The sequence below is a fragment of the Stegodyphus dumicola genome, chromosome 8 (genome assembly GCF_044657685.1).
Source record: "Stegodyphus dumicola isolate Sdum_Otavi_A_Nest chromosome 8, ASM4465768v1".
Taxonomy (NCBI): domain Eukaryota; kingdom Metazoa; phylum Arthropoda; class Arachnida; order Araneae; family Eresidae; genus Stegodyphus; species Stegodyphus dumicola.
The window spans coordinates 158547893-158692071 of record NC_140775.1 but is presented as its reverse complement, the minus strand read 5'-3'; positions in this window follow the sequence as shown (position 1 = coordinate 158692071).

Below are 144179 nucleotides of genomic sequence, written 5' to 3'. Positions count from 1 at the left end.
AGTAAGCAAAATATTAATTTCCATAATATGCTTATTTCATATACCTGGGCAACACCCCCGGGGGTCGAAGCAGGAAAACCTGTGAAGTTATAGGCTCGGACCTGTACCTTGGCAGTATCGACCACTGGGAGATAAAATCACAAGCCTGGCGGTTTCACTTGCCCAGGTGGGAGATACCTTGAGACGAAACTTTATTGACCTCGTCTGGGTGGGTTGCGGTAAGACCTGTATAAGACAAGTGGTGGCTTCCTGCGTAGTCTGGAAAAGTACTTAAATTAATGTATGCTTTTGTTTTGATTTCTTCAAGGCATTTTACGATATTATTATCGAAAACTTAAATGCAAAAGTGTTAACAAATGCTGAATAAGCATGGAAAGAAAACGTGACGACTCGCATCTGTAACCATCTAGAGATCCTAAAAATTAGTTATTTATTTTTTAATTTATACCCGAACATTTTATTTATTTCGTGTACCATTTGTAACAAGGTGTTTTTAAAAGTAACGCACAATCCACGGTAACTCGTTAATGGCAAGCAAAGCAGAAAGGAAACTTTTAGGTTATACGCATTGTGTCTTTGATGCTTTGGATGTGCCATGCAATATGTGATCCACTTTTCTCTAATGAACTTCAGGCAACTTTATTTCCATCACATCACATTAAACGCCTATTCCATCAATTGCCTTTTGTTCTCAGGATCCTAATGAAATTTTACACATGATAACTCCATAAATGCATTCTGAAAAGTCCCAAGAGAAACTTTGCAAAAGATCATCATTTCCTTTGTCGAATGCTGTAGAATCCAGCTAATGCAAATTTTTATGTAAACCAGTCATTGGATCAGCGCTAACATATTCTTTTGTTATACTTTTGTTCTCACTATTATCTGACTCATGGTGATCTATCATTCTGGATGAGTTACTAAGTGATTCATGCATTTTCATCGTGGCTGGTCCTGGGAGATACAATTACCACTCTGAAACTTTTGAAGCTATCCGTACCAATTACACTGAAACGTCACTTTACTAATTTAGTTGATCCTGCCGTTCATCAACATAAATGTTCGTAAGCCGAAGCGACTTTCTCCACAGAAGTTAATTTAAAACGGATTAGTTTGTTCCTGAAGCCCAGATGGCTACTTCGTGCAAATTTCTTAACCTTAGAAAAATGCAAATATTAAATATAAAACAAAACATAATGTTGAACACAATAGATAAAATCTTGGTTTAATTTTACTGCATCTCTACAAACGTTTACGTTGTTTTCATTTTTTTCAATGACATTTTCAATTACAGGACACCTAATATTGTACTAAAAATGTGCATGCAATATTGCGAGCTGACACAAATTTAATGTTATGTTATAAATGTAAGATTATTGCTAAATTATCTAGGTTATCTTGTACAAAGCTAAAAATAGTTAGCACAGATTTATTTATGATCTGAGATTAAGCTATTTATTCGAACTTTTATTTCTTTTACTTTAGTTTTTAAGGAATTCTTGAGTGGAGAAGCTATAACTGAAAACATGGGAATATACCTGCTGTAATAACCTGCCAAACCTAAAAACGCCCTTATTTCAGTTTTTTGATTTCGGAGGGATAATCAGATACTGTTTTAACCTTTGCCTCTGATTCCCTGTCCTACGATGTGCCCCAGATACGTTACATGGTTTTGAGCAAAACGACATTTTGGTAGATTAATGGTCAAATTTGCCGCAGTTGTTTTCCCAAAATGCAATTTAAATGTTTCATATGATCTTCCGAAGTATTGTAAAAATAGCAACATCGTCCAAATACGGGACAGAAAAGTCTTCACACCCTTTTAATAACTCAGCCATCAACTTACTGAAAAAGTAGTGAGCGTTTTTCAGCCCAAATGACATACGCAGTGGTCTATATGTCCCAAATGTCGTGACAAAAGCGGCCAATCTTTGGCCTCTTGGACTTAGAGGAATTTACTAGTATGCCTTTGACAAATCGAGAATTGTTATATACCTGGCAGACGAAACAAGCTCCACTCTTTCCTCTACATTTGGCAGGGGGAAGAACTGAGTGCTTATTACTTCATTTACGCGTCGGTGATCTATACACGGTTTCGGGTCTTTCCCGGGCGCTCCACTTGAATCATAGGCGAAGTGTAGTCGGATTCCCCCACCTCGATTATGTGTAAATGTAGCATCCTCTGAACCTCCGTTTTCAAAATTTCCGTTTGCCTTAAGGATGCTTTATAGGGTCTAGATCTAACTGGTTTGTCGCTTATTAATTCAATGTCATGCACTACTAATTCCGTTATCCTTGGCTCTTTGGAGAAATTCTTAGAAAAATCTCTTCAATAAATCTCGTAACATGGCGAGGTTCCAACCGGTCTTCTAAGCTGCTAGATTAAATGATGTCTTCGAAATCGTAAATGTAAGGATTTGGATCAAGATACGGAAAATCTACCTCTTGATCCACACCTTCTTCATTCTTACTTTCAGATGATAAAGCATTGATTTCCTCAGGTCTTTTATAATAATAGGGTTTTAACATATTTACATGATAAACATATTCAGTTACTGGATTTCCTTCATTCTGCTTCTCTGTCCAATGCTCAAATAATAAGGTTTCGGGTGTCCTTAAATTCCTACCATGCACTAATTCGGCAGGTGAAAAGCCGGTGCTTTCATGGGTTACAACGTAAGGCAAATAATGCCCAGGGAGGGTGCTTTTCCCAACCCGTTCCAGCCTCCAGACATAGAGCTCGTAAGAGCCGTTTGATTGTTCTATGGAAACGTTCGATTGGGAGTAGTTAACCGAACTATGACTAACCTTGATCCCAAACCTATCGAAAAATTCCGTAGTAAGTGCACTTACGAAAGATGTTCTGAGATCACATTGGATTTCTTTCGGAAAACCCATACGACTAAAAATATTAATCAGGGCATCCGTCACAGAAACTGAATTCACATCACTCACTGGAATAGCAGCAGCGTATTTAGACGACAAGCATATGGCTGTTATTAGGTAACGTTTTCTCGTTGAACTGACCGGCAGGCCTACTGCGTCAATGTTTAATTTAGAAAACAAATTCTTGAATGACGGGTACTAGTTTCAGAGGGGCTTTTTTTAATTTTATTTGGCGTTATGGCTCGTTGACATTTGTCACAGGAACGAACGTAATCTTCAATTTCCTTATAACAACTAGACCAAAAAAATATCGTAAAAGCCTATCCTTCGATTTTGTAACCCTCAAATGAGCCGAAGTTCCTTCGTGGTATAATGCTTGGTTTTTCTTCCGAAATTCTATTGGCACTACCAGCATTTTTTTCTCATTTCCATAACGATCTCTTTGAACTCGATTAATTCAATGTCATGCACTACTAATTCCGTTATCCTTGGCTCTTTGGAGAAATTCTTAGAAAAATCTCTTCAATAAATCTCGTAACATGGCGAGGTTCCAACCGGTCTTCTAAGCTGCTAGGGCTTCTAAGCTAATCTTCTAAGCAAAAGATCGTTCTTAATACGGTAGGTTTGTTTCAATGATTGATCTCCATTTTCTTGAGCTAATAGAGTAGTAAATTACTTTTAACGCTTCACACGTTTTCTGGGGGTGACTAAATGTTCTTCAGTCAGTCTGTATTAGAGAAATTTCTCCCCCGTTGGTCTCTGCTTGCGGTAGCAAATTCTATGTTCTCATGGTAGTGTCAAGGATTGGAATATGGGACTCACTTACCCAGTCTTCCCGAAAAGTAGCTTTCCTCATTGAGGTAGGAAGTTAGATCCGTTAGAGCGGTTGACTAAGTGTTCTTCAGAGAAAGGGAACGTTACACCGTGAATGAAGCCAATCTAATTATCCTGAGATCAACTAACAACCGTCAAGGCACTTATCTATTCGACCAAGGCGTACTACCAACGACCACATGGTAAAATCACTAGACATTGGCAGTTCGGAATGAAATCCTGGCAAATAGCTTAACGGCATAGGAATTTTAAATGTTTTCTTTACGTATAGTGTGGATATAAGTCATTTCCCATTAGGAACTTTTTCACGAATGCAGGACAATTAAGTGCTTTGCCATAATCTAAATAACCCATTCTATTCGAATACAGATGAGCAACCCCAAGAAGGGGATTTTTAAAGAAATGCTTTAGCTTAACTTGAATATGGCAAAGCTCACGAGAGCTATCGGTCTAAAGCAAAGAATGCTTCCATGGAGGGTTTTCTGAAGAAAAACGGACGTAATTATATTACACTTAAGCAAAACTACTAAACCCAAACGCACAATTACCTTATTTACTTAATATCGAAACCCGGTCGAACTTCCAGAGCATAGCAATTTTAACCACTCGATTACTATTGCATGACATATGGTTTAAAAATTTGTAAATACTACATACTGTTGCGTGCGTACGGGTTCGTTACGAAATGAATGCACAAGTCCGAGAAAAAATGAACAAAAATTTAGTATTATCACAAAAAATGCTTAAAATTTCTCAAATTATTATGCAGTATTACAATATCTCACAGTAGTTATCTTCTAACTACTCAAATGTCCAATAGAACGTAATTCAAAACAGCTAAAGAACGCTAATCCGCGAATTCGCTACAATCAACAAGAGCAGTTTTCTAAACAACAACAAATTAAGCAACTACTACGAACTGAGACGTTTTCCTCCTTTTATAAGATTTTAAAATCACGCGCTAGAATTTTCCAGTACTTTCTCGAAATCAAAAAGAGATATTTATTTATTTAATGCACGCGCTCTTGTATTTTTAATTTTCCGGCTTAGCTTTCTTCTTTTAATATTCGTCACGCGCTGCACTGCGCGGGAAATAAAACCAATTAATTTATAATTGAACTAACATTAGCTTTTTAAATACCAAATTCGTAACAATACGATATAAGTGTTTAAATACCCCATCTAACACGAGACACAAAAGCCTGAAAAATATTATATTAACAATATTGCTATCATCAAAAAGTATATACATGTCATTGAAAAAAACACATGAAATTGAAATATATAATTTTTAAATGTTTTTACTTATTTGCAATTAGAAACAAGGTCATAAATGGAAAAGCAGATTACATGCACAAAGAATATACAAATGTTCTATGCAATATTGTTATACCGCAGGAAACCTGAGACAGTTTCGAAACACATACCGAAAGGGTGCACTTGAAATCATGCGATTGAAAATCATTGGAAATGCACCGAAAGCGGTTTTATCTCATCAATAAATCTATAATCAATTTATAATCTGCATAATGTGTCTGTAATCGATTTTTAAATGCGAATGTTTCTCACAGATGCAAGTTTACTTAAAAGTACAGCTGGGCAGGGTATTGTCGTAGTTGCTTAAGTTGTTATATTACAGTTAAATAAGCATTCACTATGTTATAGTATCCTTTCAAAAATTAGTTATTAACCCAAAGTAGCATTTTGCCCAGAAGGGCTATTAATTTCATTCTGGCATTTTGCGTTGATTCAACTATAAATGGCGAATCACTTTTTAAATTGCTGCCATTAAATATTAGAGCCCTGTATTATACTTAAAGAAATTAAATATTAAACAATTTGCATAAATGCATGTATGTTTCTAGCATTGTGTCAAAACAACGGTATCTAGAGCCATCCAATTTTGAATAACGAACGTCTCCACCCAAATATGGGCATCTGGAAGCTCAAATTTGGAATTTGAAATTTGCTTTATTATCTATTTCATATTTTGTAAAGCATTTATGAGTTTTTGATTAAGAAACTCACCGATTTCAAAGCGAGCAGTGGCAACGGGAAAAAAAAACATTTTTATCTCCAGCGCATGATATTGTGTATCGGAAATTCTAAAGATATGCTCTTTTACATGTTTTGTGATATTGCTGTTGAATTGAATTTTATGTTTTAAATGCGAAGACGTGATATTTAGTAAATAAAGGTAACACACAAAACGTTAAAAAAGCGCCCTTTGGTCGTAATATAAAATCTGAATATTTTTTCATTCATTATTTAGTTACTTGAATTCTCTTAAAATAGCGCTCGTAGCCTTGGAATAACATTGTTTAGGATTATCTTAACTGTTCTGTCTTAACAGCGCAAATCATCGTTTAAAATATTTTGAATCCTTCTGAGTAATATTTACATTTATACGAGGTAACTTATCGATTTTCTCTGTGTTAGTATAATGCCTTCGTAATTTTCAGCCTTTATGGGTCATGTGATAGTAAATCTTATTATTATTTTTTTTTTTGCTAATCTGAAAAAAAAAAAAAAAAAAAATTATTCATTTCACTAAAGATGCTCTTGGCATTAACCCCCTTTGTTTACTTGTCTTGAAATTGTACGAAAACTTTAAGTGTAGAAATACACAGCCGGAGAAGATAAATGTTACTTCGCTTTGAAGTTGAATCAAGCGTTTTTGAAACTCTCGACTGTAAATTTCAATATTCTTGCCACGTTCAGTCATCATTTGGAATTCCAAAGAGTCAAATTCAGTCTGAATTTCATGGAGATGATTGAACGTTGTGTTTCGATGCCAGGCGTACCGTTACAGACTTGATGGAAGATCCAGTTCGCCTAGTAATTTGTCAGCTACCTGTTTTGCTGGAAAATGCTATAAGATAAATGTTATAAATGTTTCGTTTATAGGGAAAATGCCATTTTTACCGAATGCATGAGGTTTGTAGATTGTTTTAAATTCCTTTCACGGTGAGTATTGAGAAAACATATTGACGACATAAAGGTAATGAAAATATTTGAATAAGAGTAGCTTAGCAATGGTGATTGGTTAAACAAATAATTACTTCTGTTTATCATAAGAAGTAGAACATCATATTTTGTTTTAAATCATAATCAAAAACTCGTTACCTTGCTGCATAATGAATTGCTTTCAACCGAGAGAGCTATTTAAATTTTAATAACTAATCCATTTAGAAAAACTGAATTTTCAGTATTTTAAATTATTAAATTTATAGTTATTTTGAAACAAATTGCTTGACCTTTCGAAACTCTGCCGAACATCATCCATCTCGAAAACGTGGGCAATGATATAAGGGCACGCCTAATTCGGAAAGTAGGTTCTAAAGAAGAAATGCGCAAACGATATAATGTACCAAAAGGAATTTTTTTAGAAAAAGAATATGTCGAAGTAATTCAGCTTATTTACGGGCAATAACCACCTTGTCAAAATGCATAAAGAATGCGTAGTATCAGGTTAAAATACATAAGAAAATTTTAAGTGATTTTGCTTAAAGGCTAATTTATTTTTGAAAGAATTTATGCATTGACGAATTAGAAATTTGAAAGAATTTATGCATATTTATGAAATTGACGTGGAAATTCAATACGGTTGAGAGCCTTGCGCATGGCCTAATGACTGAGTTAAGTTATTTACCTAAAGGATTGTTCTTCAGTTTTATCACACATACAAAGACCTTCTTAAAATATGACAGTTTTAGAGTTATATGCATAGGTAACTGCTTCAGAATTTTCAATATTCTCTCTTCTCTGTATGAAATTTCTGTGCAGTTTTACTTTTCAAAATATTTAGCAGTAAACTTGATACGATATTCCTCATGAATATTAGCTGCTAGCAAACCAGGAGATGCATGTAATTATCTTAATGCAACATTTTTTAGAATTTATATCTTGCAAATCGTAAAATTACATTTTCATAGACAGAAACGACAGGCATTCAAATATGTAGTCTGAAGAGGATTTAAAGTATTGACAACCGAAATGAGTTAGGATGATCATATTAATCGCAATTGCATTACCATCTTCAAGGTATCTTGGTCAGAAGAAATACCTTTAAAAATACCCCTGGATAGCATAAAATATTGGGGCGAAAATAGAGTTATTTTCTGGTGATACTGCATGCTTTGAAAAATTGCTTATTGAAGTTTTGAAATGTTGCTTTAAAAGTACTGTAGAGTCATTAGGTTTTGTTGAAGCTAGAAACTTGAAAAATATGAAATGCCCTCGCCTGGACACGAACCCTGGACCTCTCGAATGCACGCCGGCTTTGCTACCGTTACCCCAAGAACGTATGTTGGAAGCAGGGAGAAAATACATTATATTTTCCTCCTTTTAAAAGGCAACTGGAGATTAGGGTACCCAGTCACCAAATCCTGTTCATAATGAATTATTGTCCGTCACCTTTTAGTTAGGGTGAGTCATTAGGTTACTATGAAGCCGGAGACCTGAAAAATATGCAATGCCCTAGCCGGGACTCGAACTAGACCTCTCGAATACGCGTCGAGTGTGCTACTGTTACACTACGAAGAAATACTGGAAGGAGCGAGAAAATACTTTATAGTACAAAGAGCAAGATTTTATAATACAGCCTTGAGAAAACAATTCACAATGAAGTTTCCACAGCGCTAGATGTAAAATTAGGTTCTCAATATTTTGTTATTAAAAGTTAATAATACGTATTTTTGCGATATAGTAGATAAACATCTAATTCATTTAGGGTAAACAAGAAAAGATTTAAAACGACGAGACCAAATCGAATGGCTCTAATAGCAGGAAATAGCTCATTACTTGGTGCGTGTTTTTAAAGTCTACGTAGTTACATCCAACTAGCAACTGCAAGATTTGAGCCCCGGGCACAACTCGGTTACTTTTACATATATTCTGCTTCGAAAGGTCTCTACAATGATGCTTGAACAAAAGTGAGATCAACGTAACTCATTTGCTTGAATTTCGTTGATCGAATGAAGTCGTCTTTTACATACCCTCGATCGAGTGGGCAGAAATATTAAAGACACTCCTTTCAACGTGGACCAGTCTGCAAGTGATTTAAATTAAGGTAACAATCAAGAATATTTTGCACAAAACAAACTCATCTTGAGTGAACAGTTATCACAGTAAATAGTATGAAAATGAGTAAGATGAAAGATTTGAGTGAATAAAAAGGAGAAGATTATGGATTCAAAAAAATGGATGCTAGCATATCTAAAACGACTAATGTTCTAGGCTTTTCTCTCCCAACAGTATCTCGGGGATTTAGAAACTGGCAATTGAGCTAAAAAGTTTCAAATAATAGTACAGTCAAAAGTCGTTAATTCGGACACCCATAATCCAGAATGATCTATAATCCGGACCTCAAAGCTAAAAACTTTCTGCGCATGCGCCGCGTTGACACATGCGCATAGGCGTTTACGCGTAAGCATAAGATCTTTACGACTGCGCATATGCATGTGCGCAAGTGCAGAATACGTTTTCGCGTGCGCGTTTAATGTATAACGGACGGTATAAACTAAAATTATCTAATTATCTATTTCAGTTAATGTTGATGATTGTATTGTTCCTTAATATTCGAACTGGATTCGGCTTATTACTTTTTTCAGACTGTAAGATCAATTTTATAAAAGTAAACTTGAACTTTCGATTATGTCAAATAGAATTTCCGATGCTGGAGCTCCCAAAGAATCTACAGAACGAAAGTATGTTTCGATGTCCATCAAACAAAAATTGGAATTGCTGCAAAAAATGGATAAAGACATGAAGAAGGTGACATAGAGGTTAGTGAAAACGAAAAAACTTTGATTGACAAGTTAGTCGGTATTCTCGGCGCAGCAATTACGGGACTTGAACAGCGGAACTTTGTAACTGAACAAGAAATTATGTCTGTTTATAGAATTAAAGAGAAAGTATTATCACATAAAACGAAGCAACTTAAACAACTTACATTGAAAGAAGTGTTTAATAAAGTAAACAAATAAATATTAAGCTTTTTTTTTTTTGTAAATTTTGATACCCTTTAGATCATAATTATTCTTTATTTCATAAATTATGCTTTCATATTTTTAATTTTAGAATTTCTGTATGCCATTTTACGAGATTTAAACTGATGATCTATAATCCGGAAAAATCGATAATGCGGAATCGCCGAAGTCCCGACGAGTCTGAATTAACGACTTTTGACTGTATGTATGAAGTGACATTGTGTCGAACAGTGTAAAACTATAACTGCGAAAACAGAGTTAAAGCGTTTTTCGACTATCCAGCATAGTGTTGCGTTTTGAAATGGAGTTTCAAGATTCAAGCTTGAATTTCTTTGATGAGATATCGAAAATTCTCGTCATGACACACCCGCCTTATTCTTCGTATTTCTTACTTTCTGGTTCAGCTCTTCTATATTATCGAAATTTTTAATTATGCATCGTTTTCTGATGGTTTTAAATTATCCAAAACGTTATGGTGGAAGTCTGAGACAGACACCAAAGGAAGCATTCTGCTGACATATTTGCAGGGGGGAAACAAGAATGCTAGAAAAAGTAATATGCGCTCCAATAACCGCTAATTTCAAGGCAAGTAGGAAATATTTTTTTTCTCTTTCAAGCAAAACTTATAATATTTTACGTAAATGTTTTGGACACGAAGGAGCCGAATATGGACGCATAGGAGACGCGAAATTTTTGGATATTCTTTTAATTTTATTTTCGTAATAGCCGAAATTATGAATAAAAATGTTATATAGTTCAGTGAGCTTATTGGTTATATAATTATTTTTAAATTCCGTAGCAATGTGTTAGCTTAACGTTTCCTCCTGTCTCACTGGAAAGATGTAATAATTCATTGTTATTCTTTAATACATTTGTAAAATTTATTATAAATTATCAATAATAAATTTTAAATGTGTAGTCCAGTTTTGCTAATGCTGTTACCCACGGCCAATTGCTTTCTTAAAATCCAAGTTTGTACTTTAATTTAATAAGGCTTTTTAAGAAAATAATCATTTCAGGAAAAGTGAAATGATATATACATTATCTAAATTAACATTCTCACATAGAAGAAGTAATGGACATGAACTCGTGCTAATCTTACAGACCACTTCCAAGAGCTGAAAAATATGTTGTCACGCAAAAAGACGCTTAGAAGAAGAATGGATAATGACAGTATTGCTGAAATGTAAATGATAATGCAGATTTTAACGTGACGCCATTGGTTGTAGAAATTGACTAAAAAATTGCATTTCTTTCTTGTCTGGAATGAAAGGGAAAAGTAAATTATGTCGTCCTTCCTCAAAAGAAACAAAACAAAGCTACACAATTTAATATGACTATTTAGTTTATGACCTAATAAACTATATAGTTTATGACCTAATAAGTATCCTAAACTGGCGTTTATTGTACTGCAAAAAATGAAAGTTATGAAAGTTAATTAAAAAAATCGAAATCCATTTTTATTTCACTTATGTACGAGATGCAAAATAATCATTGTAAATGTTCCGAATTCTAGAAAATAGATTTTTACTGAAATAGTGCAAATAATTTCACTTAAGGTATAAAGGGTTATTGCATTTTTCTCGTTCGTGCACTTGAGGTGTAAATGGTAGCTTATCCATTTAGCAGTCTGAAGACTCGTGATTCGAATCTCAAGAGGCGAATTACTGAATTATTACTTTCTCTGACTAGTATATCTACAACGGTTTTAAGAAAAAATAATACTCACTTTAAGGAAAAATTGAACTGACTGCTGAAAGATGCTAGTAAATTTCTGAAACAGAGTCGCTATCTTGTAGTTGTAATTCTTATGAAGCTACATTATCCATTACAAAGGAGAAAGGCAACGCTGTATCTTTTGTAACTCTGGGAAGCCACGGATAAGAATTGCCTATTGATGAATACATTGCACTGTTATCTTTTAAATCTATTGTTCCCCCAGGGGTCGACTGGGAACAATCCCGATGCTCTGGCTAGGTCAATATCTAGACGGACTCGTCTTCTGGGGAAAAATTAACAGTCTTCACAGTGACTAGAACTATTGTTTATTCCGTGATAATTTCAGACTCGGCAGGGAACACACTTTTGTCTGCCCCTTGGCTGTGGGCATGGAGGTAAGAAAGGACTTACTTCCTACCTCCATGGCTGTGGGGACGCTCCATGTTCAGATATCGAAGGCTGGCCCTTGGGGGTTTGGCTTTCCTTGGTCAACATTGGGAGAAGGTCGATGTCTAACTATATTCTCTTTGTGGTGGATGCGTTGCCGTCCACCTTTAATGTGTGTGCTTATAACACAGACTGTGTGAAATCTTTGAGTCCCCCTGTGTTGACAGGGGATTATGCCTCCTTGGATCGTCTCTTGGGGTTGGGGAGATTAACCGTGTAAGGCTGCCTTAAACAATGCCAGGTCTTGGTGCCCCTGTTCTGAGAACAAAGGTTAAGACTAATGGCTTAATGGGCAAATGTTTGTCATTTGCATTAATAAACATTATCCATTACTGAATATTTGACTCTCTGTCACATTTTCTTTTCCCTTATTTGAAAGATCTGAAAGACTGCCTTTTTGATGATATGGACAGTATCTAGAAAACTGTAACTAACCAACTGAAAGTGATTCTTCTGCAAGCATTCCGGCAGTGCTACGAAATCTGGAAGCAATCTCCGGCAGCATATAACTTCCCAGTGGAATAACATTGAAAAGATGCCATTTATCTGTAAGGTATGATTAATGTATTTCACAAAAAAAGTATCCTCCCATTTTTGCATCACGTTATTCCTTTCGAAATTCACCATGCTGGACCTCAAGTAAAATACATGTCAAAATTTTACAATTTTTGATTCCAGATTGATTACGTGTCTAATCAACTTAACAGTTATGATTCTTATTCTCCGTAGACAAGCAAAATATTTCTTTTCTCTCTATTTCGATTTTGATTTCAATTGTTTAACGTAACTCAGAAGTGAGAAAGCAAAGCCAACAGATTTTCTTAATTTCACTTCACTTAAATTCACTAAAAGGTAATTTGAGACTTGTATATATATGTAACAAATATAACACTTTCAGTATTTCAAATTTAAGTCTCAAAACTCATCTTTAATATTTTTTTAATCTTTTTTCGAAATGATACCTTAAGTTCTCTAAACGATGATGCAAAATTTTTGTTGATAATAATATTGTATTATCTTGTATAAATTTTGCTGAATGCTTCTGTAAAATGTTAGAAGTGGTAAGTAGTTCCTTAAAAACTTTAAAGTTATTTTATGATATTTATCAGGTACTCCTTCTTATTTACAATTTTGCTTTAAAATTCAATATTATCCAAAATTTCTACAACTCACAAGTAAATATTTTTAACCAATTAAAAATTCTTGCAAACTTTATTCGTAAACAATGCTTTCCTCTGTTCATGAATATTGTTTCCTGGATAAAATCTTAATCTAACTCATCTCATCAGCTTAATTCCTTTACTCTGCAAACGCCCACCAGCGACCGAGTAGTAAAGTCGCTGAACACTGGTAGTTCGTTCCGAGGTTCGAATTCCACGAACGGTCTGTCTGCATGGGCGTTTTCGTGGTTTTAGGACCTCCGCTTTCTTAGGGGCATCCAAAAAACTTTATAGGTATCCGAAAATCATATTTGACACTGACGTATAATATCTGAACTTATAAAGAGCCCCATATCTTAAATAACTTAGGGCCTTATCCAGTCTAAATCCGACCCTGCTAATAACTGAATGGCTGAAACACGAAAAGTCCAATTTTTTGCGGAAAGGAGAACAAAAGGTGTCGCGTCTTTCTTTCTTGGATAAATCCTGTAGAAAATTGTGCGAAACAGCTGACTATCCCAAAATAGGACGATGTGTGATAAATTTTTAAGAAATTAGAAACATCGAGCAAAATATTTGTAATCAATTAATTATTAGAATCTGTGTTAGTGATTTTCGAAAACTGCTGAGATCTACACTAAGATAAGAATAGTGTTCATTAGCCGGATAATGTACAATCTAAGGACCAAAAATAAACTGTGGAACCATTAAGAGATGTGAGAAGCATACTATAACACTACAGCAGAAATGAAGTTTCTAGTAATGTTTCTATCTGACAGTACAAAAGTTGTAATTTCACAAGCAATGTCAGAGAATATCAGCGAATTTAGCTTAAACTTAATTTTAGAGGGATCATATATCAATGATTCTGCAGTTACTGGGATATGACTTATTCAGTATGCTATGAGTATCAGACAGATCAAGTACATATATAACCCTCTGAAACTGTCAATTAAAGATGCATCTAAACTGTTTGTTGTTATAGATCGACTGCCTCATCCGCGATCATGAGCGCAAACACGCATGCGCCAATCGGACCGAATTATTCTCAAAATAGGGTGAAAGGATGGGGCCTTTCTTTCCCTTCAGCATAGCTCTTTCCGGAGATGTTGCAGCAAGTAATATCGCCCCTTTTGGACGAGTCTATGTGTTTTGGCAGAATGCCAACCAGGGTTGAGCTTGAGACGGTCGAACTATAGCAACAAATTTGGCGTGATTCATAAAGATAACTATCAGCACTCTCTTTCGAGAGCCCACAGGTTAACTCTTTATCATTCATGTAAATAATAGTTGATACTTAATTTGTGCTGCTGATATAATTTGGAATATTTTTAATAAAAATCAAGCTTCTTGTAGATTGTTAAAAAATATGTTAGAATTCAATATTTCAGCTGTTCATCTTCATGTTATTCAACAAAGCAACGTGCAGTGAAACTATTAGTCGTCCAGAGTTGCAACATTTAACGAATTTTCATTTATTTAATTCTGCTCCGAAGCATTTTATCACGATAAACAGTTTATTTATATTAACCAGTGATTTCAATAAAAGCTTAAGCCGTTTTAGATAAGTTTTCTTATAATACGTCTTATTATAAAATTTCATAAATTTTCCATTTAGAATATAACTTTTTTTGTAGCAATAATTTTATTTCCATGATATAATAACTGATATATTCTGCTATGCCACGAGGTCGAATTAATACAATGAAATCCCAAGAGTTTATCTAATTATGTTAGCTAATGCACTATAAAATATTTTCGAATCATCAAAGTACATTATATCTAATGCTTTTGCCATTTGTTAAATATGCCACACATAATTATTCTCCATTATTCATTGCGTACTCAGCGAATAGCTGATAAACTAACATTTAGTTTATCGAATTATCTGTGAGACCGTCCATCTTTCATGCTTAACTTCTCCTGTCATTTGGATCAGCTTCCTCTAATAAAATATTTAAGTTGATTCGCGAAAGATTGTATTATGCAGGATTTAATCGCGTATGTTATAATAACTGAGAATCTCATTAGACATAATGTTTTTATTTCTCAATTGATTGTAAAATTAATAAATGCGAAGTTTCAGTACTTTTAATCGATATTAAGTTATCGCACACTTAAAGTGTTGATAGGCGCTGTATACTTTAATCTGTGTACGCACCAATGAGAAAATAAATTCTGAACTTTCCAGCACCTAAGTTACAATAAATATTTTTAAGCTACATCATTTCTAAATTGTTGCTTCTCACACTACAGTTATGTGGCATCAATGACGCAGGTACTTACAATAAAATTTAAGCCAATCATAATTTTAAAAATTCTCCAACTAAACCCTTTCCTAGCTAATGAGAATCAAGCCCAACGAAAATTGATTCGTTAATAAACAAACTTTCATTTTCATATTGGAAACTTCGCAGTTCTGTTTAGTTTCTCTGGTTTTCAAGCTAGCTGTCCGCTCTTTCTTTCTTCATATTACAAAAGTATAAGAAGTTGAAGCATCTGCGTAACTATTCAAGAAAGAACACTCATTTCGCAATGATTTATCTGTATCTGCAATAAAAGAAGTTTTTCTGAAAAAAAAATGAAAATGATTCTTGTGTTCTTTTTTAAATTTTCTTTTATATAATGTATATTTAATATTAAGCTTAATCTGTTGGCTGGTGATCTGGCACAGCTTGATCTGTTGGGCGTGGAACCCAACAGCAATACAACAATGCCGACAATACAACAATAATAACAATGCCGACAATACAACAATAATAACAATGCCGACAATACAACAATAGGGCCGACAATACAACAATGCCATGAATAAGAAACGAAAGAAGAATCACTCTGATCAACCTCGGAAGAGATCACGTTGAGCCGACTACTGTTACAATGCCATTCAGAGCCTTGGGAAGTCATATGATTGTCGAGTGCGAGGACAAGTTCAGGAAGTTTGTTTTGTGCATGTTCATAAAGATAAGATAGAAGTGGAGAAAATATAAAAAATATTTTTAGAACGTCCTTATTCAATGCAAAATTTAAAAGAGTTATACCTCAGGTGAACCCTTTTTGAAAATCATCTATGTCACCTCAATAAGCTTTAATTTGTATCTAAAATTCATGTCAGATCAACAATCATTCCCCAATTTTAGATATGGCTGATAATAAGTAATATCTTGAGTTATATCCTAAATTTACCTTGCCTTTAAAAAGTAAATCTCGGGCCAGAAAGTATTCATAATTTAACCTATATTAATGGAATGCTGATCAGAATATCAAATCTTTTAACTGAGAAGAGGGGAAGCATTTTTACATGTAGATTATGTAATAAAACAGCTGTTGAATTAGGCCATAGACGAATTGTTAACCCAAAAATGCCTTCAAATCGCATTATAGTGTAATCCATCAGTCTGAGTCATAATAGTTTTCATTTTACAGATACTTGTAGGATTCAATTGCAAAAATGACCAGATGATATACCATCTGGTCTGATACTTTATCTTGTTACATGCTAATCATGATTCTGCAGATTCTGTGCAACCCGGTGATAGTATAAAATTACAGCCCGTCCCTAAAGTACACCAACAAATGATGGACCTTTTGCTAGAAGCCTGACAGGAAAGTTGGATTCGGATTTTAGGACGGACAGGAATGTTTCAAAGATTTTTCCTTTTCATGTAAACACTTACATTCTTTTTTCATTATATACTGGAAAGGTTATGACATCTTTTAGGGGGCTCCTTTTGTTCCTTGTATGCCTTTTAGTATTTAAAAAATGAGATGCCGAACGAATGTCTGTGACAGAATATTACCAAAGCCTGGAATAAATCAACATCTCTGCAAATCAGACTACCTTCTTTTAGCAAGTGGATGAAGTTTTTTCTCCCATGCGCAGTATCATAGAAATCGCTTAACATGGGAAAACAATAACTGTTGCCTACAGATTTGTAGCTGCACGTGTAAATCCAAGGGAAAAAAACTTGAAAGCACCAGTATATAGAACACTTGTTAATATGTTTCTCATTTTCGTAAAGTTGATACCGAAAGTCTGTACGAAGAAGGAATAAATATTCGCTTTATACCTTGAAATAATAAAGAAACGTAAGATATGTCAAAGTTGCCAGACATCCATGACGACTTTCAAGAGCTTCATCTCTAAGCATATATGTAAATGAAGATATTAAAAAAGGAATATTGTTTCAAGTCTTTGAAGGTATTAAAAGAAAAGACTGAACAAATAGAGTATAAAGGCCAAAGAACCAGTTTGAAAAGGAAACTTAAGAGGATATTGGGAATTAAAATTAGGATATTACGAGAATCCTGTCTATTTTTTTATCCTAAATATTTCTGTGTGCAAATCAGGGTTAATTTAACGTTCTTTTTAATTGAAACAGTGGAGAAATAATATACTGAATTGTGAGTACAATTTTTATTTCCAAAGCGTTAACAAAATTTCTAACTTGATTAAATAAGATGGAAAGTTTTATAACAACAAGTTGAACACTATAAGAATAATCTATATATTACATTGGACCCCTCATAATGTATATTTAAATTGGTAAAATATTCCTGTTTGCTCAAGGAAACATTCTTCATAACTTTAAGTGCAAAAATTGCGAAATTAGGAATATATTTATTGACTTTATCATCGATTGGCTACGGAAATTCACACCTTTCAACTAGATTTACGAAGTTACTTTAAAATAAAACTTGTTTCGTTTGGTATTTAATGCTTCCAATTTAGCTAAGAAGCTGGAGTCAGGAAACTCAGTTACAAAACAGAACTTATTATCAAATTTGTAGCAGGTGGCATAAAACTGAATTTCTCATATGTGCGTGAATTTTGCTTGTATGGAACATGGAGTATTTAATTTGCTAGAGCATATGTAAAAATATTACAGCAATAGGAATTAGCGCAAGATTTGCTATAGTATCTTTACATTTGTTTCTTGGCGTGCTATAATGTTTTTGTTATAGAGCACAATCAAGTATTCTGTCGATTTGCCAATTATCTTTTTTTACTCTTTTTTGAATGTGTATGTGTGTATTAATGGGAGTACGGAGACAACATAAAAATTCCCTTTCTTTTTGGGAGGATGTAACTTGGGTAACTCTAGGATTAATGTTGAAAATAAGGAATCCTCTTTTACGAATACGTCGTACATGTATATATCTTCATTAACAATGTTACAAGTTTGCTGTTATCTAAGAACAATTTTCTTGGCTAAAATATTTAACTGTAGTTCTTATTCCTTTGGTGAGAATAATATATTTCTTGCGTGACATCGTTAAAAGATCTAGTTGCATTTTGATTTCTTCCATTGCCAATTCTTAGATGCATATATTTTCTTACCCAATCACAAATGTGCAAAGATGTGAAAAGCTATTCCTGAGAAATTTTAGTGTCTGTTTTTAGATAAGACGATTTTTGTTGAAGTAAAGAAACTTTTTTGAGATAAATCACTCATTAATTGATTTTCCTTAATCTTCCCCTTAGTCTCAGGAATATATTGCTACTCACTGGGTTGCATCATTTATTTATATATTATTGTTCTCATTTGTTCTAATGAAGCCATTATCCTCTTAATGGCTGGTTATTAATCTTACTTACGTTAATATTTGTACTCTTCGTTGCAGAACTTGATCTTCAGAGTGAATGATCTTCAGAGTTGAAGAGAGTGTTACTAAACATCGAAAGTTAATCCTCCTTAGAGAAACTTGTTAACTGCAAAAGAGTTTTCAAAAGTTTTCCTCATTTGTAAGATAAGTAGCAACTAAATTTTTTTAATGTCGTCTAAGATATAATTCCATATAAGCCGAAAAGACGTTGCTTTGTTTGAACAATCGTGATCAAAATAAATTTTGCGCCTGAAGAAAATCTGATCACATTATCTTTTGATACAAATATTTTTATTCTAATTTTTTACCATGGAAATTAATCAAACATAAGAGTCAACCACAAAATATTAAATATTGCTAACGGATGGCATTTTGATCCATTCTTGTATATTTGAAATGTATAACGAATATGTTCCTGTACTTCGTTAATTAAAGTATGTACTAGTTTACCTTTTAAATGCTATGTAACATCCTTCGATACACGAATTTTTACTTCCTTGTACGAAGTAAAGAAAGTATTGCAATCGCGAAAATGTTGACATAATTTTTCATATTTCAAATAAAATATCAGTTTTGACCTCTATCGAATGTAGCTTAACGATTTTTTTGCGTGACATCTGTACTCAAGTTTGTGCGCGTAGTCATTAGGATATTTTAAAGCAAGAGACATGAAAAAAAAAAACATTCAGTGCCTTCGCCGGGACTCGAACCTGGACCTCCCGAATACGCTCCCAGTGTGCTTCCGTTACACCACGAAGGCATGCTGGAAGTAGGAAAAAATACCTTATAAAGTATTAATCCATTAATTAAATACTTATTCTGCTGTAGAAGTAATTTTTAAATTTTTAAGTCTTTCATATGTCAGTCAGAGCTGATAGGATTTTTTTCTTTATGAACTATCTTAGCTTCGTGTGAATTTAAAGACAACTAGAAACTGTATTTAAATTATTAAAAGACATCAATAATGGAGTTAGATATTCTTGCTTGTTTTAAACTTCAATATCCATCTTATATGTGCAGTTTAAACAGCAATACATCAGCTTTTTCTTAGAGGACATTAAATGTTATTAGATCAATGTACTATGATGTCAACATATATTTATAGGTGACACTGAAAATCAGCTTGGGCATTTGCAGTCAGCAAACACATATAGATAAAACACAAATCACAAATCTGTGATATAATCTTTGTTGGTTAGCATTATTTTTAACCAGTTGTAGTTAACATTTTTCTTCATAGTACAACATTATGATTTTGGTTATTCAAGCTTTATTTAAAAATTATTTTGAACTTTGTTATTTTTTACCACTTTTTCTTCGTACCAATACCGTAATCATCAAATCGTTACTTTCGCACTTGCTCAATGATTATAATGAATTATATTTTGTGGAAAAATAAAAATAATTTGGGCCTTTACTTTAGGAATTTCCGCTTTATTAAATGCCGTTCTATTGGAATATGTATCTTTGGGACTCATATTTTTCCTTTTCGAATATTTTAGTTTTGTGGACCGATAGTGTTTAGATATATTTCTCCTTTTCTTTTGGAACAGTTGCGAATCTGTGTTCTTTAACTGAAAGGGAACAAATCTTGACCTATTTACGTCTAAGAATCGATATTAAAGAGTGCAGTCTACATCGATAATCCCAGGGTCTGTCATCACCGTATCTGAAACCATGCTGAATCGGAAAAGTAATCAATATCGCAAACTCTAAATGCGTCTGCTTCTGAATTCATGACCGACATACCAAAACAAAATGGAATGTTTCGATTTGTTGAGTACTGTTCAGATTCGAAATTAAACGTGAACATTTTTCATATATATGTTACTAGGTGTACCCGCCCGGCGTTGCCCGTGCATTTAGAAAATGCAGATAAGTGAATAGCGCAGGAATAGTAGAGTAGGACATGTAGACTGTCTCTCTCTCTTCCCCCCCCCCCACAAGCTACAAAAAAGAAATGAATTGTAATTAATCGATTTAATGTATCGTCAAAACAGCAAACTAACGCTAGAATAAAGAAATCAATTGTTACAATCGAACGTTATTTGAAAACAAATAATAATATCAGTGAGTCAAAAAAACCGTGATTAATTAATTATAAATAATTTTTTTAAAATTTTTCTAATTCAAAAATCGAAAATCGGGCTTCGAGGTCTGGTGGCCAGCCCCTTTGTGCTTCCGTATAAAAAATTCCAGGTCCCTGCGTGCGATAGATTTGGCTGGAGAGCTCGGTCAGACAGACAGACAGACACATTACACTTGCTTTTATTATTATAGATTATATCTCCTCTAACATATTATTTAACATTTTCGCAAGTACATTCCTGATTGGATTAGAATTTAAAATATGGCATGAAAACAAATTAGCATTATTCAAGAACTAGAAACCACCCTCTCACACACGCACATAAAGTCTGTAAGCTTTCAAATATTATATTACGTCCAAAGGGGCGTTTGTTTAACGCTTTGTGTGCTACATTTGTTTATTAAATATCATGTTCTTCGCACTTATACCATAAATTTCAATTCAACAGCAATATCACAAAACATTTAAAAGAGCATATCTTTAGAATTTCTGATACACAGTCTCCCGTGCTGGAAGTAAAAAGTCTCCCGTTCTGGGCAAATTGTCCCTTTGGGCTAAAAAATAAAATCTGACGCAACCCTACAGACACAATACCGTAGATACCGAAAAACGTTTTAGTCTTAAAAACCTTCAAATGCCTAATCTGTAGTAGAATCTGTATATAATTTTTATCCAGACCAAATGCATAGTCCAGTAAACCACTTGTTGCCAGGCTTTGTTAATGAGAGCTGGGCAACAGGAAATATTAAAATGATGTTTCGGAAAGTCTTTGACTGTTAATTCTATGACAGACATTACCTCAAAACAAATTTAAAAATCACTTGTTTCCGATATGAATGTTCGTAACTCAAAACACAATTCTTCATCCGAAGTGTTTGTGACTTAAATAATTTGTTCGTGATCCGAAGTTGTTCAACTGTAATACATCTTGCACAGTTTCTGAGATGATTTATACCTTTACGACTAATGGTAAAATTCTGTGTCTGGCCAACTTTTTTCTGTGCCTGTATATGTAACTGAAAAACAGGAGTCAAAATTAAGAACAGTTCAGCTAAAGCATAAAATAATTTCCAGACTTAAACCCCAATTGCAGATAAATTTCCCTAAAATGTTTTCGGACGTGTTTAAAAATTGTTACTGTGTTTAATTTACATTAGTTCATTAGATTACTCTCTCCTTAAAAGTTTTAATTAAACAAACTCACAGGATAACAGAAGAATATAAAGCCATTTATTTCATAAGCTCCCAAGTTTTGCGTGGTATTTAAACTAATTTTTTTCCTCTTTTATCTTCTCCATATTTCAAAACAAATTCTTTCTTTCTTTTTTTTTTTTTTCATTTGAAAAGCTAACTTTGGGGCTTTTCTAAAAATATTGCAGGAGGAAAAAAAAATAAATATATTCCGAGTGTTTCCAAAGAAGTCACGTTTTAGTGTTTTCGGAGTTTGAACAGAAGAGGAAAAAATATTTTAACAAATTTTCCATATTTTTTCTCATCCTTGAATACACTCATTATTTCGATTCTTTTTTCTTCCCAAAGTTTATTGTTTTCTTTTCTTTTCCTTTCTTTTTTATACTTTCTCTTTATACCTCGTGGATACATGTTGTTAAAATGATAAAAGAAATAAAGTCTTTACATTATTTTCAACACTTTTCCTCTTTCGAAAGAATTTTGGATGTTCGAAACTGGAATTTGTAAAATAAAATTGTTCAGACCTCAAGAGACTTCTTTTTAGATACTCATAAAAAGTTGGTTCAGTATAAGATAGAACAGAATTTATGTTTGCTGAACATACTCCTGGAATTCTTTTATATGAAAAAAAGATTAAGTAAAAAAAAAAAAAAAAAATTGCGACTATTAAAGAAATAATTTTCAAAGGAGCAAACTATTACAATCTACAAAATGCTAAAAGAATTTGAATGAAATTTATAAGTATGAGAATGCTTTTTCTAATATTTATTTACGTTGCAAAATATGCTTTTGCTAAAATTATTATTTGATAATGATTTAAAAAATCTTTTAGAAATATAAATTTTTGATCCCCCCCAAAACTTTTTTCTTTCAAACAACGTCTGTTGCTTCATTCGGAAGCCAAATATAATACCTCTGAAAATAATAGTGCTTTATGTCCAGCAAATAACTTAAATCAAAAAAACTCTTTTAAAAAAGAAGTACATAATGCATATTTTCAGGCTTTAAGTCCAAGAAATTCTTGTATGCTATATAATAACTGAAATTATTGCATAAATATAAATTTTAAAAACCAACTAAAATTGTTTTCGCTAATACTTTATTGAAGTAAATTTAACTGCATTTGTAATGAGGGCAATTACCTGAATGTGTCTGAAAGTTATTTTTAAGCGCTTTGAAAAAAAACCTCTCCCGAAGTCTTTATTATCATCAGTAATCAGAACTGACATTCTTACTAAGTAAAGTAATTTACACTTGAGAGATGTATAATGCTGCCGTTGAAGCTGCTGCCCCTTAAAGGAAGCACAGTAAGAGGTAGAACATTGTGGGATATGCAAATGGTTAGCGTAGAACATTGTGTGATATGCAAATGTTTTGCGTTTCACGGCATACGTATGTTATAGGCAGGATTAATAATATTTCGAAGCAATACAAACGACAGGTTGAAATGCCGTTTCTTTTATTCGAAAATTGGATTTACTCATTGTTTATGGTACCAAAAGTACTGCGCCTCTTGTAAGAAACATTTTATGCCAGCATACCTCAAATTTCAATCGTAGGGGAAACATAGAGTTCCAGGACTGTAGATTATGATGCTGCCTTAAGCACTGCTGATTGATATTTTTGTATCATACTGGTCCACAGCAGGATATTTCTTTTGCTGCTCTAACGAGTTCCTAAATAAGTCCCAAAATGGCTGGCGGAGGTGAAAAACATCAGCCATGTTTTCTCCAGGGAAGGCAGAAATGAATGGAGCAAAGCGTATGAAGCACCTTGCTTCTTTTAGAAAAGATGCCTGACTGGTATGCCAGGGAACGAGAGGTTTAGAAAGCAGTCTGCTAGTCACGTGAGAAGGAGTGACGAATCTGGAACATTTGTTTACAAAATTACAGTCTGTGTGTTGAAGTATTGAATGAATTCCTAGAATGAGTAGAAAATGACAAAATGAAATATAGGATTGAGGTAATTTAGTTCGTGAGGTTCCGCTTTCTGATTGGTTGGCCTGGTCAGAGGTCATAATGCAAATGACCCTCGTGATCGAAACCAAATGCGAGGATAACTGTTATGAGAATCTGCAACCAGCGGGTCCAGAAGGGCCACACAGAATGATATGCGAGAGAGATATCAGCGAATCCCACCCACTTTGTGAGACGACAGAAGTCATCTTTATTCACATCGTTATTGGATATCATACAAAAACATGTAGCTGGCCTTGGGTAAGGAACTTGAGTATGCTCCACAGCACTGAATATCCGCACGTACGGTACAATGATGTCTTCAACGCTACAGATTGTCAGCATAGCAATTATTACATTATTTACGCTCGATACACATACTTACCTATTGTAAATGTGCGAATGTCTCAGACAACTAAACGCTGTGTGTTCGTTCTAAAAATTCATTTTCCTTCACGTCCTGTGTTCACTTTGAAATATAGGTTCCTTTAAAAAGATATTCTTGAAATGGCAGATATAACTACAGGAAAATTAATTTGAGTTTTAGATTTTGTTATGGTGAAATAAATCAGATCCCGATGTAAGCGAACATTTGTGGGATGTTAGGCAGTTCAGTATGAGCATAAAAATCCTATACAATAACACAGAATAAAATTTTGGACCACACGGCACGAAACATGCTCTCCTTGTCAACGAAATACTTCCACATATTAGCTGCTCTTTCAGGCACTTCAGTATATATTATTTATATTTTATTTACTTTTATTTGTTATATTAGTTTGCCTCTGATAGCTTACTTAGAGAGAAGCATTCAGTCTGGGAATGCTCAAGAAATCTTTACCGATACAAATTAGTGTTAATTAAGAATCCGGCTTAAGAAAGGTTTCACCAGAATATCGAACTTTCATAAGACTAGACGTACAGCATATCTATGAAATCTTACATTTCTAAGAAATTTAGGATCGCAGTATGTTTTCGCAAACTTGAGCCCTGTGATGAGGTTTTACATCTTTAAGAATATACGTATACATTTTTCAGAAGCATTTTCGTTTTGCAATGCAAGGGCACAAGAAGGTATAATTTATCCATTTGAAATTAATTCAGAGCAATAGCATACTAAGGCAAGTGTTTAAACAATTTAGAAATTTGCTAAATACTTACGTTAACATGGTACTATAGCTTTTTAGGACCCAATAAAAACAACGGGCATTTATTTTGCGTACCCCGTAGAGAGTTCAGAAGATCTGGTATGAAATCTATCAAGAAATCTATCAAGAAATCCATCAAAATAACCAATGCTTAATTTATAAGAAATCTCTTAACTTCAGAATTTATGAAAGACATCCTGAAATAAATGTGTTTCGTGTTATCAAATTTCTACCATTAAGACTGTCTTTGATTTTATAGTTTGCTTGAAAGTAATTCCCTTGGTGAGTGTTTTTATGCTGTCATAATTATACCTCATCTCTTTCGTTTAAACTTTGAAACAGTTTATAATTAGGCACTTGGTTTTTTTCAATGACGCTTCCTTAATGTATTATAAATGCTTCTCGCTTTCTGGTTTTTTACTGTGAATAAATAATGAAGATGATCTTGAATATTTGATGAAGATGCCTATTTTAAAAACAGCAGGATTATTGCAAATAACAAATGGTTTTTTTTCCCTGGGAGATGATGACGCAAAAGAGAATTTTGAGCTTTTAAGGATATTTTTAAGAACAAGCCGTTTTATTGATTTTTTCGTGTGAGAGATAAATATTTGTTCGTTGCGCTATACACATTATATAAATTAGAGATGAAAAACATTCATTTCAATGGAAAGGTATATATTAAAAAATTTATAAGGGGGGTTCACGCTTAAACGCTTTGCTTAAAGGAATGTTTTTGCTGAAAGCATGCGAAAAACTATTTATCTGCCTGCGCAAACCTGTTGCATTGGCAAATAAAACAAAAAACAACAAAAACATGTAGAAAAGAAGCGTTAAAAAAATCTGAAAGCTTTCAAATTTTACATTGCTCCAAAAGGAGCTTTTTTTTTTTTAACGTTTCGCGTGTAACCTTTATTTATGAAATACCTTGTTCTTCGCACTTAAACTAATATTTGGTGGCAACAGTTTGGAAAGTGAAACGGACATTTAAAATTTCCGACGCAAAATGCCAAAACGAAATTAATAGCCCTTCTGAGATAACGCCCTTTGGGCTGAAAACTTGATCAGACAACTGAAAATGGGTAAAATTCTCAATGAACTAGATAGATAACAAATTACTTATTTCCTTGATTTCTGTAATACCGTATAATCTTGCATCTAGCATCAAGGTATGGCAGGTTATCCAAAAGAGAAATTCCAAACTGCGAAAAAATAGGCAACCATTTGAATATTATTTTTACTCTTGTTTATAAAGCTTATAAAGCTGCATAGCTTCTTTTTGAAACCTGGTTGCTTCTATTTTGGACAAAAACGTTCATGTGTATTATTTTCTTTTTGCAATCTGTCTGGTTTTGCTCATAGAAATCTAATCTGTAATGAAAATAAGTAATATGAAATGGCGAGGGATGTGAATAAAAGTTTTTGATAAGCTTGAAAGAATCGCGGCTAAAGGCATATGCTTAAACAGTTTTTTCGAGAAAATAAATTTATACAGATAAGAATTTAAAAACCGTTCTATCTATACAGAATTGGTACAAAGAGAATAGAATTCTACAATATGATCATGTTGCAGCACATACATTGTTTTTTACGTAGTTATCTTGGGCATCCGAAAAACCAACGCAATTCTCCCTCGTCTCCTTTATAAGGTTTTTTCCCCTGCTTTCCCATGCCTTCGTGGTGTAATTAGATGCGTACTTGAGGCTAATTAGAGCAATCCAGAGTTCGAGCTCCGGTGAGACCACTGCACATTTTTCACGTCTCCATCATCAAAAAACCTAATGATTCTACAATTGCGCTCGAAGTAACAGGTGGTGGAGGATAATCACCACCAGGATTTGGCGATTGGCTCCCCTAATCACAGTTCACGGTTTAAAAGGTACTTTCTCTCTCCTTTCTACATGCCTTCGTGGTGTAATTGAAGCATGTTCGACGCATATTCGACAGGTTTACGCTTCGAGTCATAGCGAGGGCACATTATTTTCCATCTCAAGCTTTAAAACCCTAATGACTCTACACCAGGGATGTCAAACTCATAGGTACACTTGGGCCAAACAAACAAGATTTAACTTTAGGCGGGCCGAAAAAAAAAAAAAATTAATATTCATAGAAACGTAGATTTATTTCGAATAATACAATAATAAACATATATGTATATATTTATATAGAAAAGAACAAGAAAAATTTAATGTTTACGTCCTGATACTTGACATCTCTTCTCTGCTATTATCTTTCCTATTTCGGGAGAAATTTTGTTTGCAGTGATAACTTTCAACGCTGACCCTAGGTGAGCATCATTAATACGGTTTCTAATAGGAGACTTATTACCTTTCATGACTGAAAATAACTGCTCGCACCGATAAGTGCTACCAAACATGGAAATAATTTCATATGTGAATTTTCGAGTATTTTCAAACCTGGCTGGTAAATATTTGTAAAATTCAGGCACGCCCACTTAAATGAATTTTGCTTTCAAATTTGAGTTGCATTGAATCTCGATCAACTCCATTTGCATATGGCTGGGTACTGAGTCAATACGTATTGAGAAAATCGAAGAAAACAAAAAAAATTTGTCTTCGAGGGAACTAAAATCATTAAACCTCGTTTCAAATTCAGTTGTTCAGTAATAATTAATAATAAAGCAAAGTGCATGCACATGCATGCACTAATATATCGTACAAAACTATGATTGGAAAACTGAGACTATGAGTTCGGCCACATTCGGCTATCGGGGGATGCGTACAAGTTCTGAGTGCACGTGTCCCCCAAAAGCCAAAGGTAGCTGAACGCAAGCTACTCACACGCATTTGTAATTTAAGTAGTGTCTGTGTCAGTTCGCTGTGAGTAATCTAACAACACTGAATAAATTATCGTTAATTACTTAGCAGTAAATATTTCATTTTTTTATTCGTCGATATGTTATTTTATTATTATATATTATTATTTGCCGATATATTGGCCGGGCCGCAAAAATATTTGTTGTGGGCCGCATGCGGCCCGCGGGCCGCGAGTTTGACATCCTTGCTCTACACCCTTACTCGACAGATTCATCTTTCTATAACATGTATTTTTATTCCTTATAATAAAAATTAAATTAAAAGGGAAATCATTTTGCGTCGTAAATTAAGTCCAGGAAAAATATCACAAGAAATACTGAATGCTCTTAAACGATGGTTTTGTCAAATATTCTAAATCTTGCGAAATGCACTAGCACTGAAATTTTATTTTCGATCGAATAGAACTGATAATTGATTTTAGTAGACAGCCTTTTGATGTTTTAGTAAAGGATAAAAAGACGTAGGTGTGTTTATAAATTTTGCTGAAGAAAAATTGCCAACTTTTGTGTAGCCTTTCTCACGTCAAAAATCTTCTTTTTGATTCTTTATCGCTCCATGCTAAGTCATGTCACCAGGTTATCGTGCTTCATTTCATCGTCTATAAGTTACACAATGGCATGAATTTTCCAGAAATTCAATTTCCAAACCTTTTTCTCGCCTCTCAATCAAATCCATGGTTCGATTCTTAAAGCTTCCATTTCCGGCTTTAATTCTTGGGGAACTCATAGCATAACGTGTCAGTGTGGTTTATCGGCCAAACGACAAGATCATTAAAGTTTCGTATCAAGGAAGACGAATCTTAGATCCGAAAAGGCGAAATTAACAAATCTTCGATAGCTAATCATAGTTGAAAATATAATCCTAATTTTAACTTTGGGTTTGAAAAAATTATTCAAAAAGATTCTTCGATTGTTGCATTGTATTCTTCTGAAGCGTTCCACATTCACAAAGATTTATCTTGTTTAGTTAATGTCTTAAAAGTCCAATGCAGTACTTTTTAAAATTCGATTATTTTAATTTATCAATTTCGTTGCTATTTTTGCCGACAGATGGCATTACCTTCTTCGCTTTAATGCCGCAGGCTATAAATGCGGCAGTTGCATCCGCTTCTTTCCATTTTTCATATTTTATATGCGCTTAACGCTATACTTTTGTTTTCAGATGCAAGTGTTATGCGTTTTGCAATCTGCAAATATTTTGTAAATCGTTTATCATTCCTTTAAAACTTCAAATATTGTGCATAGAATTCCATCCAAACCTGAGCCAGTCACGGACTTCTACTACTGGCCACTCTTCCATTACGGGGATGTAAATTTGTTCTGACTTTAAAACGTTCTCACTGATCGTAATCTATTCTCAGGACCTGGTACATACTTTTCCGAGCATTTTGATGGGTCATACGCGCCTATTTTCTAAAATGTTTCATTAATTATATACTAGTTGCTAATTTTGTTTCTTAAAGGCCTCCATGTGAAGACATTGGCAAAATACTGATCATACCAAAATATGGTTTAGCGTAGTTGAGATGGCACTGTTTTTCTGAACCTGTACTAGATCTTGCTGTACTACAATTTTATCACCTTTGTGAAAATTTTTATTCTGTAATTTATATTTTTCTACTGTGCTTTCTCATCAAAAGACATACCTGGACTTTTATGCTTATCAGATGGCCTGCTGATGTGCATGTGACAAGTGGGCCATGGCACCTTCACTCCTTGTCCGTTCTGGGCCCACATGAGAGATCTACATGGTAATGTGTGCGCAGTGACCTAAACGCAGAGAGCCGGAATACATTGTACGTCGTGCATGTTCCACGATATTCGCAGCATAACAGCGAAACTTGGAACTTGCTGCTTCTGCTATCTTCTGGACTTCCTTTTCCCTGTTGAAGAGAGATCTGTAACTGTTTGCCCCGAAATCGATTGAATTATTATTGACTAAATTTACGCTGTTGCTTTGCTAATTTTATGTTTCACTTTGGCGTGTTTCTCTTCTGTTTTCTTCCTTAGAATTAGCTTTTCTGAAAAACGAGTGAATTACTATGAAACGAGAGATAATAATGCACCATTGTGTAGAGGCATTAGTTTATACCTGTGCAAGAATATGAAGCATGTGCAATGTTCTCTGCGGGATTCGAATTCCAGATCTCCCGAATATGCATCGAGTGGGCTTCCAGTTATAGCACGAAAGCATACAGAAATGGAGGAGAAAATATCTTATATACTCCTTTTTAAATTGTAGCTGGGAGTTAGAAGACTCGTCTTCCAAATCCTGGTTGTAACGAATTATCGTCCAACAATTTTTAGTTCGGGCGCCACTTTTAGAAATATTTAGAACCCTTCCGAAACCAGGAAATTGAAAAAATCCACAATGCCTTCACCGACATTTGAACTCCGGACCTCCTGAATACGCATCGAAGGTGCTTGCAAGTACACAACAAAGTTATGCGGAAAGGAAGAAGAAAATATTTTTTAAATGTATTAAATAATATAGTGGGAATTCATAAAGCACAAAATACATAACTAAAATAACTTCAGCCATTTGTCGTTAGTCACGGAATTCATCATAGTTGCATTTTAGGTGTTACGCGACGTGAAAAACTATTTAAAGAGTCTTTAACGAGACTTTCGCATGGCACTGAGCATGATTTGTATATGAATAAGTCTATGCACGATTTCAGAGATTTATTTTCTGGAAGATTTATCTAAGTTTGGAATTCGGTATCATTTCTTTCATAGTTTTCTGTTTTGCAATTTTGCCTTGAGTATTTCTTTCATTCTCATTCCCATTTTAACTTTAATTTTAATTGCTAAATGTGTGTACGTTCCACTTATATTTTCTAGGTTCATATATATATAAGACTTCGACGCATAACGCTAGAAATTTAGGGAGAAGATTTTCCTAAATATTCGAACGAATTTCCTTACATCAAAGTATGTTTCGTTTAGAGATTTTATTCACCTTCTTCATTTACCATTTGAAATACACAAAGTGTTATGTAACAGGCGTAGCAATCACTCCTATTTATTGGCACACGCAATTTTCTTTGATTTGATTCGAATTATAAAAATATGTGGTAGTTTTTTCCCAAACTCGTGTTATCAATTTTATGATATTTACGTTTTTTCTAAATATTTTAGAAACTCATAAAATTATTATTTTAAATTATTTATAATACATATCGTAATACCTGGATATATGCCATCAAAACATACTTATTTCATATCAGCTACTTTCAGATTATTGAATGAAACATTAAATTTAATGCACAAAGGAATATATTCTCAATTTCCGAAGACACTTCATTATTATTTCTGGAATACATCTTTCTAAATGCGTCTAAGCATGCAAAGATAAACATGCTTATAAATTCCAAAACACTCTTCCAGAAATATTCGCGGAATAAGAAAGATTCTGTGTAAAGTAGATTTACATAAATCTTGAATAAATGTTTGACAGTTCGAGTTTACTTTTCGAGCTTTATTTCCACCTTTTAGCATTTCGCTTTTCGGTATGTATGCGTTAGATAAATCGCCTATCAGATATTAGTAATTTCTTTTATTTTGTTTGACATGTTTGTTCGTGTTATTCATTCGGGTGCCTTCGATTTATTGCCTTGTACTGTTTAAATATTTGCTTCCCTTTTTTGTGTTGCCAGCTTCGTTATCTTTTTGACAACAGCAGCAACAAAAAAATATTTATTGACATACAAAAATGTACAATGTTTAACTGCGTAAACGTATTGTGAAGCTAAGATAACGCGAAAAAATTGTGTTTTCTTCCCAGTGTATTAAATCCAGGTATTTGTATATTAAAATCATAGGTAAACTAAATGTAAGATTGTTTATATCAGTGGTCGTCAACCGTTAGAACTTCACGGATAATATAATAATGTATAATTTTATATATTATTATATAATATATTATAATTTTACATATAAAATTGTATACTTGGCAGACCACTAATGTTAATTATTAAAAAAATCCTTAAATGGACCTTAAAACAGCACATTAATACGCAAAAACTATATTCAACTTTCTAATACATAGAATTCTAATTTTCATTTGTTAATATAATTTTCGAAACATTTGGTGTTGAGCAGCATGCCCTCATGGAAATTCAAACAACGTCCCTGATTATGAGTAACAATTAAAACACGATTAACACCTGGCTGACACACATATTTCGTTCACATTGAAAAATTATATGAAAAGTATAAAAATCTTACCTTCTTGTACAGAAAGGTTCACATTTCCACATCACTTAAAAGAAACTTCACGAAAAGCAAGAACAAACCGCCAAACGCAAAGCAATATCAATAAGTATTATGCGGCCAATTTTTAATTATTGTAAACAATAATAATCGATTATTCCGCAAAGGTGCCATCGATTAACAGTTAGACAAAAGAAAACCGGAAACTTCCAGTGATGCAATTATAAACAAGAATGCAGATGGTTCTCTTAAAAATCCACCAAGTTGTCTATTAACACCGAGAAAAACTGTTATTATCGACTACACTAGCATATGTTTGTAATTCAAAAAGAAAGAGAATTCCAGTTAGCCCTATTATTGGTAACAGCAGCATATCCATGGATGCCAACTCTCACTTTCAAATGTTGCTAGATACACCTGCAAAAATAGCTAAAAAGGTCCCTAAATTCAGAAGGAATTTCGCTAAAAGTAGTAGCTAAAATTTAAAAAAAAAGTGTAATCCATATTTCATAATAGGTTTTGTTACTCGTCATTTTTTAAACTGAATCTTTATAAAGATATAAATAATGTCCAAATTTTTCTGAGGACCATTAAAAAGTTTTCACGGGCCACCAGTGGTTCATGGTCCACCGGTTTGCGACCGCTGGTTTATATTACTTTGTGTTGAAAATAAAAATCTATGTATAGAACTGTAATATTTATATTTATTGTCTGATAGAGAAGGCCCATTGAATTCAATGCGTTTTTTGTTTTGTCTATGAACAACCTATCAAAAAATGAATCGTAGGAAATTTTGCAAGTTAAAAGGCTCGTATTCACAGTACATGAGGAAAAGCGTAAAATATTGTATATATATATATGTGTGTGTGTGTGTGCGTGTGTGTGTAAAATATGAAATATCTAATATGTAAAAGATAAAATCTAGCTTTCAAATAATAAATTAATATCTCTTTAACTTTCGTTTTATTCTAAAAATAACAGCAATACATTTTATTCCCTGCAATTCTGATGCGCACTTCCCACTGAAATCTGAACTCAAAATCCTTTACATTAAAGTGTCAGGTGATCTGAAACGGAATTCGGTATATAAATAGCTTAAAAAACTGCGTCGTAACTTCCTGTTCTTCTCTTCGCTCGTCTCTTGCTCTGCTTTCGGCTGTCCCTCTAGCTACGCAAATATTTTAAATTCTAAATCTAATTCTTTCTAAATAATAATCTTTTCTAAATTCGTTCATTTTTTTAAATGTGGGCTGTAGAAAATTGTGGGGTGCATAGCGCACGCATAGCGATAATGTACATTATCGAAAAATAAAATGATTTGTGGAATTTACCGTTATGTGGGGCTCTTCAAATGTCATCTTGCTAACTACGCAGCAAAGTCGCTGTCCTCTCCAAGCCAGTCCGTTGCAACTGTCACCAAGTCATCTTATTTTATCTAATAATGCAGTCTTATCACTACAATAATATTATTTTACATCTAATGGAATACTTTTATTACATATATATTAATATATACAGACTTAGCAGTATTGATGACGTAGAATGTTGACCCATAGCGAAAAGCAAACTTGGCAGCTGAGGCAGATTAAATATTCGTTTTTTTACTCTTGCATTAGGAAGAGAGCAGCGACGTAGCGTCTTAGCTGTAACAGGAATAGAAGCAGAAGTGCGCAGTTATTTCAGTATGTTAGCTTATTAAGAGAAAGGTTTCGGTTTAAGATCTGTATTAGATACTTCATCAGCGTTATGCAAGTCTAGAACTGATGTAGTCCAGTATAGGCATTACTATTTTTATAGCAGAGAGTGGGAATTAAAGGAATATTGCTTTGATTTGCCTATTTTTTAACTTACACACACACACATATATATATATATATATATATATATTAAGTTATAATAGAGAATGGATTTTAAATGTATTAATTTAATTTGTTTTCTATATATATATATATATATATATACTAATAATTCATAACATGCATAATACATTATTATGAATTATTAGTTTATTACTTTGTAGCTTTAGCGCGAGTCATATGCTTTTTAATTTACATTTAATTACTTTATTATATATATATATATATATATATGTGTGTGTGTGTGTGTGTGTGTGTGTTGTGCGTGAGTGATGAAAAAGAGTTAGAAAGACTCGATGCTGTAGAAAATTAGTTGTACAGATACGTAGAATGTTGACTCCGAAATGACAGCAAAATGGCAGGTGACAGGTGACGGAGGACGAGGGCGCCTGATGTTTAACATAGGTAAACAGGCATATGTCCCGCGTCCTCCACTATCTAGTGGCAACAACTCCCTGGAGCCTCATCAGGCTGCCTCGGGAGTATATTTGAATCTTAATGAGAAAGTTACATGGCCATACAAGGGCGGTTGACATAGTCTACATTACAAGTGATGTGTATGACATTTGAAAGTTTTAGGATTACAGTGGTTACAGGAAATCTAAAAAAAAAAAAAAAAAAAAAAAAAAAAAAAAAAAAAAAAAAACGGGGGGAGGTGGCATAATAATGTAAGACATAATACACATAACAGCATTGAATAACATTTAGACCATACAGTACACATAAAAACACTTGAAATACACAGAACATACTCACAGACTACTAAGTAGAGTACTAATAATGCATTCATGTGATGCTGTTAGAACATATATGTGTGTGTATTTAATTATGGCAAAGCACACTAGGGCTATCTGCCTAAGAGGAGGGATGCCTTTCGTGGAGGACTTTCTAAGGGAAACTGGCTCGTATACACGTTACACATGGGGAAAACCACGAAAACACCCATGCAGCCAGCCCGTTCGCGGGATTCGAACCTCGGACCGAACTACCAGTGTTCAGCGACTTTACCGCTCGGCCGCTGGTGGGCGTTAGAACATATAATGCTGGGCAGATGTAATACTATGTGACATATCAAAACGTGTAATAAAACTGGTAAGATCACAGGTAATCTTACCAGTTACAAACTGGTAAGATCACAGGATGCAGAGCAGAGATAAAGCTGCGATACTAGTGAAAACACATGGTGCATGCCAGATATAAAGCACGCATGTAACATTGCCAGATATAAAGCACGCGCGTATACTAATTAAAACACATGATGCAGGGCAGTTTTAAGACAGATAATAACATAAGTTGCAAATAATTATTAGCAATGAACTTTTGGTTTACATATGAAACAGATGGTAGTATATGAGTAATAATACTTATGGGGAGACAATTCATAGTGCATGAACCTAGGCTAACACATGATAGGAGTACATGATGCAGAGCACATATGTTAATAGTATATACACATTATACAGAGCAAATATAGAGCTACAGCAAAATGGCAAGACGCAGATTAAATATTTTTTTTATCAGTAACAGTAACATGTTATCAGTTATCAGTAACATGTTATGTCCACAAAACACTTGGCACACTACTTGTGTCTCTTTCAAAATGTTTACATTTTTTGATAATTTGCAGTAAGAACAGAGGTGCAGGCAGCAGTCGATTTAGGCTGAAGGGCAGAAAGGAAGTGCGTTGTGTTCAGGATGAAATCTTAAAACAGAATGCGTACGTTTTAGTTCTCAGTGCATTTTGATTGAATAATACTAATGAAAAATAATAATTAATACTGCTGTAAAATCATTCATGGCTATTTTAATTCAATTTACATTATCAGTGTTATGTAAATGTCATATGACATGTTGACTTGGAATGACGCAGTGCAGAAAGGGATAACTATTTTTAGAACAGAGAAGGAAAATAAATTTAATTTAAGCATTAAAAGGCTATTGCTAATTTAAATTACAATTTAGATAGATAAAGATAGAGATACACAAGTGAATTACAAAATACAAATAATATTTTGTAGAGTTCCTCACTTTATAAATGCTCTGTTGAACGTGAAGAATCTTAAGAACTGATAAGCGAATAATTGCTTGAGTTCGTGTGACAGGAAACAACAAGATAGAAGGGTAAACTAGCCCTTTAATATTCCAACTAAAGTTTAAAACAAACTCCGTCTTGGAGTGTACAATAAAGCCGACAATTGGGCTTTGAACTTAAGAGATTAAGAATACTACTAAACTAATCTAAACTAAAGAGATATAGCCGAAGCTATCAAGAATCTACCAGAGTTGGACCCTTAAAATTAATAGACTGTGAAGCTATCAAGGGCCTAAAGTACCGCCGAGCGTGATAATAGCTTACGAGAGAGTTGCATAAAGAGGCGGACGCGTGCAGCCAGGATACCTGGTAACTCTCTCCGTAAGACCGAAGAACTTTTCGCGGTTAAATACCGCTTTTCCTCATTATGTATTCAGACGTGATTTTAAAACTACGTTCTGGCTTGAAGTAGTAAGTTGAAGTTAAGAATCGACAGGAAAGAAACTGTTAATAAAATTAACAAAATTCTTACAGTTTTAGGAAAAATTGAAAAAAATCTAGTAAGAAATTTTTTTTTATCCATTCTGAGATTAAATGGTTTAATCATATGATTCTGGAGCAATAAGTGCGGATTTACCAGTCAACGTACATTGTCAAAAAATGCTATCTGTACAATAATTTTTACAAATTTTTTCCATTAGTGAATGAAATGCGATTAATTTATTTTTTGTCGGGAGACACGTATCAAATTAAGAAACACATTAAAGGAATAATAATTACTGAGTTATTAATGTTATAAGCTTAACACCAAAAGGCGTCAGTTTTCACAATAATGAAAATATTTGAAAAAAGCAGTGATAACAAGTTTAATTCCTTAAACAGAGTAATGAACAGAACAAGTTGAAAGAATTATAATTTGTACTAGTTATGCCATTCACTTCTAATTAAACTTCAAGTTTAATAAAATTGTGAATGTTTAGAATGAAAAGCAAGTTATCTTTATGAGCAGTTACATGAAACAACTGTCAATTCAAGAATAAATGGATGCATAGTATGTCAAATACCAATCAGATTAAAATTGAATTCATTAGTTTTCTTCTTAAAAAATTCGATTTATATGTTTAAATAAAATGCAGTAAGAGAAATCATTAGTGAGTCCTTCAATAAAAGAGAACAAAACAATTTTCGAAGCTCATTTATAAGAGGCATGTATTTAGACCTCTAAAGACTAATTCATCATTTCTGAAAACTCAGGAAAAAGGTGTACTTCTTTTATTATAATTCGAAAAGTTCGTTATATAGCTTGTACTTGGAATTACTTCAGTACATATACTACATTAACGGTTAGTACGATTTTCCTCAGCTCCGCCCCAATTTTGAAAGGGAGCTCATAGTGGTATCCCATCCTTCTTCTCACCACCAAACCACTCGAGAGTAATTTCGTTCTCCGTGTATTTTTAGTGCTCCCATAACGCACAGACACTATACATCTACAACATCCATGCCTTTTCCGGGATTCAAATATTCTCTGGGTGGCACAAAAATTCTTGTTGATTAAATTTATAGCAAACACATTTCTTTGAATATGTTTTTGTTGAATGTTCTATTAGAAATAAATATTGTACTGATTGAATGTATGGGAATAAAATTTTTGAAAGCATTTTTGAATGGGCTGTTGAACAAATGTTATTGTATACGACTTAAATGATAGATCAGATTTTAATGTATTTGACAAAGCAAGTATTATATTCAGGTAATTTAGTTACACCTATATTTGTGAAAACGTAGCTCAATCGTCAAACATGAAGGATTGTATATTTATGAATATTCTGCATGAAAAAAAATGAAACTGGGCACTTGTATACATACTACATATACTTGTATATAATCATATTGCACAAAATTAAATTAGAAATGTTTAAATTTATGCAATAATTACACTAATACCTTATTTTAACATTCCAAAAAGCAAAATGTGAACTGGAAAACCAATTCGGGCAGTTAAGAAAAAGCTGAGAAAATGTTTCTAATTGCTTAGTCAATTTTTATAATGATGTTAAGTCTGTCCCGATCTCTTAATAGGCAGTGCTGCTAGTGACATCATTCGCGATTTTCCTACGAGCGGAGTTTGATTGAAATTTGGAATCTGGCAACAATGTAAACTGTAAGAATGATATGTTTGTTTTTGGAACAGTTGTATGTTGAATAAAGAAATAAAATGTGCATATAAGCACAATGATTTGATGTCGAAACTTGATAGATGCAGGGTAAATATCGTTTAAAATTTGTTTTCTCACTTGTGCATTTGAAAATTTCGTTCCACGGTTGAGACTTTGGATGATATTATGAAACCGAAAAACTTTTAGAGTTAATATTATTCGCTTTATTACGAAGTCGACAGATGCTAATAAATATAATTCCAAAGATGTGAATAATGATGATTTAGAACGTTATTTGCTCCCAAGTATTACTTCGCCCATTTAGCTGATAATTTAAATCTTCTACCGACAATAATCTAAATCTTTCAACCACTGATAAACTTTTTAGCCCATTGCTAAATATTGAGGCTTCTGATTATAGTTGATGGAATAAGTATTATCGCAGACTTTTATCAAATTACAAAACAAAAAAAATTCTTGTTAACAATAATGGTGATAAAAATATAATAATTCAAGCTCGAATTTTTGGAAAATAATATGCCGATACGACATCCATCACCTTCAGCCTTGAGCGAAGGTTTCATTGAGAACAACTGAAGGATGCAGGCTTTAACTGCTTTAAGAGAAAATATCAGAATCCATACCTTTTCCGAAGCATACTGCCGTGTTAAAAATGTTATGTGCGTTTCCTGATGACATGTGTAGAAGATGGATTATTCACGCCAAAAGAGGGAAAATTTCGGAAGGGGATATTACTGCATTTCAGCAGTTTCTTACAGAAGAAGTGGAAGAAGCACTTACTACTCAAAACGTAAGAAGTGAAAATCCAGTTGATTATATACATTTAATTCTTCTACAGCAGCTCTAAATATTAACTCAGAACCGTTCAAAGAAACCTTCACCATTTTGCCTATTCTGTAATACTAACAGACACTGGCCTCCAGAACTTTGAAACTCTAATTAATATTGATACGCATATTCAAATTTAAAGAGTGCTGGTAGATGTTTCTTGTGTATGAATTGAGGACGTTATTTGAAAAATTAGCCTCGTAAAGAAAGGGCTTTCTGCATTAAAACGTGGTGGAGACTAAAAATTCAAATGCTGTTCCAATTTCTTACGTTACTTCCACTAATCAAATAGGTATATTTCTTCTTTACGAATGCTCGAATCAATATCATTGACCGAACGAATAGGCATTACTAAATTAATTCGATGTATTTTAGGTGGTGGAAGCTAGTCCAGTTTTGTCTATCCACGGCTAGTAGACATATTAAAAGTACAAGTTATTAGTTCGGATACACTGCAAGTTAGAACATCTGAGTCTTCCTCAAAATGTTGCACACCCTAGATGTTACTGTTCAGTGCACTTTTCTTAAACCTCAGCCATGTTCAGGGGTTGCTCATACCTTTTCTTGGAATGGAATTAGTTAAATTCACTAAAAGTTCTCATGCTGAACTTCTCACTAACATTTTCGGATCTTGAATGTTAGCCTACTTCAGGTATTGAGATGATATCAACAAGAAAGTAACATTTTCAAGGTATGAGTTTTTCCTTCTTTACATTTCTGCATGTGAACATAAACTGCAAAGAAAGTTATAAGTTTTTCCCTAGTTTTGTGCTACACGAAAATGTGATTTGTGCAATATCGCTTGTTAACCGAAGACCATAATGACGTGAGTGGAAAGTTCTTCCTTCACGAGACAATCAATGCGATGAATTCAGTAATTAATATTATAGTTATTTGCAGTAACCCTTGTCAGGACTAAGTGTTCTATGCATACTCTTAGCAAACATAATGGTGACAGTTTCAAGGTCCTGTTCTCGAACAGTGAGCTGAATGCAGCTATGTTCTTGTAAGTGCTAAAAGAACTACAACGTAAGAAGGGTGTAGAAGACCCCTTTATTTAAATCACTATTTACAGGAACTCCCAGCTCGGGAGTGATAACAGAAAAATAATGAGCCCGTTTGGGTCTAAACTGAACAATCAAACAATTTAAGGTAAAGCTTAAGTAGAAATTTAGATAGTCGCAGTTCTCAGCGCTTAAACGCGAGTATGGCCTATCTAAGGTGCGTAGCAAGCCTTAACTAAGTACTAATGCACTAAGTATTTAGAGTAATAGCGCTAAGGCGTAAGAATATACTAACTAATCTTGCGAACGTCCACCGAGCCGAAGTGGTCTGAGACTAAAAGCTCTCTCACACTTGAAAAGTTTCTCACTAACCTTTAAATACAAAAACTTGGCCTTAATACAAATTAGCATAAAGCTGAACCGCGCGTTCATTCTGAAGGGAAGTTGAAATAAGAGTTTACAGGAAAGGGTAACTTAAAATAAAAAGAAATTTGGTTAGTTTAAATTAAAACCTTACACCCTAAATAAATAAATAAATAAATTGAAATGCATAGTTTCATTATGAAATAGGTAATTTGTCATAAGGCCTTTTAATGTGTAACGTTGCGCGCCTCCAATTTGCACGCAACCAAAGGGTGACTGTGAAAACTGTATAAAAGATAGAGCCTTGTGAAGGGTTTAAGTCCCTTTTTATTCAACGTAAAAATTACAATTGCGTGCTCTTGACGCTCACAGACTGCGCCAACTCGGCGGTCAAATAAAAATAATAACCTGAAAAGAAACTAAAGACAAGACTCTAACTACGAGGCTCTCTAGAAATAACTAACTCACCGCGTTTTACAACACCGCTGCTAATTCAGCAGACTTGAAGCTCACTTGAACGATTAACACTACTTCCCGCCAAGCATATAGGCCGAAACGCGGGGTTCTTCAATTTCTCGCTAACTACCTCCGCGCTCGTGAAGTAAGAATATCACACACCGAACTCGTTTCTTCCTATTTAAATCAGAATACTTCCGCTGATAATTTGAATCCTTGCGCGTTCTACTCAAAATTTACATATTCTGGCATTGGCAGTTCCAGGGGAAAGTAAGGCTTGACAGGAAAGATAGTTTAAACTTAAAATAAATGTTAGTTAAAATAAATATAAACCCTACAAATGAACTGTAAGCAAACATCGCCGACAAAACTTTGAGTCCACTAAAAGAAATATCACATTAAAAATGTCCTATATTTAAAACAGTATATAAATTCGGTGCAGAATAAAAATATTCCGTTATAATTTTTGGAAATTACTAATGAAAACTGTAATTAAAAGATTAACTAAGCATTATCCATAACTTGAAAGAAAGAGCTGTTAATGACATTTCATTCATAAAAAGAAAAAGAGCAGCACAGTTAAATATATACTATACTTGAGTATTAAAAATAGCTTTTCTTGTGTTACTTACAATGAAATAAATACTCTTACATCCAAAATAAACAGTTTTTCCTCAAAAAAAAAAAAAAAAAAAAAAAAAAATTCCAGTTTTGTAGGCACATAATCCGATAAGTCGCATTTGAACAACTTGATGTCAAATCGGAGAGAAAAGAATTTGGAGAAGTTACACAATTTTGAAAGGCTATATGGAGAAACAAAGCTCAAAGCTTTTATCTGTTATAACATAATTATCTGAACAAAAATTTCACTTAAGACTGAACTTCACAATAATTTGCTACCTCCCACTTGGAGTTCGAAAATTGTTATTCGTCGATTCTAACAACAATGAAAAATATAATTTCATCTGAGAAAAACGTATCTTTTTTTTTAATCCATGAGGAAGCTTTTTATTGTGTATGAAAAATTCTTAGTATGTAAGTACGAGACAAAAACATAATTGCTTATTATGTATTCCTTTCGCAATCAGTTCTTTTTAAATCACTAAATGTAATCAAATCCTGATTATTCGGGAGCGGATTCACAAGGTTGCCAATTAACCGGGGTGTATAACAAAAACCAAATTTGATTTTTGCGGAGCCATAAGAAAATTATTAACATACATCATCAGCGTAAAACACAACTGTCTACACAAGGAGGGGGAGGAATAGATGTGTGTCGTCGTGTAGCATAGTACTGGAAACTTTGGTAAGCGTATAAAGTTAACTGTGAGTGTTTTAACTTTGCGAGGGTATGATTAACATTGTAAGCCGATTATAGTTTAAGTTATACGGTATTTGCTCCCTTCTTCCTGCATGCTTTCGTGGTGTAACTTGAAGCACACTCGATGAATATTCTGAAGGTCCGAAGTTCGAGTCCCGGCAAGGGCATTGCACATTTTTCATGTATCCAGATCAAAACCCTTACGAACGCTACAGTGGCGTCCGAACTAAAAGGTGGAGGATGATAATTCGTTATCTCTAGGATTTCGCAATTGGGTACCCTCATCCCGAGGTGCCCTTTAAAGGGGGGAGCATATAAGGAATCTTCTCCCTTCTTGCCGCATGCCTTCGTGATGTAAATGAACGCTTACTAGACACGTATTCGGGAGATCTGGATTTCGAATCCCGGCAAGGGCGTTGCACATTTTTCACGTCTCCTGCATCGAAATTCCTAATGACTCTGCAAGGTTAGCAGCCAGTTGACGTTGACATAAAATTGGCAATATTATTTTGTATGTACTTTTAGTTGTAACTTCGGGAGGAATGAAAAATAAATTTGGCATTAGTTTATGCCAATTGAGTTTTACCTTGATCCATAATAAGCATTCAATAGAGGCGATAATTGGGTAACCAGAACAGTTAACGTTTAAATGATAACCTTTAAATATGCAGCAAAAAGTTTACTTACGCAGATACCTTTAGATGTCTACATCCTTACACGTTAGTCAAAAACTTTCTGCTTCACATTGATTGCTAATGAAATGCAATAGTTATGTAAACAAAAACAAACAGCATGTTCTGTATAAGGAGACAAAATGTGGACTGCATAGGATTATATTATTTGAACTGGGACAATGCACACAAAGGCTATCTATATAAAAGAAGGAAGATCGTATTATTATTATTATTTACGGGTTCCGAACTAAGGCACTACACCGAAGAGAAGGAAGCATTTTCGTGGAGGATTTTGTAAGTGAAACTGGCTCGTATTAGTGCGTTACACATGGGAAAACCACGAAAATGCTCATGCAGCCAGCCAGGTAGTGGGATACGAACCTCGGACCGAACTACCAGTGTTTAGGTACTTTATCTCTAAGCCGCTGGTGGGCCTAAGGAAAATCTTAGAGGAGAACATTTCAATTGAAATCGGCTGTGGAAAACAACATCAGCTTCCATACAAGCAATCAATATTCAGAAAATTTACCACTCGGACTGAGAACATAGACAAGGATGATAGAAGAGCGAGCTCAGATAGCAATTAAGAATATTCCATAATGATCCGATTTACATAATCAATTACATCTTCCAGATTAAATCGCCTAAAACGCCAGTAAATGATAGTAAATGATTAGTAATATTTTTTGTGCATTGTAGTGTAGGTTGTTTCGTTTTCTTTTTCATTTAACCGTCCTCGGATTCGCAGTGATTTGGAGTTAACTTTAGATGTCCACATTATTGTTACTCGCAACTAACTGACTTTATAAGAGTACTCGGATAATGAATGAGAGTTTCTAAAACGGTACTTTTTTCAATTTTTTTCAATTACTTAATCTACGTTAGAAAGGTTTCGATTTGCCATATTTTAATAAATTTAGCTAAATGTTAATTGTTGCGAAATTTTTATACAAATATTATTGCTTTCCTGAACTGAAATTCTTGCAGTTCACAGGCAAATTCTTAGAGTGCAAATGGACTGCCATTATAGTACATTAAGAAAACTCTGGTTTGCAGCCATTTTAATTTGGATTAATTCATTAAATATGTAGAGTTTACATTATTTTCCCATCATTTATTTTTAATTTGGAACAAAAGTTTACTTTACTTCTCATTTCCCACCTACGACTGCTGCCAGAAAGAGTTTTTAGGATTATGATTTATTAAATGAGGTAGAAAGAAGTATTTAACCTCAAATCTGAGTAGAAAAGGCGTGTTTTGCCATTTTGGCCACGTTGTTCCTGCCAGTCTAAGCTTAGTGTTATACAGCACTGCTTTGTGCCTGCTAATATACGCGGGTGATCTTAAATAGTGGCCAACTCTGTTAGTTAAGGCTTATTGTAAGTCCTAGAAAGGGCCATTTTTCAGTTTATTTTGACCTGGAATTATGGTTAAATTTAACCCTTCTTTGAACTTGTTACTTATAATATTTCAGCAAAAAGTCGGTACACAGTTCTTCAATATTTTAGCTCTTAAGGACCTTTAATTCAGGTAAGATATTACAAATTAAACAACAAAGATTTACCTTATAAAGCAAATTTCAGAAGTAATATGTACATGGTGTATAAATACGTAGAAATGTTGAAATGTCGTAGAAATGTCTTTTGGACAGGACAAAAGAGGACAAAAATGTGTTTCGTCACTCAATATACAAAATAAGAGAAGGAATGAGCAAGACGAGTATGACGACTCATGCTTCAGTAACGAGTAAAAGAACTCGTTACTGAATGCATCAAACTGGCATCACCAGTGATTCAGCGGCTACAACAGTAGACCTCTAAAAGTTCGTCCTATTTCCGAACCACTGCAGCTAAACCTGCTAGCTTAGGATAACATCCTGATTTTTGTGGATAGTTCTATTATTAAATATCTGTTATCGATTTAACATAAAATAAGCTCAAACAAGCGTTTTAAATATCTGCAAGTTATGGGAAACACGCTACGTCTAATTACGTTTTTACCCATAATTTTGTTACACGATACTAATACAATGCAATTTCGAGAAAGCAGACATGAACTAAATACTAATTTAATTCATGTTATGTTTGATTTATTCTGGTCTACAACATTTCTAACAGCTTCTTTTAAAATCTTTATGAAATTCATTAAAAAATTCCTGTTGAAAAATAGTCTTCAATTTATAATAAATTTTACACATGCTCTGTAATTTTTTAGGTAGTTGTTATTTAGAAAATAAACATTTTATGTATTAAAATATCTTAAATATTAAATGTTCCAGGATGATTACGTTAGAAATTTCCTGAGCGTTTTGTGCGATAAAGTTGGTTTTATTAAAACTTTATTTTAATCTGATGACTTTATTAAGTAAGAAATTAATAATTATAATCATGACAAAATTACAGAAAACGTCTTGAGCTACTTTCTACCACGTATGAAATGACGCGGTAGGAGGAAAAAAATACGGGGCAAAAGCACTCGTTGATAAATAAGCATTTCTACAACTTTTATATTATTAAATTAGCGATATATCATTTGCTTTATGGAAAATGATGAATACTATACTTTTCGTACGTGCATATAAATAACTTCATTAAAATGTTATGCTTGGAAGCAAGAACGAGGGAAAAAAAACTAACCTGAAAAATCTATTATTTAGAATGTATAAACAGGGCTTATTTTCATGCTAACCATTGAAATATTTAAACGAATCAAACAAAAATATGAATAATAGTTTTCATGAATCATTAATAATATATTAAAAATTATAAAGGAACAAAAGCAGTTAATAGATAATAGAATACAGAGAAAAATATTTTGAAAACTAATGTTTAATTTCCGGAATAAATCTTGATTGTTTTACATGCAATCTGATAGAAACATTCGTGATTTCTTAATATTGTTTTCTCAATTGATTTTAAAACTCATCTAACAGAAAGCCCTTTCGAAAGATGGATAATGGATACGAAGAGAAACTCATCCTTGGATTCCATAACTGCCCTCCCTTGATTGAGTTATTCAGCTGTCATACTATTGGGAGTAATCCTCTTCATCTGAGCAAAATCTAGATCAGGTCAATGAATTTATCTAGTTCAAGAGAAAGCGGGAATTGCCTGTCGATGGCCAAGACTTTGGGCCCTTTGTTAACAGTACAAGTTTGCCCAGCTTCGTGCCAGTTTTTCTGGAAGCACCCAAGGAGGAGGGACCCTAAGTTCTCCTGCCACTAATCTCGCCAGTATACTTTCAGTTGCGTGTTATTCTAAGTGTTCCTATGCCGCAAACACACTATACATTTATAAACATGTATGTTTTGTTTAAGATTCGGCCTACTAGCGACCGAGAAGCATAGTCACTGAACACTGATAATTTGGTCCGAGATTCGAATCCCGCAAATGGTCTAGCTGCATGGGCGTTTTCGCGGATTTCTTCATGTGTAACGTGTATATGAGCGAGTTTCCCTTAGAATGTCCTCCACGAAGATTTCCTTTCCATTAGGCACATAGTCCTTGAGTGCTTTGCCGTAATCGAATAAGTCAGTCTTTAGAATTCGAACCCAAGTTTAACGGTATGATAGAATGCACTAATAACGAATGCACAGAGAGGTAATAATTCAGTTCTTTTGCTACAAATGAGAGCTATTTTATAGCAAATTATCTTATATATTAACCTCGGATGTATAATCTTATATATCTAATAATAATATCTTATATTTTATTATTAGATGCATAAGACTATACATCTGACGAGAGAAATGCTTTCGTGGCGCGTTTTATAAGGGAGTGCGGCTATTATTTATGTTACCCAGAGAAACCTAAAAACAATGCTAACTAAAAATGCTAAAAACTAATTTTTTTTATAGCTGTGCCTGCCATCGTGGGCTAAAATTGCTTTATCATCATAAATTTCCGCCTTTTCTAATTCGTCTTGTAAATAAACAAAATGATTATTTTAATCCTGTTAAAAATATTTTCTTCTACTGATTTAAACTTAAGTATATTGAAGCGGCTATTAGCTACCAAAATATCACTCTAAAAGGAATGAACAAGAAAACAGAAACAAAAAAAAAAAAAAAAATCTCCTTTATCTTCATTCTCATATCGAAGCGAGATAATTTGGAGACGACATCTAAGCACGCCAAAAATATATAAAATCAATTTAATCTGAAACTCATTTCTCAATTCACTGTTGTCTAAAAAATCGACTCTTTCGATCTAATAACTTCTTACCTTTAGTGCATTTTTTGAAAAAAATAAAAACAATCTTAATAGAGAGTAATTTGAAGCCTTATGATGGTTCTGAGCTAGAAACTTCAAATTCAGAAACTTCAAATAAACAGAAAACAAAATAGAGAGAGAGATTGACATTTTTTTTTCGTTATACCCTTAATAAACTTCAAAATATTTTAACATTTTTCTGTTCATTAAAAATAGCAGTTCTCATTAGTTTTGAAATAAAAGAAAATATATCTATGACACTGTATCTCTACTTCTAAGATTTGTGTATTAAAGTAAAGTGCTTTTTTTCTGAAGGAATAAATGTTTTCTTTTGTGCGGGCTCGTAGTCAGATGAAGTTTTACTATTTTTCCTCCAAAAAAGGCTAATAATTCTCTGTATTGTCTTCGAATTAAAAAAACGATAAGTTGTTACCAGTTAGATATAGTCGACTCGGTTTCGTACGTCTCCCCAATCGTCTTTTAAGTAGGGCAAAATATAAATTACCACATTACTTACTTGCATGTTCTGTGAGTAAATGATTAGCGAATTCAGATAGAAATTGAAAAGTCCATAGTTCTAATATCAGCGAAAGTTGAACTGATTCTTCATATTTCTTGCTCCGGCAAATCTAATGCACGGTGTCCATAATTTATTCACCGGAAAGAGATACGTTTTAAACAATACATAATAATAGATAGGGGAAAATATTGACAGAATTTTATTTAGCTTCTCACATGATTTTATATTTATACACTCCAAAATGAGTACCAAAAAATATAAAGTCTATTCTGGATTTCTCTCCGGAGATTATTAAGCATTTGTGGAGTCACAGTAGTTGTTTCTGTGGTGATTCGATTATATTTAATTCTTCGATGCTGAGAATAAACTCGGTTCTTGAGGTATCTCCAGAAAAGTAGTCCAGTGGTTTGACGTCCGGAAAACAGGGTGGCCATGAATTTGGTCCACCTCTGCCACTCCAACGATCTGAGAATATTACATCAAGAAACATGTACATGTGTAACTCAATAACAAGTCCCCATTCTATTGGAATAAAAGCGTTTGTCCGCACGGCATGCCGAAGTAATCATCCAAATTAGTTGATGACTCCGAGACATCAAATGTTAAGGGCTACTTTGCTCAACCTTGCTCAGTTTGCCTTTTAAAAATACAGTAATCGTCCAAATTAATTGATGACTCCGAGACATCAAATGTTAAAGGATACCTTGCTCAATTTACCTTACAAAAATACATAATCATTTAAATTAATTGATGAATCCGAGATATCAAACGTTAAAAGCTACCTTGCTCAATTTGTTTTCCAAAAATATAGGTTTTCTGAAACCCAAATCCTGCAATTACAACGATTAACCTTCGGAACATGACATATTGTTGCATAGTATTATAAGTTTGTTATAAGATGTAATATATTGTTATAAGATGCTCGAAATGTATGCGAACAATTATTTGCCTGGAGACATTATTCCCAACATAATCTAACAAATCTAGTGCCTTTCTAAAGAATAACAACGCTAACCTCTAATATCCTTCCTAATTATGTAGTGTGAAATTCTCGTCACTTTCTTATTTATGACATTTTTATTTTCTAATTTTGTGATTTTTTGTTTTCAAATAGTCATACTGAATAAATAATTAAGCAATTGCTTAAAAAAGTTTGGAAAATTATGAAGGAATGGAGTGAATGTTGATTTCATTCTTATATTTTTAATTTCAGATTAAGGAGGCAGTACATTTAAACTTTTTCTACATTCTCAATTTACAATAAATATTGTGCTTATATTTTAACAGTGAATAATAAATCAAATTAAAAAAATATTTTATCAATCAACTTACTTAAATATCGTTTAATCATTTAAAACTCGTTAATAGAGTATTTATTGGAAGCAGAGTATTTATTTAAAACTGAAATTTTCAAAATAATATAATTTTGTTTTAATATTTTACTATATTTTTAAATATCGATATTTTTGCTCTAAATATTTTGTGCATTCCTTGAGATGTAGGACTAACATGAGAATCTTACTAACGTTTGAACTGCTGAACAGTTTTGAGATTTCCTCTTACATTAAAAAATGTTTCATTGAAAATTTCGATATTGTTACCATGTTTTCAGAAACTGTGCTCCTTAACTAGTTATGAATTAATAACGGAGTATATTACCAGGTACTGCTATCGGATCATATAACGAAAACTTTTAGAGCAAGCCAGCCATAATTTTATGTTTTGAAAGAAATTAATCAAAAAGGACTCAGCTTATAAACTGGCAACACGATAATTTCTTTCTGTCCGTTTTAAATGCAATGAGAAAAAAATTCTGATTTAGAGAGAAAAGTGTGCAAAAAGAGGTCCTGCTATATTTATTTACTTTAAAAAAAAAGCAGCCTTTTTTTTGCTTATAAAAAAGTAAAAGATGTAAACACGAAAGCAATAAAATTCTTTCACCGAAATGCAATAATACTATTTTTAAAATTTTATTTAAGTATGTTAAACAAATATTTAAAAACATTTTATACAAGTCAATTAAAAATTTATTTCAAAAGTCTAGTCTTTAAATAAAAATTTGTCGGTAGTGCTTTTAGGGAAGTTAATTATCTTTTTCGTTTGAATAAAACAAACACGCTTTTAATAGAATTAATTTGCTTCCAAGAATTCTGTCGAGTCAATTAATTAATCTCATTAATTAATCAGTTTATTTGTACATTTGGAATGTTGCAACTACTTGGTTTCGATTTTTAAGAAATTTGATCTCCGGAGAATTATAACCAGTAATTATCCTTTGCTTTAATGAAATTTGTTCTGATTAATGCCTGACTATATCAGCTCATAGATTTTTTTTCACAAGGCCACAAATTTTATTGGTTAATGAATTAAAATAAATCATGCAAACTGCACTCGTTCTTTACTTATACTGGGAGGAGAAATACTACTGACTGTCTTCCACAGGAATGAAATTCTATCTTCCGTATACAGTACTTTAACCGTAGCATATCACATGGGAAAGGGGAAGGTGGATTTTGTCTGTGATAAAACGCTTGTGGAGAATATACTGGCAGAAATAGTTTTGGGTTCATATTACGGCTGTGAAAAATTTTAAAAATTTTATATAGTCAGTCATTTTAGGGTTAATGTGTTAAATTTCAGTACCACTAGATATGTTCTTAGAAAATATTTATCAGTATTTTACTTTTGTTCTTGTCCCTTATGTTTATTAAGGTATAAGGTAGTAAATGAACTAAATTCTAAGTGACAAAATAAAATGTATATTAAAAATCCGTTTTTGAGCACATGCACTGGCTATTTTCCAAAACGTTTCTCTCCTTTTATTTACAAAATATTTTCTGATTTAAAAGTTTAGATAAGTACATAAACCTAAGCTTTTAGTCCATTTAATTCATAATATTTCATAGAATAATAGCGAAAGATTTCATAAAATTACCGTAGTAATATTTTAAATCAAAGTTTTTTCGCAACAGAAACGTGGAAAAAATGAAGCTTTTCAAAAAATAGGTTTTAATCTGTTGCAAATACGAACAGAAGGAAATGAAAATGTTGTCAAGTATGATAACTAAATTGCGGAATTAATCTTTTTCCCGAGCAACTTCATATCCAACAGATGGGTCCAAAATCCTCCTTTGAACAGCACCAAAAGTATTCAATTGAAAAATGCTTATTTTAAAATTATTTATAGTAGTTTGTTTTCCTTTAGATATCAACTTCCAGGTTCTTAAACAGAAACTTCCGGTTCACGGGGTAAGACAAGTACAGCCATAATTCTACTTCTAATGACCGTAGAGACAAAATAAAAGCTTGTAGAAGCCTTAGTGTATGAGCATTAAAATAAAGGAAAAAAAAAACTTTGGAAAATTTAATCAAAATTGACGATTCGATTAGAATTTAGTCGGATGCCCAGAAAAAAAAGGAAATATAAATAAAAGACTTTTTGTTATAGTTACAAATTACTATAAATGTGTGCGAATATTTCCAAGGATAAACCTGGGTTTCTCTTGTGGATTTTCTGTTCTGGGAATTTTAACTTTCAACGGTGGTAGCTTTATTTGTTCCTGATTTAGAGAACTTTTGTGAAAAAGACCAATACCTCTATCGATAGGCACCTACACTAATGAGTAGCAAAATTCTTAATGAATACGAATTTATTTATTTAAAAGTTTCGAGATTCCATTAGTATACTTTTTTTTCATAATTATCATTGATTATTTTTCTTATTTTTGGAAATAATAAAATCAAGGATTAATTTCTATCAAAGCTAATTTTTCAACTCATTGAAACTATAGTTGGTCTTGCAAATCTAATAGGTATTATGCATAGTTATGGAAATAATCCTCTTATCTTACGCTCAGATAGTGTGCTGAATTAAAACACATTTTTGACAGAAATAATAATCTTAAGAATGGATAAAAATAAAACATTCAATATAAGTGTTAGAAGCATGTGATATTTCTGAACTAAAAGTTATTTTTAGAATTTAATCACTTTTACAACATCAATTTACTGAATGTTTGATTTTTGTAAAAATTTAATGTAATTAGGAAGAACTCCCACTTGAAATATTCTCTCTCGCCGCGCGCGCGGGTTTTGTCTCTTCTCACCGACGTCTCTTTTAGCCTCCTGGGCATGCTTACTATCTTCTTCTCATTAAAGTCACTGTTGGAAAGTTTATGACGTCTTCCCTTCAAAAGAGTACCTTGAATTTGTAAGGAGAGTCACTTACGATGCAAACAACTCGAGGCCTATTTTCTCAACGGATCGTTAAACTCTTCCCCCTGCGGGAAAGAGCAGTAACAGTCAAAATGTTCTTATTACAAGACTTGCACCGTAAGACAATTACATGTTGTTGTAAATTTATGTAAATATTTATATTTATTAGTTCAAATAGGTTATCAGTAGCGAAACACGAAAACAAAAGCAGATACAGCATATTAATAAAACTATGAACGATAATTTGCAGTTGAATTTTTCTTTTCCGAAATTTCAGATTTTATAATTTCAAACATCTTTCCTATCATTTTATTAAATAAAATGTAGAGTCCACTTGATTAACTCCTGTATGAGAACTATAAGAGTAGTAACTGCACAGAAGAAGGGTTAAAAGTACCCTTTATTTTAACTCCTTAAAATGAGTCAACTCGACGCTAATAAAGTACGCCTCTGCCTGGGGGGCAGCTTAAATGAAAGAACTAACTAAAGATCTGAAGATATACTATACAAGTCGTTGAATTAAACTACAGGGCTCAGACTAATTCCTGTTTTTCAAGTCCCCGTCGAAAACTAGTGGCAGCAAGTATATGCAAATACGTCACGCGAACCAGCAATAACTCCGAGAGCAGACGTTTAAGCCACAGAGGTGACGGCAATAGCCTAACTCTTTCTTACTGAACCTTGGTTTTTAACCTCTTTCTTCAAGGTAGATTCTAATAATTTATCACAAAAATGAAAAAAAAAATGTGTATCTTAATGAGTCGAGTTAGTGCAATTTCCTAAATATTACGGTTGCAGCTAATATAATGATCAATTACAATACCTATTGCGGTGATACAGAGACCAGACAAAAAATGTTGCCAAATGATCGCTAAATTTGGCTACTTTTGGCTAATTTTCGCCAAATTTTGCGACAAAATAAATCGCTAAAACGGTTGTCAACTCAGCGATATCTCGGCCAATTATCGAGATACCCATTTACTCAATGTTAAATGGACTTGTCCCTGTATTCTTACTTTCACCGTATGGCTCGTCTCTTTAGATTTTTCATGTTACATTACGTAGCAAAATACACCAATTTCATAAATGAGTGACAGCATTTCTTAAAATTCGTAACAGTATTTTTAAGAACTTTATTTTATTTTATTACTTTTCAGTCAATTTGCTACTCAGTAGCAGAAAGATTAAGTTTAAATGTTAAATATATTACATTTTACTGAAAGCAACACGCTAATGCATGGAGATAATAAGTATTCTGTTTGAGGCGGTAGCAACACATTGTTTTCATATAGCCGAATTTGTGAATTCGAATTGAGAGATAAATGTCTTGCATATTGCGGAATAGCAACAGTCTAGCGCGCTGGAGTTAAAAAAAATGTTCTGTTTCGAATTGTGTAGTCACTTCTCGCTAAGTTGTAATATAAATATTCGTTAAATTTATACAGAATATGAAAGAAATCAGTCAGTTACATGATTACGGATTTATATTGAATTTTCTCTTTTCAAGATTTACACTCAGTGAAACTAAAAGCATTATATTATTTTTCGATAATGCTTTTATTTCTGTCAATAATTATATAGTACTTCTTCATAAACAAAATTATTTTAGAAATATTCTGAAAAAAGGTTAAAGATAAAAATTTTAATTTGTCCATTTCTATGCAACGAAAACGGAAAAAAAAGCATAAGGTTTTATTAAAACACTTAAAAAGGACACTTCCTTCATTTTTGTCAGAGAAATATTAAAAAAAAACAGCTTTAATAAATCTAGGATCTTTTTAATCAAATTCAAAATTTTTCTTCATTTCTTAGAGATGTTTAAAATTTTTTACTATCCATAGAAAGAATTTACAGAAATCCACCTTTCTTAAAAGTAATAACTTTATCCGGAGCTATAATTTATGACTTATAATTTAATATTAAAACTGCAACATACTGAATTTAATTTTAGGAGCGTCCAAAACTTTCATTATTTTGTTATCAAAATGTATAATTTATTTAAATTGCTTAGTTTATTATTTTAAATTATTATTCAGATACTTTTAAGCAAGCAACAGCAAATATTTTTCTAATTTTTAATATTCATTTATATTCCTTAAATTTGTAAACGCATGGCAGCAGAACAATAAGCATAATGTATTTATATTAAAAATTATTTTCTTTTCGAAATGCTTCAGATATATTCCTTTGCCTATTACATCTGAGATGTGTGTGTGTGTGTTATTATGGCAAAGCCTCGAGGGCTATCTGCCTAAAGGGAGGGATGCCTTTCGTGGAGGACTTTCTAAGGGAAACTGGCTCGTATACACGTTACACATGGGGAAAACCACGAAAACGCCCATGCAGCCAGCCCGTTCGCGGGATTCGAACCTCGGACCGAACTACCAGTGTTCAGCGACTTTACCGCTCGGCCGCTGGTGGGCCTACATCTGAGATGAGAAAACCATTGCAGAGAAAGATAAGTAAATAATTCTGTTTGGAAAAATTATATTATGTCTTCGTTTTTAATAAAGGATTTGAATTTTCTAAATACATAAAGGAAATGAAATATTTTCTGTCTACTGCACAAATATTACAAAAGGTTCGTCTTTACAGCCCCCCCCGCCCCAAATTAAGAACGTTCAGATACATTATTTTATTTAGACTATTTCATTTGCCATCTCCTTTTTCACCTCGGAAAGTATATGTTTTGGTTCATTATTGGGATCTATGAATCAAGTAAATCAATGAATAAGGGAAAAATTGCACTTTCATTTTTTATTGAGGTTAAAGGTTATTTTTATTAGATGTAGGAGAATACAGTAACCGCATACTTTCGAGAACAAATATATATGGAACAAAAGTGGGCATAAAGTCTTAGAGTCATTTAATCTACTTATCTTTCCTTAAGCGGTTGATTAATTTCAGCGTACTTTGGTAATTTATCTTCCAGATTTAATTTAACTAATAACTTTTCGAAAGAAAATGTATGTGGTACAAAAGTGGGCATTAAAGTCTAAGAATCTTTTAATTTATTTACCGTCACTTCATTGATTGGTTAATTTTAGTGCACTTTGGTAATTTATCTTCCAGATATAAATATGGAATAAATCTAACTGAATATAATACAAAATAAATAAATCCAACATTACACTATCCGAAAGGTGTATGAAGTGTGATACCAGTCCACGTGTTACGAATTGCACGAACAGTGATGGCTAACTGCATCCGCTTTTGAATATGGGTTCGATCTGAACAAAAAATATCTGAAAGTTTTGTTTTCTTAAATGTATGAAAACTTGTTTTCTTAAATGAATAAAAAGTACGCCATTTAGAAATCCGACCACTGCTCTTATTTCTTCCATTTTGTTGCATGTTAGTAGCATAGTAACCAAGTTTACACCTGCACGGCAGCAAGGAAAATGGCGAGATCAATCTTCGATCACGTGACCACAATAGAACCAATACCAAGCATGCATGCGTAGAAGATGGTATGACATATGTAAGATGTGTCACAGCGAAAGTACAGCATGATATTTTGATAATCTAAAATTTTTTCCTAAAGCATTTGCAATCCCTACAGCGTTTGCAAACGTCAATTTTAGAGAAAAAAAAAATATTATCAGTTTTAAATAACCTTCGTAGTACAAACAAATCAGTTCTCGATAATCATCATAGGCTTTAATTAAACTGCCTAACGTAATTAAATGCATTTATTAAAATTTATATTTCTTGGATTATAACTTAAACAAATTAAGTTCAATTTAAAAGAAATTTTTGCTAATTCTGGGACTAAAATGCTATGTTTATTTCCAAATACAACAAATCAGTGCTAAGACTTTAAAGGCAAAGAAAATACATAAAACATAACTGAAGTTCTGGTACTTTTCCTTAGGCAACTTATAAATCGAACAACATATCTACTACTCTGAACTTAATTTGACTTTCAGTATACCAAAGTTAGAATATTAGTAGTCAAGTGAATAAAGCTGTTGAATACTGAAATTTCCATCTGAGTTCAAATAAAGTCAAATTTGCTTGATAAGTCAGAAATTTTATGGATTTCCGTATGTGTAACTTGAATACGAGCTAGTTTGCGTCAGAAAATTCTTCATAAAAGCATCCGTTTCTTTGGAGATAACCTCTGCATATAACTGATTGAACAAACACCTTAACATAGAACTGATGGTGGATTGTCAGAAAAATGTAGCTCTCGATAAATACAGAGAATACATACACATTTTTAGAACGAATTCGATGAAGGATTAAGAAAAAAAGATGTTTTGGAATATAAAACTCTGGCAACAGCTTATTATTTTAAATGAAAAGTATCCTCAGATTCTTTTAAATTTATTCATCTTTCAAAATGTTGCATATAAACAAGCTGTGGAATGTAGGATATGTTTCTGTGCTTTCCAAACAGAAATATTCCTATTCCATAATTCAAAACCCTATGAAATGCATGTTATTAAAATTTCGAAGGGAAAAATAAGCAGCTTTACTAATCGGAAAGGGATGAAACACCTATTATTGCTTCTGCATGGAAATAAGACTCCAGACGAATACCCGAAAAGGTACGTACTGTTTCTAAGGTTTCTAAAGTTAAATCGTTGATAACAAAAGAAAGTTCTCTAACGCAGAAATCAATTGCAAAGTCTCTTTAAATACATCTGTAGCAACCTTAAATAAAATAATAAACCAATATTACCAATATTTACAACAAGCTAAGAAACGTAATATTCACCAATTTTTCTTCAGCCTCAACGCAAAACTATTTATAGAACCCTGTGTGAAAAACTACTTAACGGTAGATAAATAGAAATACGTTTGGACCCTTGATAAAGCATTGGTTTCCCCAACGACTGAAACAAAAAAATGTCTATTAAGTATCGAAAACGAAGAGAAAAAATCTGATGTGTACACCACATGACTTCCTTGTACGGAATATCAAATTATACGCATTTCTCTTGAATTTATTTAAACTTATTGGATTGAATTAAATCTACTTCTCCGACAGCGCATAAACCACAATAGAATAAATGCATTCTTTAAAATTCACTCTAGTATTTGTTTACCATAGCGACACTCTGGCGCTAGATTCACTTAACAGTATGAATAATTATATAACAGTTAACTTACATAATAATTATATAACGGAAACTAAGTTAACTGTTATATAATCCAATAATTATATAACAGTTAACTTATATATTTCGTTCATATTATAACTCATAATGCACAAAATTTATATCATTTAAAGAATAGAATTATCTAATCGTTGCCACATATTCTATTTAAATACTATAATAAAGCTAGAATGCTGTATAAAAGAAATTAAGCAAACGAAACAAAAAAGAAACAGTTTTCACAGACGATTGAGTATTTCTCATTTAATTAATTCCCTTCTCACTTCGCGAGAAGGCAAAAATACATAAAAACTCAAAATATCTATATTAAAAATTAGGAAGTAAATCTTAAACAGTTATTTCCTCGAAAAAATTCCAGAAAGAATTAAGCATGATTTAATTGGCAATAATAAATGAATGCGTTATCTTTATTGTTGCGAAGCTAAGTTTCTCTAGATTGGCAACAAATCCACTAGTCTCCTGTTTCAAATCTAAACATCAATGGCCGCCATAAAAAAAAAGGATTAGCGGCACTTAGACAACTTTAAAACTGTTGATAATTCTAAAAATATTGCATACAGATTTACTAAAGACATAAAAACCTTAACCGGAAGATAAAAACAACATAATACAATCATTTTTAAAGCAAGAGATGTACAATTTACAAACATATAAGAGTAAAGAAAGTGAGATCACTGAGCCGGGTAACAGAGTGGTTATATATATATATATATATATATATATATATATTTCTATACGTTTGGTGTGGCCGATTGCAATCAAAATACGAGGTGCACATCTACATGTTATAGCAGTCCTATATACAAAATGTCAACGTTCTGAGGCTACTCGTTTTCGAGTTATGCGAGATACGTGCGTACAGACGCCACGAAAAATTCTGTTCAGAATTAATTTTAAAGCAGTTTTATAATTTTTTTGAAAGAAAAGAGTATTTTATTCTATCCTTACGTACAGATATCACGCAAAAACTTCGTTAAATTGCATTCGATAGCGGTCAAAATGGATATTTTCGTTGAAATGTGCTGCCTGAAACTTTTCGCGATTACAATACTTCCTTTTTACTTCGTACAAGGAAGTAAAATTGTGTAAAGCTGGTTCTGTCAATGGAAAAAAATGTTTCAGCAAGGGGTTTGGGTTGCTACAGGTTTCTCTGACAATGGGAAATTAAAAACAAGAAAAATGCTCAGAAAATGCTAAAATCATAAACTCAACGTCCAATCGAAAGAACATTTTTCGTCCGATATTTATGGAAGAAATTCCATATTGTTGTTCATTTGTTTGAGAAGTGCCATTGATTTCCTTGAAAAAATAAAGACTGATACAGATATATCACATAAAACATTTCAGCATATACCCTTAAATTTTTATTTTTATTTGAATATTTACCATTCTTTACATAATACTGGTGACGCAGATAATATGCAAACTGAAACTAGCATAAAGAAATCCAAAATCCTCTTGAACCAAACTTCCAAACTTCTATCTTGTAATACATCATATTTTGTTTCTCCGCTTTGCTACTGGCAACTTGGTGCTGCTTATCGTTTTCAAAATTATATATTTTAAATATAATAGTACTGATTTACTTCTTCAAAAGCAGGGCTACTACGCCAGTTTATTTTGTATTCGCTAATGAAAATGTTTAGTTAAAGAGAATGAAAAGGAAATAATACTAAATTCGGCAACTTCTGGTTCAGCATCGTGATTTTCCACATTTTCTAAGTCATCAACACATTTAAAAATCTTGTGCATTTATATAGCTGGATTTATAAAGAAATTTTGCCCTCAATTTTATGTACAGCTTTTCAAATTTAGCTGCATTTTGCACTAAAATCTTATCTTTGGTCTTATATTCGTATTATATTTCACCTATGATATAAAGAATAAATTACCTTATTCTTTATATCATAGGTGAACAACAACGACTTATCTTATTCCTTAATAATAATAATAATAATAAAAAGAAAAGAAAATTTGAAATGTTTCAAATTTTAAATTACGTCCAAATGGGAGTTTTTAAAATATTTTATGTGTTAGCTTTACTTGTTAAATATCATGTTCTTCGCACTTAAACCATAAAATTCAGTTCAAGAGCCAAATCGCAAAATAATTTTAAATTGAGCCTATCTTTAGAATTTCCGATACACAGTCTCACGCGCTGGAAATAAAAATGTTTTTTCTGTACAACGTTGCCGTTGCTCCCTTTGAAATCCTTGAGTTTGTTAATCAAAAATTTGTTTAAGTTTTACAAAATATGAAATTGATAATAAAACAAATTCCAAATTTCGTTTGAGCTTGCAGATACCCATATTTGCAGGAGGATTACGTAATTGAAAGTTTGATGGCTCTAGGTACAGTTGTTTTATCCCAATGCGATAAACATATATACATTTATGCAGATTCTGCATTATTTAATTTCTTCAAATATAATACAGGGCGATAATATTTAGTGACAACAGTTTGAAAAGTGAAACAGACGTTCAGCGATTCGACGCAAAATTGAAAACGGAAACAATAGTCCCTCAGAGAGAAAAAGGCCCCTTTGGACTAATAATAATAATAAGCAAAACTTAGATATTTAATGTTTCCATCAAATTAATAGTAACAATAGTGACGTATTCTGACTAGAAAAGTGAAGAAGATATTAATATACACCTAAAGAGTCATATGATGCATGACTTTGGCTTCAGCAAAATAGGCGAATAAGTAGGTCACGATCGTATTTCACATATTCCACGTATTTCACGTTGACGTATTTCTCTATTTCAATTTATTTTTACTTATATCATTATTCTTTTTTTTTTGTTTAAATAATCTGTCATGAAAGAAAATCAGTTAAAATCCTTTTTCTGAGAAATACGTTAAGCAATTTTAGAAAACCCAATTTAATTAATATTAAATTGCGTTGAAGTTTTATTAATATTTCAAAGAAGGTCATTTATAATGCAGAAAATCATTTTTGCCAATTAAATTGGCTAACATTTAAAGTTAGACGTTTCAGAATAAATAAGAAATGACTTTCTCAGAATAAATCTTTTAATCATAGAGTTATCTCGGAAGCACAGAAACTGAAGTTCAGTGCTTGAACACTATTTTAACATCCACATAACAAAACAGAGTAAGTTTATTTTCATCGCATTCCATACTCAATTGCTGTATGTACAAAGATTGACTTCTAGTAAATCCAGAAATGATTTATCTAGTAAGTAATGTTGATTTAAGATCTGTTTATCTCTACTAAGTGTAGTTAAAGTCATATTAATCTTTTAAAATAAAGCAATATAATTTTCCTTCAAAAACTAAAAAAAAGGTTCCCCCCACTCAGAATTTGTTATGTTTTCAATTTTTTTTCATTGTCGATTAATTTTGGATTTATAAGGCTGCAGTTTGGCTATTCACTTTAAAAAGAGTTTGCCAAACCAAGCTTTGCTAATCTATAGGTTTCCATAAAACAACTTTAAAGAGTGCACAAACCAAGCACAAAATTCGAAAGCATTTTTGAATGCCATGTAGACCACATAATTAATAGCTTAAATAATTGATTAAAGATTATTTTTTATTGTTCCAGTTACCTAAAATAATATGTAGTATACAAATTATAACATAATGAATATATTGTAACATAATGAAGGAAATGTAATAATAATTAGCTGGATGCTCAGATAGAGAATGGAAGATGGAAGTGAAGAGTATAAGTGTGAGTAGCAGGAGTGCAACAACTCAACACAACGAACGGCATTGCAGTGAGACGAGAGATAGACGAGGGAAGCGAAAGAGAACAGTCATGTTTTCGACTAAGACGTATTAATAGATGGCGAACCTGTTAACTTCTCAATTATAACTCTTTTTTTCATTTGTAAATACTCTTCACTGTATCTCCATCAATAATTAAATAAATACTTAGTCACCTAAATGTGTGTCGTCAGCGTAGAAATCCCCTAGACGCCGAGTTTACATAAGGTCTAATTCTTCTTTATCTAAGACACAAAAACAAAATGGATAATGAACAGGCATGCATATGTGATAATGGAAACTGAGGTAGACAGTTTGTTTACTACTGAAAAACAAACAATGAAGACGATGATGACTTTGCAATATTTCCTTGGCATGTATAAAGCTAAGATTCTGCATGTTATCCCATAGTAGAAACTGGCCGATAACGTATTTTCGCACTCCAGTCACTCGTAGCCACTGGTGTCTTTTACAGCCGCAATTACGTCTTCATTCCGTATTCTACAATATGTAGCCGGGTCTCAACTGGAGATTTAAATACTTCACTAAGTCTCCTTTTCAATACCGAGCAGGCATAAAGGAAAGCAAATTTTCCCACAAGAAATGTTTTCTTTTCATATTTTCACATAAAGTGTACGTTATACTCATATATTTTAGTGTATTTTACACTTAATTGAGGTACCATTAAAAACAAAATATATGCATATATGATTTTATTCCTTGAGTGTACAAAACACATTTTAATATCCTACCTAAATTAGAGTTTCTCTAGATCTAGAATTGTGATCTATAATGACTACGCTTGAATTCGCTACACAATGAGTATTGTGTATACGCTGAGTTCTTGTAAGTAACAACTCCAAAGAAGTGTTAAGTTTACCCTTTATTCCAACTCTCAAGTTAACAGATGGCTCCTTTTCGGGCTTACAATAAGCCTCCACTCGGGCTTTAACTCTGCATAGAAAACTAATCTAATGCTTAACTAATCAGCCGAAGCTGCACATAATCAACTAACAGAGTTGGCCTCAGCGTATATTAGCAGACACGTAGCAGTACGGCCACATAACACTAAGCCTAGACTAGCAGCAACAACGTCGTCCAGAAGGCTGCTCTTTTACTGAAGTCACTCAGACTTTAGCTTAGATACTCGATTTTATTTCATTTACATGCATCGTTTACATAGGAAAAATAGGTGGGAAATGAGAAGGTAAGGGAAAGGGTTGTTTTAAAATAAAAGTAACTATTAGGAAAATCAAGTAAACCCTTCAACATTAATAGATTCCGCAAGTGGATACAGTTTGGAGACTACTAACCTAAAGTGTTCTGAATTGTAGTTGCATTAATTTTTATGCAGAAGTTGCTTAAACATCTGATAAATATTTCACGTTTTCACTATTCGGTATCTAGAAAAACTCATACAGTCATTAGAAAGTAATTGTGGACAAAGAATTCGATAGGAATTCACTACTCTTTAAAAGCAAAATTATGCTTCTAGAATTTTCCATGCAAGAAGAACGATTTAATGACAAAATAATAGAAATAAGTAGAATTTAACTTTCGATAAATAGAAGGGGGGAGGAATAATGGTGTTCTGTTTTTGCAAAATGATAAAAAAATTCCACAAGCTATACGAGTACTGAAACAAAAACATCTGCGAAAAATACATTAATGGAAAGAAAAGACAGATGCAGAAGTGATAGTAAATTTTTTTTTCTATCAAATGAACTCCGCCAAAAGAACAAAAGGTTCTAACAAACGTTTTGTTCCTGACTGACTAAAGTTCTGACATGCGAGTCTGAGGTCAGTAAAAATTCAAGTTCTGTTATAAATATTGCTCTTTAGTGGCAATTATAACGTAATTTCTGCAGCTTTAATAATGTTCATTCCTGAATTGTTTACAGCATGTTCTTTTTGTTTTGTAAACTGATTTAATTCACGTATAGTACAAATGACCTTAATGATCTGTCAGGATTAAACTGCATTAAAAATATATAATTAACAGTGTTTTTCCATTAAATGCAATATGAGCTAAATTAATTAAAATATGGGTTTACGCAAAGACATTTTTAACGCTTATCAAGTTCTTAATTGTCCTATGGCTACAAAAAATGTATTGGACCTGACTTAAAGATTTCAGATCTATGGATTCATCCTCAAATGATTACACCTTTGGCTAGGATACTCAGAAAATTGCAACTTTAATTTGGCGGCTAGCTATTGCGTGGTATACACAATGTACTAATACTTTTATTTTACATAACATATTATTAAATATGCAAACACGTAGAAACAAGTAAATAGGACTTTCATGAGAGTAGTTTTTAAAAAATTAAGCAAAACGAGAAAGGATTGAAGAGAAATAAAATTACCGAACATGAGACGTCAATTACATTTCTTCTCTTTTCTTTGAATTGAGATGATGAAAGGTTATCAGGAGGAGTTTAAAAAAGATTCTTTTTGTAATCGGTGATTTTATTTGTATTGTCATGCAACCAATAAGAACTATGTAAATAGCTTTTGAAACGGATCATAAAAAATATCGTTCACGAAGTTAAAGAAATTTATCTAGCTATCTACATATATATCTTTAACATCGTGAATAAGATTTTCTTTATTCAATGAAAAGTTTCAATGATTATCCCACGATTGAAAGGACAAGAAAAGAAAAAACTCAATGTGAAAATTAATGAAGCTACAGTAAATATGGTGTCCGCCGATAACATCGTGGCAAAAACATCGCGGACGGAAACATCGCGGAGAAAACAACGCAAGGCGAAAACGTCGTGCTACAAAACCTCGTGGGAGAAAACATCGCAAAGAGAAAACATGGCAGTTCTAAAACATCGTGGTACAAAACATCGTCGTCGAAAATAAAGCGGTTCAAAAACTTCGCAGTTTGAAAACATCGTCGTCGAAAATATCGTGGTAAAAAATAAAGTATCTACAAATCATCGCATGACGATAACATCGCAGACATGCTTTTTTTTCAAGTTTTAATAACTGTAAATAGATATTCCCATAATGATTTGTGAGCGCGAGGTATAAAGAAGGATAATTTTTACTTTCACATTTTTTATTAACTAATAAATTTTTTGCTGAAAAAGTAAGAAGGAAACTTAAGCATAGAAAATTAAATGCGTTTTATAGATTATACGTTTCATGAAAAATTACCAGTAAAAACTTCATAAAAATGATTTATTAATGGCCTTTGTTAGTTAACTATGCCGGTTTAAAATTGTATTAAGTGCTATAAGTTGCATTAATTTTCTATGCTTAAGTTTCCTTTTTATTTTCTCAGCAAAAATTTATTAATTAATAAAAAATATGAAAGTCAAAGTTATCTTTCTTTCCATCTTGCGCTCACAAGTCATTATGGGAATATCCATTTACAGTTATTAAAGCATGTCTGAAAAAAGCATGTCTGCGATGTTATCGTCATGCGATGATTTGTAGATACTTTATTTTTTACCACGATATTTTCAAACTGCGAAGTTTTTGAACCGCTTTATTTTCGACGACGATGTTTTGTACCACGATGTTTTAGAACTGCCATGTTTTCTCTTTGCGATATTTTCTCCCACGAGGTTTTGTAGCACGACGTTTTCGCCTTGCGTTGTTTTCTCCGCGACGTTTTCGTCTGCGATGTTTTTGCCGCGATGTTTTCGGTTGTAACCGTAAATATATTATTCAATTATCAAATAAAGTACTTGAGATAAGAAATTTTTTATAGTCACTAGTGATTAATAGTTTCATTTATTGCTCTGCATATTAGTCTTGATTGCATAATCAATTAAAAAAGAAATTGTCCATAGTAGGAACGAACTTATACCATATCACGGTAAAGAGTGCTTTATAAAAATGCATATTTCTTAGCTACGAAAAAGCAAGGGTATGCAGGGAAAAGAGAAGTAGGTAATTTAGAGTTTAGGAAAAGATGTTTCCTAGCCTTAAATACAGCCATTCATGGCTTCTTTTTCACATGTTGAATAATTCCTATTTTGGATAAGGAAGCTGGAACTATAAAATTTGGTAGGTATTCCAGGTACACAGTATGTTTATGATAGTCTTTATGGATCTCTTCAAATTAGATTATGAAACACGAATTTTCCCCAAATGCGGGTACTGTTAAATAATTCTCTAAGCCTGCAAGAATTGTTTTGTTTATTTTTACTTGGTATTTTATTTTTTACTTTATTTCTTACAGAGACTGGTCTATCTCTCCATGATAAATCAAATTAATGTATACTTGAAGTACGTAAAAGGTCGTGAAAAATTTATGAAATTTTCAGAACTTCCACTTACTTAGAGGCTGCGTCAAGAACACCTGACATTTTCTGAATTAATCTACTCTTGTTTGAAGTGAATATTGAATTAAGGTTCATCACGGACTTAAGTACTTTAACTGCATTATACACCATTATTTTTGATAAAGTGCCTAAATATGTAAATAGACGATGGCATATTCAAGTCTTTAATTAACACCTGTATACTCCAACTAATACATTCTTCCCTTAGGGAATTAAGCATTCTACTAGGAAATCTCAATCTATCAGGTGCATCCGACTTCGTGATATTTGAAGAATTTGCAAGGAAGTTTTATTCATAAATTTTATTGAAAATGGCGTACGTTTAAAAATCATGTGCTAAATTCTCTTAGCATATTAATAGAACCCTAAATTTAGAACAAATACTTAAAACTAGTTCAAGGCTTTTTAATGAAATGTGTAACCCATTATAAAACTTTCATTAATCCTCTTATAATAGTAATAATAATAATAATAATAATAATAAACTAGTTTTGAGTTTTCGAGAGTTGAAGCATGTTTTCAGTCAATAAACATTAAAACATTACTTACATAATGCAATTGTCCCAAACATAACGGAGGTAATTTATGCGAAACATAATACCTAGCATAATAAAATAGGCAATTACACTGAGAGGGCACTATTCGTTTTTAAATACTTGAAGTTTTCTTGGGAAGAACATAAATGACAATTTCATTACGCAATCATTAATTTAATATGACAATACACTGCACCGCAAAGGCAAACACCGACACGAAAGCACGTTTCAAATAATACGGAGTTTGGCACAGAGATAAATGCTTTCTAAAAATTATCTTAATTTAAAATAATTGCTTCTACGTGATAGGATACACAAGACGCTTAGCAAGCAGTATGGCTATCGTTTCGCATAACATAATTGATAACGCTGCGTGGCAGTGGTGATGATAAAATCGATCATTCTGCTAAGCAATGCCCGAATTCTTCGTTGGAAACTACAGGCCATGTGGCATTGATCAGAGTCTCAGTTCATCCCTATTGCGACGGAGTTAACATTCAGAGGCTTCCTCAGGGAAAATCAAATTTTTAATCTCCGAGAAAGATGGGAGGTTCTTCCGCCAAAAACCGCGCTTTATAACAAATGCTTGTTGATTATGTGCTCTGTGAGGTTGTGTGTTAATCTGCTGGAAAATGTCAGTTTGGTATTTCCGTTTACTATGGCAGTCCAATGAACTGAAGTTGCTCTTAGTATGCTTGCTATGATTATGTTTGTTATCCATATAAAAGTAAGCTACTGTTTACATTTAAAACATGTGCTAAGGAGTTCTGTGATATTCAAGAATGGCGGAAGAATCAGCCCAATCCACAAGTCATTTCTGCTCCTTCACTCAATGACCGACATTCTGTCTTAATAACAGAATATAGAATGAATACCAAATTCCATACCCTACATTTCGTGACATCAATTAGCAGATCTGCTACTTCGTTGAAGCAGGCATTTAATATGATGTAAAATTAAATGATAAAAAAGTTTAGATTGATGAACATTTTATGCAAACCTCTGAGTGAATGCCACCAGTTAAAATCTCTTTCCTCTTGTGGCATAGATGCTACATAAAGACATATAGAAATATGTCAAATAGCGTCTTCCTTTCTGATTTGTTTCCAGAGAATACTCAGTTTATTGTTGTCGGTGCTTTTTGCCAATAGATGGCCCTAAAAGCGATATTAGATATTTATTTCCACTCTTAACGACAAAAACAGAACTTGAATCCCTTTAAACTGAAGATTGATGGCTTGCTGAGAGGATCAAAACACACGTCTTGCCAAGATGTCAGTGTCATTCCCAGCTATCACAGTTGGTGTAACTTCACTAGCTTCAAAGGTAAACTAGCATAAAACTTTCTTCTTCAAGGAGCAAAAGATTTGCAATGAAGTAATAAAAGGCAGAGCTTAAATGAATGTGCAAATCCAAAGATGATATGATCATGGCTCAATACATCAAGAGAAGAAAGGTAACGAAACGTTCTCCCGAGGTAACATGGTATTTCGGCAACATTGACTGGTAGCATCGTATTTCTGTTTTTCTAACCTTATTTGGAAAGAACGGAATACTTCCACTGATGGAAAATAAAACTGTGTTTTTCAAATGATAAAAACTATTTTATTAAAAGGGCGATATTTTTCCAATACACTTAAAACAGTAGAAAATAAATGGAATTATATGAAAATAACAATCTAATTTGTTCTTTCGAAAGTGTTGGTTCATGATGCTTATTCACGAGATTCAAAGAGATAGATTTATTCACCGTGTATTCTGGTTTTACCTCTATGGCTCCCCTCATGTGCTCAAGTAGTATAATAGTCAACAGGATGAACTGCAAATTTGTAAGTCTCATGTTTGTCTCCGGTAGAAGCACAGTTTACTTCCAAGGAACACTAACTCACAAAAATGACTGTATTCTTTTTCAATTGTTTCTTTATAAACAAAAGTAAAATATTGAGTTTTTATTAAAACTATTGACGAGAACAGTTTCAATAAGTATCTCCTTAAAGAAATAGGGCACTAACAGTGATAAAAAACAGTTTTTATTATTTTCTTTCTTTTGTAATGTGTAAATTCATTCTAAGTAGACTTATACAATAATCTCCTCTTTTCAATTCATGCTGCTTTCCTTATTCCGTATTCATTCAGTGATCAAATACGTGCAATAGAATTCGCGAGATTCTTTCGTGTTATAAATTGGATGAATTTTTCTCTTGGAGGCTGGATAACTATTATTGTTTAAAGCTTTATTCATTATTTGCTTGATTACTCTTAGAGTGCTGGACAGTAATTCACCACTACCTAAAGGTGGCAACTACATCCTCTAATTTTCAGTCACGCTTTAAAAGGGGGAGTACGTAAGGTATTTTCTTCCTCCATTCCGTGTGCCATTTTATCGTATCTGAAAGCACAGCCGACGCGTAATCAGGAGGTCTGGAGTTCAAATTCCAGGAAGGGAATTGCACCATTTTTAAATTTCCTGCATCAATATAACCTAACTTTACATATTATTTTGGGCATTTAAAGCGTAGTCTTGTATTTTTTCCCTGGAATAGTACAAAATGGTGCATAATGACTCCTTTCGATTACAAAAACGTTTGAGAGAAATTTATTTTCTTCAAATAGCATATCATTTTGTGGTGCTTTGCAAATACTTTATCAGTAATATCAATGCAACGAAAGCCTTCCTCGCGACTGTTTCTCTAAAAAGACCATCTCTGAAATCAGCCAGTATTTCTCAGAACGTAGACAAACACTGGTATTAAAATCCCCCTTTCTGAGACGACAATTTCTGCAAAAGATTAAAATTATCTGGAATTATGAAAGGTCGTCTTAGAGAGGGTTCCATGTAATATAAAGAAAGCAGAATTAGTGTTCTAATATATATTTTCTAATATATATGTGAAATATAAAAGAAATAAATAAACAATATGACTTGAAAGACAATAAACAATATGACTTCATAATTCATAACGAATAAATTAGAAATAAAAATCATGAATTTGAAGAAATTCAATATAAAGTAATTAAACGTAAATTAAAATGCCTAAAACTTAAGCTAAAGCTGCAGAGTAATAAACCAATAATTCATAATAATTAATAATAGGAAAACTTTCCACATACCATTTCTAAGGAATACAAATTAAATTTAAAACCAAAACTGAAAAAAAAATTCTTAGAGTTGAACAAGTATTTTTATTAAAAAATAGCAAAGAAAAATCTTTAATTGCAAAAATCCAGAACCAAAAGTAAATTTTAAATATTAAAAAAGCAGCTGTTATCATTCACCGCAGATAAATCGACTTATCAAGGGGATAAACCAATCCACCATTAATTAACAACAACTAAATTAAGAGACTGTTTCATCTTACTTCCAAGTAAGCATCAAATTGTATTATCTCCAAGAAGAATTCCAATTTTCTCGCCAATTTAGGGTAAACTTTCCTAAATAGAAAACTGCCCTTTTTACTTCCATCACTTAATACTTAAATTTACAGCCATTTGGTTTTAAAATATTTTGAAGGCGAGTTTGTTAATTTTAACGTACTCTAATTAACAACTTGTTTTGAACTTAGTTTCCGGTTGTATAATTTTTTATCTTCTTATGATTTTGAATTAACTTTTAATGTTTTAATATGTTTACTTCTGCTTTTGAAGTTGAATGCGAGTGTAGGGGATATATCTTCTAAAGTAAGCATCTCGTACAGATTAATTGTATTCTTAATAAGAAACTTTAATTTTAATATTATTTGCTATTTTGTTTTACAAGATTCTTTTGGGTTAAATGGATTGATGTCTTTATTTGGATTGAATATTAATTGTGACTCATGGTTTGAATCTAGCAAATAATTTGATGCTTAGTTGGAAATAAGTTGAAACTCTCTATTAATTTAGTTGTTGTTGATTGATGGCAGACTGGTTTATCCCCTTGATAAGTCGATTAATCTGCGGTGAATGACAACAGCTGATTTTTCAATATTTAAAATTTACTTTTGCTCTGGATTTTTGCAATTAAAGATTTTTCTTTGCTATTTTTTAACAGAAATACTATTTCAACTCGATTTTTTTTTTTCATTTTTGGTTTTAAATTCAATTTATGTTCCTTGGAGATGGTATATGGAAAGTTTTCCTATTATATATTATTATGAAATATGAATTAAAAGAAGTTATAATTTTGACGATTATGATATGCGTCAAAGATTGAAGAAATGTCCGAGATAATTTTTCCTTTCAAATACGCAACTATTAAAAAATCTCATATTATTAGCCCAAAGGAGCAGTTTGTCTAGAAGGGCTATTAATTTCGTTTTGGCATTTTGCGTCGGCAACTATAAAATGGCTTTTAAAATTGTTGCCACCAAATATTAGAGTCCTGCCTTTATATTTAAAGAAATTAAATAATGATGAACCTGCATGAATGTATGTCTGTTTCTCAGACTGTGAAATAAACAACGGTATCTAGACATCAAATTTTGAATAACGTAGTCCTCCACCTGAACATGGGCACCTTATAAGGTATTTCTCCCACTTTCCTAGCGTGCCTTCGTGGTGTAGTGGTTCTGGGCACTGGGCTTGTATTCCAGAGGTCCGTGGTTCGATTCCCGGCGAAGGCGATTGCTAATTTTTCATCTCTCCGGCTTTTCTAACTAACCTAATGTCTCTATAATCTGAAAACCGAAATTTGGTATTTACTTTATAATTTAATTCATATTTTGTAAAAAAATAAGTTATTTTTGATTAGCAAACTCAACGATTTCAAGACAAGCATTGTTAACACTGTACGGAAATAATATTTTTATCTCCAGCGCGCGAGATTGTGTATCGAAAATTATAAAGCTATGCTGTTTTTAAATATTTTGCGATATTGCTCTTAAATTACGGTTCAAGTGCTGAAGAACGCGATATTAAATAAATAAAGGTAACACACCAAATGTTAAATAAATGCCGCTTTGGGCGTAAAATAAAATACGAAATCTTTCAGAATTTTTACTTTTTTTAAATTTTTGTCTTTAACTAATTAAAAAGGCAAGTTTAATCAAAAGTTCTCTTAATTGTGCTACAATGCAAATCAGCTGAAACTTCATTTGTATCACGAACCTCGTGGAACTATTTTCTAACAACAGCGAGAACCCAAGTTGGGAAGTTCTCGTTTAGTATTATACTGAAATGGTTTTAACAAAGAACTACCTATGATCACTAAATTTTCCTGACAGAACACAACTACAGGCACGCTTTCCGTCTAAATTGCTTTCAGGGAACCACCTCTCCAAGTAAATGAGATTCCGCTCAGATGCCTTCGGGATATCTTCCCTTCTAATGGTCCCCAGCGCCAAGCTTTCAACAAAAGCTTAACGCATCCTGACTTCTCCTAATGCATAACTTCGCAGACAAACAATTTCGTAGTAATATCAGGCAGAAGGATGTAAAATCTTATAGAAACGGAAAGCTTACCTATTATTTCTCTTATCATTTTAGTTTTATCCATCATTTCTGATATTTATGTCACTTTTCCATTACCTTATTTATTTCCAAGTGTCCCTAATGTAGAAAAGTAAAGAATTTGAGATATTAAAATAAATGGATTTGTTTTCTTGCATTGAAATCCCATATGAAAATCATTACGGTAATGATGATTTGCATTATATATTTATACAATCTTTATGATGACGATTATGTTTCAATAGTAGATCTTAATAATGCCTCATATTCCATGAAATAAAAGTGACCGAATGGCTAAACCACCGAAACGTTAATAATTTGTATCATCCTGGGTTAATTTCCTGAAGCTGGAACAAGTGAACGATGCAGGGTTTCGCAATTTCCTGACTTTATTTATGTAAGGGAAACGCAAATTAAACCTACTCATCTTAAAAGCTATGTTTGATCATATACCGCATTTCTACGCTCTCGCATGCTTTATCCGTACTCTAGTTAACTCTGTTTTTGTTAATCAACACCTGAACACTAAAGGTAGAGATAATTATGCAGGTATTTGCCAGATATGTGTTCAATATAAGTAACATTAATGGTTTAAGCGTAAAATACAGCAATGCGCATTTGTTAATATTGTGACTAAGATTATTTGATAAACATTGTTTTAAGAATGTATTGTAAAAATATTCTGTAAATTAAATCTTTCTTTAAAAAACGATGATATTTTTAATACGGTATATCACATGAATATTATGCACATGGATACAGTCTATCTCATTTTGTGAATATTTTGACATTGCTTGTAAATTTAATTATAATTCTTACACAATAAAGTATTTTAACTAGAAGGATTTTCATTTTTAAAATGGCGAAAGAAATCCAATAAAGAATTAAATAACTATTTTTATCTTAAAAATAAATTAAAATGCAGGTTAATTTCAAAAACATTTCTAGCTATACATTCCAGCAAAGCTTTCAATAAACTTTCTCGATAAATTCGAATGTAGACTCTTTTGTATATAATTACTGAGATACAAAATAGAGGTATTCTCGATGAGGGGAAAGTCAAAATTCGCCTCAAGAAGGGGCAAAAGCACAATTGTCCAACCAGAAGCAAACGTTTGATTAGATTTACAAATATAATTAATAATAAATATTCCTTGACTTGTAATACTCAATGCCAAGGATATTATTGTGCATCGGAAAGTAAGGTATGGTCTGATAGAGATTCACTACCACATGCAAAACCAAATAAAATATATTGTTGCGTTCTACGAGTTTGTGGATTTGGAGTTATTAACGAAAACACTTCACGAAGAATCAAAACACAATTCTTTCGCAAGTATTATAGACTACAGTTCCGAAGACGCATTTACAGTCGCCGAAAAACTATTAGCAGCTAGAAATCCCAACGATGCTAAATATGCTTACATGTATGAACAGGAGTCGGCCATACTTCAACTTGTACATGTAAGTATCAGTTCTCAGAAATGAAAATGTATCAATCTTCCAAGATTTCAAATAAATTCAGAAAAATACCCTGATAATCTTTTTAGTTTGTGTCTATTCAGTTAGAATATACTAAAAATATAATAATCGCGCTCAAATAAATTCATTTTCTAAATTTAAAAATATTAAAAAAATATAATTTAATGAAAAAAAATGGTCTAATTTATCAGTTTACTTTTTCAATAACTTTTAATTATCTTCAGATCAAGAATAACATTACGCATTGTAAGAAATGGAGTGAAAAACCATAAAAAGTACAGTTATGCAGTATGTGATTAAAGTAATTGGTGTTATTACACTCTTGAGAGTTTATTAATGCAGATTTCTGGAAGTTATCCAAAGAAACTGTCTGTTTCTTTCTTTAGGTGTAATCCATTTGATCTATGATCATGACAGGACTATAGTTATGTTTTCAGTTTGATGCAAGTAATCTGTTTTGAGAATAACATGTATGGCATTAATTTAAGTGGAAAATTGAAACATAGATTAATTCGAAAGAAGGACAGGAAAATCGATAGAAAAGAACGTAAATTAAAATTGTACATGTACCTCCTATTAAAACATTTTTTATAAAATTAAAATGAACATTTGGACGATTAACAAAGCATGTGGCTAAATTCAAACGGCAGCATTTATTCAGAAGAAGATTTGAGGCACTTGATATGTCATTCTGATTCTAGAAATCTAAGATTTTATCTAGTTGATTTTACATTTAATAAATCCAAGTTTAGAGAACAAGAGATTGAAACTTCAGCTTGAGCTTACAGCCTCAAGCTTCTACTTGCCTTTAATAAAATTTATACCTAAAAATGTTTGGAAATTTTCCTACTTTTTAGTTTATATTTGAATTAACTACAGTTATTTAATTATGGACATTTCGGATAGGTTTTTTTCATTATTCGAAAAATGAAATATTTTTCTAGTTAAAATAAGTTTTTCTAAAAATAACCAAGAATATAAAATAAGATATTTCATTCCATGTTTATGTCATGATAGTTCCATGTTTAGGCAACATGGAACTTGGCAACATGGAAATTATTGTTTTCTAATAGACAAAACAATAATTTTCCGAAAAGAAGGAAGATTTTTTACCGCATTAAAATGCACTCTCCCATTTCCTTCACTTACGTTTGGGAAGTTTTATACTCGTTATGAAAAAATAAAACAGTAAGAAGTTTGACGCCCGTATGACAAAATTTGCTCGGAATATTTAATTTCAAGATTTGTAATTTTTTATGTCATTTTCAATTTCCCTTGAGGGATCGGTGAATTACCTTAAAATAATTCGAGGAACTAAGTTTAAACGAAGTGCAGCCAAAAAAAAAGTGTGTAATTTAATTGGCCGTGTAAGGAAGTCATGTCGTGTGCGCATAAATTTTTTTATTAAATTAGCCTAGCCGATCGTGTGTGTTATGGACAGCAGAAACTAAGTTGGAAGAATAAATTAAGACCATTTTATTACACAAGTGAAATGGCAACACAGCGGTAAGATCCTATTTTTCGAGAATATGAATACTAAATGGCTACTGTAGTCACCGTCGATTTTTTTTCCATACAAAAGTTGGGAGTTGATGGCTGAGACTTTTAATATTAAATTTAAATACTGAAAACGAAGCGTTTCATCAATAGCCTTCTCAAAGGGAACTTCCTATTCATAAAAAGCATTAGAAAGAAAGCTAGTAATCAACAGTATTTATAATTCATCTTTCAAATTTAAAAAAAAAATACTACTGCTATATACGATTATAAACACATCCTTAAAAAATGTGCACATGTGTACAAGCAGCAGTAGAGTCCAAAGTGAGGAAACTATGAGAGAGCAAAGAATTGTGGCTAGTAAAATCCTCAGTTATTTGGCCCAAAAAGAGATTCTCATAAATTTAAGTTTCACTAAGGATAATAAATGAAAAAACAAAAAGGATTTTGCTCTCACTGCTTGTATTAATAATATTATTACGTAATGCCCAGGCGCGGTAAGATAAGATAGCTTCTCTGAAAGCAGGTTTAGGGTTGCCATAAACTGTCAAGGGAAGGCTGTGTTGCCACATTTGGCGAGAAATCGCTTGTTTGGCGACATTTTGCAACAAAATTGGCGATATGCCAGAGACGGATGGAGAACCTTCTTGAAAGAATTATTACCGGTTTAGCCCAGAGTGTTCTCGAATACAAACCAAAAACTATATAAACCCTGCTGGTACGCGGAGAGTCTCGACAGTCCGTGCGGAGTCCATCAAGTTGATACTCAGTTACTGCCTCGTCTAGCGAGTGGATAGTCAGTCATTGAGCGAGTGTCTCGAAGTCTAGCGCTGAGTTAGTCGTCGAGTGTATCAAGAGTCTTTTAAGGTATCACGAGTTAGTGCGTCTTCGAGTTTTGTCGTAGAATGTGCTGAGTCGAGAGCTGTACTCTTGTGTATCGTCGAGTGCATTGCGAGTTGTAGCGTGGAGAATCTCGAGAGTACTTGGAGTTCCGAGAACGACCGAGCAGAGTCTGGAGCTGTAGTGTGGTGCTTTGCAGTGAAGCTGTCTCCACCGTTATAGCCTGATAACCTGGAGGCTGTGTCGCTGATTGTGTCAGCGTGTTTATAGTAGATCTTCGACGACTGTAAAAAGTGACTTTGGAGCTGTCCTGATTAATATTGTCTAAATAAAGTGTGTTTCAATACTTCATCAAGTGTCGTCGTTATTCACGCCAAATCCACACGAACCCGTAACGTACGAACGTACCAAACGAAGAAAAAATAACGTAACAATATTATGTCTAAGAAAAGGAAGCATAAACAACAATATGCAATATCGTGAAGCTATGAGAGAGCAAAGAAAAGTGGCTAGTAAAATCCTAAGTTATTTGGCACAAAAAAAGATATTCTCATAAGTTTAAGTTTCACTAGGACTATTAAATAAAAAGACAAAAAGGATTATGCTTTCACTGCATCTATTAATCTTATGGTCTAAGAAAAGGAAGCATAAATGGCAATATGCAACATCGTGAAACATTGGAATACAAATTTTTAATAATAGTTTACAAAAGTTTTAAAAAGAAATCTGATATAAGACAAAATAAAAAAGTAACCAAAATAGATAAAGATAACCTTATTGATTGCTTTTCGATATTGTTTTTTCAAACTTCGTTAAAAACTAAAAATAATTCCAGTTTTAAAATACATATAGAACTGAGGAATCTACATCCAGGTGTTTTTATTTCTTGTTTATTATCTTTATTACTTAATCAGATTGGAGATTGTATCATTTCTGTCGAAAGTTAAATTTACCTGCAAGGTTAGATGTTGTGAGATAGTATAATACATACAATGACGGACCTTTTTAAAGGGAAGATTTAACTTCTTTCAATTTAAATCAAAATTAAAAACGTTCTCCATAGAATTGTTTATAGTTATAAGAGTTGAAATAAATAAGGCAAATATTTTCGAATATTAAGGATACAAAATTCTTCACACACAAATAAATGATTTAAAATTTGTTTCACTTTAATGCCAAAATATAATAAAAAATGCTAAAATATTTTATTTACACCGAAGGGCCATTATATTATGACCACCTTGTTAATAACATGTAGCAACTACCTTTAGTCCTCAAAACTGCCAAAACCCGGCGTTGCACTGACTCCACAAGGCGTTGATACTTCGTCTGAGGTATCTGGTACCCCCAAGCGCTCAAGAACTGGTCCTGCAATTCCCATCAAGTGCTTTATTAAAGAATTCTGTGTTTGCCTTGTTAAGATTAGTTTCAATGGTGATAAGTCTGGGATTTTCATGAAGTGTGACAGTTCTGACATAGTAATGCGCATTGCTGATAATGCGAAGGAAACGATTTTGAATTTTCTGTAATTTCAGGAGATCATTTTTGTAGCAGAGGTCGCTGCAGTGTTTGCAAAGACAATACATAGCCGCTTTATATACTCCAATATCAGCCGCGCACGTGCAGTGGTTTTGTTCCTGTGTGAGCTCATTATTATAGATGGATTGTGGTCGTGATGTAATGGCTCTTTGGTATATTTGCATTAAAATAATCATACATCTCAAATTTTAAAGTTTTCTTTATTTAATGTTATTAAAAGATCTCTATTCATATTACAATACGATTACTTAGGATGCAATGAAAATTTAAGGTACCTCTTAAGATGCAAAAAAAAATCGTTCTGGTATTCATTTAGAAAATTAAAAAAAAAAAAAAAAAAAAAAAAAAAAAGCTGTACTTTTTAAGCAAGAAAAAATTACTAAAATCTCTAATATTTCTGCATTATTTTGAATACTTGCACAATAATATTTTCAGGAAAGATTTTACTACTTTCCATTTCATAGAAATTGAAGTTGCTGTAATAATATACGTTTAATATTTGCATAGTTCGCTTAATATTCTTAAATTCATATTGCAGGAGATATATTCTGTAGCAAAATAATATCATAAGTATTTAAAAGTGCCCTTATTTGTTTTTGATAAATTTCGATGTAAAAATTCAAATATGGCAAATGGATCATCTAAAAGTATTCTTCAGTCTCACAACGTAAAAATCTAAAGACACTAAAACAATTTTAAGCAAATTTAATTAGTTTTTGTTTCATTTTGGAATTTATTTTAAGTGCTTTCTGAAAAGCAAATGAGGCACTTTTTCTGCTAAAAGCAATCCATTTTACACACGAAGAACCAAACTGGAAGTGAAAGTTAATTGTTCAGCACTTTGCTGGCTTAATTTCCTGTGACACAGAAGTTAATCAAATGCCGAAAACATTTTTAAATTTTGTTAACATATCAAGCATTGCATTTGTTCTTGGAATATTTTCTTTATATGTTTTTTGGTTTTTCGTTACCATTTTACTGTATTAAAAAATCTTATAAATTTTCTGCTCCAAAATTTAATTTTTAGTTTGAATTCCTCCGAAAGTCAACGCTCAGGAAATAGTATAGAAACTGCATGTTGGTTTCATTCGGCTTTCATTTAAATTCATTACAAATTTCTAGCGAATATCCTTTTTGGTCTAATTGACAAATACTTTTTTTTTCTTCCGTCTTCATATTTAAGTTGTTTATATACACCGGTGAAATAAATTAAAAGAATTTGCATATTTTATCGAATTGCTTAAAAAGAACTGAACTGAAGGAAAAACCACTGTTTCTAGATAAAAATGCAAGTCTTGTATGGCAAATAAGTAAGCCTACACGTGTGTGTATGCGAAGCCAGCAGAAAAACAGGCTTTATAAGCGCGTGGAGAGTAAGACGAATTGCGTTCACTAGCACACCTCGGCGAAATTCTTGGTGTTATTTTGCCGCAATCGGTTAAATTCACATCGGAACAGTAAAATGAGAAACCACCAGATTGAGGTGGCGAGGCCAGAGGCAGGCCAATAGCAAGTCTAGATATGCAGATTGTTTAATTCAACGCCCAGGGTCGTGTGTAACATATGAAAACAGTTCCAGGATACTGGATCCATCAAGAGAAAGCCTGGGCAAGGTCATGCAAGAGCCACGATGGCCAGAAAAGATCGCTATTGGTCCATTTTAGCGAGGCGTAGCAGAGAGGCTACAGCTTCTCAGTTCTATCGAGACCTATGTGCATCTAAAGGAACCCATGTAACGAGGGTGACTGTTTCCAAAAGACTGAATGAGAGAGGGTTGTTTGTCAGAAGACCGGCTGTTTGCGTCCCGCTCACGTCTACGGGCAAGAGAGTCCAATTAGCATTGTCCACGCAGCATAGTGATTGGAGTACGGAGCAATGGGCGACCGTTCTGCTCACCGACGAGTCCCGTTTTAGCCTAAACACGGATTGTCGTCGTACTTTCATATGGAGAGAGCCAGTGACTAACTAACTTCCCTTCAATGTCCGCGAAACCTACAGTTATGGCGGTGGCGGTGTAATGGTCTGAGCAAGCGTCATGTTTAATGGCCGCTCACCACTCCACGTCTATGACAAAGGCTGTATGACTAGTGTGATGTATAGGGGTGAGGTCTTGGAGCCCTATGTTCGCCTTTTCCAGGGTGCAGTGAGCTCCAAGTTCATCTTACAGGACGATAGCGCAAGTCCACAAAGAGCTCTTCTGGTCGACGAATTTCTCGAGAGTGAGGATATTCGCCGGATGGATTGGCCAGCCACGTCTCCAGACCTCAGCTCTATAGAGCATGTCTGAGACGTTCTGGGCAGGGCAATTTTAACTAGCAACGCCTCTCCGAGAACCATCCAGAAACTGAAAACAGCGTTGCTGAGTGAGTGGGAGCAACTGACACAGGCACTAATCAACTGCCTTATTTCCAGTATGACATCACATTGCGAGGTCTGTATGGCTGGGGGGTCTGTATGGTCTGTATAGTCTGTATGTAAGAAGGGACCATACCTCCTATTAATCCATTACTTTTACGTTTTCGGCAACCGATATTTCAGATCTTCAGACTACCATGAATGTTACACACGAACATGTGTGTCTATTATAACTGTTGAATATTTATTTTGTTGGTATTATATCACCCTATGTTCACCCAAATTTTATTAAAATTTGTCCAGTAGTTCTGGAGATCGTAGATAAAATATACAAATTCTCTTAATTTATCTCACCAGTGTAGCAAAGAATGACTGTGAAAAATGCAATGTCCGAAAATCATGCTGTATCTTCCAATATTTGAGACTCCGCAGAACACTGCTTCTTATGGAATAATGATATAATGTCAACTCACTTTGAGGAAGGGCCACCCAGACCTGGCATGCTTTTTAAATCTTTCTTTATTTATTTTTTCTTTTTTTATTTCTGGCATGATCTTTTCAAATATCTTGCGAGATTGCTTTTGAACTGAATTTTAAGATTTAATTGCATGTTATCTAATAATGAAAGGTAACCCACAAAAGTTAAAATAACGCTCCTTTAACGTAATATAATATCTGATAGCTCTCAGAACTTTTCCCTCTAAATTAATTTTTGTTATAACGTTAGCATTTCTTAGAAGGTATTCATATTGCAGGAGATGTATTCTGTAGCAAAATAATATCATAAGTATTTCAACCTGGCCTTATTTGTTTTTGATAAATTCCGTTGTAAAAATTCAGATATGGCAAATGGATCATCTAAAAGTATTCTTCAATCTCACGATGTAAAAATATAAAGACACTAAAGCAATTTTAATCAAATTTAATTAGTTTTTTTTATTTTGGAATTTATTTTAAGTGCTTTCTGAAAAGCAGCTGAGGCACTTTTTCTGCTAAAAGCAATCCATTTTACACACGAAGAACCAAACTGGAGGTGAAAGTTAATAGTTCAGTTAATTGTGAAAGTTAATTGTGAAAGTTAATTGTGAAAGTTAATTGTTGAAAGTTAATTGTTGAAAGTAACTTCACAATTAACATTGTGAAAAAGTTAATTGTTGACAGTTAATTGTTCAATTATTAATTGTTAAACTGGTACGATTCCATAGGATTAAAAGTACAAAGGTATATAAATAGTTCTGTGAAAACTGCAGAATTCACTTTATCCGCACTTGTAAAAAATGTCCTAAAGTAATTAAGTTAAACAAAACCATGGTTATGTAAAAATAAGGTAAAAGGCGACAGTAAATAATAAGAAATATTTAATAATTCATTGGAAAAATGTAAAGAGTTCAAAATTATCCGAATCTTGTAACATTTGAGGAAAGATTACTATATTTTTTCCTAACAAAATTTATTGTAGTTCTTAATATATAGTTAAATGAAATAACAGAAAAAGAAATATATGTTTCGGAAAATATTTTCTTAGACAGGAATACGAAATATTTTAAAAGTACTGACAGACTCACTTATTATTTTAGTTTTATTTGAAGACTATATCAGTGTATTCAGCAATCATGTTTTCAGTTTTCATTTAACATAAAGTTTTATGAACAGCAAAGTTAAAATCATTAATTTCAGTTTCTTCATATTTTAGTTTTTTTAACCAGTAGAACAAACCTGGAATTACAAAATAAGCATATTAATGTCGTCTGAATAGTATCTCCGAATTTGTGACACTTTAAGAAAAAAAAGCACTTTTCTCCTATAAAATAAGTTTTCTAGTTGAAAGTTATTTTGCTTTTAACGCTGGTTTAACTTGAATATGTGCATTTTGTGCACATATACAAGGTTCAAAAGCAGGGCTTAATTTCTAAACTTAGAGCGTATGGAAGCCCTATGGAAGACCGTCAGGAAAGAGGAAAAAGAATAAATAAATAAATAAAATGACCAATAAAATCATTAATTGTTAAAAAAATTAAATAATTAAATATTAAGATAATTAAATAGTTAATGATTAAAATAATTAAATAATTTAAATTAAAATTTAATAAAATGTGAAAAACTAAATTAAAATTTAATAAACCTTTTTTAAATATAATTAGCCCATATGATCTATAGCCCAGAGGAGCTATCAGTCTCGAAACCCTGAATCAGTTTTCAAATTGTTGTCACCATATATTTAAAGAAACTAAATAATGAATTATCTATACGCATGAATTATCTTATATATATAAGTAGGTTTCCTGCATTGTTAATAAACAACGGTAACTAGAATCATCAAATTTTCAGTAACATAGTCCTCCACGCGAACATGGGTACTTTAAAACCCGAAATTGGAATTTGCTTTATTGTATATTTCATATTTTATAAAATTTTAAGAATTTTAAGAATTATGATTTATCCACAAAACTAAGAATTGCCAAAGCTGGGCTCCGGGTCAATTTAAGCTTTGAAGAACATTCCATATGCACATCTTTTATTTAAGAATGAATGGTGCAGGATGAAATTCACTACGTCTTGTATCTTAGTGAAGTGGACGTACTTTAAGGCAAACTTTCTCAAAGACTTTTTCAAGTAAGGAACCTTTATATAAATTAAAATATGCTGGGGACCACCTAACTTTTGCCATCTGAAAGGCAATTTTTTACTGTATGTTACTTCTACTATACTTATATTCTTAAAACTCAGTTAACTGAAACTCAATCTAGTATTCGTATTAAATTAATAGAAGAAAATATATATTTGTTTTTAATAAATCAAGGCTATTAGAGTTTGAGTTTATTAATAAAAATTAAATAAATTTTTAACTTGCATGAATGAGATGGATGAGCCTGCTGATTCTTGCACAGCTGTTTAGTGTTTAATTTATGTTAGTAAGAAGCACCATAGTCATAATGCTTTAAATCCCTTTTTTTTTACTCAGCATAGAGTGGGTAGTCCGTAAGTAGGATAACTGGTAATATATTTTATAAAATGCAATGGAATCTCTGATGCCTTACTTAACGAACAAAATTATCTGAACAAAAACGCCTCAGGTGTTTCGAGCTACGACCCTTCAAGTCAAAAACACATGCTCTTCAAAGATGGTTTGAGGTAGCCTCTGTAACATAATTAATGTTCAGAGACATTTGGAAACATTATTTTAGTAAAGTCTGACATCAAGTAATTTACAGGATCATGGGCCGGAAGAAAATTACAAACAGATTGAGTTGCAGGCAAAGATTTGGAGCACTTTGACACTTAAGATGTTTTCGGCTACTTGTGTATTGTGTTTCTAGGCAAAACATGGACAGTGAAGAAGTGCTGAAGTTCCCATGTAACCGAACTTCCTTGAAGTAGCGGGAGGGACAGCATCAATCGCTTTTTTCAGTTATTCACATCTGCTGTATCTAACCCCTAATGTGCAGAGCCTCAGCACAGTTTTGAAATCTGTGCGTTTTAGGTACGGAATTTTTTTCTTAATTCATATTTAGTCATAGTTTTGTATTTTTTATGCTAAAGATTTTCATTTACTTCTTTGTAAGTCATGTAAGATAAAAGACCTGAAAGGCAATGGAAAATTTCGTTGCCTTCCCTATGTATATTGTAATTACAGCCAGTTTCCCTAAACCTCCTCTGCGAAGACATCCCTTCTCTTAGACAGATAACCCTCTTGTGCTTCTTTGCCGCAGTCTAAAATAATCAAATCCATTTCTAGGTATTACTGTTTCGGTATGACCATTAGCAGATCGGCCCGATACCTCAGAGATCCTATATTTCACTGTGGTTTTTAATTCGCAAACATTTTAATTAAATTTTCTGAACTTGTCTTGGCTTTTAGATATGGCTCATTAATTGAAAGAACGGTAGATAATTTGTTACCATACAAAGATCGTTTGATTGTGGATCCTTCCTCTTTAAAATGGCAGGGATGTAAAGATTTTAATATCTTGCTCCCATGTCCATTTTACGGTTTGCCCATCGGTATGACATATCTGAGATAAGTTGCAGAGTTATCTTAGTCTAAATGTTTTATCGCCATTAGACTACATCAGAAGGTCATTGGATGGAAAGACCTAAAAGTCAGAAAATTTCAGCTAACAGTTAAAACCAACTTTATTTAACATTTAAAGAAGAGGAAAAACATCTTTCTAGAGGTTAAATATTTAACATCAACACACACCAGCGGACTCCAGACATCGGCAAAGTATAGGCAAAGAAATGGTGAGAAGTAAGTCACGGCGAAAAGGTCTTAAGTTTTTATCATTGCGCTACGGCAGACACATATGAAAAGTGCGCAGCAAAGACGATTGCTGCCAGTCACTACAATAGAGATTTCTGCGATATGCTAAAGAGTATATCCAGTTTATCCGTATCTAAGGATAACGCATCCCATGACCTCATGTATTTTTGAATAACCTGTATTAATTCGGTGATCAGATCACAGAGAGTGATGTCAGTTGGCGAAATGGCGATATGCTTATAGAGTTTCGTATATATCAGTGTGTGTATATGCATATATGTATATATAATCTTGCCTTTGTTTTTAACGTTATAAATTGATATTCTGTATGAATTCGTTTTTCTTCATTCGTATAAATCTTTCGTGGTATTTCGTACATATTTGACGTTATTATTAGCCTAACGAGGAAATGGGTTATTCGTTTTTTTTTCTTAACTTTTCTATTAAATCGATTTTATAAGTGATCTAACACACTTCTGAGATTGAAATAGCACATCATTGTTTTGTAGCGTATAGGAATCTAGTTAAACTGATTCTCCTTAGAAAGTACAAACTTGAGAAGTGTGTAGTGACTATTCGCTGGCCTTCTGAAAACTACAAGAATAAAGTCCAAAGAAGGGTTAAATTACCCTTTTATATAACCCTGATAATATTTCACAATTAGCCCCTGTCGGGCTTACAGGATAGCCTTCACTTGGGATAGAATATATGAAACCAAGCTAATTCTAACTACCTAAAGCGTAGCCGAAGCTGTACAGAAATAATTAACCGAGTTGGCTTTTTATTTAAAGCTCACCGGCGGATACTAACAGGTACGTACGATACGGCCGAACGTAGTTAAGATTGGCTTAAAGCAACGCCGTGGCCAGAAGGTAGAACACGCTCTACTGAGAACTTGTGAGTTCTTCTACCAAAGTGACCGAGACTTCCCATAAATACTGGTTCTACCTTATTTACACAAAACGCAATACCGAAAACTTATCCTGGCAGGAAATTGTATATGCGAAACAAGAGAATAAAGAAAAGGATTTCAAAAATAAAAATAACTGTTAGGAAATTATAATAACTCCTTTAAGCGTAAGGTGTAATATCACAACATGAAACTAGTCGAATTAAAAAAAAAACTGATAAATTAAACCAGTTTTTTTTTTGCATTTTAGTTAAACCTGGTTTTCGACCCTTTCAAATATTCCCCTTTTGCCGTCTAGCTCTGATCTCAGCACTTGCAATATGAATGAAATGCTTCTGGGAAGTATTCTAAGTAAAAGTTTTTAGAATCGAAACAGAAATTCTTCCCTTTAGATTTCAATCCCAGAAATGAGAAAAAATAATCACAATTTTCCAAACCAACCGAGTTAAATGATCAATTTATAAAACGTACTTCTTATTTAAACATATTGCAGTAGGTAGCCTGGTGTGGTTCCACGATGAAACAGCAAGACCTCGTCTTTGCACAAGCAAGTCATGTAGGACATAATAACGCTTTCTCAATCGCCTGAGAACTTCGTAATATATTATTAACTATTTGACCTGGGGAGATGAATTTGAAGTGAATGATTATTTACAAGAAACCTTATCGACGCCTTCCAGTGACAATTCTATTTTTTATTCTCATTGATTCATGGGTAATTTATTTTGGGCCATTTGCTGTGAAAAAAATCTCATACCTATAATTTGAGATATCATCTCTTTGGCACATTCAGGCCAGAGTTTGGCACATAAAGGACAAACGTCAGAGGCACTATAATTAAAAGATTTAAGCAATAGTCCGTTCATGAAGCAAGAGCTAGGATAATCGTAGAAGAGAACTATTTTGAAGGGAAGACAATAAGTTCCTGCCAAATGTGTTTTTCAGAAATTTGTCCAACCTTATAATCAGAGTAATATATTCAAATTTTCTCGAATTGAACTTTGTATGAACTTTTTGTTCACCCCCAATTCTTCAGATTTTTTAGTTTCTGTCTTAGATATACTATGAACTGAAAATTTGATAAGATAGTTTTGATAATCCATTTAGGAAGTCAGTGTTTTTCTAGAGTCTATTGCAGGTTTAACATCGTGGGAAATTCGTAGCATCTCTTCTTTGAAATAGAGAAATAAATAACATTTTCAGTTTAATGATTAATTATTTATATCAATGATTAATTATTTATGTCTGCCAAATTAAGCAGGAACTTCTCCATTTATTAAACCAAGTCCTAACAGTATAATGGAGCAACAGTATTATTGCTATTATAAGTTCTAAAGGATTTCATATATGCCAAAATTTTCATATAAATAAGAATAATTTTTCTCTTAAAATTAATTTACTAATTCATTTCTTTCACTTGGGATTTCTGTAAATTTTCTTTCGGCAGTCAAAGACTTGATTTTCCTACAACATTTAGATAGAATTTCTTTTTTTCGTATCGTAAAATGGATTTCGTCCACTAGCAGCCGAGCGGTAAATTCGCTGAACACTGGTAATTTAAACGTGGGTTCGAATCTAGGTAAATGGGCTGGCTTCACGGGCATTTTCGTGGTTTTCCCTGTATATAACGTGTATACGAACCAGTTCCCCTCAGAGCCCTCCAAGAAGGCATCCCTTCTCTTAGGCAGATAGCCCTAATATGCTTTGCCATAGTAAAGCAAACCAAACGTAAATGGATTTCAAAGGCAAAGGCTTCTTTGTATAGGTTGTACATACAAGTGACGTTTTACTAGTGTTAACATAATGCTCAGAATTCAAATCTTCATTGACTTATTTCCATTTTTTCCGTAAGCATAGAAACTTTCCTTTCAGCATGGTACTTGAAAAATTGATATATGAGATTTTGGAAAATTTACGAGACTTTGTTGCCACTAAATAACTGATAAATGTAACCAAAAATAATGACACTGATAAATAATATCTCAAACAAAGTAAGTATTAACCATTTAGAATATTAAAACTGGGAACAAAGATACTGGAATTACTGAGCTTTCAGTTCCAATTTGCATAGTGAAAAGAAAGCCTGTTTTTTCGGGGGGGCGGGGGGCTGTTACAACATATAAAACTTATGTTTGCCCTCTCCATATTCCTTTGCTTTTTTATTAATTTGTTTCTCGCTATTTAGTAATTTATAATTTTTAATTATTTTATTAATTTGTTATAAGATAGTTTCAAAATTTAAAAAAGACTACATTTAAAAAACCAAAGATGTATAATAATTCCTTTGAACTTTAAAATCAACTAAACTGTTTTTAATTGCTCTAATGTCAATATGTTAGTGAACATTTTATTAATGGAAGAATTTACAGTGTAACATCTTTAAGAAAATTATATAAAATAAACAAATTGATTTATCAGAATGGCGGTCTGCACACAAAATTCTATGGCAGAAACGCGTATTTTTTGGCTTAGTACGATTTTTTCACCTATAGTTAACACTTTAATGTCACCTTATAGAACAGAATGAAAACAATTGAAAAGTATTCAGAGTTTATTTATTTATACTTGCGAATATATTACAGTACTATTCATGATGTAGCATTGCATAATGAGTTGAAATTTTTTAGTCATTTAAATTTGCACTTTTTTGTAACATTAATATTGATACATCGTCATCTATTGTTGAAAACTTGAAATGAAACGTACATTATGCTAAAACAAAAATGTTTCGTCCTTGTGCAAAATCTTTAACCTATCTGTTGATTTCATATGATTTATTTAAAAAAATTATTCCAATTTATGGAATTTCTTGTATTGAACACGCGAAATGTTCTATATCTTTTTTTAAATAACTGAAAGATGGAATGTTATGAAATGAACAGTTGTAATAATAAAGTTAAATTAATTTTTTAAAGTCTGACAATTACTTGGATTTTTCAGTGTAACAAGCATTTTCACACGTCACTATAATTATTAATATTTCTTATAAAAGCTCGACAAGCCCATCCACTTGGTTAACGCAGCATTGCAGCAAATCTTCTGATTTGGAAGAAAGCCCATTTCTTTAGTAGCGTAATTAAGCGAAGTGCAACAAGACGAAGTATGCCTATTTTTGTAATGACAGCACATATTTTATCTGTCGCGGGATTGATTATAGTGTCTGAATAAGTTGGTTACATAAATATTATGTGATTTTTCTCGTGTATACTATGAATACGAGCTAGTTTGTTTTAGAGAGACTTCACTGAAGATGCCTAAATCAGACATTCTTTGCTGCATATCCTTCCTGAAAAAGATATCCATTGAGAGTTTGCCCTAATAAAATTTTTAGCCTAGACTAATCAAAATAATTTATATTTTCTGATGAAATACCAGTGTGGAATTTTTTATTTGGCCAGAACAGCAATAAAACAGTTTGTTTTTTAGAAAAATTTGCGTAGGTGTTCCTGAAGACCTTTAAAATTTAGTTTATACTGCTGATGCGCTTTTTATGGCAAGTTTGTGAGTTCGAACACAGATGAACCCTTATACTTCTGCCAGGCTCACATACGGATTTTCATTCTGAACTGATTTTCTCGCGCCTGTATGACCCCTGAGATCTCATTTTTTTTTTGTGTGTGATTTATCATTTTTATTTATCATTAGAGAGTCCAAGAATTTCATCTCGGCGAGAACTGCAGCATTGAGTCTGTCATTGTCAGTTGATAGGTGACACTATGCCCACCTTCCTCCCAATTCAACGAAAATACTCCAATGGCCTTTTGCACGTCTTCTAAACCTTTTGAGCGGACTTTCGACTCATCATGTATATTAAATGCCTCCACGCCGCAAAGGCTCTATAATATTTATAAACTAAATTACATACGAATACCAAAGAACACCTAATACCAACCACCTAATACTAAAGAACATACGTATATATTAAGAATGAAAGCTTCGCCCAAACTGCTTCAACTCACGAGACACAGGACAGCAAATCAAGACTCCTCCAGACCAATGAGTTGAAACTTCAACATTCACGTGGCAATGGTCACGACCCTTACCTCACCCTCAGCACTCCTTCAACAACGGCAGCAGTCAGTCAAGAAATGCTATAACCAGGCGTCGAACGACACTACTTCAGAGAGCCGGAACGTTTCTTCGTACAATAATTCCGGCGTATCAGCGGAACTAGGAACCCAAACTGGAATGGTGTGGTGTTGGTGTGGTGTATTTAATTATGGCAAAGCACACTAGGGCTATCTGCCTAAGGGGAGGGATGCCTTTCGTGGAGGACTTTCTAAGGGAAACTGGCTCGTATACACGTTACACATGGGGAAAACCACGAAAACGCCCATGCAGCCAGCCCGTTCGCGGGATCCGAATCTCGGACCGAACTACCAGTGTTCAGCGTCTTTACCGCTCGGCCGCTGGTGGGCCCCAAACTGGAATGACTCCGTCAGATCGAAGAGGGGGAAAAATACCCCAAGTTTACTCTACAAGGGCTATCCATTCGGTCTTAATATTTATTTGTGCTTGCTTCAAATAGCTATCCAACTGGCGTCCAAGCACATCCAAGCTTAATACCTGTCTGGGCATTCGCGATGTATTTGTCAAGCCGGTGTCGAAGGTTATTTTTGTCTAGAGCTTTAAAGTTGTGTGGTACCATTTTCCCCCCAGTACTGACGTACATTAAATCAGTGACCCGCACAAGTGTATTAATTAATAGACCATTTATTTTGACTCACAAAATCTACAAAAATCCATTTTGTCAAATTAAGAATCCTCTCAGTTCTTTAGTTTTGGGCTGTAATCCTTAATTTCTTGTACACCTGGCAATTTGGCAACGAGAATTTGTCACTTGTTCTTTTTTACAATACACACTTGTTGACCAAAAGCACCCCAAAGGATTTTCCACCCGCCGTGTATTTTAAGCGACTCCATGCCGCACAGACGCTGAACTTTTCGAAACACTCATACCTTGTCCAGGAATCGAACCTGACCCCAAAGAGCGATATAATAGCCAGGAGCCCGAGTAACTATACTCATCAGGGGATTAGATCTTTTGCTAGAGAACGCCTGATGCAATCACATTGTTATAATACAAACATATGAAAACAAATGTTTTGGATCCCAAAACATGTTCTCCCTTGTTAATTCCTATGCCTTAAATAGTAGAAATGGTCAGTTGTGTGACTGTTGCGAGCGCTCTGATCTCTACGGCAATAAGCAATGCTGATCGCTATATCATTGGGCCCAGGTTCAAATCTTTGAAATGAATGGATGCTTTTAAGTGTACAGTATTTGTAGGCTTGGGAAAAATAAAATGGGATAGGGAAAAAACCCGATGATATTTGAAAGAATTTTGTGATAGTATATGCCGGCTTTTCAGAATAATTCTAGCAGAATGAAGATATTAATGATATCCTTCTCAAAGGATTGGATTAATATATTTACGGCGGGGCATATTATAGCTTTTCTTCTCTTTTCGCGCAGGGAATTGAACACAAATTAGCTTTCATTCCGTCAGCAAATCATTTCTGTAAAATAATTCCATGCTAGCTCACCACACCGGAGCTAGAAGAGGTCACTACTATGTTAAGGGAATTAACGGTTTCAGAAGAGTAAATTTATCGGGAAATGTTGCATGCGATAGAAATTGCGCCCACGGAAAATACCGCAGCATTTATTTAATTACACCTTTCCCGTGAAATGTAGTTTGAGTGAGCAAAAATAGAACGGGTATTTAAATTCCGCTACTGGAGTGAAAATCAATTTCCGCGGAAGGCGACAGATGGCGCTGCAATGGCGGCTGCGTTTCAGTCTATCTGGGAACCAATGAATGCAGGTGGCAGAAGAGAACGCAGGGGGAACTGTTAGTCTGTGCCTGCTGGAAAGTGTATACCACAGGGGCAAGCTTAAATCTCTCGCATTTGCAGTGCTTTTTTCAGAGAAAAAAAATTCCGGAAGCCCCATAATTATAAATAATTTACAAATTACAAAAATACATAAGTATTTTGCTAATTATTTCAATCGGATAATTTCAATTAGCAAAGATATTTTATTGCATAAGAAATTACCAATAATTGCACTTCAAATTATTCTATAATTTTCAAGAGTGAATAATAATTTTATTCGGAAAGAAAGTTCAAGGTAAGCAATTTTAAAAACATATTTGCACCAATACAATTTTTTTTTCGCTTTGCACCTTGCACCAGAAAAAAATATTAAACTTGAAGGAATTTATTTTTTAAAATTTACAAGTGTTTTCATTTCCACATAAAACCATAATTTTAATAGAAAATGCAAATATTCCTTACATGTCTTCATATTATGTAAAAATATACTGCAAAATTTCAGTTTTTAATATAAAATTAATAAAATGCATGTTGCACATCATGATACCCCGTGACTATGTTAAAATTAAAAGTATATTTGACCAGGTAACAGAAGATGTAAATTTTCTGTTTCTACCACTAATTACTCTGATAATAAGATAGCTCAGAATATATCTCTTTTCTTCATATAATTTAGTCACGTAAAGAGTTTTTCTGGATTAAATGCTTTCGTTTTACAGAAAAATATTAAATATATTAAGGATAATGTAATAATTAACTTAAATTGCTTTCTATGATTTTTAGCAGTTGCAATTCCCTTCATGCCCTCACAATTTGAGAACAAATAAAGTGTTCTGTTCTTTGAACTTTTTCTTTATTAAAAAAAAAAAAAAAAAAAAAAAAAAAAAACTGTTATCTATTGTGAATATTACCGTGAATAGATAAAATATATTACGCATTTTTAAATATGAATAAACATATTTATGAATATTGTTGCGCTTAAAAAATTTATGCCAATTTTATGTATCTAGTGTTGCGATTTAAAAATAATTAAAACTTACAGCTATGACATTTTGGCGAAAACTTTGGTGTATGAATTCTTGCTCGTTTGAATATAAACGAATGTCTTGATAGATAAATTATGTTTAACTGATGCATGCGCTATTGTATATGCAGCGATAACATATAGCTAGACGTAGAAACGTTTGTTAAAATTAATAGAAAAAGAATTCTTCTGAACGATGAATCTTATGCTGTTTTTTAATTGCGGAAATCTGTACTCAGTAATCTAAAAAAAGCATTGTAATTATTAAAAATATAAAGTATTTTTGTGGGAAAAAAACCCTTTATCGACTTTAAAAACTGAAGGCATCCAAAATATGAAGGCAGGGAGTGCACGTTACTGTGCATTGCAATAGATATGCTCTTAAATTTTTTATAAATTTTTTGTTAAGACTTTTATTCTTCTTACTACTAGTAGGAGTCTAATTATATACATTTCTAATATGTTTAATATACCTCTCGCTTGAACAACATATAGCATAGCAAATTCTCTGTAAAAAAAGTAATGAAAATTCTACCTGTTGAATATTTTAAGAACCGCTTAAGAAGTCTGTGAAAGAGAGTACCGCATTATTATGAATATGGTGTGATTTTTGTTTCCTTAAAGGGCACTTCTGAAACATGTTGAACGGCACCATTTCTTGATTAACTTAAAGGGAAGAATTTTAAAGTATTTTATGACTTTTGTAGAAAAAACTTCATTTTCTTCAGATTCTTGTATACGGGCAATTAAAAAAAAAGTTTCGTGTTCACTTCCTTCAGTATAAAATCCTCATATATGTGAAATCCCTCATTTCCCTCCTCTAAAACGCCTTAAAATTTCTTCTTCAAAAGAAACGCCTTAATTGGAAAGTCAAATTGTATTGGGGGTCAATAAAGAAATTTATTTCTTTTTCCAAATAAAGCAAGTTTAATAGAGATCTATGTTTATTTATACTTCAGTTGGGAGCATACATTTGGCTAAACATTTATTTGGTGATTATAAAAGCGATGATCAATAAAATTATGCTGGTTGCTTCAATGTTGTGAGGGGAAAGAGTAGTCTCTAATTATCTTCAGATGGCGCCAAAAATCGTGAAATCCAGGGTTCTCTTTCCAACTGAAAAGTAATCCCTTATTTTTAAAACTAAACTGCAAAATTGCAGTTTATGTGTTTTATGCTTACTTTTCGTAATATTCTACACAAACAGAAATGTGTAGTTTCCATTAGGCAAATGAGATGGTTCGCTGATGCATAATATTTTAATACAGTTAAGAAACTCTTTAAACCAGGGGTTCTCAACTAGTGGTAAGCGTACCACTGGTGGTACACAGGAGAAAAATAGGTGGTACACAAAGAAGAAAAGTATTTTTAAATACTAAATTAAAAACTTAAACCCCAAAATCCTGATTGAGTTTTTTCTCTAACACTCGTAAATTTATGCGATCTGAGCTTTGTTTAAGAGTGGTGGTGGTAATACTTTAGAGTGGTGGTATTAAAGGTTTTTCAATTTTTGTTTAGATGGCACGCGTTAGTCAAAAGGCTGAGAACCGCTGGTTTAAACTATATTTGATTTTTAAATTAAAGGAAATCCAATAGACCAAACTGGATTTTTTTAAAAAATGACAGCCTTAAAATTTTATTATTATTGTTAAAAATGCCTAACATTTGTGACAAAATTAATTCATCAGATTAAAAAAAAAATGCCTCCAGAATCTGAAGATCATAAGTATATGTTTACCTACATTGCAAGAAACCTGCTGTTAACTCTGTCTCGTAGATTTTCTGTATTTTTATTGCCCTTAATCTTAAACCTGCACCTGGAAAGAATTTAATTCGATAAATATTTAACATATTTTATATACGTAAAACTTAAACTAAGTGTCATATACTCCTGATTGAAGAAAACTGAATCTTTCTTGAAACTTCTGCTTTGTTGAATGTTGTGAGAATTTCTGTAAAAGGTTGTGTAATACTTACTGCCTGTATTAGTTTGAAGGCAAGACAATGCTGTTTCCTTAAAGCGTATCATTGAAAGTTATATTCATATTACACGCATAAACTAATACTAATTAAATATGTGTGAAAAATTGTATGAATATTTCTATGGAAGAAAGTGAGTTTAATTTAGTTCGATTAGTCTTTGCTTAAATGTATTTCTCTTTGCTTAAAATTTATTAGTGTTGTGTTAGTTTTCTTAAAAATGTTTATTTAAATTTACTTGAGTGGACTAGATTATGAGTTTTGAGTTACGTGAGTATAAATAATACCTTAATTTAATTTTACAGAAAATTTGAATTCAAGGTTATGCGCTCAGTCTTAAGACCTGTGTAAATAACGATTAATTTCACTGATTCCTTTTGCTTAAAATAGAAAAGCGCTGTGTGCTTGGGCACATAAAAGTACTTCATATTTTAATTTTGTCACTGAAGAATATGTTGAATTTGCTTTATAGAAAAAAATACTTTTTAAATACTTTTCTTTGCTGAAATAATATAAAACTGAATGAAAAAAATAAAACGTTTTAATTGCACTAGCATGCATACTTATTAGAGACACCGGGAGGGATCCAGATTCTAAAAAGAATGAACGTACTAGACGAAGAGCGGAACTGTGTTGAGGGTGTTCGTTGATGCAAAAACTGTAATAACTTCAACCAAAACTAAGTACCTTCAACGATGTAACATCTTCAGATATCAAGTGCATAGTTTAAAAATTATTTTTGTTTATTTCCTTGTACAAAGTATTGCAGTATATAATTTACTTGTACTGTTGTAATTGCAAAAAATTTCACGTAGCGTATTTCAACGAAAATATCCATTTTCACTGCTCTTGAATCCATTTGAACGATGTTTTTGCTTGACATTTGCATGTACGGAAAACATAAAAGATTCATTTTTCCAAATTGGATTGAAAAATGGATTTAAGATGGATTCAGAAGAGATTTTTTTTTTCATGACGTCTGTACGTAAGTACGTATTCCGCATAATTCAAAAACGAGTAGCCTCAGAACATTGAAATTTTTACATTGGACTGCACTCACTTTTTTGGTTGCAATCGGCCTCACCAGAAGTATATATATATATATATATATATATATATTTGTAATAATAAAATTCCATAGTCATGAATACACTTAAAATTCTAACTGTATATTCTTTTCATTTTTAATGGCGACGTTCTCTTATTTGAAAGTACGTGGAATTAAATCACAGCCCCGTAGTCAAGTTGTTTTTCCCGCCTTTTCTACACGGACAGTTATAGAATGTTCTGAAAATATTTAAAGCGAACTGGATTGGCTGACGAGGCTGACGTCATTTCTTGGAAGCTCCGCCTTTCCAGAGGGTATAAAAGGACTCGCAAAAGAATATCGGGGCTTTTTCTTTAATGTAATGATGCAGTAAACTTCATACAAAAAGTTATTAGTCATTCTTTTTATTTACTCCGGATATCTGATTTTGTAACTGCTATTTCTCCTGAATAATAATAAATGGATCCTGTTTTTTAAACTTATCGTCTGATAATTTAAGCTACGACTACATTTATGATTCTTCACCAATCTTTTATTCTGGACAAAAGCTGGTACATCACATATATATATATATATCCACTATGTTACCCGGCTCGGATAAGATCAGTATTTTTATTCTCATATGTTGTTAAAATGTGCATTTTTTGCTTTGAAAGTAATTGAATTATGTTGTTATTATGTCCTGGTTAAGGTTTTAATATCTTTACTTAATTTACATGATGTAACTGTTGTAGAATTTTCAACAATTTAAAAGCTGTTTAAGTGTTACTAAGCTTATTTAAGTGCTACTAAGCTTATCGCCATTTGTTTACATTTCGAGCTCTTAGTAGTAGAAAAGTGAATTAAGTAAGTTTCTGCACTTCCAGTGTCTTTTAGCCGAATGAAACCGAAAGTAATCTTCGGTTTTGTGCACCGATCTGCCTTCTTTCCTGTTAGCCGAATTACTGTTCGCCGCTGCGAATTGCTGCTGCTGAATAGTCTGAATTGAATTATGTTTTTGCATAGAAACTCTAATTTTAACTGTTTTTTAACTGTTTTAACCGTATTTGATGTTTTATGTTTATCTACATTTTACAATTTTCAAATGAAGATATTTTCAATTTTTATGTACTTTTGCCTTGCCGCGAAGTGAGACCTGAATTAATTGAAAGAGAAATATATATTTCTAATTAAAATCAAGGTAATAATTTTAAATGAAATGCAGCAAAAAATATGCATAACTTAATAGGTCGTAATCAGATTTTTTATAGTAAAAGTAATTGCGATTGGAAAATACATCATGTAGATTTTTTAATCTGAAAGAGTGGACCTTATTTCGTTCTGGAGAAGAAAGTATAAAAATCATTGCCTTAAGTTAGATAAATATCCTATATTTTAAAAATGATTGTATTATTTCTAAACCCTTTTTTCTGAAACCTAATAAGTGTCTAAGATAAAACACAATGCTGTCTTAAGTACAAGTGATTAAAACATTGTTCACATGTATGCAAATCGCTTAGGTATTATACAATTACGCAGGAAATGATCAACCATAATAAAGCTTATTAAACTATGAAACCAAATACTTAATTAAATTAAGATTTAACTGTAATCGTACTTAATCGAATATAAGCAAGTTATGAGAATCGGGGGATTTCGAAATGCAAAATGTAATTTCTGTTACAATTTTAACCATGAGTAATAGTTCTACTGTTGACTAAGCTTTTTTTTTTTTTTTTTTTTTTTTGCAATGAACTTTTTATCGTTCTCTTTATATTTTTATTTGTTCTGGTTTCTGTAAATTATATGGAATAAATAACATCAAAATAATCGATAAATTTTAAGCATATAGATTTTTTACTAAATTTACTGTAACTTTATAAATTCATTATAAAAATCAAATTATCATTGCTAAAATTTTCAAAACACATTTTTTAATTCGCTTTCAGTTATTCCTTTCCGTTCGTCTTTTAGAAAAAAAAAATTCGAAACTCGAACCTTTTCTGGCATGACATCTTCTGAAAATTATAGAGTGTTTTAATAATGTGATATATTGTACATAAATAAACCCTAAATTTCCGAAACAAGAACATAAAATTCCTAATCGGAAAAAGAACATTTAAAAATAATTTATTAGCTATCATCAGTAGCACATTGAATATAAGTAAAACGTGTTTTAAGCAGAAAGGCCTTTTAAAAGACTTAGATATGCCAAAAGCTTCCGTATCTATCAAAATTTACCCGCGTTAGTAAAAGACTTATTTACAATAATTAACCGCTTTTAATATAGATGTTATCCTTATTTTGTTATCTGAGTAAAGGTATTTTTTTTTGCTTGTCTATCTATCGGCATTTTAAATTTATACAATGCATTATCATTATCATTATCTTTGAATTTTAATTTTTAGCATTTATTTGCGCATCACGGAAATGAAAGGCTACATTTTAATTTAAGATTATTAATTTCTCCTCTAATACAGTATATACCCAAAACTAAGCCCCCTATTTTATCTATATTTTTATTCTGAAATTTGGTAAGGTTTTTATAAAAGGATATTCTGATAAATAAAATTCCATAACGAGAGGTAGATATTTGTATATCATACTATATACCAGTGCTCCGCAACCGATGTGCCGCGGCACACTGGTGTGCCATGAGTAGGATATAGGTGTACCGCAATCAAATACATGTATTTGACATTTTGCAATTTTTTATCATGTATTTAATACACAATGACAATTTTTTTCCTTAATAATGTCCGTATGTAATGTAAATGTTTTTATATATTTCACTGTTGTGTGGTTGTGTGTGTGATTGTAAGTGTGTCAGCATTTGAATTTTTTCGGCACTTCCTTGATAACTCGGAACTCAAAAATATATAACTTTTTTTAAGCGCAGGTATCACATTGATAATTATTATGATTGCATATAAATAAATATGTTATGGTTTTATAATTGTATATTTTTCAAATTAAAAACAAAAATGTATTGTAAATTTTGTGTATAAATCAATACATATATACATTAGCTTTTGGTGTGCCACGAAATTCCAGAAAGATTTTTTGTGCGTCGCAGGTGAGAAAAGGTTGCGGAGCACTGCTATATACGATAATTATATTGCTTGGATGCTAAATAAGCCGTACAGTAATTATCGTATATATATAAGACGCATAACTACCGCATAATGTAATAGCTATGTCTAGTTAAGCGATTTCTGTTTCAGAGTAGCTTAGCGCACTGCTTATAATGTCTCTTGTATGTCTGAGAGCAACTAAATAATAATATACAACTAACCTTTCCTAATTTTTTCTACACCATAATAAAATATTGTTTTTATCTCGGTAGGCTACTTTTCATTCTAATAAGAATTACTGTTGTTCTCATCAAACATCTGTTTACACTTCTGCATGCTGGAAGTAGGTATTCTCTCCCTACTTCCAGCATGCCTTCGTGATGTAACGGCAGCACATTCGGCGCGTATTCGAGCCCCGCCAAGGGCATTGCACATTTTTCAAGTCTCCCGATTCAAATAAAACTTAATAACTCTACAGTGGCGCCCAAATTAAAAAGGGGTTGACAATTCGTCCCCACCATGATATGGCAACTAGGTATCCTAATCCCCAGTCGTCCTTTAAAAGGAGGAGTATTTAAAGTTTTCACCCATCCTTCCATCATACCATGATTATTTAACCAAGTATTGTGTTAGTGCTTGGATTTATTTATGGACTTTGTATCCAAGATGGACTGGGTTTGGCAAAGCAAACTGGTTTTATATTTGTGTGTAAAAAATTGAACGTGATGTTTACTTACTCTCAAGAAAATAGCAAGCAAAAACTCCAAACTACAAATAACACCAGTTGGCTATCCGAGATCATGTGACCTCCCCTCCCACTTCTAAATAAATTCAGCGATGAGTTCGATTTTCCTTCAAAAAGTGATTAAATTATGTTTAAATACATTTAAGATGAAAAGGGTAATGTATAAATTAATGTAAACATTACTGTTTTACTCCGAATCTCAGTTTCAATTAATGAAAGAACTTAAATATGTATTTTTCATGTTAAAATGTTTGTACCAATAAGAACGCGACTCCATGTCATGTAACTCTCAACTCTCCCGTACTGATCTAAGTCCCCGAAGTAGCTAGTTTCTCATAAACTGTCTGCAGATATGCCAGGCACCTAGAAATGTAATTGCATCCTAGTGATTTTTGAATGATTTAAGAAGATATTCTTAATTTATCTCCTTGACTTGCCACCATGTCAAAATCTTTCGTTTCTAGGACGCGGTGCAAAATTTTGTACCTCTTACTTAATTAAAAAAATAAAACTAGCGTCCAAGGGCTTAAAAATGACTGATTTTGTACTCTGAGAAGTAGATACCAGAATCAGAAGGTAAGATTCCAGATTCCATCATACCTTTGTGGTGTAGCAGTAGCACACTCTGCACGTATTCAAGAAGTCCAGATTTCAAAAGTCCTGTCGAGGGCATTGTTCGTTTTTCGTGCCATCTACCTCAAAATAGCCTAATGAATATACAATTTACTAACAATACAATGCAAAGCATCTATCATCCGGTAGCTGAATTGGTTTCCTTAAGGTGCGTTTAGATATGTTTCGTATAATTCATTTCGTTTCTGTTTAATTTGTAAATTCATTCTTAGTCATTTGTAACTATATTAAATGCAAGTGGCAGTGAGTTTTGAAAGTGTGCCTTAAGTACAGTGCAATAATCAACGCAATGCATATTATAAAATAATATAGTGTAACGAGTATGTGTAGCAGTGTGTTAACATGCGATGTCACCAGGACAATGTTTAATTAGGCATTCAGAAAATTCTGATACTTTCTCCTTGTATGGCCATGTACTGTTTTGATGTCGGAATGTAGCTTTAGATAGTTGCGGGATCCAGAAGATACCCGATTAGTCTATGCAAGCCGACCGCGTGTCCGGACCTGCTCTCACCTGTTACCTGCATAACAAAAAATGTAATCGTAATCGATATTTCACAAGTTTTTTTTATCTGTAACTATGCCATATTTATGTAAATTATAGATTTTAAAGTCTGAAAAAATTCACAACTGAGTTGGTTGAAGTAAGCTAAGGCTCTTAATAATTATTTTATTTCGGAGTAGCTAATCTTATTTTGTAGTCTGTCACGCTTTTTGAAATTAGACTCTTTATATCAGGGTTCATCGGTACAGAGAACCAACAGCTTTCAATACTTGCCATTTTCGAATTTAGGGAACTATATTTCCTTAGAAAGAGAGAGTCATATATGTATCAATAATGAAAAGGCACAAACTTGACTTCTCAGATTTCTCCCAAATTTTGCATATTTATTTAAAAATAATAAGTAAGTTATAAAAGTATATTTTGAAATATCTAACGAGCAACTTTGGAAATTGATCAAGGAGATGGAGCGAAGCCGAAGTGATAATAAACATTCATATTATTTAAATTCCTTCATTTGCTGCTGTCATTAGTGACCTGATTAATAACGTCTAGACGAGCAGTTTGGAGTTTGAATTGAGCTGTCAGTGTTTTATATCAATCAGCATTATACACCTTTATGTTAAGATATTTAAAAAAAAGAACTTATTCATGAACGGATTTTAAATGAGTAACATAAGCAGGGATTCAATATTAAAGTTCTATAAAGAGTAAATTTTTATTTTATTTTATTCTTACTATTTTCCAACAAATTTATTTACAAGATGGTATTTAAAATAAAATGTACTACATTGCGAAAAAAAGAGGACAGCTCTAGACCTCCCGTTCTACTGGGCCGATTGACGAAATTCAAATTCTGTTTTCCATGTATAGAAAGCGCGACTTAGGGTACATATTAGCTTTATGTACAACAAATTGTTCTAACATAAGTATTTTGACACAAAATCGGACTTTTTCTGAAGTAACATACCAATTGTTTTACATTACTAAAATTTGTATATATGAACATATTTACTGTTTTATGTATTCCTTATTGTTGTACAGCTTGTGCAAATTATTATGACTTTAACATAACATCCTAGCTCATTTTCTTCTTTAGATTTTTTTTTCTTTACGATTTCTTCTTTGACTCTCGAGATCAAAAGAAAAATGTTTTTTTTTCTTTCTAATCTTTGTCAATTTTTCTCTTTGGGAACTTACAATTGATGTTTTCCACTCATGATGTATCTTTAAAGCACTTATTTATTAAACAGACATACCTCAAATCTTGAGGTGTTGCAGCATGAGGTGTTCGATTTTGATTTCATCTTTGCTTCTGAAGACCAACTTGGACCTGATCGTCCTCAAAATCCAATATTTTACTTAAACTCTACGCTAAATCAAAGTTGAATTTTTGTCTGATTTTAAATATCACCACGAAATATCAGTTGTGAGGAAAAGTGGTAGAAACGTAAAAACATGCTAGAAAAAATGAATAAAAATGTTCTTCTTTTCAGCAATACTTTCTATTTAAGCATTTGCCCTATTTACTTAAAAATATGTTTCATGAACAAAGTGGCTCTGAAAATATTATAACGTTACAAAAATTAACTGGTTACGAGATTATGCAATTCTTTATTCCCAAACACGCGCATATAAAATGACGTAAACTTTTAATGCGAGCTGTGCTCGTTTGAACCCACCTTGGTGCATTAATAAAATGCGAGCCGAGCTCGTTAATAACCATCAAAAGGTTCGTAACAGTAATAACAAACAAAACGGTTGCAATCAGCTAGATTCGAATTTAGAGTGTTGACCACAGGATATACATGTTTTCAACCAGGCTATCTAGGCTTTAATAAAATGGCCAAACATAAAAATTAATTAGAAATTTAATCCTGATTTTCTCGCTTATTCTTGAGAGATGTCTTCTAGGAGTCTAAAAATTAATATTACTAAGAAATTTAATCCTGATTTTCTCATCTATTCTTGAGCGATGTCTAGGAGTTTAGAAATAGAAAGAATCTGAACAAATCTTGTGAGTCTGAATTCTTGTTTTCTCTTCTTAAACATTACTGTGAATAATTAAATTAAAAGCAGATAAGTTTTTCTTTACATTTTTGAAAGGAGCCATCAAGTTCGTTTCAAAAGAAAGAGCTGTTTCCTTAGCTTTAAAATGCTGCCAGATGTGTTAGATATTTCCCCGGAAATTTTTAAGGAAAAGCCTCTGAGTGAAGAGTACTAGTAGGGAAAATTTTAAAATGGTGAGAAGTTCCATAAATTTTCATAAGCCAACTGAACCATTCTTGTTGGTTAGAAGAAATATTCGAAATTTTGGAGCAGAGTATGTTTACAATATTTGCATTCAATCTTCGAGTGTCTGTGTCCCTTGAGCTAGAAACAGATTTTAAAATATCACTATTATGTAAATTTCGCGCGGAGATCCATATGAAACACGCATTTTTGTGACTAAGAACTTGCAAACGCTATGCAAAATGATGATGAAAAAAGAGGAAGAAATTTGTCTCAGTCGTTTTACGCGCAATAGCAAGATTTGTTGTGCTGTTGTTGAGACTTATTTAACTTGTCTGACAGTAACTCTAGAACAAGCTTACGAAATTTATCGTGGCGAAGAGAGCAAGATTGCGTCTGTCGTTGGCAAGATCCTTGAGCACCACAGAAGTGACAGTGCGATTTCGCTCAGTTCCACCCCAATTTTGACGGAATGCACACCGAAAGGATGGATTTCCCAACCTTCTTCTCCTACGACTAATCTCTCGAAAGGACTTTTCGGCTCTCCATCTATTTAGAGTGCCCCCAGGCCGCAAAGGCACTATGCATTTACAAACATCCATGCCTTCTGTCACGCAGTAGGCTCATCTACTTACTATATAGTTTGGGCAGCCATAGAAGATTCTAAAATATTTAGAGATTATCTTATAGTTCCATCTTACTAGCGCAAAAGAATAGTGTTTCGTTAATATTATGTAATTCTGGCATGTAATGGAATTATTTTCAGTGATATTCAACTTCCTAACAAATTGGGAAAACTCAGCTACGAATGAAACAAGGAATGGTCAATAAATTTATTACTTTCGTGAAAGCGGTATACGTTTTTTCTTGACAAACTGGTAAAACAACTGTGTAATGAAGTTTGCCAAGTGAATTAAAAACTTAAAGAAAAGTGTTTCTCTCTGTGTTGCTGAAATTGCTGCAGTCAACACTGTAAAATCATTGTTATTATGCCACCTTATTGGTCGTCCATACTTTCTATCCACTTACACTCTCGTTTCTGTAAACTTGCGAACTAATATACGTATTATAAATCAAACTTTCAAATATTAATATTATTTTCAAATTTCTACATCTTTATCACGATTCTTAAATCTTAATGTGAAAGCAGCATAATAATTACTTAAAATCTAAAGAAACGTTATGAAATATATTCATTATAGATTTATTTAACAGAAAGCAAAATAAATATTTTTTAAAGTTAATACTAATCCTTCTTCTAAAAGGTATTCATTTGAGCAATGAAAACATTAATACAGCAATTAACATAAAATTTACAGCAAAATATTTCACTGACATAATTTTTTTCCAAAAACCGTAACTTCGTTTTTCTTTCAAAAAACGGATTTGAGCATTCCCAAGTGATAACACGGATTCCTTCTTCTAATTCTTGATTTATTATTTATTATAATAATTCTTGATTTATTATAACTTCTAATTCTTGAGTTATTTAATTTATTCCGACCTTTCAACATGTAAAATATTAAATATTTTCGAAATTTTTGGAAAATATTCCATGGCAGGCACCCCACTTGCCGAAGTACTTGTGCTTTTCAACAAGATAACTGTATGAAATCACTGAGACTATGTGACATTATGTTTACTTTTGTGACAGACTATTTAATAACAAAGCATTAAATGTACATATTTTATTGAATTTTTCACATATCTATATTCTATTAACGAAATAAGATTTTGATTTGCAAAAAACTATAAATTTCGCATTTTATATACATTTAAAAAATAAGAATTTTTAAAATATTTAAAATGCATAACATAATAATAATAATTTATATTACATTATTTTAATGTAATATAAATTATTATTTTTAACAAATTTTAATTAAAACTTTTGTCCGTGTTTTTAAGCATTAATTGAATTTAACACTTAAAATTATTTATACTATACTTGCATTCTTATTTTAGATATAATTGTTTTAATATATTTAGATGAAATTAATTGGTGAAAATTCACAAATTGAATCTTTTGGGGATTCTAGATTCTTGAAAGCACAAAATAAGTATTATCTCTATCAAAATTTAGGACTGATAAACTATGGAGAAGACCGCTCGAAGTGGCTAGTTTGTTTTGATCGATAAAACAAGCCCAGCTGCTTGGAAAATGAAAAATGTTTCGGCCAGTCTATTTGTTACTTAAAAATTACATTTTAAAAATAGTGAAAAATTGGACTCGCAATAGTAACCTTATTCGCGAAATGAATAGTTCATTATTTCAAATTCAAATGGGAGTTCTGATTACAATTAGAGAAAAAATAATCTTTATATCACGTTCGTACTAATTTTGAAGCTGGTAAAAAGGCCGTTAGAGTATTTTGTAGGCAAAACTTAGTTATTTACAATTTTACCAAAAACTTTAAAACGTGATTGCCCACTATTTTTCAAAAGCTTGCATTTTTTGCCAAAATATATGAGAAAAAAGAAGGCAAAAAAGCTAAGATAACCACATAAACCTTGATATATCAAAATGGAATCCAATAAATGTGAAAGCGTCTGCATAGTCTTGGTCAAAACATCTTCTTTGTTGATAAAGAAAAATTCCCTTGCTCTTCGGTTCACTTGCCCAAGCAGATCACGATACAACTTTTATCAAGAGTAATATAAAAAGAATTATTTCGAAATGTATATAGTAGTTTCCAATAGTAAAGTAAATATGATCCCAGTACTTTAACGGAATGGTCTACGAACGATGACGTTGGTTCACATATCAAAGGAAAACAACAAAGATGACGCTGGTTCAACTAGCGAAGGAGAACAATATTCCATTATGTAATTTACAAAAAGTACTTAACTAGTCTTTGTTTCTCAAACTGTGTTATTCCAGAAGTTTGAGATATTCGACTCAGTAATATTTATTAAGGGAAAAAAAGAGAGGATTCAAATCTTGAAAGTTGCAAAGCGAATGAATTTTATTAAAATATAATAAATTTTAAAATCTGATAAATCTACAGAAGTATTTGCATTATAAGGATAATATGTTAACATTTTAGATAAACCATGTATTTTTTATATAAATTTTATGTAACATTATTTACATTTTGCTATGTTGCAGAATTCAAATTTTTTTTATGAATTTTTCTTTAGGAAAATGGCTATAGTGCAAGCTTCTGCTTACGCTTCCAGTATTATTACTCAATTTCCTATAAATTGTATCAAATCTTACATTTTTTATGCGTTGTTTTATTTATTTTTATTATTTTTTTATCGAATGGAGGACACTTGCCTTTTTCAGCATTGGCCATTTTTAAGTGAAGAAGTAGCGGCCATTTTACTAGTAGTAAAATCTACTAGTGCAGCACCTAGTAAATGACCATCACTAGCTCCTTTGAGAGAGCAGACAATTTACATCCATGCTTTCTCCGGGATTCGAAATCGGGCGCTTCGGTATCGCAGTCGGGTCCGCTAACCACTATACCGTCTGGGCGGCATGCGTAGTTTTATAAATTGCATATATCTTACATGGAATCCATGACTGAAAGGTCCGGGATTCGAACCCAGAGAAGACATGTATGTAAACTGCCTGTTCCCTCAGAGGAGATAATGATGGCCACGTATTAGATGCCTCCACAATAAAATGGCCACCACTTCTGACCTTAAGAGTGGCCAATATTCAAAAAGGCAAGGCTATTCATAAAAAGGCATCAATAGTATCAAAATGAAAAAAAAAAAAGAAAAAAAAAAAAAAAAATGAAAGGCAAGTGCACATTAATAGTATCGCAGTCGTTTCCCCTAACCACTCTACTGCCTGGGCGGCATGCTTTGTTTTATAAATTACATCGAATCCATAAGTCGCTTAATATCAGAATTGATCAAGTTGATTAGTTGCACGAAAGCAGCAATCAAAGAAATTACGCTTTCAACTAACTATTGAGCTGCCCAACCAGGACAATGGTTAGCGACACTGACTGCAGCACCAAAGCGGACAGGTTCGAATCCCGGAGAAGGCATGGATGTTTGCAAATGTGTAGTGTCTGTGCGGCGAGCCGAAAGTCCTCTTGAGAGGTTGGTGGCAGGGAAAGAGGGTTGAAAGACCCTGTGATCCATTCCACTGGGGTGCTCTTCATCGAAATTGGAACTCACCAAAGTCGTAGTCTCATCTCTATGGTGCCTGAAGACTCTCCGTGAATATATGAATTTGGGATGAACCAGGGTGCATTAATAATTTCACGAAGGGTTTTATTTTGAATAACGTGGATCTTTTTTATGTGGGTTTTAGCGGCGTGACCCTATACCGGACTGGCGTAAAGTAAAATAGGTCTAAGGATGGACTTGTATAAAATAAGCTTATTGTTGATAGTCAGATTGCTATGTCTGCCGAGGAGAGGACGCATAGTAGCTATTGAGCTATTGAATTTTCTGACAGTTTTATAAATGTTGCCGAAAAGTTAGTTTTTTTGTCAAGTGTGACTCCAAGATAATTCACTTGATATGTCCACTGAATTTTGTCATCAAAGAAGATGGGATTAGGCGGAAGGAAGTTTGTTTGTTCTTTTCTGAAAATAATGGCTTTGGTTTTGTCAGTGTTAACGGCAATTCTCCACAGTGTCATTCAGTTTTCAAGAAGCTCCAAATAGTTTTGTAGAAAAATTTGTATAGAATTGATGGTTGAAGCTTGAGATAGGATAGCGGTATCGTCGGCAAATAAGGCGATAGTAATATGAGATTCTTTTGAAATGTCTTGAGTATAAATATTGTAAAGAAAAGGAGAGAGAATGGAGGCTTAAGGAACACCTGCAGTAATATTTCTAGTAGTTGAGAGGGTGTTTCCAACTTTGACAGCAAAAGTGCGATTTCTGAGGTAAGAGGCAATAAGTCGAATTAAGTGGTTCGGAAAATTGAGCTGAATTAGTTTGAATATAAGTCCTTGGTGCCACACTCTGTCAAAGGCGATATCTAAGAAAATTGCGCCGGTAGGAAATTTGCAATTGAATCCATCAGTAATGTAATTGATAACGCGGAGAAGCTGATGATTGGTGCTGTGCAGATGTCTGAATCCAAATTGTTCATCAGGAGTGAAACCCGTTTGAGACATTGCCATTCTGGGAGGGGGAAACCTCATTTCCGTTCCAATCAGCTGCCGAATAATATCTGGGATGAATATAATCCATAAAAAACCAAACAATATGTCGTCAAGAAGCTGCTACATCAAGCCGCGTTAGTTTTCTACTAACCAGTTAAGAAGAATAAAAATGACCGTTTGCGATAATTTTAGGTACATACCGTTAAATTAAAAATAATCATTTAAAACAGACCATATGAATTATTTTGCGTATTTAAAAGAAGTAAAAAAATCAAAGTACTTAAAAAGTAATTTAAAAATGCGAATAATGTACTTTCTCTTGCTACCAGAATGACAGCTTCCTTAACTATAGCGATAAGCTGAAGCTTGAATTTCATCTAACCTTTGCTTTTTAACGTGAATTAATGCAACTGCCAAATGGCTTTTAACAACATACAACTTTAAATGACAAAGAGTCATTTTATGCTTTCTCTAGTTTGATTGCAATTAAATTTATTTGAATTTTACTTGCTGTATCAATGTATGTTAACAAGAAAAAGCTTCGTTGAAGGAAACTGAAACTTGTAGTTACTAAATACTAGTCACAGATAATCGCATTCCTTAAATGGGAGTATAATTAATTCTTTAGAGTTAATTCTTTCTTCATTACTATATAATAATGAAGTAACAAAAGCGAAATGTTAAGTTTCTCAAATTCCTTTGCCATGCAAGCTGTAAAAATAATTGCTTTAATAGGAGAATTAAACATATCTTTATCTAGCTTTGTAACTGAAAGCGTGTCTTACAGAAGTAGCATAAACGCTTGAAATGGCAAAAGCTAACGTTTTTGAAAATTTTATTTTAACAAAAATTGCTAATATAATAACTTTCTTAAACAAAACAAAGCAAATATTAGTTATCTCATTTGTGCATTTCTGTAAAATAAAAGACAATTTTTTTTGAAAAATGTTATAATAAAGAATTACGATAAGAATATTAAAAAGATTTTGATAATGAACTTACTGCAGTCCACTTCAGATAATTTTATAGCTATCTACATTCATTTAAAGATTCCTATTTAAATAATAATAAAATGTTTACTAGGTTTTCTTAGTTTAACTCCTTTTGTCGTCTCTAACAGATATACGACTTTCTTAAATAACTAATTTTGCTATGAAATTAATTCAAATATTTCCCTCCCTTTTCCTAAATATAGAATTAAAATGAAAATAACTATTTATGTGCAATGTGAAAAAGTTAAAATTCTTTATTCTAGACGCGAATTAACGTGAAAGGCGGGTAGAATGTAGATTTTGCTTTGACGCTATTTTGCACACATCATTTTTGTATCATATTAATTCACTAGATTTTTCTTACTTTAAATCTTCTTTCGTCTCTAGCAGACATAAGAATTTCTTAAGCAATTAATTTCGTTATGAAATCAATTCAAATATTTCCCTTTTTCCTTAAAGTAGAATTAAAATGAAAATAACTATTTACTATGTGCAAAGTGAAAAATTTGAAATTCTCTAATCTAGGCGAGAAATAATGTGCAAGATGGGTCAAACGTCGATTTTTAACACTGTTTTGCACCATTTTTGTACCATATTAATTCACTAGATTTCCTTAATTCTTCTTCGATCTCTAGCAGATACAATTCTGCTAGAGATCGAAGAATTAAGAAAATCTAGATTCTTAAAAGAAAATCTTAAAAGAAAATCTCAAAAGAAATTTTAAAAGAAAATTAAAAGAATTTAAAAGATAAATCTTAAAAGAAATTTCTTAAGGAACTAGTTTCGTTATGAAATTCATTCAAATATTTTCCCCTTTTCCATAAAATAGAATTAAAATGAAAATAACTGTTTATGGTACAAAGTGTAAAAGTTAACATTCTATATCTTGGACGAAAATTAACTTGCAATACGGGTCGAAAGCCGATTTTGTTTTGACACTGTTTTGCATTACGTTTAGTATTACGTTATTTATGCAATATATTACGTTCTGTTTACTGAAGCCACGATAGTGCTTTCTGTACTAGTGCAATAATGTTATTTACCTTCGTATTGATAGCCATTTATACAGTTTATATTTAGCATTTCGCTTTTATAGCTTCATTTTTATAAAGTAATGAAAAAGAATTAACTCTAATTTAAGAAATGCGATTCTGTAACAAGTATTTAGTTACTACAAATTTTCCGTTTTCATCCACGAAGATTTAATTGTTTACATTCACTAATACAGTAACTGAAATTCAGTTAAATTTAATTATAATCAAATTAACGAAAGTCTAATGTTCGAAATGGATCTTTGGCATCTAAAGACGGATTTTGCTAAAGGGTAACTCAACTTGACATTTGAGATAATTTATATACACTAAATGATTTATAAAAAGGGAATCAGTTACGAATAATTAAATCTTAGTGAATAATTTATTTACAGGAATCTACTTTCTATAGCCTTACCCGCAATCAGTGAAATTTTTAATTTTTATTTCAATTTCAAATCTATAACATTATCGTACTTACGGGTTCAATTAATTCAATTATAGTGCAAATAAACACTTCTTGGTGAAAGCAATCACTTGTCCTTAACGCTACTGATAATAACGTAATGTTTCTAAAATAACACCGCAAATCCAATTATTTTTTAAACTCGTACGGTAATGTTACTATCTAACTAGTTAGATAATTTTTAATATATCCTGTTAAGCTTAAGGGATTTAGATTTTACTTCATAATTTTTTGTATGACATTTTTCTTAGCTATTATTTTACTTCGTATTTTTATTTTTGTGTTCTAGTAATATATTCTCTCACACTTTAACTATATTTTTAAAAGAATTTTGAAGAGATATTTTTCTGTTTTATAATTAAACCAGTATTGATAGTTAATTTATCTCTCTTATACATGATCGCCAATTAAAATTAAATTTTTTTAAATTTAAAATGTGCATGTTGAATTGGACGTAAAAGCTGTGAAAATTAATTTTAAAATTATCTAAAAAAACAGCCTTGGTTTGAAATAATTTTACTCAAGATCTAATCCAAATTAGAGTTATATATTTTTATTAGCCCAAACGGCATTAGCCTAGAAGGGCTATTAATTTCGTTTTGGCATTTTGCATTGGTTCACTATAAATGTCGGTTCACTTTTCAAGTTGTTTCCACCAAATATTATCGCCCTGTGTTATATTAAAAAAAAATTAAATAATAAAGAATCTGCATAAATGTGTTTATATTTCTCGCATTGTGATGAAATAACGATACCTAGAGACATCAAATTTTGAATAATGTAATCTTCCAATGAATATGGATGTCTGGAAGCCCGAATTTGGAATTTGAAATTTGTTTTACTATCTATTTCATATTTTGTAACACTTTAACGAATTTTTGATTAATAAACTCAACGATTTCAAAACGAGCAATGGCTACACTGTATGGACAAAAAACAAATTATCTCCAGCGCGCGAGACTGTGTATCTGAAATTCTAAAGATATGATTATTTAAAATTAATCTGCGATATTGCTGTCGAAGTGAATTTTATGACTTTAAGTGCAAAGAACATGATGTTTAATAAATAAAAGTAACACACAAAACGTTAAAAAAACGCCCCTTTGGGGGTAATAGAAAATTCGAAAGCTTTCAGATCCCCCCTTTTTTGTTGTTTTATTTAAGTAATAACAACGCTATAATACGTATTTTTTAAAAGATTATAGAATAAACATAAAATGTTAAAAGATAACAAGCTACAATACCGAGTTAATTAAAAATAGTTGTTTAGATTAAATACGAGTTATTAAGATATTGATTCTAAAATCGGATACAGTATATTAAGTAGCCCAAGATAAATCGAATCCAAAGCAAGTGAAGTCTCCCATCTCTGGTTCAATTTATCTTTGACCAACCGGTATACTATTTCCATACAGTTTATTTGTTATTCACTTAACTTTGGGCCGGTTTATTTTGGTTTATAATTAACAGACAGAGAGATACAGAGAAAGAGAGAAAGAAAAACTTAAAACTTTAGAGCTTTCTCTCTCTATATATTTAATTTAGTAATAGAGAATAGAAAGGAAATTATCTCATAGGTTTCTATTCTCTATTCCTTTATTGAATTAAATGTCATTTTCGCAGCAAAAATGCAGGATTTTACTTTTTAGACCTATTAAATAAATTTTAAAATTCAAAAATTTTAATTTTTTTATATATATATATAAAATGTAAGGAAGGACTATTAAGTATCCTGCGGCTAGGATGCACTGATTTAATTAAATATAGTCATAAGAAGGAAAGAGGAATTCTCCTTGGCTTTCTTCATTTTATTTGAAATATAGGAATTTTAATAGGAGTATTCTCCTTTCATTCTTATGACTATATATGATAGACAAAAAAGTAAGAAATTTAGAACCTAATTCAAAAAAAGATTAAAAAAATCAAATAAAATCCAATAAAATTCCAAAATTTCCAATTAAAATTATTAACTGTTTTCAAACCAGAAGAATTAAAAAAACAATAGGAAAGAATTAAAATACAAACATAGCAAGAGGAATTCAATCAAAATCTGATTCAGCGTTATCAAGAGGAGGTAGATCAGATTCAGTTGAATCCGGCCCTCAGGAAAACCATTGTGTTTCTGTTCATAAGAAATTTGCCGATGAACTATCTCAAATAATTTAATTATAATAGTTCATTCGAAATTTTTGAACGCCTCTCCAACGCAACAGATCTCCACTCATGTGAAATAAAAATGTGCAAAAACAATTCCATGTGAAATAAATTCAACGTCCAAAAAAGCATAATTTTGGATGAACAGAGAAACCCAACGGTTTTACTAGGAAAAGGGATGCTATTTAATCTGATCTACTTACTCTTGATAAGATTGAATCAGATTTTGATTTAATTCCTCTTCCTATTTTTGTATTTTTATATTGTTTTCGGAAATTCTTCTGGTGTCAAACAATATGTTGATGTTTTTTATTAGGAAATTTTGAGATTTTAGTGGTTTTGGTTTTATTTTTTCATGTCTTTGTGCATTATATTCTAAATTTCCTACTTTTTTGTCTAGAACTGATTAATTTATCGGCAGAATATTGCGAATAAATAATATTTGGGTATTTTTGTTTCTTGAACAAATTCTGTGATATGATATGATATATACTTATATAATAAAGTAATAATTATAAATTCGCGACCTCATAATACAATACCACCTTCGTTGAATAAAATTCGCCACCTCATTCTTAGCTTAATTTTAGTTGAATATTAATCTGTTATATTTTTAAGCAAACGTAAGCTACCTTTTTTACAATTTTTAATTTAAGAGTAAAATTATAAATAAAATGACGTCTTTTAGTGTTCCAGAATCTATGTAAATGGGAATTGTTTTCATGGTACTGTTGTTTTAATAGAAACAAAACTGGGTTTCGGGCTTATGCAAATAAAAAATAATTTCATACTTTAATTTTGTCAGAAAAATATGTGCTTAAGAAAACAAAGCATCTCATTTTTGGTACTAAAACAGAGCATCTCATTTTTCCGTGGACACTGAAACTTTTAGAAGATCCTTCCAAATTTGCGCCAGTCGTATTTATGTATTCTCTCCTTTCAATTCTGTGCCAATGATATTCATGTATATTGTTGCTAAAAGGATAATTTTTATTCATAGGCTATTATTTCCTGCTTAATAAGTCTTCCAAAATTCAGATAATTTATTCCTTTATGGCAAATACAGATGATTAAGCTTATCAGATACGAAATGATAATGAAGTGGAATTAATTAAATTATAATTGCAGCTAATAAAAGTAATAATCTTAAATGTAGGATAATGTATTAATAAAAAATTTAAAAGTGTATGAGGCACATTAATAATAAATTATTAATTATAATAATTTCTATTTTTTAATTTTAACAGATCACTCCTTATGTAGGTAGATAATAATTAGCCGCTTTTTATTTAGATAATCAGCAGATACATCTTATAGATCTAGCATATAAAAATGATGAAAAGCTCAAATGCCTGACAGATAAATTCATTAAAACTACTGCCAGTTTTGGTGGGAAAACGCTTTAATTGGCGTTTTAAAATAAGAACAAAATAGTCATTTTGTTTGCTAATCTGATGCCACATAATTTGCTTAATAACAACTCTAAAGGAGATTCTATGCAGTTACGCCACGCGTTTTATTAAAGATGCAGTAACAATCAGTAACTGACCCTATAAGGTTCCAACCTCTTCTCTTACAGCTATGTGTGTGGAATCTCGAGAACTGGTAAGGGAATAATCGCTTTAGCTCAGGAATTTGTAATGTAAACTCACGAAATGTTAATTACCTTTTATGTTTCAAAATAAGAATTTACAATCGGCTCCTATCTTAGAGCGTACAACAAAGCCTCCACTTGGGCTTGAATTCAAGAGTACTAAGAAATCAAACTTAACTAATGCTTAGCTAAAATCATATAGCCGAAGATATCAAAATTCTAAAGGAGTTGGCTACTAAATGTTAACTAAACGGCGAAGCTATCAGGGGCTTGAAATACGGCCGAGCGTAGTAATAGCTTAGAGAGTGTGTAGCCAAATAGCAAACGCGCGCTAGTCAGAATCTCTCGCTCACTAACAGACTCAGTGGAACTTCGACTTAAGTACCGCTCTTCCCTCTTTTGCATTAACCGCGATTCTAAAAACACACTCTGGCAGGAAATTGTAAGCTGAAATTAGAAGGGACAGGAAAGTAGTTTTAACTAAAGATAATTGTTAAAAACTTAGGATAAACTATACAATCACAATTATTTAAATTCACTGTCAAGGCTAGTTAGTCTCAGTAACAAATATTCAACTAAATCTCTTTTAACGTCTACATTTCGCCAGATTCCCAAGGAAGTCTGCTGATAGCTAAGCCACAGAGTGGCAGCTGGGAAAGGAGTGTAATCCTTTCATTAAGCACTCGCCTGAATGGAACACTAAAATCAATATATTCTTTGCTAAGGGCAGAATATTTCTAACATCGGGAAGCTTTTCATTCTACATTAATCTACACTGCTTCTTAGAAGAAAACTGCAAAATGTAAGAACAGGGTGGTTTGAAAATTGATTTGGCTGTTACAGTTTATAATAAACACTTTAGAAATTTTACTTCCCTTCTTTTTCTAGGTTCATGATTGAGCTATAGCATATTCAGGCAACATGAAGATTTTAGTAATGAATCTTGTCATCGCTGTCAGCAGATGCATATCAGAGCTTTTATTTACATTTTAGGTAATTTATCATATACATTATTCAAAGAAAATATTGCAGAAATTTATACTCCAGAGTAGTACATAATTCTTCATTTTTCGCTAAAACCATTTTTGTCATTTATATCACAGTATTCAGAACTTATCCTGAAGTAAGAAAATTTTACAACTCAGATAAAAGTACACATGAAGCTTCGTACGTGTTCGAATTTTATAAATTATGAATTTAACTATGTATATAATATTCGCTATGGAGAGACACACATGAGAGTTTCACGATTCGGTGATCTTTTAAATTTGAACAAGAACACTTACTGACTGAACATTTTCGTAAATAAGCGAAGAAATTTACTCTGCTGTAATGAATTGGTTGGAATTGAATATCTGAGTTATGGGAAAGCAAAGTAAAGACTATCTGCGGAGAAGAGATGCTTTCTAGAAAGGTTTTCTAGGAGAGATGTTCTTGTATTCACGTTGCACATGAGCAAGACTGTAGAAATTTCTCTACCGCCGAAATTTGGACTGGATCAAATTACCAGTATAACTGCTGAAAGTGAAAATCTGTGATTGTTAATAATAAAGTGAAAATCTATGAGTGTTAACTGTATTCTTCCTGTGCATGTTGATAAATATATAGTGTATCCACAAAAGCTCTTATACAGCTGTTATTTTCGTAATCATTTATTTGTAGACAAAAGTAGGATATTTTTAGTCTAATCACAGGATCTTCGAATTACAGAAATGTTTTAAGAAAAGAAAATATTCATGTTATTGTTTTTTAAAATTTAATAAAATCAATTTTATGAAAATTACGAAATTCAGTTTAGTTCTTTTTACACATTCCTTCCGTGCATTGAATCTAGATAAAATTTACATTCATTCTAAAAAATAGAATGCAAAAATTTTCATACTTGTACGATGAAATTTGGTCGATGCATTTAATTTTAAATTTTGAGATCAAGGCAAGGGATTTTCTGGTGATATCAGCGGTTTAGTTTTAAACACACTTGAAACAGTAACTACATTTTTAGGGTATTCATTTTAACGTTTTTCCCTTTCCATTTAACCAAAGAGTGCGCTCATTGGGTCTAATGGACCTGCGCAATTAAACAAACCTATCTCAAAGTACGCCTATTTTACGCAAGTTCTTGAGGTCTTGTGTAGTCGTGTCTTAGGTCGACATCTTCATGTTTCCGAAATTTTTTCGTCGGGCCTTTGATTCGGAGTTTTGATTTTGACCGGATCGGTTCCTTTAGACCCAGCACACGTATTCGTGTTACTAATATATAGCTGATTTGTGACAGTACAGAAATATGCAAACATATCGCGTAATTTATCTTACAACAAGGAAATGCTGCAAAAGTTATTAGATGCATCAACTGGCGAAAAATGTGTTGAAGAAAATAAAGATAGATGCGACCAGGAATTTTTAGTTCACATTGTACTGATTCAGATAGTAATATAGATTCTGAAAACGAGAGTGAGAATGACATAAATTGTTCTATTTGAAAACAATTATCTCAAACGAGAAAAAACAATAAAGAAAAGGAGGAAAAAAAAGACAGTGATAGTCCAGCGAAAAAGCACAGAAAAACGAAAACGCGCTTCACCGTATTTGAAAAATACTTGTGTTTGGAACTCACGTAAACGCTTTTATCAATGTGCTGCTAACACTTGTTGTTGCATTTTGTCTCTGTGTCTATAGTACTAATAAAGAAAATAAAAATTGCTACAGAGTAAAGGTATACTATTTGTTTCCTGTATTAATATATAATACGATTTTCTATTCGTTTATGAAATTTTATTTCATAAAAGCATTTGGAGAAATAAAGCATTTTAATATGCATATTTTTAAATTTGATCATGAAATTTACCTTTGGCTTAGATGTAATACTTTTTACTGAAGATTTATTATATTTTCTTCAAAAAATACGAAACGGATCTTTTGGACACAGTGCGAGCGCTCGTGTAACTACTATGAGTGTGCGTGCTCTCAGGTTAATAATGCTGCTTATTTTGTGTTTAGAAATTTAATAACATGCACTTCACAACGTTTTTTAAATTATGGAATAAGAATATTTGTCATCGGAAAGCTCAGAAATATGTAATTCAAAAGTTTGTTTACATATGACATTTTGAAAGAACGTTAAATTTTAAAATGCTTCAAGCTACTATTACTATTTGCTAATGAATTTTAACTCAGATACGCAAATTTAAAGTAACTCAGATACTATGTTTAAAAGATAAATTTAGCAATCACTGAAGTAATTAGCCATAATTTGCTGACTATCTATTTAGGTTTCTCTGTAACAGCCTGTAGCATTGCAAAAGGACTAATCCGATTACGGAAACTCCAGTCTAAATAAATATAATAATATTGGTTGTTTTCATTTGATAAATAAATTCCTTTTAAAGACGTTTTCCATTGATCTACACCATTAAATTTTAAATAAGCTTATTTTACTTACAGATTATCCGTCGATAATCATCTGGGAACTTCACGAATCCAGTAAAACACTTTTGAAATGATTTCATCCGCGATCCAAAGCACTTAAGAGATTATAATTTCTAGTATTTGATATATTTAACTTAAAGAGATTCATTTCCGCTTTTTGTTCATTTTTCTCAAACCTTTTATATTTTTACATTCATCCTTGCTCACATGCCTTAAAATCAAAATGAAATTTCATTTTGATATTTATTATTTTAAAGACGATTTGTACTTCATCTATTGCAGTATTATTTTGTCTGAGTCAGATATTCAAATATTTTGTTTTCTAAACATTAACTTGGTCGTATGTACTTTCATAACTTGCATTTTTACAAAACTGTATTATTAAGGCTAGCTGTATTACGAAGACTTTTAAAAATGAAACGCATATTTTCCCGTATGTATGTAAGCTGCTCGTTACAACTAAATGGTGGTAACAAAAATAAAACCTTTAGCGTTATTTATTGAGAATGATTAAAAATTATCTGTATAGAAACTTTATTTAATGTAAATTATTATATCTGGCGGTTAATTAATCGCAAAATATTTAACTCAGTGTCAGTTTTCAGGAAATTTAAAACTGATCATTTTTGCTTAATTTTTTTTTTTTTTTTTTTTTTTTTTTTTTTTTACTTTCTTGTAAGCAGTAAACGAAGTACTGTAACATCAACAAAAATTTCTCCTATAATATTTTCAGAGCAAATATACATTTTCATCTTTCCTAAATCCGGTGGACAATTTTTTGCGTGACGTCTGAATGTACGGAGAGAATAAAGGACCCTTTTCTTCCAAAACGGATCGTTAAATAGATTTAAAATTAAAAAGTATTTTTGTCGGGACGTCTGTACGAAATTACCAATGTATGTATATCTATCTGTATGTATCTCTCATAAATAAAAAACGATTAGCCGTAGAAGATTGAAATTTTATGCATGGGACGACTGCATATATATACATACATACATACATGTGATGTCTCAGCTTTAGTCGTAGCTTAAATTATCAGACGATAAGTTTGAAAAACAGGATCCATTTATTATTGGTCAGGGGAAATAGTGCCCTGACCAATAATAAATGGAAGTCCGGAGTAAATAAAAAGAATTACTAATAACTTTTTGTATGAAGTTTACTGCATCGTGAAATTTAAGAAAAAGCGCCGATATTCCTTTTGCGAGTCTTTTTATAGCCTCTGGAAAGGCGGAGCTTCCAAGAAATGACGTCAGCCATTCCAGTTCGCTTTAAATATCTCCAGAACATTCTAAAACTGTACGTGTAGAAAAGGCGGGAAAAACAACTTGACTACGGAGCTGTGGATTTAATTCCACGTACTTTCAAATAAGAGAACGTCGCCATTAAAAAGGAAAAGAACATACAGTTAGAATTTTACGTGTATTCTTGACTATGGAATTTTATTATATATATATATATATATATATATATATATATATATATATATATATGTAGATGTGTATGTATACAATTTCCGCGTCAAATTCTGCTGAAATTGTATATATATCCACTTCCTTACCGGCATAAAAGTCCTTACCCAGCTTTTATTTTCGCAATCATCGGTGGTAGTTAGATATTTCCACTTGAAAAAGTGTTTTAAATGATGAAAATTTTCATATTTTAGAAATGTCAAACTTTAAAAAAAAAGTGAAAGGTTTCAGATTTTAAATTACTTCCAAAGGGGCGTTTTTTAACGTTTTGTGTGTTGCCTTTATTTATTAAATATCATGTTCTTTGCACTTGAACCATAAAATTCAGTTTAATAGCAATGTCGCAAAATAATTTTAAAATGAGCCTTTAGAAATTCCGATACACAGTTCCGCGCGATGGAGATAAAAAGGTCCCCCCCCCGCTGTTGAGTGGTTACTATTGCTTTTAAATCGTTGAGTTTGTTACTCAAAAATTCGTTTAAGTTTTAGAAAGTATGAAATCGAAAATGAAAGAAATTCCAAATTTCAGATTTGTTCTTCCACATGCCCATATTTGTACGAGGATTACGTCATTCGAAATTCGATGGCTCTAGGTACCGTTGTTTTATCACAATGCGAGAAATATACCTACATTTCTGCAGATTTTTCATTATTTAATTTCTTCAAATATAATTCAGGACTCTAACATTTTGTGGCAACAGTTTGAAAAGTGAAAGAGATATTTATACAGAAATTCAACGCAAAATCGCAAAACGGAACCAATAGTCCTGGACAAAACCCCTTTGGACTAAAAAAAAAAGTGACAAACAAACGAAATCTAACCTTTAATGCGATCTCTTGGTACATTTGTGAGGATTAATCTATTTATTTTTAACTAATAGTTAATTTTAAGTACTCTTCTCTCTTTCTCATATCACAGACACTTTTCATGTCAGAATGTAAATGAGATAGCAATCGTTTATTCAAATTGAGGGAGAAAGAAGAGCTATTTAATCGGAGGTTTCGGAAGTTATTTTTAAAACGTATTCTGCCACGTTGTACCGTGACTTGTTAGTCATTTGATTCTGTGGCGTTGAAAGCTTCTAGTCATTTAGCTTACCTCGCCGTTTTTTCTACAAACCAGAGCCCTAACTGCGCTTGACTTTATCCTAAGAACCATTAGGCTAATTTTACTACATTTGATTTTAGTTCAACATTACGTATTTAAGGTAAGCCAGTAGTGTGTAAACTCAAGTTGGTTCTTTGTTACTTCTTTTTGTTCGAATAAAAAATCTTACCCACCCTTCTTCTGACTTTTGCTCTCGTAATCATAAGACTTGAAGATAATTCTTTTACAATACATTTTTAAGTCGACAGTGTATGCTTCTTAAGAATACCAGACTTTATAACATATATTTATGAAAGTAGTATGCTCATTATGAAAAAAAAATTATAAGAACTCCTGTACGACAAGAATTGACCGGAATACTTAATTTCAGAAACTGCGATTTTTGATTACATTTCTCAACTTACCTCGAGGGATCGGTAAGTTCGAAAAATTCGAGGTTTAAATGAGGTGCAGAAAAATGTGTACAATTTAATAGGTTGTACAAGGAAGTCGTGTATTGTCCACATTAGATTTTGTATATGGTATATGATAACCTCTGACATAAATTAAAACCTCGAATCGCAATTTTATAGACTAATTTATTAAAGACATGACGAAGAAATTTAATGGAGTTGGTGATTACTCTCTTGAAAGCGCATTTCTAGATATTAGAGGGTCCTAAAAGGCATTTGGCAAGCAGCAGTTCGGCAGCTTAACATAACCAATACATGCTCAGTCAAGTTAAGGAATGGTAATGAAGTTGCCATTTCTTGTGGCATATTTTTTCCAAATATTCTGACACTGGAGATGTTAAATTCATTGCTATCATTATTAAAGCTGTAGGTCTACAACACACCCCAATTCGGCATTACATGGGTTTTCAAGATTTCGTGAGCATAATTGTAACCAGTTGCTGAGCTTTCGTCAAAGCTATGCGACTGAGGTTGACCATTTTTATGATGCCACCTAAAACCATAAAACTCTATGAAAATGGGGAATTTCACGAAGAAAGAAAGGCAAGTTGCATATTCATCGCTCTGTTCATATAAGAACGCATCTTGAATCTCAATGCAGGGAACGTCTAGATTCGTCAAGAAGCAGCACACTGTTCCATTCTTCTTGGCTGTTTGGACATAACCGAATACCCTCAGATAATACCTTTGGAACAAGAAATGAGTGTAATGCAAAAGATTAGGTTTTTTCGCATGACGTCGTACCTCGTGAAGCCTTTGCATAGCAGTAGAATGGCTGATACCAATTTCTGTAGTAGCATGAAGGTCGAACACTTTTGTAATATCTTCATGAGTCGTTGATCGAAGGGTTTTAAGATGCAGCTGTTACCCCTAGCAGCCACCGAGCAGGTTGTTTTCTCAATTGATGAACTGTTTAAGGAGAGGTTTTAAGTTGTTGATATTATACTTTGAGAAAATACTCAGAATTTGGTTCCATTCGTGTTTGCTCATCCCTCGATTCTACCGATTTATCACCAAATTTACCCTTCACTTTAAGCGATGTTCTTGAATTATAACTAATACATACTAATACCACATTTTATCCCTGTGCAGTCAAAACTAAACATGCGTGTGTGACTCAGCACGATAACAGAGAGCAAATACGCGTATTTCATGCGCTAATCTCTGAGCAGACATCCAAATTTGCGTTCAATTAATTTAATCATAAATAATTACAACTTTAATCAGCAAGCATATTTTTTTCACATTAACTTTTAATTTTGAGAAGCAGTGTAATATACATATGTATTAGCTACATCAAAATTATGTGTTAAAAACACATAGTATATAAATATGGAATTCTTTATCAATCATGCTTATTTATAATAAGTTGTAACTGGAAAGTTGTTGAAATACGATTATTTCAGCATTTTTAGTTGTATGAGAATAGTTGTAATTCTAATAACGTCTGCGCATGCACTGTGTATATACAAAAATATCAGGTACAGCTCACCCTTGAGACCAACAGCGGCTTTCAGGTAAAATAGCTAAGCGCTGTTAATTCTCCTTGAGTTCAAACCCAGTAAACAGGCTGAGTACTCTGGAGGTTTATTAGTATTCCCGATGTCTGATGAGGATACGAGCCAGTTTCCTTGTAACGTCCTCCACAAAGATATCCTTCTCCTTGCGAATAGTTTTCGAATGTATTATATTATGTAATTAATCAACTACTGTTAATCGAAGTTGTCAGAATCCACTCACGTATGCATGTTCTATTTACATAACTGATTTAAAAAACAAGAACAAAATTCATTGACCTTTTCTGACGCATTGTTGAATCTGACGTGATGTTTCAGCTGGCAATCTTCTTTACAGAAAAACCACAATTCTGTTTCTTGACATCACATTTTATTTACATAAAACATTCAAAAGGGAACAATTAATATTTAAATACATTTTCGTGTACAGCCCCTCTTTTTCTCTCATGGCTGTACGAATTAATTTATCCGACCATCACACGGATTTTAAACCGAAGTATCTACTGTTTACAAAAAAGAATAAAAGAAACAAGGTTTTAATTTCTCTCACAAGTGGAACTCCTGGCTCCCTCTAGTGAGGAAAAGACACTTTAGATGAACATTTAACAGCATGCTTTGACGTATTCTAAATAACCTAACCCCATATTCTCTCTGAATTGTCATTGTATTAAAATTTTCTAGGTTTATTTAGCTGTGCCCTCTATACAGAGTGCATCTGAACAAAAGAGAAACACTTTAGGAGATGATAGAAGGCAGCTATACGAGTAATATTTCTCATAGAATGTTGGTCGGAACGCAAGCGGGGAGAGGTTAAAGGGTGGTTTTCACTGTAAACATTTGAAGAATTAACACAAGAATGAGAGGACATACTTCAGAAAATATTTTATTAATAGAACATGCTCACAGAAATTGCTCAAAAGACCTTCTGCCAGCTGTAATGCAGCTTCATATCTGCGCGGTAGCGATTGATGCACATTTGCGAACACACCAAGCATTTCCCGAATATGGCCGGCAACAATGACAATCCTGGCGACTAGATCCACATTGGTTTCAATTGGACGCAGATTAGGCTTTTCATATGGCCCCACAGGAAAGAATCCAAACACGAGAGATCCGGTGATCTTGGTGGCCAAGCAATGGTACCACGTCGACCAATCTACCGTCCCGGAAATTTCGAACATATAACCAACAATCCTCACTGCAAGCCACGGTACAGAATGCTGTTGGATGGACAAACAGATCCTTTTGTATTGTTTATTTACAGTGCCACCTAGCGGTTCGCCGTTTGCGTTCCGACTATACATTCTATGACTAATATTGCAATTAGGAGTACTGTTATTGGCACTGTTACTGGCCTCACATTTATTGTACTGAGCTGTACTGCGTGCGCACTTTCAGGAGTACTAACTGCACTGTCAGGAGTACTAAGGAGGAGTGTTGCACATGTGCGCACTACAAAATTAGTTTTGTAATATACTGTAACTATATAATTAGTAATGAAATGTTTTGTCTAAATCATTATCGTAATATTTAGTGTAATATATTGTATGCAGTATTATTGCTGACAGCCAAATAGTGTACATGGTAGTACGTATTAATGGAAAAATAAGTGTAAACTGTGTCTTACCTCTTATTAGCATTACTATTGTTTGCATCTTAAAGTATAATTAGAGCCTTTTTATTAGCATTATTATTTGTCATAAAATTGTAGTGAGCTGCACTGCGTGTGCACTTTCAGGAGTACTACGTGTACTATCAGGGATACAATGGGGCAGTGTTGCATAATATGTGCACTGCATAATTAGCATTGTAATGTATAATAATTGTATAATTGGTAATGTTTCTATTATTCGTCGTAATATACACTGTAAAGTCTATGTGTGTACTGCATAATTAGTATTGTAATGTATTGAAATTGCATAATTAGTATTGTAATGTATAATTGGTAATGTATGAATTGTATAAATCAGTATCGTAATATATATTACACTGCTGCAAAATTAGTTTTTAAATCTATTATAATTGAATCATTAGTATCGTAACGTATTGTAAAAGTAGCATGTTACAAAAGCCCCTGTATGGCCATGTACTTATATTTTTCTCAGATGTCAACAAACACTGGGACCCGGCCAGTTGGACGGCAGCGAACCCATCGGCGACTCTGGATAATGGCGGACGTGGTGCTGTACTGATTAACCATTAAGGTAAAGGGACTGTGCCCACGTCCTCCGTCACTTATCACTTATGACTAATATTGCTCATATAACAGCCTTCTATCACCTAAAATTTCTCCCTCTTTCTGAGACTCGCCTTGTAGATTACATCCGCTATGCTGGTAATTACTCATATACGAGGTCAAGGTTAGGATTATCACCGGTGGCGTTATGGTGTATTCTGTACTTTCTGTTGTGTTTAGGAATCATTCTAAAATTTATCTGGAAAGCCCTCTAAAAGCGCAAATACCGTTTAGTGCATTTTATGAAGACAATTGCATAGTATATAGTCAGGCATAATTATCCTAAAAAAACCATAAAAAAGAAAATGCGTATTTTAATTTATCTGTAGAAAGAATGAATTTCCAAATTTATATTATAAACAATTCTCAAATATTTCTCAATAACTCTAAATTCTCAAGATTATATCCTCAAAATTAAAACTTTTGAAAATTCGGCAAATAATTTTTTGATTTCTTGCACATAAATTCTACTTTTCTTTAAAAACATCCAATACAAAATATTGCTTTACATTATAAAAATATTCAGTAATCTCAGGAACGAAATATGTACTAATTTCAGAACCTTATATTTTTCCTAAAGCATGTACTAGAAGGTAAATTAATAAAAGTCTCGTAATCGGATCAGGTATTAGATGGAAGCTAATCCGATTACACAAATATCTGAAGCAATAGAACTTCCTTTTATGAGGCTTTGGTAAGTGTACTTTGAGTACCTTAACTTGATTTTCACGTTCAGAGAGGAATAAAGTTTTAAATTTTTAATTTTATTCTGAATTTATTATTTAATTATTATTTAATTCTGAATTTGGTTATTTAATATACTACGTGCTAACAGTAAATGAAAAAAATTTTATTTTATTGCTATCAAAAAATAGGTGACAGAAAGTATGTTCACGCACATAAAAAATCTGATGTGGAGAACACATGACATCCTTGTATGGTCTATTAAATTATACACAGTTTTTGCTGCATTTCATTTAAACTTATTTTCTCAAATTTCATTAGAGATATGTTTCTCATTCAATTAATTCAGTTCGCAACAAAGCAAAAATGCGTAAAAGCTCAAAACATCTTACATCCATTAAAAATTGTAAAATACGGAAAAATATAAAATATCAAATACAGTTAAAATAATAAATTTTTCAATTAAAATTAGAGCTCCTACGCAAAAACTAGCAATTAGACCAGTGGGCAAGAAAACATATTTTTCGGTGCACAAAACTGAAAGCTTTCTTTTGGTCCTGGAGATGCAGAAACTGACCTAATTCACTTTTCCACTGAGCTTTATTATGTAAACAAATGGCGGTTTGTTAGGTTTAACTCGCCACTCAAACATTTAAATTGTTGATGATTATACAACTATCGCATACAGGTTAACTAAAAGCATAAAATTCTTAGACGGAACATAAAAAACACATAATCCATTAACTTTTAGGTTAAAAAAGTGCACAATGTACCAACATATAAGAATAAAAAAACTAAGCTCATCGAGCCAAGTAACAGAGTGAGAAATATATATATATGTATGTTTGTGCACCCGATTTAAACGAAAAGGGAGGTGCACAACTACATGTTATAGCATTCCGATCTAGAAGATTTGAACGTTGTAAGGTTACCCGTTCTTGCGAAATAAATACATACGAAATGGATATTTTCGTTTAAATATGGCACTCGAAATCTTTCGCGATTACAATACTTCCTTTGCTTCGTAGAAGGAAGCAAAAGTACAAGTTTTATTTAAATGTTTTATTATTCATAATAAGTTTCATTTAACATATATTTTCCTTTCGTTTCTACATGATGTGAAAGTCTAATTTTGTATTAATAGTTGAAAAGGATTTTAGTTTGTATATTATAAATTCTGCAATAATTTATCTTTATACAGGGGGATGACGCATTATTTTTTTTAAACCCTTTGCGATGAAAAAGATAACAGTTTTATTTCACGAGAGTATGCTATGTAGATGCCATTTTTCTTTCAGTCTAATATGTTTAAAAGCACTTCTTTCATGAGTTAATCCTTGCATCCATAGCAGCGTTACCGAATAAGCGCTATATTCTGATCTGTATGAAAAATGTAACTTACTAGTAACTAGGTAAATAAACTTTTCCCGAGTTTTACTCTTTGTGGCAAAAATAACGTAACCTAATTTTAAAATCAGCCAGTTTCTAAGATAACCATCGAGAAAGCATTCCTCATAATATTTCCTGCTTTGAAAGAAATTTTCGGAAATTTATTTGAGTTTAACTAACCAGTTTAATTTTAAGTTTACGTTTTCCCTTTATGCGACATTTCGTAACGTAATCGCTGAATCCAGAGATGACAGATCTGTTCAGCTAGCGTATAATTGGTAGGAAAGGATTCGTAATAAAACCACGTGAGTGTATTAGATTAAGATCTGACTGTGAAGAATGCCCTCCATATTGCCTATTATTTAACGAACGCTGCTATCGGAAAGAATTAGAATTACGAGATGTAAACAGCTTTGGCTGAAAGTTAAGACTAGTCCATCCACAGAGTTGTAGCCTCGATAAGAAAATACTTAGATTTGTTGTCAGGACACTTTTAAGTACAAGTTTTGGTTTTCTTCGAAGTCCAGGAGAATAGCAATTTTGTTTTGAAATATTTTAATTTGACCTTCATAAGTGGTAAGGTAGAATCAATTTAAATTAAGGTCATTCTGTTTGTCCTTGTTAACTACTTCTTGTTTCCTCATTTAACTAATTTCTGAAAGATAATTCGCATCATAGCTTTTAGATAGCACTGAAGATGGAGAGTTAGAATTCGATTCCCGACGAAGGCGGTTGCTAATTTTTCATCTCGTCTGCTTCCCAAAAAAAAAAAAAAAAAAAAAAAAAAAACCTAATGTCTCTACAGTGGCACCCGAACTAAAAGGGTGTTGGATGAGGTTTCTCCACACCCAGGATTTGGTGATTGGGTCCCCTGAAAACCTCAGTTGCCCTTTAGAAAGGGGAGTATATAAGGTATTTCTCCCACTTTCCCAGCGTGCCTTCGTGGTGCAGTGGTTCTGCATTCTGAGCCAGTATTCCAGAGGTCCGTGGTTCGATTATCGGCGAAGGCAGTTGCTAATTTTCCATCTCGTCTGCTTCCAAAAAATACCTAATGCCTCTACAATATTTATATTATAAATTCTCATTCAGATCATACTTTATATTATAAATTCTCATTCAAATTATTTACGATTGTTCTCATCTTGTGTTACTTCGTTTAAATCAGGGCTGTAGACTCGGAGTCATGGAGTCCGAATCAGAGTCGGCTAGATTTGGGGGTAAAAGAAGTCGGAATAAGCAAACAGGTCCTAAAAACAGGTCGACTCGGACTCCAGTTTTTGTTGGTAAAAGGGAATTTGAAATGGAATTAAAATGAACTGAAAAAAAATGTAATGATAACTGAGTTATTATTTTTATTTATGAACTATATACATTAATAAACAATTATTTTCTATTTTATTGACATACTAATAAATAAATATAAGGAAGGATGATGGATGCGATATTTGCCATTAGTGATTAAACCGATTCATTTAGTTACAAATCTCACTGGTAAATTTAGGTAAGCAGCATTAGCAGCAAGAACTCCGAAAATTGATGCCATTCTTAGGAAGCGAGCAGGAAAAGGAGCAATTATTGATCAAGCAACGCGATAAGGAAGTACATATTTGATGATAAAGAGGTTGTCAGAATTATGAACTTTTCCAGAAGATGTAGATAACCCTAAAGTTTCACTAACAGAAAAACTGTAGATTGATCTTGCAGAATTGGAAACTCTTCTTTCTACACCGTATATAGCTGCAATGCAAAAGCTGCAATCTGAAGAATTGAGAGGAGACGAGAATGGAAGAATGTAATGTTTGTTCTTTCACAAATGGAGGGCTTATTTCAGAAGGAATAATTTCTTCAATGAAGAAAAGAAAAACTAGTTTGCTAGACAATAGATCTTGCTGGGTTCAATATATGTAGAACGGAAACACCGAATTTTCTTAGATGACGAACAAATTAAAACTGCAAAGAAAGTCATCTATGAACTTTAAATAAGAATGAAATTATTCTCACAACAATTGGAATCAGACATTGCAACTGAGTCTGTATCATCCTCTTCCAGTGATGAATCAGATTTTGAGAAATATTTTTGGATAATATTGAAAACGCTAAAGCAAAGCGAATGAAAATAAAAAAACAAGAGCCTTTAGATATAAAAATGAAAAAATACAAACAAGATTTCTACACGGCCTTTGAAGAAATAGAGAAATATGATTGCGCTTGCAAGATAGCTCTTTTTTAACTTATAAAAATCTCTCCTGAAAAGTTTAAAGAAGTATCCCTAACAGTAAGAGCTCTTCCTCCTACTCAAATTAGTGTGGAAAGACTCTTCTCAGCTTTGAAGTTTATCAAATCGAATTTATGGCCTCCAACAAAGAAGATCTTGCAGAAGCTATATTGTTTCTTTGAAATAACTAATGCTAGTTTTTCCATTTCATAATAAACGTTAATTAATATAAATAATTTACTATGCCATAAATGTTTTCTGTAGCATCTATTACTTCTTTTATATTAATAAAATAAGCTGTAACCCATGCGTATATGTTTACATATATATATATATATATATATGAGGAGTCGGAGTCTTTAAAATTCCGGGAGTCGGGGTCGGTCATTTTCCCTACCGACTCCACAGCCCTGGTTTAAATTGCAACTAAAATTTACTGATTATGAAGCATATCAGCTTAAGACAAATATACGCAAAGAGTACTTTAAATAATCCTTTTAAAATAATTTCATTTATTTATGTGAAAATGCAGAAATGAAAAATGACTGTTTCAATAATGTTGAAAATAGTGAATGTGAAAGTTCTCATATTAATGACCATTTAAAAGAATTATTAAATAATTATTATCATACATTTTCAAAACGTAAATATGATGTGGGTTGTTTTAACAATGAACCTCGAAGATTATTATAAATTTTAGAGCGTCCTGAAGCTTATAGACCATATAGAGCGTTCCCTAAAGATAATGATATTAAAAAGCAAATAGATGTGTATACACGAAGGTATCTTAAATCTATCATTTAGTTCTTATGCTGCCCCTGTAACTTTAGCCTATAAAAGAGATGCAAATGCCAAAACTCCATTATGTATTGATTATAGAAAACTTAAACAAATTACTAAAACAGATTCTATATCCATACCTAGAACAGATGCACTACTAGACCAATTAATAAACGTAAGAGTGTTTTATACAATTAATCTTATATCTGGTTATTGGCACATAAATTTCAGTTAAAAATACTTACCATCTACAACCATTTTTAGTCTTTATTAGTCAACAGATTACCTTGCCGTCAAATTAGGATCGTGACTCTTATTGCTGTATAGAAGGTCCCGGGCTCGAATACCGGAGAGGAATTTCGAATACCGGAATGTTTGTAAATGTACAGTGTCTGTACGGCATGGAGGCATTCTAAATATGCGACGATCTGAAAGTCCTCTTGAGAGGTTATGGTAACGGAAGAGGAGTGGGACTCGTCCCACCACTCTTTCTCTATCAGATTCATCCCCGGCGTACTTTCCCTCAAAATTATCGACGGAACTGAGCTGAATCGAGGAACTGAAATTCGGCTGTCACCTATGTGGCGCCCGAGGCTCATCGAAACGACAGGTGTATTTAACTGAGTGTCACGATGAATGTTGTAGGCTTGTGCTAAGCTTTAAAGTGAGATTGGTAACAACAACGCATATTCCCCTTTGGCTGGAAAGGTTCCCTAGCTGTTTCTAAAAGAGCTCTCCCCAAAGAGACAAATTTTATATAAATATCAAATGTAAGTTGCTCTGATTTATTTTAATGATTTCATAATATTTTCGAAATTCCGAAGAACATTTGGAACATCTTAAAACAGTATTTGATATATGTAAAACAAAAACATTTAAAGTGCCACTTTGCTGCAGAAAAAATAAATTTCTGGGTATGAAGTTCTAGCAGGAAAATATCAACCCATTTATGTAAATATACAATCTCTTGAAAATTACGGCCCTATAAAAAAGTTAGAGAGTTACAAAAATTTCTTGAAATATTTATGTGTATCATAAATTTATTCCAAATTATGCAAACAATAGAGCCTTTGTTACAAATCTATCTAAGAAAAGATACTCTCTATAAATGGACAACTCAATGCCAAGCAAACTTTCTAAATTTAACAGATGCTTAATGGTAACCATTTTACTGTCCATATTGATCATGCTGTCCTAGTTTGGCTTTAGAATATTAAACATCCTACCGGATATTTACATCTGGGATAATTTTGTTGTTGGATGAGACAGCTGACTAGAGAAGGCATCAATTATTTTGCAGTCTTGGTTAGGATGGTGATAGAAGTAGCTAAATTAAAAAAAAATGAATTAGAAAAGCTATTGTCAATTAAGTTAGTAATTTGTTGGCAACTTTCCTTCACATTTTGTATCTTACACACACGCACACATATAGTATATACAAGTATATATATATATATATATACTTGTATATACTTGTTGTATGAACTTAAATCCATTTAGTGCGAATACAAGTTATTATTACTTGCGCAATTGCTGCAAAGTTAGTTAATAATAATTTATTTCCTAAACAGTATTGATTAATTGATTATATTATCTCCCAAGTTTAATTAAAGTAGAATTATTTTAAAAGTGTGCATCCATACTGGTAAGTTATATTTTGAAAGATGTTTTGAAGTAATTTGAAAGCAAAATGTTAATAATGTTTTAACGGGGACTGGAGTTAAATCATCACGAAGAATAATATTACAATTGTAAAAGTGAAAATTAAAACATGTAATTATTGTCATTGATCGGAAATTAGTTGACTTTTCAAGGGGAACAAACCAACTCCCGTTCAATGATCAATAATTGATAAAAATACGTAAATATGAAAGTGTTTCGTCTTTACTCGAGTTATAAGTTAAAGCCAAACCGGCAATTCTAGTCAGGCCAAATATTTCCGTTAATAGTTGTTACTCAAAGAACTGATTCTCATGAAGCATTTTAGTCAATTCAATTTGGAGTAAAAATCAATTACTGTAGAGAAATCTTGTAAAACTCGAGTAATCGTCCCCGACACTATCAAACAAGTATATATATATTTCCCCCCCAAAAAAAAACAAGTATATAAATATATATTTTTATATTACAAGTATATTTATATATATATATATATATATTTCCCTTGAAAAGCCTGGTTGAGGGTTCGAATGGGTTAATTTACCATTTTCCGCTTTGTAATTATTGTATTTTTGTAATTTTGCAATTTATGTTTTCATTATAATTTTTGCATTTTATGTTTTCATTATAATTTTTGCATTTTATATTTTCATTATAATTTTTGCATTTTATGTTTTAATATTTTTTTTCCGTCACTCTATTTTTATGTGTATTAACTTTTCACATATCACAACGGTCAGATTAGTTTTTTCGTGCATTCGAATGTCTTCCAACATTTATTTTTAACAGTTTTGTTCGCGTGTAAGCAGTTTTTCTCCAGTTTTTTCCAAATTAATATTTTTTTTTAAAAAAATTTCTTCTTTATTTATATTTTAGTAATACAGCGTTGAACTACTTCGTGGAGCTACAGCTCCTGGTAACTTTTTAGCAAGATCGCTGCAATATATATATATATATATATGTAATAAAAACGAACTTAAATAATGACTAGCAGGAATTTTCATGGCGTGGAAGTCTTGATCCATAATGACTAGGAAATTGAAGGCGAAGGCAGATTGAATCTTCAGTTTTATTTTCAGCAACATGTTGCGGCTATACACAATTCGGCACATGTGCCTGTTCCAAAGGGCTTACATTTTTGATAGATTTGCAGGAAAAAAAAAAAAAAAAGCAGACAGACGGCAGTCCAGCTAAGGCAAAGCGTAGAAAGCAAGTACGTCATTTTCAGGGTGAAATCTTATTCAGAGTGAGTTAGTTTTGGTTCTCAAGGCATTTTGATTGGACAGTTAATATTGCTGTAAAATTACTATTGGCTGTTTCAGTTTTAGCTTCATTTATATCATCAGAATTACGTAAGAATCATATGACATGGATTTTTCTCGAAATGACGCAGTGCAAATAGAAGTTGCTATTTTTAGAATCGAGAAGGAAAATTAATTCACGCTGCTAATTTAATCTTTTACATAATCTTTATTTTTATTGCATATTTATATGCTAGTGACTTTGATAGAGGCTAATGACTGTGAGTGCTGTACGAAGGACCCGGGTTTGAATACCGTAAAAGACACTGATGTTTGTAAATGTACAGTATCAGTGCAGCATGGGATGAAACAAAATATGCGGTGAAACGAAAACCCTCTCATGAGGCTGATGGTAGGGGAAGAGACCCTTGAACTCGTCTCCTGGGCTGCGCTCCTTCGAAATGTGGGGCAGGACTGAGCAAAATCCTGCTGTCATCTGTATGTTGCTCAGGGCTGTTGCCAAAGACAGGCGCAATCTTGCCTTCTTGCCCCGATAAATTCTGAGGGCTTGATCTGATACCGAACAAGGGAGATTAGTCACAGCAGATAAGCGAAGGGCAGAGATAAAATCCAGAAGCATAGTGGTAAATTGCATGAAAGGGGGGAAACTGCACAACGATGGATTTTAAGTATATTAATTTAAGTTTGTTTTAATCATTTTGCATATTACCTCAGTTGTTGCTGCTATCAGCCCGCAACTGTATTAAGTTTTGAACTGCGTTTTTACTGTGTCTTTATTCACACACACACACACACACACACATATATATATATATATATAATATTAAAAATAAATGTAAGTTGTTAAGAAGTGCAAATTCCTCAATTAGCTAAACAATTCACCTAATGTTTTAACTTGAAAGATAGCTATTCTGTGGACTGTTTCTATGACAAAACCTTTGGAAATATGCACTTTGCTAAGTGTCGTGAATAATAAATTAAAACTTTTAAGCGTCATGGAACGGCGAATGTCTTACAGGCTGCATCTGTAAAATTGCCCTTGCAGTGTAGCGTAGTTCAACACATATGGAAAGCGTGGGAATGATGAAAATTTGTGAAACTCTTTTGGAATAGAAACTGATTTTTTTTCAATTATGGAAACTGCAAAGATGAAGTTTTTCTTCTGTTAGCATCTCCTTAAGGTGATATTGGTTGATTTATTTTGACTGATTAACCCTACTGCACCTTTCAAAAAATTATGTTTTCATATTCTTCTTATTTGACAATCATATTTTAAAACTGCCCTAAAAAGAATCCATCTATCTCCTTCGAAGAAAACAGGTTTAACATCTTTATCGGTTTTCAAAATGGTATCTTGAACATAATTTGAATACGTTAATATCTAAAGCATGAAGTTTTAATGTCTGTTAAATATTTGAAAACCGGCTCAATCATTCGAGAAACTATTTAAATTACAATATCGCAACCATTTTTAATTTGTGAATTAACGCCCTCTTATATTTGCTATAATGATATATTTAATACCTTCTGAACCCAATCTCTGGGTAACGAATTAAAGCTCTTAAAACATTTTAGATATTTCTTGCATTCGTCCTTCATCATTCCCCCCTGGGGTTGCGTACATTGGCTTAGTATTTTACTATGATAGGAGCGGTTCTGGGGGCACAATAATACGATTCCGGTTCCTACTGTTAGGAAAGACAGCCTATGCGGTCCCAGACAGTAGTGGCTTCTGCCATCCAAGTAGGTAGCGTGACGACCATGAACACGGTGTTAATATAGTCTTAATCGCCATTGGCGATACCGAATGGCAGATGCAAGTCTTAAATCTATGCTATTGGCTATTAGTGCCAAACAGGCAGACTAAGGCGTTTTTACATAGCCCATTTTGAATTTCTTTCTTTTATGGCTCTTATTACGGTGGCAATTACATTTATTTTCTTGTTTTAATAAAACATTAATAATTATTATTAGCATATAGGACGTGAGCTAAAGCTCTAGATTTTGTATGTATCTGTAAATTGTATATTTTAGCATTAAAACTTTATTTCGAAACACAAATGTATTTCATTTAAATTTGTACTTTTGTAGTATTTTTATTAATTTTTGTATTATTCATTGTGAAAGGGAAAACGACTGTATAGAGGAGGCATACAAACTTTTCAGATGATCAGTAGTAATAAAATGATTTAAAGTAGTTCATCAGCTAATATGGGATGAACAAACACACAGTGGTTTTCCTAGAAATAGGATTCAATTGAAGTCTGATCTACCTCCTCTTGACAACACTGAATCAGATTTTCTTTGTATTGCTTTTCCCTTTTATATGTATTTCTATTGTTTTCAAAATTTCTTCTAATTTAAAAATATTGAATTTAAAATTTTTCTTTACAAAAACTAATTTTTAAGAAATTAAAAAAAAATAATTTTAAATTTATTTTCTTTCATATATATATATATGTAACTTAATATTCATGTTTTGGCAATGTCAGATTTAAAAATAAATTAATTTTCACGAATAACAAAACTTAACTTTTAATACGATCTCCTGGTTCCTATACTTACATTTGGGAATGTTTTACACTCTTTATGAAGAAATAAAGTTATCATAAATTTCATTCTCGTACGATAAAAATTTACCGGGATATTTAATTTTAAAATTTACAATTTTTTTTTTGTCATTTCCAACTTGTTTCGAGACTTGTTCAACTTGCTTTAGGATAATTGGAGGAAATAAATTTAAATGAAATGCAGCAAAAAATACGTATAATTTAATAGACCGCACAATGAAGTCATGTGGAATCCACACCGGATATTTTTTAATATAAAAGTGATACATAGTTAAAAAGAAGGTCTTGGTACAGAACATAAACTGCTTTAGAGTAATAGTTCTGATTTGGTACAAACAAATTTTTGGTGACCAAAATTTCGGTTAAGCTTGAAATTTCAAAATGATAAATGACTTGAGAGTTATTCAAATTTGTAAAAATTTGAATAACTCTCAAGTATTTTTTAAAAAATAAATAAACCCATTTTAAGGGTATTGAATAGTTCCATGATTATTTTCAAGCATTCCGTGATTATTTTCACAGCGTTTAAATTGTGCTCCAAAAGTTCAATTTTTGGAATCATGTATGGAAAAGAACTGAGACTGAAATATTTCAGACACTGTGCAATTTGAAACCATAAAAATAGCCTTCAGTTTAGAAAGCAAGTCAAATAAAACATAATAACCCACACAAAATGCCACCAAGGATATTCAATTATCATTTGCTCAAACAAAGTGAGAAGGACAGTTGGATGTCAGATCCTTCCAATAAAGATACTTTTACAGCAACTTCATAATTATCAAAAATATAACTTATATTTTTTTAACTTCGTTCATTCAGTTTATTAATTTTATCTGTTAAAATAACAGAATTATAGTAACGGGTGAGTTATCATCTGTTAAACTAACAGAATTATAGCAGCGGGTGAGAGTGGTAATACGTTCTGAAGGGTAATATACTCTATAATTACAAAAAGCTACCCAGATGGTATAGTAGTTAAGGAAGACTGACTGCGATACCGAAGGGCCCGGATAAGAATCCCGGATAAGACATGGATATGAAACTGTCGCTCTCTGCATCTTTGAACAAGAAATAATCCTCTAGAGAGCTCAGCGTTTACTAGTAAGCGGTACTCTCCCACTTGAGAACAATGCTTCAAGTGATCCTTTTATTTCACTTCGGTTATAAATATTTAAATCCCCATATACTAATTGACTAATATACCATTGACTAAAATTGAGTTATTTATCTCATAATCATTTCAAATTTTCCTATAATTAACAACTTATCTTATTAATCAATTACCTTATTCAATCAATTATCTTATTATCAATTACCTTATTTAATCAATTATCTTATTTAATAAAGCAATTATCTTATTTAAAAATGTATCAAGGAGAATAAACGAATTCATCACCGCATGTATCTTATAGCAGATACACCAAAAAATATACACAACTATTGATCTTTAAATCTAGTACTTTTGTGTCTTTTCACTGAAGCTTCGGTATTTTGGAATGTGTCCAACTCTGATAAGAAGGGATTTTGTTGTTGCTGGGCTTTGTTCCATTGGGGAAAAACACAGATAAGAAGTAGAGCCTTTTTCCTGTTTTTACGTGCTTTCAACCGGTTATCGATTAAGAATTAAAGGTGCCAGTTGTTCATGCTTCTGGGAAATGGACAAATATTCTCGGGATATTTTAAAAGAGACGAAGATCGTGACTTAACTTCCTGTTGCTTTTCTTACTGCAAAAGATGGGAGGCTGCTACTGTACTGTATCAGATAGGAATTCTAATTTATTTTGAACTCTGCACAAAACAATATTTGTCAATTTTTTCTTTTTTGTTTTGAAAGTTCGAAACAAATTGCATAGATGGCTGCAAGAAGATAAAAGTTTTTTCGCTGTATTACACAAAAAGGAAATTGTTTTTATAAAAGAAGATATAATGAATATGTAAAAAATAAACTCTTTCGGAATTAAGGAAATGAAATGCTGAAATGCAGACATATTGAGAAAAGTATGTCTGAGAGACATGTGTCAAATTCCCACGCATAAACTGTCATTGCTGTTGCGACTAATCTCACTTGTCTGACGTCATAATCTATAGCAAGGCGTACGACATTTACCATAGCAGGCAGTACAAGATTACGCCTGCCGTTGGAAAGAGCTTTGGGCACCATATAATGCGTATAAGTGACAGTACGATTTTGCCCACTTCCACCCAATTTTAGAGAAAGTACCCCAGGGAATGGGTCCGAAGGCGTCCCACCTCACTCCCCCTACCACCAAACCACACGGCAGGACTTTCGGCTCGCCATGTATTTAGAATGCACCATGCCGCAAAGACATTATACATTTACTAACAACCATGCCTTCGGATTCGAACCCAAGCTCATCGGTATGGTAGTCAGAGCCATTAACCCTTTGACGGTTATGGAAATGAGAAGTTTCCGTTAATTCGCGCAGCATTAGGAGTAAACAGTAGTCGGAAGTGGCAGCTGTTTTCTCCCGCCGTTCTTCCGAAAATGTCACCTTTCTCTGGCGATCCCATAGATAACTCGCCTCGCGCGTTTTAAAAATTTCTTAAAGTATTTGTAGTACATAAATAACAGTTTTTACGTACTTTAAAATAATTATTAAACAGTAAATTATAAATGATTATAACCAATTATATAAATAATAATAGTTAATTATAAATATAAGACAAATATTAAATTGAAAGGACTAAATAAATACAACTAATGTAAAACTTTATGAAGCACAGTATAAATACAGTAATTACCTAAAAATCTTTTTGTGTGTGATATACTTTAAAACATGGAATTGCACATAATGGGGCACTACAGTCTTTGCAATACGTACGTGTTTCACGGCGAATTCTTTTTCCATTAGCATCATTTTTGCTGCAACATACCACACATCGTCTAGTAGGTTCTTTCTAATAGAGAATTTCAGAAATATTTGTCACGCAAGCTTTCATGCCTACATCACCAGTAAAACTAAATCGGCTAGGAGCGTGAGAACTTCAATCAATTATACACCACTGTCGAACACTCGAAAAATCTTCCTCATCGCTTGAATCGTCTTCTGAGCTTGAAATACTGTGAACAAAGTCTTCATCAGATTCAAAACTTGATAAGCTTTCTGTATCACAATCATAATCATCATCATACCTATCTAACTTTCGCTTTTGAGCCATTTTACTGTACAAACACCCTAAAAACCGCGCCAAAATACGTATAAAATGAACAAGGTAAAAAAAAAAAAAAAAAAATCCACCTTCATTATGCAAAGAAATTTATGGAACTCGTACTGCCATCTGTAGACAGTTAAACTAAATAAATTTCGCGAGTAGCATTCTTTTGAAACACAATCAGTGCAGAATAATAATGCCGAACGAATTCCGCTCGTCAGCGCGCATTGGAGAAAAATTTCACTACGCGAGTAGTGCTCGTTACTAACCATTTCGGTCAAAATCTTGCTCCCGAGCGGAACTCGTTTGCGCGCATTATGAAGCACGATTCGATTGCGAGCTGAACTCGTTCATAACCACCCAAGGGTTAACCACTTTCCCGTTTGGGCGCCACACTTAAAATGTAACGTAATAAATCTGCGTAAAATATCCTTATGCAAATTAGCATAAAATATTTGTAGCTTCCTTTTGTGTTTCCCATTTTTATTTGATGCTGTTAATATGTGTATATATGTTACATGCCGCCGATAGTTATAAGTGACAGTACGATGACTGCCGTGCCGAAGGGGCCGGATTCGCATCCCGGAGAAGGCATGGATGCTTGTGAATGTATAGTGTCGGTGCTCCCCCCCGGGGATTGACGTAGAGAACTCTGCGAAGCTACTGGCTAGGATCGGTACCTAGGCAGTCTCGGCCACGGGGGTATAAAATTTATGAACTTGGTGGTTCTGAAGGCTCTGGGAAAGGTCACTTATTGGCCGGCCCCGGAGTCTGGCACGTCCTAGCGCGGCGTGGTACTAGTAACCCGGGGGTCTCCCCCGGGGTCGCTGGGTAATGTCCCGCTGCGACGGGCTCGCCCAAGCGACTGGTAGGAGCATTAGACGACCGGTGCTACCTGGGGCTTGCTCCAGGTGGTGCGCTGCTCTCCTGAGGGGCAATAGTGGAGGTTGAACCACCACGATGTGCCCTAAGGGGGAGTGGACCCGGAATGAGATTAAGTTCTCGAAACGGGGAATGCCGAAAACTTCTTCTATAGTGTCGGTGCGGCATGAGGGCATTCTGAATATGCGGCGAGCCGAAAGTCGTCTTGTGGTTTGGTGGAAAAGGAGAGGGGTAGGAGACCCTCGGACCCGGGGTGCTCTCCAGCAAAATTGAGGGCGAATAGATATAATCTTGCTCGCCTTGCCACGATGAATTTCGTGGGCTTGGAATGACTATATGTCAGACAAGTGAGCGTAAGCAACAACAATATATGTTACGTATTTCGCAGTCATTTAAAATTGCATAAAATGATTTTATATTTACATGCATACTTAATATCATTGTATATAACAAATAACAGCTTAATGATAGTTAAAGTAGACCCCACGATACAACGTCCTCCTTCCCCTAGTTGCCAATGCAACTGGACACAGGTAGAGATGTTTGTATTTAAATCTCCGATGTAGTTAGTTGCATGAGTGTTTTCATATATTTTCCTATGTATAATAGAAATGTGTTTTCCTAGTGGCCAGGTTTCCTTTACAAAGTCAGTATAGGGCTATCAATCCTCTTAGGCAGCTTGTTTTGCAATAATCGACCAAAGCAATCAACTGAAGGTACAGCTGCTTAACATTTGCTCAACTTGGCAACACATTGGACACCCCCTGCCCCCTCTCCAAATTTCTGGGGATACTTGGTTAGGTATTCCAGAATTTTATTTTACTTTTTACTCTTTTGGGGGAGTGCAGAGACTGTTTCGAGTAAGATGGGAAATCTAGAATCATTAAATCGAAGTTATGAGCAAATTCTGGGAATCCTTATTCCTTTCATCTTGTCGGCTAGCAAATAGTTTCTAAGGAAAATGTAAAGCAGTAACAGCTATTTAATGCACACTTGGCTCGAGAAAAGTGTTTGAGATTTTGAGTTCAGTGATGTGTATTTTCTGCATTTCTGAAGTTTCAGGAAGTTCTATCGTCAAGGAACCCTATATTTCGATTTCATTTTGACAGAGCTTATTACTGCTTGTCGAAGGACTTGCAGTATTTTCAATGGTAATAAAATTGTATTTTATTCTACTCCCTCCACTATATTTTTTAGTATAGATGATGTACAATTTTAATAAAAATCAAGCTTTTATTACTATCCTCCAATTTACTAAAGAGATTAAACAAATGCTGCTGCGGATTGCAACTGACATGAAAAGTTTCTGAGATGTTTGAAAAGCGAGTATTAATGCAAACTATCATTGCTTAGTAACTGTAATATTTTTCTTAGAAGGAAGATTGATAATACAGTAAATAAGTCCTAAAATATACGTTAGAAATATATTTACTCAGCTTAAAATTAAAAGCTTTATAAAATATATGAATGATAATATTAATATCTAAGGTAATATTTAATAAAATTTATGCATGTGTCATAAGCAGAGCTAAGTACGAGTTATTTGAATAATATAAATAATGGAATTCTAAAGCTTTTGAAAGTATGAATATTTACCTGAAAATTTTATGAAATAATGCTGTAATTTTATAAATTTTTGGTATTTTTGAGTGAATATAATATGAATATAAATTTAATATATTAAAATGAATAATAATTTTTATTATAATTTCAAAATTGCTTTACTTGCCGTTACGTAAAATTTATGAAAATGGATATAATATTGAGAGTTTGTAATATTTTGGGAGAAAAAATGTATCAAAAGAAAGAGAACAATTTCCACTATAATAAGTAAATAGTTTAAATATAAGAAATTTAACGCTCCTTAGAAATTTTAAAATAAAGGAACATACCCTGATGTTATTACATTACTGCATTGTTGATAACTGTTGTAAATACAAATGTATATATAGGGGAAATATATAGGGTAATTCTAAATTGTTTTTACAAATTTAGTACTCATCCAGATGAACAATAATTACCATAGAACATAGGATCGCATTTCACTCTGAGAGGCAGAAACGAGGAATATTCGAATTACAACCTGAACTTACAACAGTGTTGGTAGAGCGAATGAACAAGACCAAACGTTGCACAATCAGTTTGTAGAGACACTAGGTTAATTGGAAAAGCCGGAGAGAGGAAAAATTAGAAACCGCCTTCTCCGGGAATCGAACCACGGACCTCTGGAATACCGGCCCAGCGTGCAGACCACCACACCACGAAGCAAGGAACACCACAGCACGAAGCAAGCGTGCCAAGAAAGCAGGAGAAATATCTTATATACTTCCCCTTTTAAAGGGCGACTGGGGTTTCTAGGTAACCCAATCGCCAAATCCTGAATGAGGAGAATCATCATTCAACACCCTTTTATTTCGGGCGCCACTGTAGAGATATTAGGTTAATTGAAAAAGCCGGGGAGATGAAAAATTAGCAACCGCCTTCGCCAGGAATCGAACCACGGAACTCTGGAATACCGGTCCAGCGTGTAAACCACCACACCAAGAAAGGCATGCCAAGAAGGCGGAGAAAATACCTTATAAATATAGTGAAAAACTCACAGAGTTTGTACGAAACTGATAAAAACCGAAAAATTGGCGTTGGAGTGTTAATTCGAGCTCATAGTTTGATGGCAAACACTCAAATGCACATCTTCAATTGGCAAGGACTCAACTTCGCAAACGATTGCAACACGTTAATTACCTAATCAAGGGCTGAATATTAGCAACTAACTCCAACTGCCACTGTATGTCGAGATTAGCATGAAAAGTTCGTGTTGTGTTCCGGCTGTCAGGACTTCGTATCCTATAGAAGGGTTCTTCTAGTAAAATGAGCGCAGCACAGTAAGTCCAGAACAGGATAGAAGATGGCGAAGGGGAAATACTGCTACCTTGATACTTGATATCAAGGTAGCAGGTTTTCCCTCTAATAGATAATTCCCCTCTAATAATTTAGATAATTAACTTGTTGTAATCATTTGCAAGGTTGAGACCTTGTTAACCAAAAATGTGCATTTGAGAGTTTGCCATCAAAGTCTGAGCTCGAATTAACACTCGAACGCCAAGTTTTCAGTTTTATCCGTTTTATGCATTCTCTATGAGTTTTTCACTAAACTTATTGCGCAACTTTTGGTCTCGTTCATTCGCTCGCCCAATACTGTTGTAAGATCAGGTTGGAATTCTTATATTTCTCCTTTCTGCCTCTCAGAGTGGAATGCGACCCTATGTTTTATGGTAATTATTGCTCATCTGGATAAGTACTATCACCCCTCTTAATTTGTGCAAACAATTTAGAATCACCTTGTATAAGGTATTTTCTCCCTTCTTCCAGCAGACCTTTGTGGTGTAACGGTAGCACACTCGGTGCGTATTTGAGTTGTCCAGGTTCGAGCTCCGGACAGGGCACTTCACTTTTTTCACATCTCCTGCTTTAAAAAAATCCTAATGACTGCAAAAATCTCTTCGCACAAAAATTTCATAAAGAATTTGTCTGGGGAGGGAATCTTCGTTAGACAGCGAATATTATATAAATATCTCCTAGAGAAGAAGCAAATTCTGGAGCACATGTCGGCATTTTTTCCAAGAATTTTAAGTAAATAACACTAATGGTGGAAAACAAACTACTAATGACGTTACTCCATATAAAAAAGTTAACATTAATATAAAACGCCAGTTTTAACTGCATGTGAATATTAATAAAATAACAGTATCAGCAAAATATTTTTGTTAACAGCGACACATAACTTTGCAGTATGGTGCATCTGAAACAATATACTATATTTATATTTGTAGCAGTCATTTTAAACACGCAAACAATTTCACATAACCATAAAATGGCTGAAACGATGAATACATGCCATGTCTAGCTTGAAAATCAGACTTGGTTGCATATTGTTTAGTAGAAGTGATTCCTAACGTAAATGGAGATGCTGCTGTATAACTATAAGCAGGTAATGTACGTTTTAAAAATGATAGCATATAAAATTATATTACAGCAATGTGGCATTACGAACAGCAAGGTAATTCACTTTGAAACTGGGTAAATTCATAGGGAAAAAAAAAAAAAAAAAAAAGAGTATGAAATATTAGCTGCCATCTGTGGGCTACTAAATAAAGCCGCGTTTAAAAATAAATGACAACGAATCGAATATATATGAATCAAATTCAAACATTTATTTTTTTAATAAAAATGTGTAAATTTAAATACATTCATAATTTGCGTTTGGATCGCATTTTAAATACTTTTGGGCCGCACTTTAGACATCCATGACTTAGAATCTTCGATGACTGAGCAAGAAGAGCAGCATATTGTAAGAAGCGCAGCAGATTTTGATATAATCCTTTGGAACTAAGTCATTTATTGGAGTAATAGCAAAAGCGATATGATTTGTGTTCAACGCCGAGTGAATCCGAGGGCAGCTAAAAAAGAAGAAACAGGAATAATGTACTACAATATCATTAACAGAAAACTATTATTAGCCATTTACATGTACTATCTAACAGTTTAATTTGTGGTTAATATTTTGTATTTAAGTGTTTATTTCTTATAAAGAATTCTGGCTTTTATATAGGATGTTTTCGACAGGCCTCGAAGATAATTTTTATCATCAAATTGGAGATATTTAACTAATTCTCGCCAATTTGGCGACTTTCTGAAAGATTCGAGAAAATATATCAGCGAAGCCCTACCACCGATACTTCCGGAAGATTCCCGAAGCACTAGCTAAATTGTATAATTACGGGTCCTAAAGCTTGAGAGTTAGTTATTAATCAGTTGTGAGATTTATTGGTTGGATGAATTGAGATTTATAGTTTACTCTGCTAGTGATTTTGAGATTTGAAGGTATTTTTTTGCTCCGGGGAGGAATTTCTTAATATCGGAAATCTGAGCTGTTTCCAGCTATTTAACTACTGCGTGTCGAGGAGATTTTCAGTAAAGTGTTAATTTCTCTTTATTTCCCTAGTGTGGTTATTTAGCGAGATATCAACGAATTTGTAGCTCAAAATAATACTTTAAAACCATCTTTTACCATCTAAATCATCTAAGTGTTTTATTATTATTTAAGTTTATTTGTTGAGAATGGATTAAAAAATTACTATTATTTAAGTTTATGTGATGAAAGTAGATGGAAAAATTATCACAAACTGCGCTATTAGTCTGTGATAATAATTTTTCCATTGAGTCACAATAAATTAACTATTTTAAACACGTCCGATTCATCTAAACCTGGCTATTCCCCCCTGGTTAATCGTTAACTAAATCTAATAAATAAACCTCTGATCTTTACTTAATATGTTCCACAATAATCACAATACACATGGAACTGTATTCCTTCACTTTTATTTCATTACACTAATTATAAATAAGATGTCAGCGATGCGAAATAATTGATGCACAATAAGCGAGCCATTCTACATGGCTGTCACAAACACAATTCTATCAATCAATTATCTTGTTGCCACACATAAAGTTCAAAACTAAAGGAAGAAAAACAAAAGAAATTTACTCTGTTTGCAACAATAAAATGAAGCAAACGATACTCACATGAACAACCTATATAAATGGAAAAATATTAAATTTTAATTATTTTTCCTTGATTTCATTTATGAATAATTGTTTAAAGTATTTTTTATTATTTAAGACTCTTCGAATAAAATAATTCAGCACAATATATCAATAGGCAGAAAAATATTGTTTCTATTTTCAAGCGGACTCACGTTATACCTGTCAATAAAAATACACTTCATAATATATTTTTCCTAATGAATAAGACTTTTTGCTCATATAAGGTCATAAAGTAAAAATTAAATTTGTGGCTTAGTGCGATTGTAATAATATATCACGAGAGCACATTTTATTTTCTCTGGTTCTGACATTTACCACGGAAATCTTAATATTTGATCAACTAACGAACCTAGTGAATAGATAATGAACTGAAGGTTAATTTCCTCAAGATTCCTTTCTTGTAGAATTTTTATTCAGTTCAATGATATCGTAGCTTCTTTTATTTTTTATTAAGGCTTTTTCTAAGCTGATTGTTTAATTAAATATTAATCAGTATAGAAAATTCACTTGCAAGTTTTCTCTTCAATTTCGTAATTTCTTCCGTTATTTGCATGAATAAGACAATCCTTTCATTCTTTTAAAGCAATATGACTGTTAATTGAAGCATATTTAATTTATTCGCAATTTATGAGACTGACGTTTAATTAATATATGCAGATGTAGACTAAACTTTAAATAACTGTGCGATGAAATTTTAAAATTGCTTTTCGTATACCAGTCTAATTTAATTTCTGTTCAATAGAGAAATATATGTGCCACTTTTGATCAGTTATAAGGTTTTACTCTCTGTACTATTAAATAATGAAGAATCTGTATGTATGCAAATATGTTCCTCGCAATGCAGAAAAACGACGGCACGTAGAACCAACAAATTTTGAATCCACGTAGTCCGCCAGCCGAATATGAGCATCTTAACGCCGAAAATTTGAACTTTGAATTTAGTCTTTATTTATTTCATATTCTGTACAAATTTAAACAGTTTTTGAATACGAATCTCAGCGATTCGGGAACGAGTTGTGGCAACGCTCTTTGCGGACTAGAAAATTTTTATCTCCAGCACGCCAAGCTTTTGTCATTCGACAAAATGTAAGATTTTTCGTATTTTTCGTGATGCCACAGCCTAAAATAATAATAGAAAATATCTACCATGAGCCAACGTGTAGCCATTCAAAAAAGTGTAAGGTATTCAGCTTTCGAATTTAATATGTCTGTTATTGCGTAACAAACTTAGCGATTTAAAAGCAATAAACACAGTTCTTAGGAATATGTGTTCTATTTCTTTAATCTGACAGATTTTTAAAAAATGCGTTTAAATCATATACGACTAATTATAAATACTAAATATTTTTATGATATTTCTCTAGCTGAATTCATTAAGATCATTTTGCATTTCTATTTTTACTTCCTTGTACGAAGTAAAAAGGAGGTATTGTAATCGTCAAAAATTTCGGGTATCATATTTCAACAAAAATATCCATTTTGACCGCTATCGAATGCAATTTAACGATGTTTTTGCGTGACATCTGTACGTAAGAACAGAGTAAAGTAATCTTTTTCCCGAAAAAATTATAAAAATGACTTTAAATGGATTCTGAAAAGGTTTTTACGTACGTATGGCGTTTGTACATA